This window comes from Rhea pennata, chromosome 3 (genome assembly GCF_028389875.1).
Source record: "Rhea pennata isolate bPtePen1 chromosome 3, bPtePen1.pri, whole genome shotgun sequence".
NCBI classification, from domain to species: Eukaryota; Metazoa; Chordata; class Aves; order Rheiformes; family Rheidae; genus Rhea; species Rhea pennata.
The window spans coordinates 70,430,161-70,574,339 of record NC_084665.1 but is presented as its reverse complement, the minus strand read 5'-3'; positions in this window follow the sequence as shown (position 1 = coordinate 70,574,339).

Here is a 144,179-nt window from a genome sequence, read left to right as displayed (position 1 = left end):
CAGAGGTCTCTTCCAACCTTACTGATTCTATGATTCTGTGATTGTTTTCAGAAGACAGTTCCACTGTCGGTTTAGTACACTGACTGAAACAACTCTGGAAATGAATCAGGTTTGAGCAGTGACTGTCTGAAAGACATATTTTTTGCAGAAGTTGGAAAGCTGCCAAAACAGAAAGCATAGTTGCATTATTAAGCTGTTTGTATGTTGTTACAAAAAAATGAATTTTATTTTTTTCATCTACTACAAAAGGATAAAATATTGGATATTTCATTCATCCCAAATCCTTTGCATGTGGTTACTACATCTGTGTGACTCATTTTCTCCTTGCTTGACAGAGGAGAGCAGAAGCTCTTCTTTGCAGAAAGGTGAATACTCATATATGTCATTGGAATCACTGATACCTGCACTTTCAACCTTCAAGTGCTATGCCATATCCAATATTTTGACAAATTTAGCCATGAGTGTCGTAATTTTGACACTAAATGTCAGTAGTTTATTTTCTTTTACATCTATGTCTCTGACTCAGTTGTGTGGAAGTAAACTATTGTGCTAGTAATTTGGGCAGCATTCAGATATCACAATGATAAGCATCACAGAAGGGCTTATGACAAAGAAGGATAGTCTTTTAAATTCAGCCTCTAACATTAAGGTGCTTATTGCAGACTGAGAAGTATAGTATTAGCACATGTTACAGCTACTATCTCCCAGAGTAGATATTAGCTAGAAATCCATCTACCTTTCTGAGAAAGAGCTTTCATTTCTCCTTTAACTCACTGAATTCTAAGAGAATCCTGATCAACAGCAAATGTTATTGAGAAATGTAGTGAGGATTAAATAGATATTACCATAACAGAAGCTAAGGTTGCAGCAATTTACAGTCACCAGCCCTTCTGTGCTCCACCTGCAAGACGTGGAAATTGCATTGGAAGTGTGTTGAGTTTATTTTGAAAACAAAGGTATATGTCTGAAGGAAATTAAGCAGTTTTTGAGTTGCAGGTCATCTGAAAATTACCCTGAACTGGCATCTGTCTAGCATTTTCTTATTCTTACGCAGCTAAAAGTAGTTGCCTAATATTCCTTTGCACTGAATGTACTGAGACTGCAAGAACTGTTCTGTCTTTGACTACTTACTTTAATGACTTTCAGAGTGGTCTTTTAAAACTATTGTGGTAGGTAACTGCTTTGTTGCTGATGGCTCTGCAGAATTAGACTCCGAAATTAAGCTTTTGGCCTAGGAAATTTTAAGAGGGGTCCCTAACAGAATGCTGGAAGGCATGGAGGTTAAACAGTTTGCCCAAGGAAGTACATCTATAAGGCAAGCCAGAGTGGGAAACAGAGCCCAGGAGTTCTGATGAGCACCTCCCTGCTATGCCTATGGTCTCTTTGGTGCTCACTACTGAGAGCAGAAAGGATAGTTTAGAAATCAAGGGTATTTGTCTTCCCAAGGAGCATGGCAATCATATGCTAATGTGGCAACTGTGTGCTAATTTCAGTTAATTTATATTGCTTATCTGAACTGCCTACTTATACAGACTAGAAATAGAAATATTTTTTTGTGAAAATTCATTCTTTTAATATTTTTAAAATCTTTGAACATTAGTTGTGTGAAATTACTGTATCATTTTTAAAACACACGCACACACATACACACACACATATATAAGAGCTTGATTTCAATCACTTCCATTTCCTGCCACCTTCTCTTCTGAAAAAGACTATCTGTAACCATGGCAGCAATTGTGTAAGACATGGCAGCTATCATCACTAGTGTTACTAGCTTTTAGTCTTCAGAAACAGCCTCTTCTGCGAATCTTGGCTTGATTAGTGCCAGGAAAGCTGTATTTTGTCAGATTTCTTGGCTGATTTTCTTCCTGATGTGACCTCTCCCGTTAGATGTGTCAGTGACATTGAGTTCTAGTGAAAAGCATGCTATAAAATAGTGGGATCACTACAAAGACACCATGGCAGTGCTCTTCTAACACTGAGAAGATTTTCTTAATTAATGCGTTAGTAAGATCATAGATGAAAAATAAATTGGGACAGATTCTGTTCCATATGCTGGCCTCTTTGTGCCTGAGGAATTCAGTTGTATCTGGCCAAGTAAAAATTTCTCAACAGAGAAGGCTGTTAGGAAGACATTAAGTTGGCAGAGCTTTGAATATTACCAGGCTCAGCCAGAAGCTGCAGAGAACGAGACCAGAGTGCTACTGTGCTCCAAATGATTTCAACTGGCAGATTGTCACTTCAAGGCCATTGTCATCTGGTGTAGGTTAGAACAGCCTGAAGGTTGCTCTAATGTACCTTGACTCTGTATCAAATGCTGGCAGAGAGTTAGAGGGTTGTAACCAGATCTTCCTGATTACCCACTTTCTCTCCTGCCCTGATCTCCTTGGCCACAGCCAGAGCTGTGCCTTTTGTGGGCTAAGGAATTGCTTTCAAGGCAATTGTACCAATGTTCAGTATATTGGGTGCAAAATTAGGGATCAGGAGTGGAGTGAGGTAGGATAAAGGGTTTTTTTTGTTGTTGTTTTGTTTTGCAAAAAGTATGCAGATAAAAAGGCTCTTTCCTACCTTGATAAAAATCCAAGGATGTTTTCAAATGGTTCATGAACAGAAAAAGAGCAGAGAGTATAGACTTGGCCAGAAATTAGGACATTCACCTGAGATGCAGAGAATCAGTTTTACCTTTTTCTGACCAAGTAGGTGAATTAGACTTTTCACAGACCCTGTCAAACATTCTTCTTTAAGTTGAGGAAAGACAGTGGCTATTTTTTGTTATTTTGCCCAAAATGATGAAGAAATCGGATTTATCCTTTGAACCAAGAAAGGACACAATCTTCCTGCTTTCAGCAGGGGAAAATGGTTAGGAACAAAATTCAAAAGCTTTCAAATTTTGTTTAAATAACTACTGTGATATATACTGAGAGAATAATCTCAGTAATCAATTTTAATCTCAGCTTTCTCTTTTCTTTCACTCTGCTCCTTCATGCCTTCTATGCCACTTTCCAAGGGTTTAGTGGAGCCTCTTGGGCTAACTTTTTCCTGTGTTTCAGGCATCAAGATGTCTTTTGTTCCTTGGTTCTTTGCAAGAAGATCTAGACTGTCCAGTCTAGTACTTTTTTTTCTGCTTTAAAATCCTCCTGTGGTTCTTTAATTTCTATGTATAGCACACATTTTAGAGTGTACACAAGCTTTAAAAATGGATGAAAATAAGCATTTTGTACCACAGGGTCTATACAGTCTCACATGTAGTAAGCAGCGCAATTTACTTCATAGGGCACTAAGTTGATCAGTGAATGAAATCCGCTGGAGAGCTTCTGGGACCATTAGCAAAGCAACCAGACATCGCTTGAAGAAGAACAGTGGTCAGAAAGGTCCAGCTTTTCTCAGCTGTAGTTCTCCAAGAGAAGGTATTAATTGTCCTTAGCTACAACACTCAGGAGGACTCCCTGTGCTGCTGAATCCCAGGCTGAAAAACTAATACATGTTCATGCATCAGCTACTTTTGAAAAGATCTGTATGTTTTTATAACACACCTATCACTGCGCCTAAGGCTCTATACTTCTCAGTCCAGTAGGGACTGCAATAGTAGATTCTCTGTCCATCAGAAATCTAGTTAATTTTATTGGGAGTCTTTTTCAGCAGATCATGATTCAGGCTCAATTTTAATGTAAGTTTTCTTTTTTGGATGTTTAAAGCTGGATAAATAATGAAAAGGAATAGTGCAAAGAGTGATTATATCTCAAATCGACAATAAATGAGAAATGGATATTTTAAGGCAGGATTTTGTCTGAATAAAACTGTGTAGAAATATTTATGCAGAGTGAAAACCAGAACAAATTCTGGTTTCCCACAGAAATTTTATATTGTGTTTCATGCCGCTGAGAAGCATTTAAATGGCTGATTGCTTTGTAAGAGGGAAATTGTGCTGTTTATGAAGCAAAGCGAACCTAGAAGCTTTAATTTGGTCATACTGAAAATGTTTGTTTCAATAAAACCATAGAGTCAGATCAAAACATTCTAGTACCTAAGGCAGGTCTTAGATGAAGTTTGACTGTCAAGATACAAATTTCTATCCTGCAAACTGAAAAATTAATTGAATTTAATGTCTACTCTTCCAGAACTAGTCTAGTCCCAACAGTGTTAGTCTGCTTAGCTCTTAGCTCACATCTATGCCTGTTTGGGGAAAGAGTTAAAATAACTACACCTGTATTTGTGCTGGGAATGTTCCTGGACCTGGTAACTCAGTCATCTAAGTGTTAAATTGTTAGAAAGGTCCCTAGGGTGGTTTAGACCTGGACCAGCTCACAGTATCTCAAACAATTCCTGACTGCAGGAAGAATTTGGAGAGTCAAAAGATCAATCAAAGATCATAGGTAGCTTGGCTGTGCCAAGTATGTTTTGGAAGATGAGAATTTAGCAATATGGATATAGGTCGCTTGATGCCAGTTGGACTCAGTTACAGAAAACAGTCCCAGGCACATTTGATTTATTAGTATTGATGTAGCCAATGTGTTTTCTATCTGTCTCCTGAGAGGCTTAGTTTGGTAGGTGTTGCTAGAAAATACCTCCAATGTTGGGATCTTCAGAAAATGAAATTATAGTTGTCACTTTATTTCCACAATGTTCCATTTTCCCTTCTCCCACAAAAATAGTTCCCAGTAGACTGTCCTGGTGTGAAATACTAATTCAGTTCCTTCCTGACTGAGCTCCTGAAGGAATTCCAGTCTGCATTCCCCAGCTGTGAGGACTTGGGACAACCCTCACACCAGCCTTTAGTGAGAGGAATGGGGATGCTGAAGCTGAGGCAGTCTTCACCAACTTTTTGGACGAGCATCACAGAACAGAAAATAATTTGTTCCATCTAAAAGAGAACATAAAGGCACATAGGCTGGAGTCTGACACGTAGCACAGTGAAGAGAAAAATTGCTGTATGTTGGGAGTACTAGACTCTAGACCTTGCTTCCAAGACTGTTGCTGTATTTTTAAAATCACCATCTCTCTCCCTAATACAAATCTTGAACATATGGGAGTTTCTGTTACCTTCAATAACCCTTGTAGCTAACGCACAGCACCTTGGCCCCGGGTTTGACTTGCAGCCATGCCCATCTCTCCTCAGCTAAAGAAAAAGGTTCCTTCACAGAAGTAGGTAGTTAGGAGAAAGTGGTACAAGGTCAAATGTCCCAAAACTCCTAGCTGGCACTTATCCAAAGTTAATTCTAAATATTACTACTTAGCAATGTCACAGGCATCTTTTGACTAGTTGGGTTTGAATGTTCAGCTCCTTTCAGCAAACACACAAAACTCAGAATCATTAGTAGATGTCTTCCATGCTTTTTGGGACAAATCCTATTGTCTGTCTTTAATTAAATCTCACACAGAGGGTGATGTCCTGCCACATTGCATGTCACATGCTGCACATAGTTTAACTCTTTCTATCCTAGAATGCTGAACAGCATGAAGGTTAAAAGAGTAAGAGAAAAAGAGAAACCAAAAGAAATACTGTGGTTAAATCAGATATTGGTGATGTTGGGGTTGTTTCCGTTGTGATATTCAATGTATCTGCCTATCCCTAGCTAAACACCGTGGAGGCACACTGTAGTAATCAATAAGTTCTCCATCTTTTCCTGATCTCTGGAGCTGATTTCAGAGGCAGAGTTTATTTTGGGGGAATTTATTTCTGAAGCAACTTTCTCCGTTGCAGTATTTTCACACTGAAATCCATGGGGATAGCCTTAAATAGATTCTGTTCTGAGATATGTGACTGCTCAAAAAAGAAAGGCAAAGCCCTAGGACGCATTTCACAGATATGTTGACTACAAATCCTAGCACATGCTCCAAGAAATTTACATTTGGATTTCAGCACAACAGCAGTTACAGCAGGGGCTATCTAGCTAACACGTCTTGGCAGGGAATTTGCTTGATACCAAGGTAAGATGTGCCAAGGCCAGCTTGCCAAAATACTGAAAATTGAAAAGTCTGAAAAATGTGAGAACCAAGAGCTCAGTGGTAAAGCTGGAGTTGCTAAGTATGCCTGCGAAGGTGCTCAGCACCCATGCTTTCCACTGGTATCAGCAAGGAGCTGAAAATCAACATGGAGACTGAGGGCTCAAAGCACTACAAAGTCACCTCAACTTTTGGAGGATCAACCCCAAACAGCACTGACTCTATCTCTTAAAGGTATCCTTAGAAACAACTTTATTTAATAGCTTAGTAGGTCGTTCTTAGCAAACCAAACTGCACTAAAAGGAATGTCTCTTTGTGGGTTTTTACAGCTTATGTAACATTTAATCATATAAACGTACTAGCACATGTTAATCTCTGAATTCTGGCTGAAGTTTTTTGATTTTTTTGACCCAGCTGTCTGGTTCACACTCTGTACACTTTTCCACTTGTGGTCTACATTGTAAGTCAGTTAGCACTCACAGGAGGTATTCTGTTAAAAAGCGTTTGTTTACTTCAGTCTAAAATTAAACCCCTTCCAATTTAAAACCCTAATTAGGACTTCACATAAGTTAAAAGTGACCATATTTTAACATGCAATCAAGAGTTCTTTATTTGCATGCAGCTGTTTTGAACAAATCTGTCCTTAGACAGTGTATTGGGTTTTTTTGGAAAGATCCAAAACACCTGATTTGTTGAAAGCTCAAACTGTAGATTTCTTCCTGGGCAGCTCAAGTGCATGGGTTAGCTTGGAGTGCTTTATATATAGCCTTACATGTGGCATTGTTTAATGGGATGTTGGTTTGTCCTATTCGGCTAAAGCCTGGAGAGAACACAGCTTGCATTATGTGTTATTCTTTCCAGTAGACTTTTAACTCATACTGTTTGTCTGCGAATAAAAAATACAATATAATAAGTAAAGAAAAATGAGACTAATTCTAAACTTGTGTCTTGTGTGTCTTGAAATAAAATTTTCCATGGCAGCTGTACATCATGTCATACTCTTCACAACATGATAGTCTAATGTGTATTATCCATGTCTTTGAGTTTGACCCAGATGAAACTGGTTGCTTAGCTGCAGCCACAGGGCCCCAGGGATGGGCCAAAACAGACAATAAACATGCATCTCTGGCTCCTTGGTTGCTTGAGCGGCTGTATCATTGGACCTTCGGTTTAAGAAGGAAAACAAATTCTGAAATAGTGTGTCTCCTGGATTTCTTCACCCAGCTCTGACTGCAAATAGTAATAAATTCATGTATTTACTGTATCACTGAGGCCCACTTTAAAAAGTGTTTACTCTCTGTTTCCAAGAAAAAAAAGTTGTACAAGTGGTTACTATGACAACCACTGGCTCTGAAAAAGCATTTAGCTTTATAACTTTTTGATTCTCATTTTAAATCATCCTCCCAAATTTTGTTCTAATCTTAATTTAACTTTGCATGTCACAGTAACAGGCTGGGAGAGGATTTCTCTTCTGAGAGAACAGCTTCAGTTTAATATGCAGTACTTCATACATTTGCAGGTGGAGTCACATTGCAGGTAGTGACAAGTATGTTAAAATCTCTGGGTATGCAGTTTATACCTTTCAGTCTATGTTTCTCCGGTCAGATGGGATGCAGAGGGCATAGCAGTTACTCAGATTGAAAAGAAAAGAAATTGAGTGCTTCTAGCAGGCATTTATTTTTCCTAAGATGCTGGATTGCAGAGGTATTTGGGAGAGCTCTGTTCAGCAGATTAAATTTCTTTGTATTTCAGTTTCATGCTAACATGCAATATTTTGTAAATTTTACATCATAAGCCCTAGTCTCGAAACAAAACAAAGTGAACAAAATTGGTGGTAGGCAAACATATTACCATTTCTAAAGGGATATCTGAATTTCTTGATTAGTGCTAAAGCTAGAATCCATGTTTTAGAGCTGAGTTGTTTAATCCGTTCTTGTGACTAGTAGCTCCTGATTTTTTACTGACATAGCCGTGTCTTTACTACAAACCAGTAGCTGAAGTAATGCTTTGTGACTCAGGCTTCCACTGCTGACTGTTCTCTTCCTGCAAATGCCTTGGCACTACTTCTACTCATCAGTGGATGGCTTGGATCCATAGGAAGGAAGGAAGGGAGGGAGGGAGGGAGGGAGGAAGGCAGGAAGGGAAAGAAAGAAAAAAAAGAAAAAGGAAAAAGGAAAAAGGAAAAAGGAAAAGGAAAAGGAAAAGGAAAAGGAAAAGGAAAAGGAAAAGGAAAAGGAAAAGGAAAAGGAAAAGGAAAAGGAAGAAAAGGGGAAGGAAAGAAAGAAAAAGGAAAAGAAGGAGAAAGGAAGAAAGAGGGAAGGAAGAAAGGAAGAAAGAAGTAAGAAAAAGAAAGGAAGGAAGAAAAAGAAAAGAAAAAAATGAAAAAAAAAATGAAAGAAGGAAGAAAGCAAGCATAGCTTGCAACCTTTGGAAATGATATATTTATTCTCTTCACTTGCTAGTCAGCCTGCCAATATAGCTAATTCTGCTGAGAATATCCACTCTAGCTGTGTATGGAGATGTCTGTTTAATTCAAAGCCGATTTCATGTGTTCCCATTTTTAAAATCAGTTTTCTCCACATACATATATGCACAGTACTGTGTGAACTCATTGTTTTCTCTAGGAAGTGGATTTTTGATGCAAAGATCAACTAGAAGTAAGTAACAGCTGCCTTTCAAAGGCTTAATGACCAAGCCTGCACACCAGTTTTCACAACTGACATTACCTAGTATAAAGTTTTCTTTTAAGCATGCAAACAGTTTTTCAATTGCTAGAAAAAACTAATTATGATTAGATGTCCAGAATTCCCCCATCACAATAAATGGGTTATGTACCCTAGTGTTTCCTTTCCCCCCTCTCTCTACAGCGACCAGGCACCACGCAGGTTGTACGTTTTCAGCGCAAGGGTAGTAGCGCACTTGTGGGGTGAGATTCAGGGACTGCCTTTAGTGGTGAGCTGGTTCAGTTTGCCTTCCTATTGGGGTTTTTAAAAATAGCCCTGCTAAAGTAGACATGACAGTCTTGTGCACTGGGGTACCAGTGGCACACTTACATGAGTTGCAGTAAAGCTGCCTGATGTTACTGCATTTGCCACTACTGATTTAGGCTGAATATACTTGTTTAAGTATACATAAATACGGAAGAATACATATAAAACAAATAAAGAAATAATACCATATGCCCGATCTCTACCATTCTCCTGTTGGGGATCACTGTCTGTTCTGATAGTTAATGAATATTATCAGGCCTTATTGCATGCTTTTAGATAAAAATATTGATTTTTTCAGTGTTAGTGTATTGAGTCTATGAAGAAAGGAAAGAAAGATTGCCTTTAAAACAGCCTTTAAAAATGATGTTTCCCAAAGGAAAATGAATTAAGGATCCTGGAAAATGTTTCAGTCTCTTTCTTGTACCATAATCTAATCCTGAAGGATGCTCTTTGATTCTCTTCTGTAATACTTTGTTTTTTTTCCCTCTTGTTATTTTATTTTACTTATTCCCACAGCCAGCTTCAAATGACCTCAAGAACACAGGACAGCTAAAAGATTGCTTAAACTTCTTAATACTTTTAATCCTGACTTGTTATAATTTGATTACTGAGACAGATTTTCTCTCTGGGCCTCATATTAAATCACTTTCAAGTTGAAACAAACCAGAAATCCTTTCAACTTAACAGAGCTTGTATTCAATATGAGCTAGTCAGATGTAGCACAGAGACTGCAGAATGTTGCATCACATACTTCTAGGGTTTTAAATACAAGGAGAACAAAGTCCAATCAATGTTACATGTGAACTAACCTTCATAGAGTATCTTTTTTTCAAGAACAAGCATGGTAAGTACAGTTTTCAAACTGTATGCGTGCATGTAAATGTGTATATATACATGCAGATATAAGATTAGAAATAATATATATACCTTTGTTGATAATATAACCTTTAGAATTGAAATGTCTTTATTATTGTAAAATGACCCTAAAATGCTTTTCTGTTTTGAAACTCATTCCTTATCTCATCAACTATGCAAAGAATATACTTTTTTTTCATGACATCTGTTCAATTAGGTGCACAACATCATTTAAAAATGAGGAATTTCTTACTTTCCTGGAAAAAATATGGTAAAACAGCATCACTTGGAATTCAGCAATAAATAGGACATCATATACTTAAACCAATGGCTTCATCACATTGAAAAGGTAATGCCTGAAGCTTCAGCATGAAAATGTTCCTGAGACCATGGGTTTGCCAACCCACCTTACCTGGCTGATTAGGGCGAAGTGTAAACATACCTTTCTTAACTTCTTGATGTTCAAATGCAATGAGCTTGCAAAGTTCAGCTCAAATGAAAATCTTAATCAGAGTTGCATTTGTTAAAGCAAAATATACAAAAAGAGGCATCCAGAAGGGAAAAATTCAACGAAAAATTAAGGGGCTTCCTCTGCTGGGGCAATCTTGAGGGGAACAGGTGGGGAGGATTGGCAGGAGTTAAACTTTCAGCGATAGCCCTTAAGTAAATTAGTTTTAGAGAGATTAATAAGGCTCACAATCAACAACAATGTGAAGATATAGACTTCCATATGAATGTTCCTCTTCCTCAGCACAGCCTGCCTAAGCCCCCTGCCCCAAACCTCCTCAGTTGTCACCCTACCATGGGTGCAGGCTCTCAGTGCAAGGGAGGACCTGTAACCTTAACTCAGTGCTGATGACTCCCAGAGGCTCCGATTGTTGTCTCACCTATAGAAAATCTATTTTTAGAAGCCAAAAAGCTGTAGTGAGAACCCCAGATTTCCAATGAACTACCTGGAGATCGAATGTCTCCCCCAGCTGCAGAGGGTGCTAAGACCAAAGCACAGTGCTGCAGTGACACTCGGAAAGGCAAGGCTGCGCACTGCTGCAGTGTGCTCTCCTGGTCATCTCTGCACCTGGAGTGGGTCATTCCACCTCTGAACACCAGCTGTAATGGCGATACACGTCATGGTAGTGATCCAGCTAAGCTGCTTCCAGAATTGAGGCCGTATTTGTTAGAGATGTTGTCTACAGCTGCATGAGAAATGCAAATCCCTGCAGCCCAATACTATGATCTTGGCAGAAGAAAAGCCCCTTCACCTTTAAAATACATTACTAGACATGGACTCAGATTAAATCCCTCGATCCAAAAACACTGAGCTCTCAGGATGATCGAATCCAGACTCAGTCTTTGCTGGTTTGGCCCCTCAATGATATCTGTGCATCACTCATGAACTTACACAGGTGTTCTGTTAAAACAGAGGGAATTTTAAGTCTTTTAATGAATGTACTAGTTTACCTTTTAAAGTAGCTCCATTCACACACAAGTTGCATCAACACAACAATAACAAGAAAAGCCCGTTCTTAAATTCTAGCTATGTGTTTCTTGTGTTTCTGCAGCTTAAAAGCAGCAAAACAGATCTCTTTGAAAATCTGCAAGCATAAGAATTGGTTCCAGGCTAGAAGTCTTTATGCCAGTTACTTCTGCAGTTTAAAATTTAGAAAAAAAAGAACTTTAATGAAAGTAATCACTAATTGTTAAGTTAAAGGGTATTAGTAGGTGTTGTTGTCCTATATGTAATGAGTTTCAACTAGGAAAATGTAAAGGAATTAGTGACTGAAGACTCTAGATAACAGATTCAGTAGTTTATGTTTATGGGTCCAGTCCTTCAGTTCCTTCACAGGCAAAGCTACCACGAAAGTCAGGGGATTTTTGCTGGGTTAGAGGCAGGTAACTGGCTTTAATATTACTTTTAAGAAAAAAAAATCTAACTTTTTGAATAGTTAAAAAGTACTGACATTTCTTGTTTTTCAAACCAACCTAGCTAGTTATCTTATTATTAAACATGGATGTACTTCTGTTGGTTTTATGAAGCCAATGTAAATTCACTTGGGATAGTAACATTAAGTTAGTGGCTTTATTCTTTGTTCATTGCATTGGTTCATCTTCTGCACATTTCAAAGAGCGTCACAAGTGTTTCCGTGTGGGAGCCTTTCACAATCCCTTTGCCCAGAAATAAGGAAGGACAAAAAGTGAGACTGGGAGAAGCAGGTTCATAGCTGGAGAAGGTTAGGAAAACATATCTGGAGGACTCAGGCAGGTCCACGGTATCCAGAAGTACCTGATCCAGATCAGAAATGAGAGGAGCTGGACTCGGTAGCAGGCTGGCTCAGGTTGTATGGCTGCACCCTGGCTTCTCAGACTTGCCATGGGTAGTGCTCTGAGCATGCTGTCTGTGTGCTCAAACCATGTTAGCAGCCCACTGGCCAATCTTGCCAGTGCGCAGCTCAGAGGTAGCTCAGGTAGCTGCATTTGAAATGCATGGTTTGCCCTTAGGTGCTTATGGCTCACCTCATTCCTACGTTCATCCTTTAAATTCAACATGCTGGCTCTGGTGCCACCTAATTCTAACAGTTGTGAAGCCTGTAATTGCCTTTGTTATTCTCCGTGAAATATCTTTACCACCTAAAGGACCTGATTCAGGGTCAGCCTAGGAAAGGAGTCACTCAGTCTTCTGGTCTTGCAGATCAGGCCTGCTAGGGCCTGATTTCCATCATTTTAGGCACCTGCGTCATCTTCATAGTCACTGGAGAAAAGCAAAATCTTCAGATGAAGCAGTCTGCTAAGTACAAGGGCACCTGGCCTTGTAACTGGAATAAGTGCCTGAAGATAGGTGGGATGAAACTGGGCCGAGGAATGTCTTCATCTGTCCTGGTTGTAGCATCGTTTTTAAGTATTTTCTGACTATGCCTTCTAGATCAGGTCTTGCACAATATATGTCATATATCTGGTGTTATCACTTCTTCCACTCCAGTGGTTTAGAGTTAGTGCTCTCACCCATGGTGAAACCACATTTTGTACAGTCTGGAGGCTATTCTCGTGTTCGGATGTCTAAAGCTCTTCTCCCATAGTTTCCTACGGAACAGGCAGCTGTTTACCTTGAATTCTCTGGCACTCAGACAATATCAACATGACTTTACAGGTCACTGAAGCCAGTTATTCACCTGAGGGAAGAGTCCAGTCTCCTTCCAATTAACACCTAATTTATTGTTAAATAGTCATCTTATAGTTCCAAGTCTATGTCTTTATTCTCCCAAATGTATATCTAACCAAATGTATGGTTAGATATACAGTCTTATCCTATCAAGTTAGATTCACTTTTACTCTCTCACCAAATGTATATGAAAGAATTTTCTCCCATCTTTGAATTCTGTTGTTCTTGTCTGTACCCTCTCCCTGTACCCCCATCTAAAAGATGCACCAGAGTAGTGTGCATCAGTCTAAAATTTATAGTGCCCATGCTGTGTAAAGGATAAATTCATCCCTACACTTATGGACTGGTTCCCTCTTATACATTCAGAGACTGCATTAGCCCTTTGTACTGTAGCTTATGCAAGGAGTTCAAGCTCAGCTCTTCACTTGCTGATTCTTCAGTTCTTTTCTGTAACTTGTTTCTGAGATATAGTTTTTGCCTGTGGGTTTGACTTCAGTCTGTTGCTTTTGGAAGTGTAAGGTTTTCAGTTATCATTAACAAAATGTATGGCAGTTTTTATTTACTTCAGATGACTATGTTGAATATCATCTGAAACAGTGCTAGTTCTCTGGAACCTCACTAAGAATAGCTTGATGTAATTATTACACCCAATTGAAAAACACCATTTGAAAGTGCTCAGCTATTTCAGTCTTAACACATTTCATACATATGCTGTTGTATTTATTTTGAGATATATTCTTTTCTATAGAAGTTGAAAAATAAGCATTGTATTATGTCACTGGTGAGAAAATTAGTGAATATCTTCTGTCAGCATGATAAAGTGGTGCACAAAGATTGATGTTTTTGTTATTTTTCATTAGTTCCTTGTAACCAGAGGTTAAAAAAAACATCCTATTAGACTGTTCAATTGTGTTCATCTACCTATAAGTGCATGTATTAACCTAATAGCATAGATTAACGCCTATAAATATTTTCTCTCAGAGAATTACTTTGAAAACAAATCCATATGTTATAAAGAGCAGGATACAGCTGCTAACTTTTACCCTTAAACATGCTTTGTGATAAAATTATGAGCTTTTTAAAATGTACTAGTTATTTGGACACAACCTTTGCTTTCACTGAGTTCTAACAATTTAGCTTCTATGTAGACAAACAGAGTTTATGGGCTAGATAAAGTAGCAGTTTTATTTCAAGCTGCTATGTTTATTAGGCAGGACTAATAAAATCTTCAATGAATTTTGTGTGTACTTGTAGAAATTTGTAAACGCCACCCAAAATTATGAATCAGAGGTGATTAGACAGAGTTAATAGGCTAGTCCAAAGGAAACTTGAAACTGGAAGATCTCTTTACATGTGATTTAAGTTATTTTGAAGAGCTAGTTTTAGAGAGAGAGTGATGGAGAGAGGTGGGGAGAGATTTCTGAAAGTTCTATGGGAAGGGGGTACAGTTGTGACTAAAACTACTAACTTTATAGCACTTTATAGTATCATCTGTACTGAATCAGGAAAGGACTGGGAATTATCAGAGAATTCATCTTGTTTTGACTTGATTAAAAATGTCTTTGTTTACTCAAATTATCATTTCTTCTTTTTCTCTTAAAACCAGTCTAGGTCCCGGTCCCAGTACTTAATGCTACATCAGAATTGCTCTCCAGGCTACTGAAATTTTTCAGTCCTCTGTTCTACATGGAATGAGCAATTCTTCCACCGGTCAAGAAATCTGTATGTGACCCCCTGATCTTAGAATTCATGTAAAAAAGGAAAAAGCATGGTTATCAAAAATACATTGTGGGAGAAAAAAAAATCAGAGCATCTATTCTCACAGCAAAATACCAGGGATGTGACAGAGATGAAAGCATTGAATTGCTTGAAAATGAAGCAAGTATTCACACAAATAAATGCAAACTAAAGGTTACATGTTACCATGCCTTAAATTGTCCTAGAATTGTCTTCTTTAAGCAAAGAAATAAAGTGCAGTTATACAATCAACAGAACAAGTTTTTAAAAACCTGGCATGAAAATCTATCTAGATATAGTGTGGCTGACAGAAAACATGCTGAGTTGGAGTTTGCTTTCAACATTTGTGTGGCTGCCAGAGTACTATACTCAGAGATATTTAGGCCAGAAGGGACATTAGATCATCTAGCCTGACCTTCTGTGTATCAGAGGCTGTCACATGTTACCTAACTGCTCCTGTATTGAGTCCATCAAATCTGGCTTCAGCTGCCATTACTGGTTCTTGTTAAATCTCTTTACTAAGTTACAAAGGAAGCCTTTGAGTTACAGTATTTTTCTCAGTTTTCTGGTCCTGATTTTCAAGCTATAGGACTTCTACAATTCATTTTTCTTTCAAAGGTTTATTTCCTTATAATGTTCACTGAAAGTAAATCTATATTATCATCAAACAACAATGCAAACACACTAAGACTCTGAAGAGAACACTAAAAATAGCAACACTGCATCAGAGTAAGGGTTGATCTAGCCCAATATCCTGCCTCCAGCAGCAGCCATAATCAAATGTCCTGAAAAGAATATGAACAAGGCAAATGTACTGGATAATTTTCCTGAGTACTGTCTCAGGCTCCAGTTAATTTCAGCTTGGGACATTTCTTGAGCTAGTTGTGGTCTCTCTCTTTACTATTACTCAGTGGATCCCTCTTCCAAGTACTTGTTCAGTCTTACCCTGACCCACCTTCAAGCAATGAGCCCCACACGTATACTTCTCTTTGCGTTATGAGCCACTTCTGGTTGTTGATTTTGAACCTGGCTCCTATTAGCATCACTAGATGGTTCTCAGTAGAAGAGAAGGTGAAGAGCAGGTCCAGATCCACTCATGATTCTAGTGGACATCTGTCATAATCCCCCTTCAGTCACCTCTTCTCCAGGCTACATAGCTGTCTCAGTCATTTCCATTGTGGAGCCATCCATACTTTTGGCCATTTCCAGCCCTTCTCTTAGCTTTTGCCACTTACTCTGTTCTTCTTGAAATGAGGCAATCAGAGCTGCATGCTGTGTTCAAGATGTGGGCACACTGAGTTTAAACCTCTGCATAGCTATGTTTGTCCTCTACTCCTTTTCTAATCCTTACTAACATTCAATTTGCTTTTCTGACTGCTACGAAGGAGTTCTTTCCATACAACATAATCCCAGGCTCTTTCTCCTGAGTGGTAACAGTCAGCTCAAAGCCCATTATTTTATACGTGAGGTTATTATTATTTTCCCCATATCACTTTACACGTATCTCCATTGAATTTCTTCTGTCATTTTATTGCTTACTCAGTCTCACAAGATCTTTCTGCATTATTTCAGTCTGATCCTACAAACATTTCCATACATGCTTTACTTCATACACTGTGAACAGTTCCATTGACATAAATGGAGCAACAACATTTGCAAAGGTAAGCACTTTCGCAGAGCTGCGTACATATAGCCAGCTTAAACTGTGGCTAGAAAAGCCATCATGGTTTTAAGAAGCTGCCAGTTTATGATGCAACCTCCAAAAGCAATTTCACAGAATTTGCCAGTGACAGCTTAAGCATGGGTAAATTTATTGTGCTTTGAGGCCTACAGTGCACAGTGTGTTTGTATTTTATGAATACAGAGCCAGGCTGTGCATGGTGCTATGTGATGGCAGGACAAGAGGCAATAGGCCTAAGCTGAAATCAGAAAGATTCACACTGGATACTGGGAAAAGCCTTTTCCCCATGAGGAGAGGCAGGCAGTGGAGTCAGTTGCTCCAAGAAGTTGTACCAGCTCTGTCTTTGGAGGTTTTTCGGATCCAACTGGACACAGCCCTGAGCAACCAGATCTGACTGTGCAACTGAGCTGGCTTGGGTGGGGGCTGCATCAGAGACCTCCTGAGATCCTTTCCAGGAGCTCCATTTCCTGATTTATCCTGTGATCCTATGCTTTGAAATGCATATAAGTAAGTGCTAGCGGTTAAATTTAAATCTTCTTCTTTCAAAAGTAAAGATAAATATAAAGGTTTGATCTTTTCTCTTTTTTATATACAAGTACTGTCAGAGACAAATCTAACTGCCACTTTGCAAGCAGGCTGGACTCCAGGCTGCACTAGTCTGTGACTTGGTTTAGCGTGGTGAACTACAAGCTGCTAAAGCAGAGCTTGAGAATAGCACTGTGAAATGTATCTAAATCAATTCTGTTTTGAAATTGCTGTGCCACTGGTCCTTTTGAATCCAGGACAGGCAAAGCAGCTTGTTCCTGTTTGTACCTGTCTATATAGATATACACTGCAATTAATTTATTTTTTGAAAGAAGATAAGTTCAAATGAACCCTTGGGACCTTATGGGAGTTCTTTGTTTTTCTTTTCTCAGAAGTGGTAAAACTGGATAAAAATAATTAGTGGACTTCAAACAGATATGTGTTTGCTGAAAGAAAAAGCAGATATTTTTCTTCCATGCCTAAGAGCATATTTTCTGCGCTGCTAGTGAGACATGACTGTGACCAGAGACGGGTATACATATATTCAGAATGCATGACAAAATTTCCTTTTCACCCTGAACAGCTTTGAAAATAATATCATCAAACGGAAAATGTAGAAACAGAGAGGCAACTTGTCTGTACAGTGTCTCATTTAGCTAGTCTAAGGCTAGTTCGGACAACCCTAACCTACTTTACATTGATTAGAAGAGTCTGAATAATTGCCTACACTATATACAGCTTTCCTAAGTGCAAGTCTTTATATCTTTTAGGAATTTATTTCTTGCCTTCAGTTATTTGGACTCCCCCACCCCAGCTCCCCTGGATCTAAGGAATGGAGAGAGGGAGGCAACATGTCTTCTATAACCAGGCAAGAATGTTCAAATATAAATCCCAGATTTAAGGTTGAGAAAGGAGGAAAAAAATCATTTGAAAATCCATTTCCTGGAATGTTTTTCCAAGCAATGAGTTATATTTGTCCATGTAATCCATCACAAGTTAACCCTCTATGTCATGTAATCTTTCAACATGTTACATAAGAACACTATAATTGGAAGGGCATCATCAGAAGTCCAATGCTTTTCTCCGAGTCGCTGTCCCCCTTTTACAAATAACTTCTCAGGAAAATGTACTGATGTTTCCTCTGAATTACATAGCTGTTTAATACGTAGTTTGAGTTGTCTTTGACCCTCAGTCAGTTTTCTTATGACAACCACTTGCCTCACAGGAGCACATTTGTGGCTGGGTGAGAACAGTGCTCCCGGATGGCAGTATGCAGTGATGAATCTTCTCTGATTCCAGTGCTAATTTTTTTAAAGCCAATATTTTGTTAAAGAGTTTATTTTGGGGGGGGAGGTAGAGCTCTCCTCTCTTTTCAGGATTTATTTTAACTGAGAGATGGTCAGATTTTTGTTATAGACTTGGACAAGTCATAATTTCCCCAGATTTTGAAGTGCCCGTTAATTTTGGACAAATCTGCTTGATTTTGTTGACCAGCCTCAGAAATTTAAATTCTATTCAGGAGCTTGTAGAACTATAGCCTGTATTCACTTCAACTGGGCTAGTGGGTAACTCAGCTTTTCTGAAAATAAAAGCTAGAGTGTTTCTATCTGGGCACCACATTTTGTGTGTAGCCTTAACCCTTTTTTTAAATAATTAAAATTAATTTATATTCTCAGTGTTGGCATCCAGAGCTGCTATTATTCTTAAGCTTGAAAGAAGAGCAAAAGAATTAGTTTGGACATGTTCATAGGAGAGCAGTCACCATTACATTGACCCTGCTTGGTTAGGCAGCAGAAAATAATCATAAATGGAGAGAGAAAATGTTGTTTTTATCTGTGGGTCCAGGAATGTATTTCAGTGCTGCGGGACTCTAGAGCCCTGTAATCTCAAAGGAAAGGCTTTACGGAGAACTTACAGCAAAGTGCTTTTCCCTACTGAGACAGGAGAAGTTCCATTTACATGTCACTCAGAACCCTGAAAATGCTACTGGTGTACCAGCAGGAAAGTCACTGCAGGGAGGTGGACAATGCAGCATTTCCCATCCAACTGGAAACGAGCCGGAGCTCCTTCCTGGGCAATGATGTGCCACAAACTATAAGTAAAATGTAAGGGGAAACTGGAAAGGGGGATATAACTGTAGTATGGATGAATTGAATGCTCATTCCAGAAGCTCAGGTACTGAACTAAAAGACTACAGCTAAAGTAGCTGTGAGATGGGACTTTTATTTATTAGCTATATAAATTATTTTTGTGCTTTTCCAGCTTGGCTTCATGCTATTTCCCCACTGCCCAGTGTAGGCCCTTTTGTACATTGATTTAATATTTGTAAATGAAAAAGCATTTACCTGAAAATGTTGGTGCAGAAGCAGGTCAGTTTTTATCCAAGTTTCTCTATGGAAGAGATTGGTCTTGGCATGTTGATTATTTTTAAGTGAAATACTAGAAAATTTGAACCTGACATTCTTTGCTGGCAGCAGAAGTATGGCTGTGGAAAGTGCTAAAGCTATCTGTGTCCTAAATCCTAGAAAATTTTGTTGTGGTAAGCACATTCGAAGTTTGACAGATTAAATTTTAGTTAGTCTCCAGTCTAAGAAGCAGTCTTTGTCCCATTTCTAGTCGTTTCTTTTTTACAAATCTAAACAACCTGTTTTTTAGTGTATCTCAAAATTTAGCTATTCTTTCCATTTGGCTACATCCTTAAATTTGCAAAACCATTACATCTGCAATTGAATGAGGCAGGCATATGCAAGTCTTTTGGCTCAAAAAAAAAAAAAAAAAAAAAAAAAAAAAAAAAAAAAAAGATGAGGAAATACTGTCAAATATCCTAATTTCAAATAATTACCTATGCTTGAATAAAGAAAAAAAAAGTTACCATTGCACCTGGACAGAGTGTGTATAGTTTTTGCATCTTAAACATTTTAAATAAATTTGTTTTTGAATTTTGTTATCAAAAATCTTTTCAGTAAAATAGATTTCATGCTGGAGCAACAACAACAGTAAAGTAAATTTTGAAATTGCATTCTATGAAATTTACACCAGAAATGTAGTTACATGTAACCTACTCAGAGATAGAAAACATATCATGTGGCAATTATAACTTTCAGCTTCAATTAGGGTTAAACAGAATGACACAACAAATGCTCTGTAATGATGAATAAATTCTATCAAACAAGATCTCTTCACAAGATCTCTTCAGTTCCCAAGCTGTGAATAGAAAAATGGGGCTATCAGATAACATGTCCAAGAAAATCCATGCTGCTTGGAAGTGAAGCTTTGGGAAGAAGAAAGAATTTGGTTATTTCTCTGGGATAGCCAAACATGCAATAGTGGAAAACCAGGATTTCAGCATGCTGGATGGATTGCACATACATAAGAGATGGCTGCACAGACTGTGTGCTGCAGGTATGGTACCTGGTGGATGCACAGAATCTTTCATACAGATGCCGCAGAACTGACCCGTGCATGTGCAACTAGTCTAACCAGCCCCAAATACATCTAACTGGATGTGCATGTGCATATCTGCAGTGTGTGCATAGTAAGTTCAGTGCATCCTGGATTTCCTATAGTGCATGCATAGGGTGTGTGCCACATACAGCTATATTTCTGCCAGATTCATTGGTCTGGTAACCCCAAGAACAGAAAATTAAGCAGCTTTTTACAGCAGTGCTCTGCTCTAGTGAGAACATAAAAATGAGAGATTATTTCTATTTTTAGGGAGTATATTGAATAGTTAACTTCAGTGGAACTTTCCGTCATAACCTGTTGAAGGTCACCATCCTCTTTTTGCAGGTGGGCTCACATCAGTCTTTTAGGATTTCTTTCTGTGTAGCGGAACCAAGAAAGACTCATACATTAGACTGTTGAGTTACAGAAATCTGCATACCTGTCATCATTTAATTTTTTCATCATTTATTCTCCTAATGAGCAAGGGATATGCTGAAGCTGCTTTTCAGTTTTTGTTTAGTTTAGCTTGTACTTTACACAACTGGGAGCACTGTAGCTACTTTTTCTAGTTAAATGTTGATACTGAACAATCAAACATACTTTGCAGTAGAGAAACAAATGATTTCCATATGCATACAAAATCCCTAAACAAATCCATCAAATATGTTGCCTCAACTCTTTTTCTTCCAGCACTGAGAGAATACTGACAAATAGCTAGTATTCAGCATCTGGTTAGCTGAGAATGCATCAATATATCCGATGTTTCAAAATTTTTCTTTAAAAAGTGAGTCTTTCCTACAAAATATGAAACTATCCATCTACAGCGTTTGACCATGATACTCTGTTTGCCCTGACTTTAACTATGCTTGACATGCAGTTTAGGTAGGTTTATATGTAGAAAGTAACAAATATTTACTTTCAGTTCTGGCAAGAAAAAAAGGATATTTTGGAATTTTGTTCTCTGGAAATGGTAATTGCCATATTAAACATTCGTCATGTCATGCATGTATTGTTTACATTCACAAGAGTAGAGAAAATGATAAGACATTTGCACACCAGACTACTCTTTATAAGTGTTCCCATTCTAACTCTAAAAAGAAGTTCTTGGCATTATTGAAGCTGGTAGTGATATTCCCATAGACTTCTGCTGGCCTTTATTTCACCCCACAAATTTAAGAGTAGATTCCAAAGACGATCTAACTATACGTCCAAAATTTAGATCCTCAGAATCTCTGTTCAGCTGGTATCTAAACTCTCTAGGCACCTACACTTCTGTTGTTAAAAATATCTGAGTATAAAATTCTCTAGCTGAGAAGCTGAAATTCAATAGATGGGCCTGTGCACATGAGGATGAAGGTGCTTTCTTCAGCTGCAGCTCCGCTGTTTGAATACTTGCTCTACCACATGTCGTGGGGTTCCAGCTCTATTTGTGCTATTTCTCTCACCTCAAGATCTTGTAGCACTAATTCAGGAGTCATGAGAGCATGATTTTGTGTGGACTACCTGAAGTGAGAAGAGAAATAGGGGAAGAACAAGAGTAAACATAGTGCTGCAAGGACACCAGCCTTCTGGCTACCTGCTTAACTCTGCTGCATGTTTTACTCAGGGAGTTTAATACAAAATTATGTACAAGATTATGTACAGGAAGAGAGAGTTTAGTTTGATCTTCTGATGAATGTTTACTAGGTTCTGGAATTACATTTGCCAAATTTATATTTAACTATTCCTTGTAAAGTGAAACAGTTCCTGCCTCTGAGTACCCACAGACTTGGTAGTTAATAGCTCAGGCATTTTTGCAGATGAAATATGGGTTCAGAGCACATCAACAATGGGAAAGAGCTGAACCCTAATCTAATTGTACCTGCAGTGTTATCAAGGGAAAGGAGATCTTGCCATGCTTGGGGTACCAGGGAGTTTGGCATGCTGTACAAAAGCACCAAACCCCAATCGAGCGCGCAAGGCTTCTTTGTGCCACCCCACTGTGGCTCTGGAGCTGCCTAAGTGGTGGACACCATCTGAGGATCGGCAGCTCTTCTGTGAAAACTTCAGGGAATTACGAAGGGAGCACCTATGCAGAGAAATAGCACTGTGGGCTGAGAGGTGGACTGGGAGCAGAAAATCCTGCTGGAAGGAATGGTCTGAATGCCAGCTAATGCTTACCAGACTTTTAATTCTTTTTATCTCCAAACTTGTAAAGAACTTCAAGCACCCAGAAGACAAAATTTGGAAACTATCCTATAATCTGGTTCATTAAAGTGAGAACAAACAATGAATCTGTGACCTAATTATCGCCAGGAATTTTCCAGACTTTTCAGCCATTATGTAAAACATTTTGCCTCCCTAATAATAATTATAAACTTCTTAACTAGACTGATTTACTCATGAACAATAAAGTTTAGTCTAAATTTATACATTATTCAAAGGAAAGCAGCTCAGGAACTTGCTGTTCAAAGGGAAATTTGTGGGGCTATTTTATACAGAGCTAAAATTAAAAAGAAAAAAAAAGAAAAAAGTCTGTGTTTTACATTAAACCAAACCTTTCTGATAAGAATGCTGGCCTGAAGCAATTTAAGCCATGAAAAATGAACTCTCTGAGCATTCCTGTCAGAATCCAGTGATGGAAGGATCCCCGTAAATTCTTAATCTGCCTTTCTTCATGGTAGGACAATATAGTTCTATAGAAAGGAAGGTCAAGGAACTGAACCTCCACAGTAGGTATCCAAAAAAGCAATCAAGCTAAACTAGCAGGGAGTGGATTCCAGCTGAACTCTGTGGTGAGGAGCTTTTCTCTTCCACCACAGGTACCTTATAGAAGGGAAGATTCCTGGGACTAGTGGTTTAATTTCTCTGGCTACCATGCTAATCACATACGTCCCATAATTACTGTCTTTCTTTCTTTGCCCCAGACTGTCATTCTTCTGTCTTTTAGCTCCGTCCAGCAGGCAGACAATGTGGACACAAAGGCTGTGCAAGCTGGCAAGGCACCTGATGGAACTCCGAAGCTCCATGACACACTACCCTGTGCCCCACTCTCTCTTTCAAATATTTAATTTGCATTCTTTCCCAGCAATAGCCAAATGCTCAGGGGCTGCTTTCCATTTTCACCTCATTAGATTATATGTCTGAACATAAAAACGACTGAGAGCTGTGAACCAAATCAAGCCCCTGCAATGTGTGCTGCAAACATGCCAATCATAGTGATGACACAAGGCGAGGATTTGGCAAAAGTCATGCATGACATTAATGTTAATTGTGTGTTTGCAGGTTAGACCACTGTCAGCTTTATAGTAAATCCTTTATCTTATTTACAGGACAATGATGGATTTCCCAGAAGGCAGAGTAAATGATCCTACAGCAAGCTCCAAAGAGAAGGGTTCTCAGACCAGAGGAAACAACACAATATGGGTCAAAGGAAATGGCAAAGGGATAGAGAATGCTTTCCATCCTAGTCAAATACATTGCTCATACACCTTCTGTGGCTTTATAAGACAGAAAAAAGAGAAACAAATAAGACTAAACCCTAAATGCTTGTAAAACTCTTCAAGAAGCTTTCAGATATATTCAGAAGGCTCACTGAAACTCTTTGCTGACAGAGTAAGGACATAGGAGATATTTTGGCAGACACAGGTGGGAATGCTGTCCTTGCTCTATGTTGTTCCTGGACCCCTGGACAAGAGGGCCACTCTTCAGACCCCAGTGGTCCACCTACTTTAAAGGTCAGTTCACACTGCAAGGGCCGACCACAGCTTGCAAACAGGGATAACAGGAGCTCTGGGTCTGGGAAGAAGGGCCATTCATACAGGTCTGTGGTGGCTTGCTGAAGAGGGGAATGAAGAAAGCTTGTCTGTGGCTGAAGAAATTAATAAAATAATGACAGAGAGTATGCAAAATAAAGAAGCCTCTAAAAAGTAACTTTTAGTTTGGTGGATGACAGTGAAACAGAAGACGGTACTGATACGCACTCAGAAAAGAGTACGAATCCCATTGAAATAAAGTCATCTTTTAAGAAGAGAAAGGAAAAGATGAGTGAAAAAATAACAGAGCTGTTGTTAAAAGAGAAACCATTCTGTAACTGCTTTAAGTTAAAACAAAAAGTTTCAAGATGGCCTACATACTATAGTGTCCTACATAGTATCCCCACGGTGTGCCCTGGTATATACTTGAGTTTTAAACTGAAGGAGAAAACTGAAAGGTTTTTTAATAAGCTGGAGTCTGGGATACCCATACAGTAATTCCTTTTGTGGGCTAATATTTCAGTAACAAGGTAAAACAATTAGAAGATGTGCAAGATGGTATAATCAGGTTAAAAAATATGGCATAGCATTTATTACACCTTTTTCTTTCTCCTTTTCAGCTGGAAACTTGGGATAAATAACATCTTAAAGCATAGATTTCAGTGTAGCATAGTATTTGGAGAAATCCATTTTGTTTTGTGAAAGTAAAAACTGGAAAAGGAAACAAAAATAATGTGGTAAGAAGATATATGGTGTATTTAGTGTTCCTTGAGAGAAAGGAAGCTTTCTAAAATGTACGAGAAGGAACGCTCTGGGAAAAACACTCCCTGTACCTCGCTGGCCCCACACTCCAGGATTTCATAACGACTGTAGTTAAAGTGGCAGGAAAGCCTTTCTCTTCATCCTCAAAAAATGTGCCTCCAGTCTTCCTGGGAACCTTGATTAAGTAACTGATTTGAAACTAATCTGCTGTGTGCATTAACTGTGAAAACATACCTTCAAGCGTCGGACAGTTTTTCTGCCTGGCTCGTAAGAGATGTGGCCCTCAGTTGCACAATTTGGATTGTAATTTTCCTGTAGCTCTAGGATATGTATATTTAAAGGTCTGATAAGAAGTGGTGGCTAGACACCAGGTCAGAAAGCCCACTGCTGTGGAGGTGCGAAAATATGGGCAGGAGGGAGGGGGGTTCAAAGAAGGTAGCCCCCACCAGCCCTGCACAGGTTCATGAGAGATACATCTACTTAGGACCTGAGGACGATTTTATGAGGCCTGAGAGTTTCCAGCTGTGATTACCAGGGGTTTTATTTATGCAACACTTTTCTGAAAATCAGGCTGCTTCAGACACTTAGATGCACAACCGGGCTGCGGAACCAGCTGCCAGCTGGACCACGGTGTCTGTGCGAGGGCTCTGTGCCTGCCACGCACACATGCCAGCTCTTTCATTGTGGGTGCACTAAGCTGAGTCACCTCCCTCTGTCGTGACCCACAACTGCCTCCCCGTCACACAGGTGGGCTTACGTCCTCCTTGCTGTATGACATATGGCAGCTCCATGCAGTGACACTTCCCCCTTGACTGCTTCAAGCGGGAATCTGGACACTGTTGAATCAGGCACAGGTTAAGAGCTCGCATAAAAAAGAGATTATTTGATAGCAGAGCTTATAATTAGACTTCTGATTTTTTGCTGCTTTCCTACTTTCATATCAGAATTTTCCATGGTATTAGTTGAATTCCCCATAACTCGCAAGCTTAAAGAGCTTTCTTTTAAAGAAAAGAGCCTGCTTGCCTGGTGAGCTTTCTCCAAGTTAAGCTGTACCAGCTCTACTATAAATCTAAATTCTTGCATTTTCTTTTATATTCTTTGGCTAGGGCTTACCCATATTCCTTGATTCTTAAAGCCAGCTTGATGGAAAGAGCCGAATATGTAAATGGCTCATTGGCTGAAAATCTAGGCCAGAAATTTCAAAGAAAGCATTGTCAAAATCCTTTAAGCTACAAATTCATAACTCAGCTACTTACAAGTAACAAAACTATCTTCTAACATTTCACTTTATCACCGAGCACTATCGCCTTGAAAGTGACTACTGAAGCTGGCCAGCTTTATTAATGACCTCAGAGCTGATAAATTCTGCAGTTAAGTGTCTTACTGTCTGTGAGGTAATGTTAAAGAAATAGATAAGTCTGTCTGTCTGACTGGTTTCAAGAAATGCACTTTTGTGCGCTTCTCTCTTTTCTTTCCTGCAAATAACGGTATAGCCAATTTTTTATCATCTGCACTGTTAAATACAGATCTCCAGGGCATGTAATAAACAGAGCATAGCATATACTATAGTGTTCTGCTTGAACTGTAGATGAGCTCCCTCATAAATGTAAGAAACCACTCAATATGCTTTAAACAAGAGGAGGAAACTGAAACCTGCTGAAAGGAATGAGCAGACTTGCAAGCCATGACATAAAAGTTGTCTGAATAAGTAAATGCAGCTAAGAAAGTACAAAGAAATGGCTAGATCTATGTTAGCAGAGGAAACTGGGGACCTCTGAAAGCAGTTTAGTGAAAAATGTCTCCAAAAGTGGTCTTTGCAAGTGGCCTAGCTACGGAAGAATGGGTTGTTGGCTTGTGAGCCAAATTTCAAATAATTCTGAAATAGCAGATACACAAAGTTTGAGGGTGGATGATATAGAGGGAATGGGTCCTCCAGCCCCATCAACCTGCAAAACATCACACCTATTTCTTTTGGGATGCAAAGAAACGGAGACTGGGCCAAATAGCAACAGGCCAGCTATCCATTTCTACACTACCAGTCTCTGACTGGCACAAAAACTTCACGGGAAAGTACATAAAATTTCATAACAGGTAATTAGAAATAGCTTGCTTATAGGAAAAATTTCTCCCTAATCAGTTAATGTTTGACTTTTGCACTAAATAGTATCTCTCTTTCTGCAAACGTTTTCTCCTACTGTAACTCTGCACATGCTCATTTCTCATATAAATATCTCATCTGTTTTTGATTCCTGTGAAGATTTTGGATTCAGTGGTACTTTATGGCTGTATTTGCCTTTATTGGTGCTAAATATTTTGTCTGATAATTTTGTTGGATAGCCTTCTTTCTTTCTTTCTTTCTTTTTTTTTTAATGAATGAATAGTAGGAGTATAGTTGGCCAGAGCTCCATTAATAAAACCAAATTCAAGTAGAGGATGTATTTTTGCTGGAATGAAAATTGCTTTATGAAACTGTCAAATTCAGTATAATTTTGTTACAAAAGAAAACTAGAAAAAACATTCCAGAAACACAAAAAAACCATCTTCCATTTCACGTTGAAATAATGTTTCTTTTCAATATTACTTGATTTTTTTATTATTATGTTTTCAGACTCTCGGATGAAATGTTCTAATCCTGAATCAAACTCTATTTTCAGAATGTTCATTTATCAACAACTTAAAATTTTGCTCCGTTCTTACTATGATTCAAAACAACAGTTTTGCAATATTAAGCAGAGATCCTGAAATGGACATCTAATCCTCAGCTACAGCTCTAACTGGCGTAAACAAAAAATACTTCTGTGGACCATTCACTGTTCCCCTTTATTCACTCTTACTTTCAGTGTTGATTTTTGAAGTGTTTCATTGCATGGGAGTTAACTGGTGTCTGTAATAACAGTTAACACCCATTTCTGGATTTCTGGTTTTACTCCATCCTTCTGGTATAAAGTGGCCAGAATTGAACATAGTTATTCTAGCTATGAGTGTCACATAAGGATATTCACATCTTCATAACTTTATATCATGATTTACATAATAACTTTTATTGGTTTGATTATTATTGCTAATTTGTGCTTACAGAGCTTATTAAGCGAGCTACATTTGGGCACGCGCACACACACACACACACACACACACACACACACACACGCAAAGACAAACAGAGCTTTACTCTGTAGTTCTACTCTCCCAGAGGCAGGCTAAGATATTTTTCTTGCCCACTCACTGTTTATTCATGAATACTTTAATTCTGATTTTCTGTGGACATTACTTGTTATTTACCACCTTTGACTTTTATGTGCTGTTTGTTGTCAGGGTGGGAAAATTTTTACCATTCCTTCTGAGAAATTGTAAGACCATAAGAAGGTGATGGCTATATATTACTTTTTTGCTCAGGGGAACGGGATGAACAACAGTCTGCATTTACGCTGGAGTTCCCACTTAGCAATCTTCCATCTTTGTCATGGTTCCCATTTAGTACTTCAACTTCTTTTGGGGGGGTTTCCAGCAATGCTCCTTTCTCTTAGTGTCATGGGTTACTGAGTAGCATGGTGCATTAACCCTCTTCAGGAAACGGAGGATGCTGCCTCCAAACCAATTCCAGCTCTGGAAATGGACACTTGTCACATTTGATTTACCCAAGATCTAGACAGTAGAAAATAGTACAGCTATACGCAGTTAACGAGACTAGCTAGAAGAAGCTGACAGAATATAGGTGTTGGCTGTGAAACAGCCTGCTTAAAAAGAAGGGAAAAAATAAAAGGTAATGATTTTTACAGTCCAGCTGCATGCCCATCTCCATGGTCACCCATCTCAAGCTGAAACTTGTCATAGGAGATAAACACAGGATCTGGGTATTATTCAGTCATTGCTTCTGGTAGGCGACTCAGGCACATCAGCCTTTTCCTGGCTGCACTTCCACCTGCCATGCAGCTTGGCTGCTGAAATCAGTGTCTGAGGCATGGAGAGGGGCAGGAAACATGCCCTTTTCCTCTGTACCCTCTTCTATTGCATTAAAAAATGCTAGGATTTTTTTTTTCCTATTCTATGTTGATATGTCATCAGCATGGTTCAGAATTTTGGGTCAAAACTCCATTTTGAGTCATTCCCCTTGCTCAAACGCAGCAAGAATTTTAATCCATATGCTAGGTAAATGTCCTAACAACAAGATTTTGCTTAGTAGAGGATGGGCACGTACACTTGTCTCATTCTTCAGTCTCATGGACCTGGGAAACCCCTCTGCACTTTTGGAAGCTAGCATAGACATACAGGAGGTTTCAGGTTGAGCGAAATGAGATTTAAAAAATCCCTATTAGTGTTACAGATGTCTCAGACTTCGATTAGTTACCCACTTACTTACACAGGCCACATCCTACATCTCTGCCCCAGGCACTTTGTTGCTACAGCTTGTAATTTAACTCCTTTCCTGGGCTCAGCAAAGAATTTAATACGCACAGTAAGTCATTTCTTCTTAGAGCACTTGAGGCTTACAAATCTCATTAAAAAAAAAAAAAAAAAGTCCTGAGACTCAAGGTCCTAATACCTGAGCTCATTCTCTCCTGAATATGTAGGTTTGAGATGTTGATAAAAAATGTCTTCTGCCTCCTATCCTCAGACTCCCTTGTCTGCTTTAGTCTCCCATTTTAGATTTAGTTATAATCTCATCGAAAGCATGTAGCATAGTATCGGGTGCCTAATCTGTAACATTAATATGAAACACTAATGCAACAGTGGTAATTTTTAGACAATAACGAAAGAAACTTTCCTGGTCTCTCTCCTTTACAAATCCTTAAATTTGGTGGCGACAGTGTCCTGTGAATGACCAGAATCCTGCTTTCCAACGTGGTTCCCCCACAGAGCAGCGCCTGCAAGGCAGAAGAGGCAGAAAGGCTCCTGTTCCACAGCGCAGAGCAGCGGCAGAGATGAAGGTAGACATTAGTGAGCATACGCAGAGACACAGAGATCCGCAGGCTTCTGCCAGTCTTTGGAAGCCGGTTGGGCCCAAGTAACTTCTGTTTTGGAAGCTGTGAAGTGACTATTGCTTAGCTAATTTAAGCTTGGTGCTGTACTAACAGATCTGCGCATGCCTTTTGCAGGCAGCATTTGTTGTGCTTATGGTCTGGAGACTGCAAAACGGCAGTTAGGAGAGCACTGAGCCCGCACTAATAAGCCCTGTCTGGCAGGACAGTGCAAATTGCCCAGACAAGGAGAGACCCAAACCCAGAGCTTTATGAGAAAAGTACGGCCACGATCCTAAAGTGCTGTTGTTTTTTTGTTTTTTTGTGTCTTTCAAAGATGACTCCGTGCCACAGTAAACACGGCTACACGCCTGCCTGCGAGCTCTGCGTGCTGGCGAAGGGAGCTCGCGTCTGCCTGCAATCGGCCGCGTAGACATAGCCTACGTGGCTCCCGCACCGCAGCTGGCTCCCGGCCGGCTCGCTCAGCGTACGGGGAGCATTCGCTTGCGTCCCGTTGCGCCCGTCCCCTATAGACACGCCAGCGCGAGGGGATGTAGGCTCTACGGCTGTTACCCTTTTGCCGAGGTGCGAAATGCCTTTTTGGGTCCGGCAGCCATGCAAATTCAGTGTAATAGGTTGTAATTGTGCATGTCCTGGCTTGTTTGAACTCTTAATAAAACACAGGGTTCAGAATTTGACACAGATATATCCCATTCTGTCACAATGGTAGTTTGCCAGAATTTATTCAGTTAACAAGGAACATAGATTCTTCTAATGTCTGAAAGCTAATGAGGGAAGCTTTTCCAAGTGCAATGTGTTTATACGGCAATGCCAATTTCTATTTCAATTCTTTCTCTTTTTCTGTTTCTTTCTTTCCCTCTCTTTCTTCTGTTTCTTTCTTTTTTTCTCTCTCTTTTTCTCTCTCTTTTTTCTTTTCTCTCTTTTAGTCCTTTTCTTTCTTTCTCTCCCTCTCTCTCTCCGTGGAAGAGTAGCTATTGCAGAAGGAACTGAGGACTAAGGACAGACTTCCCTCCCCGCCCCTATTCTTGATATAAGTAACAAAGTAGCCCACTTCTTGTACTCTCCGTGAACTTTCTGACAAATAAATGAAGCCATATTTGATAGGAACTCGTAAACGCTTCTTATATTGCTCCTTGGAAAAGCTGGTAAATCAGCATACAGAGAGACCTCAATGATTTCCCTTTTTATGTTTCCAAAAATAATCTTTCATCCAATATTGCAGAAATTGGACTTTATAGTGTGGAATGGTGCCCTGTATTGGAAACAGTGAAAGAGTGACCTTTGTTACTGCAAGTCAATTATTAAGAGAGACAATAGGAATGGCGACCTATTTTCTTCTTTTAAACACTTTAACGTATTTACAATATTATTACATTTTTCTCATTATTTTGAAATTCAAATCAATTTTTGAAAATTTGATTTTATCCACTCTTCCTCAGAAAGCCCTTCTCACCTTTTTCTTTCTGCTGTTGCTGTTGTTCTTTTAGGTTGGCTATTTCTTGATTTCTTTGTTCTTTCCAAACACCACTGTTTTGAGAATCACCTTTTCTTAAGCTCCTGCCATCCAAAACAGCCTTCTTGTATCTCTGCTTCACTGACTCTCCTCTTATTCCAAACCTCAACTGAAAGCACAGTTTCTTGGCTATATTAATATCTGCTCCCTCAGACACTGACCTGTAATTCAGTGCTTTAATATCTTCACCATACAGCCCTACTTTTTGTAAACCACCATCATGCAGTTTAAATGAAGACTTTTTGGATAACTGAAATGCTGTTTGAACATGTGACATTTGGTTTAAACATTTTCACTGTGTGAATTTTTTAAAAAGATATGATAGGTACATTTGTTAGAAATGTTGCACTAAGAGGAAGCAATTTGAAAAGCTCTGCTTTTTTAGCTATCCTCAACAGCCTTTTTTGGGTGGTAGAAGGGGGTTGTCTGGCTCGTTGCTTTTTGCTCTGTCAGAAAGTGTGAAGATTTCAGAAAGAACTGTACCATACTGTGTGCAGCAGAAAACACAATAATATTTCTGGCTACATGAGAATGACAGGTCTGTTCCCTTGAAGATTTGATGCTAAATTCTGTTGTACAAAAACTCACTGTTCAGGAACTGCTTATATATTTTACTTAGTGAGAGATGTAGGAGATTTATATAATAAGTAAGTTACCTGAAGAAACAGACAACACTGGAGACAAAATAATGGAAGCTCCTTCAGTTTGAATTTTTTAAAGTTTTGTACAATGATAATCATGATAATCTAGGCAGACAATAGACAGCATGGGACAGCATTAGATAATGTCACTTCATACTATCCAACTAGGAGGAAGAACTTTTGTAATTAGAAGTAGACTTTGATTCCATAATCCAGTTTCAAAAAATAATTGGTGCATCTGGGAACCTAAATTACTCTGGAATGAACAGGGAATCTATATTTATTGGAAATTTATGTATTTCTAAAATTTCTGTTCAACTGATGTTGAACTGAAACTAAATTCCAATGGAAATGAAGCTATGGAAACTTTGGATTAAGTCATAACATAATTGAAATGCATCTAAAGATAAATCAGGTTTACTTGACCTACTAAAATGGCAGAAAAACATTCAAAGACTAAATGAACTTGTTATGAATGCTAAAAATTTCTCAGACCTATATTCACCACTCCACAAGAACAGCAGAGTTTTTTACAGCCTTTTTGCAAGTCCTTTACAGCTAAAAAAATTGTCCTAGAAGGAGAGAAATGAATGTGAGGTGATGAGAGAGAAAAATTGCTGTGTAACTAGTATCACTTGGAATGAACTCGAGATGGTGAACAAATTTCAGAGGTGAGTTTCAAAGAACCTATGACATCTGATCTGTATTCGCCTCTTTTGGAAGAGCTTTTGTACTGACATTAATAGTAAGGTCCTTTGTGCTGCTGATAATACTCACTTTTATTGCCCTGCTGTTTCTCGTGCAGTTTGGAGCAGATTTAGGTGGCATCATAGGGTCTCACAGGGCAAGCCTATACTGGATTTCATAGAATCATAGAATCAGTAAGGTTGGAAGGGACCTCTGGAGATCATCTAGTCCACCCTCCCTGCTCAGCTAGTCCAACCTCCCAAGCGTGTTAGGCAGGGCTGTGTCCAGGCGGGCCTTGAAGATCTCCAGAGAAGGAGACTCCACAACCTCTCTGGGCAACCTGGGCCAGTGCTCCGTCACTCTCACAGGGAAGAAATTCCCCCTCACGCTCAGGCGGAACTTCCTGTGCTTCAATTTCTGCCCATTGCCTCTTGTCCTGTCACACGGGGCAACTGAAAAGAGTTTGTCCCCGTCCCCTTGACACCCTCCCTTCAGGTACTTGTACATGTTGACAAGATCCCCCCTCAGTCTTCTCTTCCCCAGGCTAAATGTTTTGTCTGCATTTGAATAGGAACATTTCCATAGTTGGTTATTTGTGTTGATATATCATGGATTAATAACGGTGTGAATCAAGAAAAAAAAGAATATATTTTCAAAAACAAACAAAAAAAATTGGTATTTTTATTAGGAATAATTAAGATACTGGCATTTTCAGCTAGCTAGCATAGTTTTCCTGTTGTTTCCACATGCTGGTGATTTGTTTATTCAAATATTTATTTGGAACATGATTCAAATGCTAATTGATAGCACTTGTAAAATATTTTTATAGCTGCTGAAGCCCGTCTCTTGAGGAGATCTGACATTTGCCATTATCCTGATTTCAAAAGCATACACCAGAAGTCACACCGCTGATGCCGGGGGGTCTCACACGACATGAGAGCACAGCAAGGGGATCCTCCCGGGGGCACGGGCCATGAAGCCGTCTGTCAGGTTGGCTCACGGAGGGGATCGCCAGGTCTGTCGTGCGGTCACCTCCCAGCATGGTGCCTGGGCTTGGAGTGCATGATGTGAGCATGGCTCGGTGGGCAGCCTTGGCCAGCCAGGTAGGAGCTGGGTTCAGCTCTGTAGGGAGTAGTCTCTGCATAGTCAGGTTACAAGTCTATTTTTAGGACTAAAGAATTCAATTGCTAGGACATGTCTTAAGTATTTTTTCAAGTGTACATTACAAAGGAGCATTTTGCAGGGTGGTGATATGAATGTCTGCGTTACATTTCAAAATCCTTCCAGGAAGCGCGGTATCCAAGTAGATTAACACCACGTGTGTGTTCTGCGGGCCCATGCATCGGTCACTAACCACTCCAGTCTGCTGAGAAAACGTACCAAACTGCAACTGAGATCTTTCCTAAGGAGAGAGCAAACCTTCCACCAGCCCAGATTCCTGTCTGAGCTAGCTGGAAGATAAAAATGCCACTATTACAAGGTGGAGTGGAATCCCCTTTCTCCTTTCTTTCCTCTGCAGTGCATAGGACTGTTGAAATCAGCACAGATATGAGTTAGATTTCAAAGCTCTACCACCAAACAGGTGTCCTTGACAGAGATTTTTCTCAGGTTCGTTGTTATGTAGAATGAGTGTGTGGGGAGGTTGTCTTTGTTTTAGCGGCTGCATTTTTCTATCTAGGGATAATCTGAACAAAACCACATACATTTCATACGATTTTTTCCAAAGTAAATGTTCTGCAGGCATTTACCCAGAATATCATTAACATGGAAAGGGAAGCTGAGTTTATTATGCCCAAATGTTACACTAGTGTTTATAGGAATTCTGATCTTTAAATTTCTTGCTAAGCATAATCTATTTTGTGTATGTCAACATAACCCTGTCTGGGACTTTAAATAACAACAGAGGACTATAAAAACTGAAAATTCTTTTTTTCCAGCTCATTAGATGCATTTATAGATTTAGCATATTCTGTATGCTCCCATTTTCTACTCCAATATACAAAAATTAAAAGCCTTAGAATTTAACTAGCAACACAGAGCTAAACAATGTTTTGTTTATGGCCTGTGTTGTATTAACATAGTTGCTTTTCATTACAGGGTGATGTTGGATAAATGATGAATTTTGTTGACAATGTTATCAATTATGTACATTCAAAATAAAGATTTACATTTTATTATTAATGGAAAAAAATGCTGGGCCAAATTTAACTTGTGTAGCTTGGCTGAATCACTGAAGTCATCAGATTTGCAGCAAGGTTGAGATGGGTTGAATCCCCCCCCCCTAACTAGGGAGAAGGCTCAAAATTTTGGCACTTAATTAGGAGAAAAACACAAACATTTAAATGCTGATCTTAAGTAGGATTAGACAATGAATACAGAGTTCAGTTTGTGTACTGAACAAAAACGGACTTTGAGAGGCTCCATTTACAGGGGTTACTGGTTGATCAAACCCTGGAGATTTGCCTGATGGGAGGATTCCAGTAATAACTCTGCAGATCCTCCCCACCCCACTGAGGCCGTGGATCGACAGAGCGCCTGTGCGCTGGGCGTCTCACATCGCAGATGTGCGTTCAAAGCATGTTTGCCCCCGGCAACCATGGCCTGGGCAGCATACCACCTTAGCATGGACAAGGCACTTAGAAGCTTCCTCTCTCGTGAGAAGATAGAAAAAAAAGCAGTGTTGACGTGTAAAGCATAGCTTGCCTTGTTTTCTTTAGATTTTTACTTTGTACAAATTATTCTGCAGGATTGAAAGAGACTTGCAGGGCCACTTAGTCTAATATCTGGACACCCAGGACTGCTTCCTGACTCCCGTGGGGGCCAACATTGAAGTGTGCATCATTTCCTTCGTTGTCCCCTTCTTGCCCTCGTTTCCAAAGGAAGGAGAACTGGGGACCTGGGTTGAAAGCATGCTCTGGGCTAGTTCATGACCTGGACAATCGGGAGAGGTCTGGGAAGTGCTGCGGAGGAGGGCACCTACCTACAGCTTGTGCTTGGCCTCTCACCAGCAGCTCTGTTGTTTAAAATCTTTTATAATCCACCATAAACTAGTGGCATGTTTTGTTCCCTCTACTCCTCCAGGAAGGTAGTTCAGAAATTTGCCTTTCTGAGAGCTGGAAACTTACACCTAATTTCCAGCCTGAATTTCTTAATGGCTGGCTTATATCTGTTTGTTCTTATGCCAACTCATTGTCTTTAAGCTTAAAAAGCTCTTTTCCTTTTCTGGTGTTTATTCTCCAGCTGTATTTACAGAGAGTGATTGTATCCCCTCTCCTACTTGGATCTGCTTGGCTAAATAAGCCACTCTCTTTTAATTTCCTCTTGTAAAATAAACTCTCTTGTTGCTTGGATCATCTCAGAAGCCATTTCTGCACCTGTTCTGGTATGAGTTCATTTTTCCTGAATGTGGGTGACCAGCACAGCGAGCAGTGCCTCAGATGAGGTTTCACTTGGGCCTTGTATTGGTGGCTTTAATATTCTTAGAAATACTTTGCTGGAGTCATTCTCAGATCATGTTACCTTTTCGGTAAGTGCATCCTGTGGTTCATAGCCATCCCCTTACTGACTGATATATCCAGGTCTCCACTACTGAGGAAGTAGCTAAGGAGTTAACTATCAAGCCTAGAAACTCACAGTAGCCCTCGAACTTTTAAACGTTGGTTATATGGTCCTGACTTTCCAAAATGTACAACTAAATGCCCAGTTGCAGGCCGTGAACTAAAGCAGTCAAAAAGCAGATGTTGTGTTTATGATATTAAAATCACTTTAATGGTGTCATGTTAGACCTGGCAGTATATGTGTGTGCGGAGATGTAATTTTTTTCTCTAACCGCAGTGTAAGACAACAACTGAGATGATGGTATTAATTAAGCAGTAAAGCAATGCCAAATCTGCTTGGGACGTAGGTAGTTTTAAAAGGATTAGGCACTTTATAAATAAAGTACATCTGGAAAGTAAAGCTTCTGGTACCCCAGAGAACTCCCTCCGTCCCACCCATAGAGCTCCTCCTCGGCGGCGCTCGCCTGCCTGAGTGAGATTCAGCCAGCAGCAGGCTGACCTCCCATCACCTGTCATTTTTCTGAGCGCCTTAACCCAAATTTCAGGGGTGCCTAACTCTTGTGGTTTCTCAGGATGCTTGATATTGTTTAGGATTTGTTTTGCTGAAGGTTTGTGTGTGTGTGCATGCGTGTGGTATGTGTGTGCGCGTGCGTGTTTTTAAATAGAGGACATTTCAGGTCAGCCAGTAGATTCCCTAACTACTTCAATCTGTGTCTCAGTGGTAATAATAGTGGTATAAAACTGTTTGTTATTGCTTAAGATTTCAGTATCTTTTATGTGATGATGGATTTAAAAGCAAAATATTACTATTCAGTTAAAGAAAACATGATTAATATTTTCTCAAGGTGTTATATCTATTGTAGAGCTGACTTACTGATATCCATGATATAAACAAGTATGGAATGCCTTTTTTAATTTATGGATCCTTCTTTATAATCCATCTAGAAATCCAAATTCATGCTTAGTACCATATGTACCGTGGAAGAATCTTAATAGGAATTTACTCCTCATCCAATATCACAGTACATATGTTATACAACATAGAAAAAATGTGTAATATTTCTTTTTCCCCTCTCAGTGGCCCCATACTTTCTTTGCTATTTTTCTCCTTCCAAAAAGTAACTCTAGATACCAAATATTTGAAAAGTGGTTACCGCCTGATAAAGAAAGGCAATATAAATGAAACCATCAATATCCCATCAATTGTAGACATGCTAAAATATTTGTGTTTGGAAAGGAGTTTTAATATCTGCCTTTATGGCAATGACCTAAGTGAAAGGGAAAAGGAGAGTGTGTGTGTGTGCGTACGTGCGTATGTGTGCATGTGTGTGTGTGTGTGTGTGTGTGTGTGTATGTATCTGTCTGCATTTGCACGCATGTATATATATATATATGTGGTTGGAATGGTGCCTTTTCCCTACTGAATTCTTATTTAGCTGTGGTCACCATAGACAGGATGAAGTTTCTGCTGCAAAAAGAATAATTCAGGTCTTATTACCAACAGTAATAATACTTGCTGGTATTAAAACCTCCTAAAATCTGGGCTGGAAAGGATAAAAATAAATAAAAGACCATATAATAGAGGTGCTAGCTGCCCATGCCTGGAGGAAATTGCTTGGCAAAGAAAATATCAGAAATCCTTTAAAAGCTGCTTTGTGTACCAGTTTCAGAGTGATGCTGGCCTGACTTCCAGCTGACTAATGGCAGCTCCATGGAGAGTAACATCAGTGCCCATTCCTTAGTTATTACCAATAATATATCACTTGGAAAATAAACAGAAAGATAAATGACAGGACAGATGTCTAATGAGGCAGAGGTTAAGGAGTGTTAAACTGTGCTGGACACCATCCGACATGCCGGTGTTAAATTATGCTGAATGCCCTGAGCTCCCTCCCCATAAAAGGTCAGTGCTCTGGGTATGTTCTTGGATGATTTATGAAATCAAAGAATGGCCCACATGCCTATCTCTCTGGGAGGTGAGCAGCTTGCAACATTGTCAACCACAGCTCCACAATAAACCAAATTTAAACATCACTCAAAACAATCCATCTTCGTCACTTGCTCCACTGCAAGACCTCCTCTGTCTTGTTCTCACCAACCAGCCATGACATGGTATATTGTTCTTCATATTGCTATAGCTATTTTAGAAGCCTGTGGTATCCTCCACTAAAGTTAGAACCCCCCTGAAAATGTCTGTTTCTTTTGGACCAGGTACAACTTGTTCAGACCTTTTCCTCTGCTTCTTTCTCTCTGTCCCCAAATCATCTATCCTGTCTTTGTAGAATAGTTGAAAATGTTATTTATAAACAAAACATTTTCGTTTTGCAGCCACTGTTTAAGTGCACCAGAATGAGGTAGTTTTAGCCTTCATGCATCAAAAGTAAGATTCTCTATACCTAAAATTTTACCGAGGTGAGCCTTACTCTGTGCTACTTCAGGGAACCATTTGTATTGCCTGCAAAGCCACCTCTATCAATTTGCAATCAGATATTTGCCAGTTGTAGTTGATCTGAATACTAGAGCCTCCTGTGCTTTCCTTCTTCTAAATGGTGCCCATTCTTTCAGCTTCTTTTTCTGCATCTCAGTATCTTCTTTCTTTCTGATGTAGTACATAACTGTATAGAGCACACCTTTGGTATTTTTGAGGTTGCATAGCTGTATAATTTTCCCCCTGTTTGTGTTCCTTAGATACTTCTTAAGATTGGCTAGATAGGTCTAGCCATTTTGTATGAGTTTCTAGAAGAGGACTTTGGAGGGTGAAAGCAGATCCTCATAAGGCCATTTTGGCTTTAGTTTTTACCTGTGGAGTAGGCATGTGAGATGTGATACTTCCATCTTCTGTCTGTATCCTAACATAATCAGGGTGAAAAGGAGGATCCTGGTGAAGGAGTGGTGTGGCAGGAATCATTTTTCACTGCCTTTTCAGATGTCTCATTGACAAGCTGTAGGTCTGATGTGGTGCAGCTATTTGAAAGCCTTGTTACCTTAAACAGTTTCACAAACACTGAACATGAATACAGTGGTTGAGGGTGAATGACTTTCCTTCAAAGAAATCCTAGACAACGCTTGCCAGCAGATGCTGTGGGTAGCCCCAGCCGTTGCTCAAGAGAGGGGCAGCAACAAGATGAGTGTCCTATCTCCTGCCATTTTTCCTCTGAGCTTTTAGTATAACTTGGCACTAAAAATGATGTGAATTTTGAAAAAGGAGGAGTCACAGTAGTGGGTCAGTGCTCTGTGTGTTTTCTACTGTCCAGAGGGAGTCTCTCTCAAACAGGCTGGGGAATCTTGACAGCTGCTGGCAATGCTGGGGAATGGGGACACTCCAGATGGACCAAATAATTTATTATCCAAATAATTCAGAGGGGTGTAACTTAACAACTGTTGTAATTGGAAAATGGGACCAAAAGCACAGAACTTGTTAGAACTGCTTGGACTGAAGTTCTGATAACACTTTGTGTCAGTAAAGTTGTGTTTTTCCTGGCTTTCTGCATTACTGATCACAGAATAACAAGACATCCCAGGAAGGTGGAGAAGTATGAGAAATGTCTTAAATGAGATCAGGTCTAAGAAGTAGAATCTGTCAGAGAAACAGAGATGTGGTGGAGAAAACATGAGGACACCAAAAAGAAATCCAGAAAACAAAACTTAGATTTTGCTGAGTCAGTATAGTTAGGAAATTCTCTTGAAAAACGCACAAAGAAACTAGGTCAGATACCCTCTAATCTGTCCAGTAACAGAGCATGGAACAGGTTGCCCAGAGAGGCTGTGGAGTCTCCTCTGGCAATATTCAAAACCCACCTGATTTAATTAAGAAATCCCTCAGAGCTGAGCTGAACCAAAAAAACAAGTTTCAGCCAAGCTCAGAGGATTGTCATCAGCGGCCCAGAATCTAGTTGGAGGCCTGTGGCTAGTGGAGTTCCCTAGGGCCCAGTACTGGGGCCAATCTTGTCCAACTTACTCATCAGTGACCTGGATGAAGGGACAGAGTGCCTCCTCAGCAAGTTTGCTGATGATACCAAGCTGGGAGGAGCGGCTGATACACCCAAGGGCTGTGCTGCCATACAGAGAGACCTGGATAGGCTGGAGAGCTGGGCAGAGAGGAACCTCCTGAGGTTCAACAAGGGCAAGTGCAGAGTCCTGCACCTAGGGAAAAATAACCCCAGGCACCAGTACAAGCTGGGGGCTGATCTGCTGGAGAGCAGCTCTGCAGAGAAGGACCTGGGAGTGCTGGTGGATAACAAGTTGACCATGAGCCAGCAATGTGCCCTTGTGGCCAAGAAGGCCAATGGTCTCCTGGGGTGCATTGGGAAGAGTGTTGCCAGCAGGTCGAGGGAGGTGATCCTGTCCCTCTACTCAGCCCTGGGGAGGCCTCATCGCAAGTCCTGTGTCCAGTTCTGGGCTCCCCAGGACAAGAGAGACATGGAGCTACTGGAGAGAGTCCAGCATAGGGCTGGGAAGATGATCAGAGGGCTGGAGCACCTGCCCTGTGAGGAACGGCTGCGAGAGCTGGGCCTGTTTAGCGTGAGGAAGAGAAGACTGAGGGGGGATCTTATCAATGTGTACAAGTACCTGAAGGGAGGGTGTCAAGGGGACAGGGACAAACTCTTTTCACTTGTCCTGTGTGACAGGACAAGAGGCAACGGGCACAAGCTGAAACACAGGAAGTTCTGCCTGAACGTGAGAAGGAACATCTTCCCTGTGAGAGTGACAGAGCACTGGCACAGGTTGCCCAGAGAGGCTGTGGAGTCTCCTTCTCTGGCAATATTCAAAACCCACCTGAATGCGATCCTGTCTAACATGCTTTAGGTGACCCTGTTTGAGCAAGGGGGTTGGACTAGATGATCTCCAGAGGTCTCTTCTAGTCTTATCCATTCTGTGATTCTGTGATTCTGTGATTCTGTGAAGTAACAAATCATAAAGGATTCCCCTAGCATAAAACAAAGCTTAACTTCAACATATTTATCAATTTAGTTTAACATGACCACTGAAATGGCTGAAGAGCAATTGCATTAAATTGCAAATGCAAATTGCATTAAATTTTAATGCAAATTAAGAGGATCTTTCCTTCAAAATGGATTTAACAGTGTTTAGCTCTCTGCAAATAGATAGCTATTTGCTTGGGCTGATGAATGAAAGGTAGGCTTGTGAGGCTAAGTACGTCATTCTCATGTAGTCTTAGGTCTAGAAAGTAGTGTTACTCTACCATGCTAGTTGAAGAGCTGTAAGACCTAAGCAGATTGTTAGCAACTTCTCACTTTATTTTTCCTCTCTTCCTTCTTTTGCTCATTTTTGTTTGCTTTCACGCTTGTGAAGCAGGCTACTCTGTCCAGCAGCCCTTTGAGTTCTTCAATGTTAAGGTAAGTGAAACTGCTTCAACCCACTCTGGGCCATCCCCAGACAGTGAGACGTTTTCTTGTTCTTGTTTCTCTCATTTTATTTCCACTAAAGAAAAAAACCCAGCAGATAATGCATCATTTAAAGTAAGAAGGCATGAAGTAGGATTTATATTCTAATGGCCACCAAGAGGGAATCTTGCTAGTGTCAGAGGTCAAATACTTATGTCAAGAACACTTTATTCAGTAGCAATAAAAAATTCATCCACACACCAATAAAAAAGCCTTCTGGGCCTTCATACAGCTGCGGGTATTATATGTGTTCCCCCCTATATGAGAACAATAAGTATTTTCCTGTGTTTTGTTCCACATGGGCTTTAAGATTCTGTAACCTTTTTGTGTTTTCAATGAAAAAAAGATTAGATGAGGCCAGTTGAGCAATAGCAATTCTAGTTACAATCTCAGTGCTTTAAGTCTTTTCCAAAAAAAGTGATTTAGAGGCAGTCAACAGATTTGAGTGTCTTCCAGCTTTGGGATACAGGTCATAAACATTGACACATCGTAATGGTATGGTGAAGTATTACAATGGCGCCCGGTAGCATGGCTGCAGCTAAAGAGCTGTCAGCAATTTAGAGCTGTGTGAAGAAATTTTGAACATGAAGTACAATGGGTGAATTTTGGCTTTATGCCTCTGTCATCAAACAGCAAAAAAGCACTTTTTAAGCGTTCAGTTTCACTGGATGTATTTTTCTCTCCTTTGTTTGTTGCCAAAAGGGGAGCTATTATTTTAGTGAAAAATACTTTCCTCTCTCTCTTTCTTTCTGTCTTTTGAGAAGGGAAGGCAGTGTCATACCGTAGCACTGAGCTACTGAGCACAGAGCTGAGGACAGGAGGGTAGAGAAGGGTCAAAGAGTAAAATGTGCTGTCTATTTGGAAGGGCGGAACTTTACCAATGTAATCAGTACCATTCTGAGCACTTGTAAATAAGAAAAAAGGATGCCTCATATTAAAAGAGTCAGAAAGAAAAGCTGCTATAATAACTTATCATGCAAAAAAATTGTCCAATGCCCCACATAAAATATTGTACTTGCTTACCTATTGAGATAGAGAACGAAGGAGAATGCAAGGCTTGATTTTGATTTAGGAAATTCTCATTTAGGGGTAATTTCCTGGAGACAGTCACATGTGCATATTAATGACTGTCTTAGATTAAGGAACCAATTTCCAAATTAGCTACAGGAACAGCCGTGTAGCTCTGGTAGTCTTTCTGTTTTAGAGGGAGAAATTATGTTGGGAGTCACCACTGAAATGGGTGATAAATGGGTATATTGAAAAGTGATTTTACAGAGGTGTTTCAGCAGTCTTTTAATAGTAGTAGCCAGAAATGTGGAGGAAAACTACATGGCCTTGTGACCATCAGGCCATTCTCACCAGCTGGACAATGTGTTTGAACCAATGCTTAGAAACAATGGCTACAATAAGCGTCTTTCCCTCCATACACTTCCACTGCCTGACTCTCAGCAGCCCTCTCAGTTATTGCATGGGACAGTTATTTAAAGAAGGAGTGCAAGGGATACAGCTGTGTGAGCGTCAGACAGAGGTTCTGCACCTTCTGCACCTTCTTTAATCAAGATAAGTAAGTTGCTACAACTTTAGGAGGTGCCTCCCTTCTCATTAAAAGCAAAAAGTTAGTCGGATCACTGCGTTTTCCCCCCTTTCCATTTACATCTTGAAATCTGATCATTTTCTACTCATAAAGGTAGATGGAAAAAATCCTTTTGACTGTAACACTAGAGTTTTTTTTTTTTTTTTTTTTTTTTCCTGGGGAGAAAGATTGCATTCTCGCTTAATTCTTAACTAGTTTTTGTACCCAAAGTTTAAAATCTTTCAGTCCCATTTTCCTGACACACTCAAGTGGAAACTGAAAAATAGCCTTATTTTAACTTTTATTGCGTATCAAATTTTGCAAATGTTTCTCTGCCAACACAAATAGCTACAGGTTGGGAAGCAAAACTGTGAAATGGCTGAAAGCTGGTGATATTCACTTAATGAGCAGTACAGCCTTGTTCTGAAATGCTTTTCTGATGGCAAAATTCAAATCACATAAGGGTATTCAACAACAACAAAAAACATGAATAGGGGCATGTAATATTAAATTATGAGGAGAGGAACGATAACAGTGTTTAGGGCATTTCCTTGTGCACTGAGCAACATTTCATGTGTCATTCTGATTTAGCAATGAGATCAGTTTCAAGATGATCCAGCTGTAAATGATTACCTGGTCATTCAGGCTGGGGAGTCAGAGGTGCTTCGTCCAAAGTGTTAAACAAATAAATCAGTTGGATTGTTGAAGTAAGTCTGAAGATGTTTTATACAAAGTGAAACAGTTTCCAATGAAGCAGGATTAAAACTTCCCACCTGAGAGTGTTCCACAGACAGTTGGTAGTTGGTAGCCAATGTTGTGTAGTTGGAGTTCATATTCCTGCATTGACTCAATCCTCCAGTGTTTTAGGGGCTTTTTTTCAGTGGCTTTGAGAGGAAAGGAAAACAACCCAACAAAATTAAACATTTTTTTTTTCTGTTTACAGCTAAATCAAAAGTCAGGTATCTCAACAGACCTGTATGTGACCAGATGAGGGGACTTATACTCCATTTCTGGCATGGCACACATTTTGCTGTGAGTGCAAGGAAAAGTCACGGACGTCTCAGTTCAGTAAGACATTAAAATATGAATTTGAGGAGGTCTATCACGTACTTAAACAACTGGCCCAATACGTTGCTGAATTGAGGCTTTAGCCTCTGGGAGAGGAATGTCTTTTTATCTATAAAATGAGGGCAGTACTTGTTGGTTGTATTTTACAGGTGCACTGTAGATTAAATTAAAACTCTAAAGAGACTTGAGATCTGGGAGAGGCACTACATACAAGACAAAATTCTATTAAAAACTTCTTTTTGTGATGACTTTTGGCAGTAGCTTCACTACCTGCTTTTACAATGTACTGGTTTTATTTGTCCAAGCCCCATAAGGAATAAAATGCTTGGACCATTAAATCTGACAGTTCTTTGCACAATTTGGCAAAGATTTGGTACGGCTGTGTGAATCAAGAACAAATGTTTTTACACCCTGGAGTGAGAAAATACTCAAAGCATCGAATGGAAAGATATTGGATGTTTTCCTTTGGCGCTATGAATTTCTAAATGAGTTCTTCTGCCAATTATTGCATATTAGACCTGTAAAAAAGAAATAAAATGTTTAAAAGGTGTTAACTTTAATGGCATTGTACTCCTCTTACAATTGCATTCTGAATAGAAGGACCTGGAAATGGCAAATGCAAAGGCTTGATTTAGCTTGGTATTAGTTCTGCCCAACTGATGAGCTAAATTGAAAGTAGAATGTATCTTGAGATAGCAGAAGCCAAGGAGACAGTTTTCCCCTCTCTGCTTTTTGAAAGATGTCTGTAATAAAATCTGTGGGGATGCTCTGAAGATATTGCCTCTTTGGGCTGTAAACTCCATTTGCTCCTGATTCACATGTCCATTCCAAACTCAGACCAAATGCTCCATCTCCTCTCCAAACCACCACTAATGTGACCTAATGTAACAAGTTATTCCATGAATAGCTGTACAAACGAACCCTATTTTGCTGTGGATAGGCGGGGAAAACAGACATGGTCCAAATGCCATGCCAAATTCTTTCAGAGGTATTAGATAATAGGTCCTCGAGTAACCTCACTGCTAGTCTGTGTCATTTACCCACCAATCTTCCAAAGACTGGTCACCAGAGCCGATCTCAACTATAGCTGGTTCCATAAACTATTTTCAATAGCATCTTTTACTTCCACGCATCAGTTTATGTGGATAGACAATGGTTGTTAATGCTTCCTAATTACAGGCCTACTGTCAGCACTAATTGATTCTGGCAATAGAACTTTATAAGGTCCTTTTTGAAAGAAGCTGTGTAAGCTACTTATTTTCTTGGAAAATGGAGAGTGGTATCTTGAATCTTGCCAGTGCTTCAATGTATACAATAATACTGTAGTAGTTTAGGAGGCAAACTGCTGTATGGATGAGTCTCCTCAAAATGTGTCATCACAGCCAGAGAGAGCTTGCTTGCTGATTATAAAGGCACAGAAGTGTTTTTGCCCACTTTAATTAATTATTCTCATCTCTAATCTCTGTCAAGTAGCCTGTATCTCCTCCTCCAGGATTTTCCCTTCTTAGAGTTTCCTTGGAATTATTTCACAGAGCAACTTCTGTTCTGACACCATGAGGGAAATGGCAATACCTGATTAACTTCTATATTTGGTGGTATTGAAGGAAGTTCAGGCTTGTGTTAGTAGGATATCATTTGGCAGCAGTTACTTATATAGGAAAAACAACAGGCAAGAAGGCGAAGTTCAGATTTATTCACTCCTGTTCAATGCACCATGTTGTCATGTAAAAAGTTTACATTCTGCAAAAGATTAAGATTAAAAAAGAATCTGCCCACACTGGCACAAATTTAAATATTTCTAATGTTTTTTGAGATATTATCTACTTTTTTCCCTCATCCTTCTCTCTTTCCTCTCTGGATTAATGAAAATTGTATGGCATTTTGAATTCTGGGAGCCTGGAAAATCCAGGTTCAAATTTTTTTTCTGACCAGTTCAAGCTGGGATTCAAACCTCACCCTCCCACATCCACAGTAAGATGTAATTGCCAGGGAATTACCTGATTAGAAATTTCATCTTTGTCAAAACTGATGTCTTATTTCCATGGTAAGTTTTGGTTTTGACAAATCGATGTTTTCTCAAGGAAAATAGGTTTGCTGGGGAATTCCTAGTGGGTTCTTCTTCAGAACGAATGTTTAACAAGGTTCAGTGAACATTTTCTGAACCCCTAGACAAGGCTATGGAGTCAGCTGATTTTTCCTCCTGTGTAGTCTGAACAAAGACTGAGATCATTCTTTTCTTTTTCTTTTACTAAGTCTTATGTAGATGTGTATAGAGCAAATAAGACTATATTGGAGTGATCATAATAAAGTCTGCTGTCTGTCACAATTTTAGGCTAAGCCAAAGTGAATACATGTGAGGTCCATTACCCATAAAATCTTAGAAATCCAGTGATCCAATGACTGCATGGTGGGATTTGAAGTACAGATGAAATCAGGACTTCACTTTTCTAGTCTTCTCATTTGTGTTAAAAGTAATCTTATACTAGATGTTTTCTATTAGGCCTTCTGGGCTACAACTAAGAACAGCGCCAAATAAAAACTTAGTCTGTATATGTGTTCTAATAAGCTCTAATAAATATCAAATAAAACCCAAAATCTAATAGTTGCAGCATTTTGGATAAAGATGAAATGAACTCAAAATTAGATCAGAACAGTCTAGTTAATTAAAATATATTATCAAATATTTGTATTCATTGCCACAGGATGCTGTAGCAGCCCACACTATAAATGAACCCCAGAATAATTACGTATGTTTATAAAAGATAGATCTATCAATGGCTTTTGCAATTGACGGTCAGGTTTCAACCTCTGATTCTGTAAGTCCCTAAGTTGTGGTGTACTGGAAGGAATGACACAGGAAAGGCTATTTTAGAAAAGTTTGTCTTCTAATATTTCTCTACCATCGATTACTGGCCAATATTGTAGACATGAGCCTGGACTAAAGGGATTTTTGTTCTGACAAAATGCAACCTTTCTTATTCTAAAGATAAATATTAAAATAATGTGACTGGTAACAATATAGGCATTTAAGTGAGTTTTCAAATATTTTTCTAAAATAGTAGTTGATTCTGAATATTTAAATATCTGTCATTTCTTTGGATATTAGAGTGCTTAATTTTCTCATTAGATTCAAATGATATTTCTATGGGCAATGTTTCCTTGAGTTTTCTAATTGTCCTAAAGCATTTCTAAGATACTTATGGTTTTTATTATTATTCTGTAATTAGGAATTTTTCATAAGTTAATCTTACTTCGCATGCTATAATTATTATACCTCAATGTGGTCCAGAACTCAAGCTGTACAGAGAAGAAAAATTCTGTTTATGAAGAACTTTAAAATTTGTTTTGTTCTAAATTCTAATTCCAAAATGCCAATAAAAATTTGAAAATAGTTTTGTAATGGGTTCCTTTCATTTGACTTTTGAAAGTATGTATTGTACTGGCAATAAAAGAAGAAATTTGCAAAAGAAAAAAAAAATACATTTTCCCCAAAATAACAAAATAAGAACTTTTGACATTTTAGAACTCTTTTATCCTTCAAGACAACTTATGAAATATTTTATTTAGATAGAACTGCATTTTTAGATAGCACACCTATTCGATCAAAGTTTATCTGAACAGCTCTAAGTGGAATCATAAAGAAACCTAGAGCCAGATTCAGCTCCAATTTTTAAAAATTTCCATAAATGTGGATTTTTGGGTGCTAGTTTGTGCTACTATAGGTAAAAGTTCTCATCAGAAAAAATGCATCCCTGTTTGGATTCTAAATGTGTTCCAGGCTGCTTCCAGGTCTTTGATCAGTTCATTTCAGTCCCTCATTACGTATTACAGTAATGCATTTCACATTTTTCTACGCAACTTCACTGGCATTTGCAGTTCCATCACTGAAATTCTATTACTCTGAATAACTATTCCGAATAGATTCAGAAGAATGGCCAATACCATCATCACCCATACTTTGCTACAAAGTCATGTTACAGGCACTACCCATGGGATGTTTGTACTGTGATCTGGAAGTTCTCAGACAAAAGTCCTTCTCCTTATTGCCAGAGTGAGCAGACCAGAACACTGCCAGAATGTTTTTCTCTAAAAGCAGTTGTGCCTGTACAAAGGAGTGTGGGTTTTTTTGCCAGTCTCCTTGCAAGACCATAAATGTACGGTGCAATGTAACTGATACCAGTGGATTAGTGAACTATCTGTTTTTCCTGTTTCAGTGCCTCTCAGTCCTGTCTAAAAAAAGTTATTTACAAAAAGTTTAAAAAGCAAACAAGAAGTCTTTCCCTCCAAATAAATGCTTAAAGTTATGTGATCAATAGCCTAAGAAAAGTACCTCCTATAGCCTGAGCTGTCTCTGATTGCCATTTGGTAATCTGGATAGGAAATACACACACACTTACATGCACAGTGTTGGAGTTTAAGGTTTAAAGGCCACTCAGTTGATGCAATTTCCATTTTGTTTGCGAATGTTTCTGTTTCAATGCTTGTCTCATGCAAGAAACTAAGAATGTATAAACATCCCTTAAAAATCTTTGTAAGTGGTTTACTCAGAAGTCAATGTATAATGCTATTTTTCTGTCATCTAAATATATTTATAACCCATAAGCTCTTGAACTAACTTGCCATCTATGCCACTTGGACATATTTAAGGAAGTCAGTCCAAAGTTGCTGAAATTAGGGGAAATTTGTCGATTTATTTTTTGATTTTTTGTTTCAGTTTCATTCTTTCTAATTTATTCCTCTTGTCTTCTTTTAAGCAAAAAGTATATGAAGCCTGATTTATAAAGGTGGGTAAGCATTTTGTCACCAAAATGCTTAATATCATCAAATGATATTACTATGTTTCTCATCCTTTTAGTACCTGTATTAAACTCCAACAGCTTATTTAGAAAGATTACTGCTAACAATGAGGTAAAAATCCCAAAGAAATGGGATTGTGCTATCACTAAATATTGTAGTAAAACTGGACCTTTTTTTTGGACAAGGTATTACTAGAGTTTGGGGAGTTGTGGATAAAAGCAGTGGTCACTCTTCCTTCAGCTCCCTCCCTGCTGATCTGATTTCATGGTAAATTCCAAGACCAGCACATAATGATAATATTTTATAAGTTAATGGGTAAAATAGTCAGTTATAATGAGAGCTTAGTACTATGCTTAGGTCTTTACAAGAGTGTAAATCCATAGCAATTGCACTGATCTTTGCAAAGTTCAGGTATAAATAAGATGAGAGTCTGTCAGCATACAGTATTCACGTGCTTTTTAAAAAGAAATGTTATAGGTTGAAGTCTTTTAAAGGGAGGACTGGATTTTCGTTTTGAGTTATGCTTCATGTATCAGGAAAGAAATATTGCTTGCACAGTACTTTCCAAAGCAGAAAGTCCTTTCCAAAGCAGTATGGAGGAGGCAATTGATCAAGTTTTCCATTGTGCATTAACAGCATGTCATCAGCAATGTTCATTTCTTGGTAGTAGGACAGATTCCTGGCCTAAGGAAATATTTTCAGAGTCATCAATCTAATGTGAAATCTAACCTATTTCATCACAATAATATTTTGACACCATAGTGGTCTACCTACTTCCCTAGAGTAATTCATTAGGTGTCCCTCTGCCCCCTAGGGCCAAGTTAGCTAGCCAAGCCAGCTCCCCAGACAGGAGAGACACTCTCTCTGGCATCCACAAAAACATAGCTTGTAGTGCAGCATATGTAGCATATCAGGGAGAAACACAAAGAAGACAGCTGAAGTTGAATGACACTACTTTTCTCTACTTTGTGTTATATCTCTGAATTCTCCCTTCAGGTCATCCCTTCCAAATCATAATGGGGGATGAAGCATCCTGTCTTCTCTTTGTTTCCAGTTGGATTCATGAAAGTACTCAGTGGTACAACTAAGAAAAAAAGAATATAGAAATAAAAACTTTATGATACAACATTTAACAAACTCACCTGAGTCCTAATATATTATTTTATTTTCAGGATTCATCTGATGATGGCTGAAGTCTGTGCCTGATTCTTCTCGGTGAGTTACTTCACCATAAAATTGTAGGGGCACAGTTACCAGCTCTCCCTCATGTTTTAGTCCAAAGACTAGTTAATTGGTCCTTCATATGTAACTTGGCATGAAATAATTTCATCATAAAAAGTAGCAACAAACTGAATATGCTGTGGCTTGGTGTCTTGGTAGTCATCTGCCTGCCCAGAAGAAGTAGTAACTGCAGACAGTCTTCCAAATCATTACTGACTGCAACATCCATTGGATTATCAGTTTTGAGAGTGTGTACATTAAAGAAAGAAGGGAATATGAGAAAAAATATCAGGAAATTACTTAATCCTGTCTTTTTTTTTTTTTTTTTTTTTTTTTTTTTTTTTTTTTTTTTTGTGTGGAATCAAATGCAAGTTAGGAGAGAAAATACTTATTTTATGAGCTTTAGGTATACCAAATAAACTTGCAGGTTCTGGGAATGCCAGAAGCTTCTTGTTGAACTGTGCTCTGCACACAACCCACAGTTATCAGAAAAGACAGACCATTGGCTGCAATTGCCTATTTTATTTAGTTTGTTAAGAACTGCCTTCATGTACTTCCTCAGTGGAAGCAAAGGCTAAGCCCTTTAGTGAGTTGGAATTAATACCTCTGCCATGGAAGGTGAAGTCAGATATTGCACAATACAAATCACTAACCATAAACAAGCAGTCTTCCACTTAGGGATATATTGTATGAATGCAATGAGAATAAGCATCATGCCATGTTTTAAAGATAGTAAGTCACGTAGCTTCATATACTTCAAGTTCCAAGAAGGCAAAATTCCATTTTCATCCCTAAGTGAGTAAACAGTGAAGTGTTGTATGAGGTTTGTATGGTTAAGAATATTCCTTGCTTGGTAGCTTTTCTTCCCCCCCCCCCCCCCCCCTTTTTTTTAAACCCAATAAGTCAAGCCCTTTTTATATCAGAAAGATTTTATGGTTTCTTTTCTTTATAAGGAAGGTGTGTGATCTATTATCTAGCAAGTTGCCAGACTTAACAGAAACAAAGCACACTGCTGCTTATATAGGACTGCCCTGAATCTCTCTCATATGGAATATAGAATGGAAAATTTCTTGTGACCTTACTCTTAAGTTTCAAAGTAGGGTCACCATTTCTTCATAGTTGTGTAGTGGTACAGCCATATTGCCTTCATTACAAAAAAAAAAAAAAAAAAAAAAAAAAAAGTAATTTAGTAATTTTCAAACTTTGATGGATGAATTCAAAAAGGTTTGCATTCTATCTGAGAGATATATTTTATTCTCTTCCATAGTGTCCTTTACCCCTTGCATACACTTACATCTCACCACTTTTGGGCCATTATTTTAAGAAAAAACACTTTAGCTTTGAAAATTCTCTATGAGAATTCTATGAGAATTAAATTTATTCGTGTCTGACCCTTGAGATTTTATTATCTATTTTGAATAAGAAGATATCAAGAATGAGAGTTTACCAGCAGCCCTGAATCAAGTTTATTCTTTAATGAGAATATTGATGTGGTATGGAGGAATAGGAAGAAAGATCTAAGGGAGAGAAAGAAAGTATTCTTCTTTTTCTTGAGGGCTTCTGAAAGAGCAGAAATTGGATGACATTAAATAGATGTAATCAAGTATTCATGAAAATTATGTTCATGAAAAATGCTTATAAAAAAAGTGTTCATAAAAATAGGGTGATTAAGCGTTCATGAAAAATATTTCATGAGAAGTGAAAGAGAAATCTTAAGATAAAATAACACTGCTCCTATTTATGGAAGATGAGTCATGTTATCTATATTTTTTTTCCTGAAATATAATTAAGGAGATATAAACACTGTTCTCTTCTGATGATCTGGATATGAATATTCACATTGCAAGACATTCCCTTAGAAGCTGAAGTAGCGATAAGGTCAGGGTCTGTCCTCTCACTAGTTGTCACTAATAGCAAAATAAGGCTCTGAATTGGAGTATATTTGCAATTCTTGGGGAATCTACTGGGATTTTTGAAAGATGTGATAAACTTGACATGTCACGGCGGTTACAAGCTTGTCAAACATGAGCGAGCAATCATGGAAGAGCTTTCTACTGGCCAGCACTGACCTTTAGATAACACTGGTAAACTCCTTTTTTTTTTTTTTTTTTTTTTTATTTATTTCTGTGTGTGCTGTCTTGATCTAGAGGTAAAATGCTCAAATGGGCTGAGAGGGTCTCTGTGCTAGACTGCATTTCCATGGGGAGAATGAGTACTGCAGCAAGGCTTTCTGTTGCCTGCCTGCTGCTCATGACCAAAGCCTTTCTCCTTTGTTTTCTCTCTCTTTTTTTTTTTTTTTTTCTTTTTCTGAAGAGAATTGATTCCTCCTCTTCCCCATTTCATTTGGCAAATCTTTGGAAGGTAGAATTTCTCCCTCTACATTTTTGTATTCCCTAGGGAGTCTAGGATTTCTGTGTTTTTAAAATTCAAAAATTCTGTGCTTTGCCTGCTTTGGGTTTAGAAACTCATTTCAGACTTCCTCAGTGAAAACAACACTGAACTACTGCAGAGGGTACTTCTGCTTTGGTTCTGTCAAGATATTTAAGCAGCAGCAAGCCTGTCAAAATATGTTTAAGAACCAATAGCACTGCTGAAAACTTTTTTTTTCTTTTTTTTTTTTTAATTCTCTTTCTGTGAAGAATCTGGAACTTTTTACATACACACACAAAAATATCACTGAGGAGACAGAAACCATTAAAGAATTACTGAATATGAGCACCAGATGCCTCTGTCCTCAGTTGTGCCCTGGATATCTTATTTGTGTTATACCTCTAGCCTTCAAGCATCATATCGGTAATGGAGCTTTTCCACAAAGATCTCAGCTTTTTCAGTGCAGTTGCAGAAGATGGAAGTGCATGGAAGAAAAGAGAGCACAGTGTGAAACAAAATTTTCTTTTGAGTGCATTTTCTGATGGTGGGTTGCCTGGATATTTCTCCCTCCATTCCTTAGTCCAAATTGTTCTTCCTTGTTTCTTTTGCTGCATGGGTATACAGTCTTGTATAATATGCTTGGAAAGTCCTAGGAAGTAGAAGGACCTGCTTTTTCTGCTCAAGTCAAGATTTTTGTATGGGTGTCTGACCTGGTCAAACAGTGGTATTATCATCCTGGTCATTTCACTGCTATCCAGCACTGAAATGATTTGATCCTGCACCTACTGAAGTCAGTGATAAATCTTCCACAGATTTCAGTGATTCATAAAAGGCATTTATTTCTTTTTTGTCTGGAAGTCATTCGGTCATCCTCAATTTCGTATGGCTACATACCTACGTCTTGGCTGGATAGAGCCACAGGGAAAACGAAGATGTTTTAGTGGGAGGTGATCTTTCTTGTATTTGACTCAAAGTGCAGTCTTCTGATGTTATGGTATATATGTATTATGTATGTATGCATATATAAGTATCCTATGTATATGAAATACATTATAAAGGAAGACATATGGCATAAATCACGCATATTCACACACACATATATATATAAAGGTTATATGTATTATGTACGCATATATATTTTTCAGATGTGCATAATACCGACACTGTGCTCTTCTGTAATCATATCTATGTGCAATCTGCCAAAATACGATCCTTAAAGATTGTAGCTCTTTTTGCAAGAGTAAAGCTGCTAGCTGTGGTGTATATAGCTAAGTTCTAATTTGGCAGTGATCTTCAGATCCCTCCCTCCCACACATACACATTTCCAATCTGTTTTTTTTCTTTGTTTGTTTGATTTTTGTTCCTCCTCTAAGCTATTTTGTAATGTTCCAGTGTTGAACACAGCAGCTGTTTTGTGAGTGTCTCACTTAAAGAGAGCACAGTTCTCACAAATAAAGAGGAGCAAAACAGGGAAGCATACTCTGTGGGTTGCTCATTTTGGAGAAGAGAAGAAGGAAACTATGTAAATAAAAACATTCATGATGAGCCTAGATGCGTAAACCCCTCTGGCTTTATATCAGCCACTTGTATCAAGCAGTAGGAAGACACCTGTCTACCACCTTACATAAATTTGAGTTTAAGTTTAGGTCTCAAATGCTGAGTTTTTGCTTTTTGTAATCTACTTTTAGATCACAGCCCAAGACCTGTGATTGCCAGGCATGTGCAATGATCACTTTTGTACCAGTGTGCAAACATACACATGGATCACTGATTGGATTCTCCCACAAATCTTTTTTGTAATGTTCCCTTCAGACTGTATTTCTTTTCTTTCGTCCCTACCTATGGAGTTCATTCGATGCTTACTTCTTTTTCTACTATATTTTCATTTGAGTCACTTATGGATCTGATCCAAAGACTGTTGAAGTCCACAGCAGGACTACATTGGCTTCAACAGACTCCTAGGACCAGGCTCTTAATAGGCATTTAAGAAAGGTGTCGAAGAAATTCCTCTGGGACCTAAAATCCATTAGACATTCATAAAGCAGGTATAGAGGTTTTGTTTTGTCTGCTCTATTCTAATTAACATGCCTTTCACTTCCCAATCTGTTTTATTTCATTAAAGATTAATTCTACAGGACATTATAAGTCTGTTACAGCCTTCCTTCTTAATTATTGTGTATTATCTATAATGTAGTAACAGTCATGAATCATATAGGTTTCAGAGATTAATAGATTTTTTTCCTTTCTGTCTTCTGTTTCAAGATGTGAAGCAGGAAAGCCTGAGATTTCCAGGCCACTGTCAGAATGTGTTTAAGGTGAAGGGAGGCAGCACTACCAGCTTCTAATGCATTAGCATCACTAAATTCCACCTTGAAAGGCTTAAGTGGGCAGCTTGGCAACTGCCAAGAAGGCTGCTCTCATGATCCAGTTAATCTACCCCTTAGGGACTCACAGCAATTACATGAGTTAGTGAGGTCCAAATGAGAAACCCTATAGACGAGGGAAAAGGGAGAGAGAGCAGACTTTTTGCATGGCTGAATATGAGCTGCGCTGTAAATGTTCCTCCACCTGCAGTTTCAACTGAGAGGACTTGATGCTGAGTCTGCAATTGCACCAAGTGCTCCCTTTACATATTGTGTGGGATCTGATAAATTTTTGCAGGATTTTTTCCAGCTGTGCTCTCATCACATTGATTTAATGGCCCTTAAGAGAAACCATAAAAGTGCTTTCTGGTTAGTGGGCCCCAGCTGTTCCTCATAGTATTGCATAATACAGCAGGCTGAGTTAACTATAGATTAATGATTATGAAATGTCTTGCTTAACCATATAATTTTTCAAATATACAAGGCATTGGACTGAATCTGGTTCACTGAGGTAACAAGATGACTACTTTCAAGGAAAAAGGCTTAAGAGGTGAGGTATATTTTAATCTAACCAAGATAAGATTTTCCATAGGTCAGCTATGGCTCTGGCCAATCAGTTATACATGTAAGCCACATGTGTGCATGTATTCATATGCATGCATGTTTGTGTGTTTCTCTTCACATGTGTTTTTCCCTTAAGGACTGAAGGGTGATGGCCCACTGCTGGAAACATTCGTCTGTTTTCATTACCAGGCAACAGTGCAAGAAGCCAACAATATCATTTGAGGATTATCAGGCTCTCTGATGAGGCTAAGAGCACTGCAAGTCAGTAAGAAACTGAGGACTCCTACGTCACGGTGTCATCTGAGCTTTGCTGTCCTGCGAGCTCTGGTGCAATTGAGCAACAAGGTAAAGGGCTAAGTGTTGGGGCCTCATCCTACTCCCGCTGAACTCAATGGCAAAACCCCTGCTGGCTTGAGTGGGAAGGTGGGGCCATTCTCTGCTTGGAGGAAACACACAGTATGAGATGCTGCTATACCAAGGGGCTCATTTATCAAGTCTCATAAGAGCTTAAGATCCTCTGTGGTCCCTGATCACCATGAAGGGATAACACGAGTAGCATAGCAAGGACATTATAAAAACAAGAGAGTCCAATGTTTCATTTTTTTGATAAGTAAGCCAAAAAGAGTATGCGCAGAAGAGCTAAAGTAGCATTCACAGATTATCAAGAACAAACCCATATGGTACAAAAGGACCAAGGAACAAAATTTTTTAAAGTAAATAGACCTGTTGAGACCCTGGACCATTTCTATCCCTCTGCTTCACCTACAACTATGTAGCATTTACTTTGCTCAAAAACTAGAAAATGAAACATAAATTATATAAGTTCTTATAAAATAGATTGTGAAAAGTCAACAGCAATTCCATCTGCAGGCATAAAACCACAGAAACCCAAAGCAGTCTCTGGTGCCCTAAAATTCAAGAAAGCCTGAATTTGACCTATAACATCCTGAAATCAGGTGCAGATTCATTTTATGTCCTTTCTCCATTAAAAAAAAAAAAAATGATGCAGCTTGTGTGAGTTTTGGTGTGGTGTAGTCCAAACATCTTGTTTTTTCAGGTGATGTTGAACAAGCAGTGAAATATAATAATGTAAGATGAGAAGCAGTCAGCAATATTAAGAAACTCAATTAAAAGGGGTATTTAAAGCTGACAACATAGATTTTTGCTTTTCCCAGAGTTATGAAAAAGCAAATGAGAAATCTCTCTTTGGGAGACTTGTAGTGCAGCAGATGAATATCCAAAGTTAAGACACTGGACACTAACATAAATTGTTTGTTGTTCATCACCTGTTATGACTGTGGATTATTTAAAGCAACTGAACCATGACTTTTGTTCTTAGATCTGCCAAAGCTGGATAGTGAGGGCATGCAACATATCTTTAAGACTGGCTGCGTAGATTAGAGCATTGAAATGATTTTTTTTTCTTTGTTTCTTTTTTCCTTTTTCTTTTTACTACACACCTTGAACCACCTAATGAGGCAAGAACAGCATTAGGAAGATAGCTATGGCTCATTTATTTTCCTTTCCTTTCCTTTCTTTTCTTTTCCTTTCCTTTTCTTTTCTTTCTTTCTTTTTTTTTTTTTTTGAAGATGCAGCATAAAATATAAATGCTTCCCTATTTTTATAAAAAGACTTAGCTAAGAATTAAAGGAGATAAAGAAGAATTAAGTATTGTTGTCACCTGTATTTGTTGGTGTCATCAAAATTTCTGCCTTCTTCCAGATGAATTTTCCATTGCTTAAAATAGAGACATGCTGTGTATTCTGAGAAATATAGTAGTTTATTAGCAGATGAATATAATTTTCGTATTGGTTTACTTGAGCTTGAACACATTTCAGATATGGGCAGAGTAATCTCAGTTTTTTAAGATTTAGCTGGCTGCAAAAGGAAGTACGTGGCTTACACACCTTCCCTTATGTTTACCTACAAGGCAGCAGCCTCTTTTATGTGCTTGTGGGAAAAGCCAATTGTTTCCTTCCTCTGGAACAGGAAACCACAGTCTGTTCATTCTGGCAGGTCTGCTATGACTGAGCATATTCCATCAACATCTTCTGCTGATGGGAGTAAGGAAGGAGTTTACTTTGGATTTCTTCCTAATGCAATTAAGAAATGATTTAAATTACAGGTGTCAGTGATTAGTAGAGAACCGCTTGAAATGCAGCAAGTTCAGAGACTAACTCTCAATCCCACCTGCATGCATGGGGCATGAATTTGATCCAGTAACACTCACTGGGAGGGGTTTCTTCATCAGATGCAAATGTGGGTTTGGGGGAAATCTGTTCATAAACAATCTTTGTGCAGGTATTATGTGAATATAAACATATTCACGTATCATATCCCTGGTATGATACCAGGGATATGATGCCAGGGAGGCATTAACTGAAGCAGCAGTTACAAGTGCAGAAATGGTTTATCTTCTATGCACACACTAAACGGTGGTGATGTGTGAGAATTCATCAGAGATTAATTGACAAATTTTATAGATTATTTTCTATCTGTGATTATCAACTTTTTCACCATCTCCCTCCATCTACTTCTGTCTCCCTCCTCTCTTGTATATCTGTTTGGAATAGTCATTAGAATATTCTAATTGTGGTATAAATTGAAGGAAAAGCAAGTTGCCTTGGAAATTAAATGCACTTCTAGGTTAAAAACTAACAATGAATGGTGAGAGCTCTGATGAAGAGAGCTCTGATGAAGTGAGTGATGCTTTTCTATTGCATACATATCATAAGGCAAAATCTTCTGTGAAAAGACATGAAAAGCCTCTTCTGAGCTGAGGAATATGAAATAAGAGAGTGAATAATTGGAAGAAAACTTGCCTCATCTAATTGTTGTTCCATGACTTTCTTTGGGTTCAGCCTTGCATCTATATGGATCATGTGCAATGGAGCATGCTGTATAGTCAAGCCTATCTAAAATAAGCAGAGTATATTTGAGGGTGGGCCAGGAAGAACACAGTAACCACCTTTCTGAATGCAGCACAGAAGCTCAGTGAGGCCTTGAGCAGTGATGCAAGGGACTGGCCTATTTCACTGGTGCATCTTTTCAGCACCTAGCAGGAGTCCTTGCAAAGTGCCTTGTGCAAGGTGAGTTAGAACAAGGGCCATGGTGACTTCTTTGAGCAATCCATACTGGTACAACAGGAAACAACAGGAAAACTTTTTCAGGCCAGAAAAACAGCCCTGACCAATCAGGAAGTAAATACCTATAGCGAGAAAAAAAATTACAGAATATCATTCAGCTTCACGGACACAGAATGGCTGTATAAACACAAATCTTATTAATTCCATACTACAGTGATATTTTTGTACTTTAATGATAATAATGTATACTGGATCACTCTGAGAAGGAATTTATGTGCAGCTCCAGCAGTCTCATAAAGGGAACACATGAGGTAGTTCAGAGATGGGCTGAAAGGGTGATTTGCTGAAAGACACCTTTCTAATTAAATCAACTTGATTATAAATAGGTGTAATATATCTGTAAGAAAAGGCTGAAACTGGGGAAAAAAAGGAGATTAAATACTTCATGTGGAGTTAGAAATGTAGTATGTCTCAACAGGACCATTATACCCTGTCTATGTAAACCTGCAAGAATAATTTAATTTGGTTATGATCAAGTTTGGATATCATGTAAAAACTATGTCATAAATCATGTCACCAAAATTCTGTTTCAGCTTGTATATATGTATACTACTATGGGGGGGGGGGGGACTAGATTATGTACTGATAGCATTGCCACTTTCAGTAGGCAAAAGGGTACCTTAGCCTTTCATTGAGAAATTGAAGAATGAGCACAGTAGTAGCAATATATCTGCCAGTAATATATCAGAAACCAGTAGTTAAGAGTATTTATGAAGTCATCGGCATGGCCATAGACAAATGAAATGTTCTAAGACTTCTAATTAAGACTAGGTTTAGTTCAAACATGATTGGGCTGCACAACAAATTTAACTTTCCCTCGGGTCAGGAAGAAATAGCACGTTATGAAGATGAGTCATTCTGAGGAAATGTTTTACAGTAGTGAAGATCTTCATTACCTGATGATCAACTAATTTAGTCTTATTTATGAAAGAAATCTGTCAGTCTACCTAAATTGGATGTCAAAAGGTGAAATAAATGTGGGAATAATACAGTTCTACAAATCTTGATATTAAATAAATAGAGATGAGTCCCAAGCTAAAGATTTTGGGTGTGAATGTTTAAATACACCTCAGATCAGCGTCTCTCCTTTTCCTTGCAACATATCTATTGGTTTTCCACCCACTGAAGGAAGAGAATGACTAATCATGGTACTGAGCTGTCATCCATCTTTATTCAAAATGCCAATTAGATGCAGAAGGGCAGCGTAGGTTGGAGGCCCCAATAATTGTCCTATCACTTCTAAGGGGATTCCAGAATCCCAGTATTAATACTGTGCAGAACCTTCTCAGCACACAAAACCAGCACCAGCATCTATTTGCCTTCAAGGACAGCCAATATTAGTGAAATTCATTGAGACTTGTAGACTTATTCTTGTGCCAGCCTTCAAAATAGCAAAAGTTTGGAAAATTTCTTCCCGTCTTGAAGGAGAGCCCAGTTTCCCCCCCCCCCTTTTTTTAAACAATAAAATATTTTACATTTTAGTAAACAGAGCACCATTAAATGGATGGTTGGGCAAAAAAGTTTTCAATAATGGAAAGAATGATCTAATGCCTTCATGAGAGAAGGCAGCTTTGTTACAGTGTCACTACTTAACAACTGGACAATTTGATACACTCTCTAGCTCCTACAAAAAAAATAGAACCTGCTGAATAGGTGAATTTTTTGTTATTAAAAAACTGATTCCCTTAGCATTTTATGAGCGGCCATTACAATATGACCAGCCACAATGTTTTCTTGGATCAAAACCACAACCCTTTAGAGTGTTTAAACTGTTCCATCCTTCTCAGCGATATGCTAACTCCTAAAACAAGGTTGAGCACTAGTGTAAGCAAAATATATGTGAATAGCACATCTGATTTATATGTGCATTTGAGAAATTATATGCCAAGTGGCTGAACTCACAGTGAATCAAAATTCTTAAGTGCCTTGCACAGGATTTTCATACTGAATAATTTGGACTGCAACCACAAATTGGTAACAGCAAATCTGGTAACAAATTCAATTCTTTTTAGTTTTCTTCAGAAGACTTTTTAATCTTTTTGAAAAACCTAACTTGAATGAAAGTGGGAAACTTGTGGATTAGAGGAAGAATATCTTAACTCAAAATCATTATTTAAAATGTAATGAGTTTTGGAGAAATAATTTTATACTACTTCAAATATACCAAAATTATATAGTGGAAAGAAATAGACGATCCAATCATTATAAATTTGCTTGAAACTTCTTCTAAATTGGTCAGTTTTGGAGAAGATTGATTGGATTTAATTTAAAATCCTAAACCAAATCAGTTTCTACATTCTGTTTCTAAGTGACATTGCAAATGTTTTTCATAGTTTTAGATTTTTTACAGTTTACTTCACATGTACCCTCTGCGGATCCTGTAAAATCAAAAGGCAATGCTAACACAACTTGGTATAGATTTTCTTATGAACTACCAGTAACACAGTATAAGGACTCAGAAGCTGCATGAATGTACAAGCTAATGCAGCCAAATGAATTTGCTGAATATGCATTTTAATAATGTTAACAAAATAACTTGTACTTAAATTTTGGCTAAATATGCTTCCAGTGATTTCTGTGGAAAAAGCAGTACAAATAATCCAAAAAGCAAGTATACAATTAGTTTTTCAAGTCTCACAGATAGCAGGCATGATCTCAAAGTGGCTTTTTGTGATGATTTCTATTAAAAAAAGTTTAAATGACATTTAAAAAGACATTAAAATGCTTTGCAGAATGTAAAACAGACCGGCTTGGCCAAAGCCCAACATTCAAGCAGTTTTGGAGTGCTATTGTTAACAGAAACGATCACTTTGGTAAGCTAATGGCAATTGTATGCAAATTTTGGAGTATGCCACAGACTTACTATTTGTGGTAAAAATGTGGCAGCTTTCTTAACAAGACTGACGGAAAATTGCCAGTAGCAGGAATTGCTGGCAACCTCAAAACTGCAGCTGTGGTTACGCTCTCAGATTACTGAGAAATTATAGCAGAGTTTGTAACAAAACTTTAAATTATCATATTGAGAGAGAAAGTGAGAGAAGGGACCCTGAAGAGAGAAATGCAAAGGAAAAGAGAAACACCAGTCACCCAAGGTTGAGCAGTCCTCTTTCAACTCAGTCGGCTCAAAATGGCTGCTGACTCAAAGGCTGACACTCTTGGTCGTTACAAGTAGCTTTAAACTGTTCATTTGTTATACTACCACAAGACTCAAGCTCCTTCCTTGGGGAAGAATTAGAATGATTTCTGGCTTTTTTGCAAGGGTGATGACCATGGTTGAGCTTTCGAGGAGGAATAGGTCAGGGAGCTCTCCTGGTCCCTTCTCATACCCTGATCCTCCACTGAGATCTCTGCTCAAGCAGAGGACGTCTGCCATGTGCAAGGCTGTATCCATCTGCAGCGTCTGAGATGAAGGATGATAACCCACAGACAAAATCCATGGTGAGAAAGAGTAGATGGAAGTAACTCCATCTGATCCCAGGCACTGAGATCTTACCAAGGCACTCACAACATCTTAACCTCTGAATGCCTCAGGAGAGCTTCTCTGCATCCTTGAGAAGACTGACCTCAGAAATAGTTCCTTTTTATAGTTTCTGTCAAACCTGGCCAGTCTCACAGAGCTGTAATCTCTCTGGGCTTTTTCTTGTGCATGAATAAGATTTCATGGGTACAGGAAAGTTGACTGAGAACAGTAAATGCAAATCTAATAGAGTACTGAAGTAATTGGTTTACTGAGGAATGAAAGCCAAGTGACTTGGAAAGAGAACGCGCGTAAGAGAACCAAGAAAAACAAAAAATTAACAGGGATTATATTAGATTACACACATCAAATTTATTTCTTCTTAGTATAATGAGTTCAACTTTTAACCCCACCATTTCTTTCTATTATCAATTATCTTTCAGGGTAGTATCTATGAAATCCTTTAGATATAGATTTCAGGCTTTTCTTTATTCAGTTCTTTAAATTGATATGCTTGTTTTTATTTCGCGTATGGCTGAAACTAATTCCTACCATGAGACCAAACAACTAAGCTAGCTCAGCTTTTTAACATCAGCATGTCTTCTGCAAGGAAAATTTGCAACTTTACCTAAGCACTGGAGAGTTCCTCATCATTCATAGAGATTATCTAATCCAAATAGAAGTTTCTTGGTACAATAAAAAAAAAAAAAAATATCCAGTAATATTTAGAACCTATGTTTATAGTTCATATATAGTATCACTTTCAGTAAGTGTAGGGGAGGGACAATTCAGTAGAAGTAGAAAGAGTTCAAGAGGTGACCTGCAACAGCTAAAGCTGAATGAACCCAAGCTTTCTGGAAGAGCTGCGAAATGGTGAGAAAACAGTCTCTGAGTCCTCTCTCTCAGAAGGCCACAAGATTTGGTAATTCTTACTACCAGCTAGTTTGGATAACTGATACAGTCGAAAGACATAACAGATACAGAAATTTAGTTAAATGTTGTCCGAAATTTAATGTCAAAAGATTTATGAGATGACAGCTAGGTCATAATGGCCAAATTTATAGCACTGGAAGCTTGATTTACTTACCCACTGTGAAATCAGACATTCACCATGATGTTTCTTGCCCACATCCGTATGCTGATCCTAGAAATTCTTAATTTTAAGACACTGCTATAAAGTTAGATGCTAGCATGAAAGTTCGAGGCTTTACTCTTTTGGTTGAGATATGAGCAAAAGTATTTGTTTAAAAGAAGATATATATATTTTGACTACAATTTCTACAGGACAGCTCTTTATCTTTTCTGTCCCTGGAGTAGAACTGAAGTAAATGAGAATAAAATACATTCTCGATGTTAATTCAAGTTCCAGTCACCGACCAAAAGTTTAGGCCAGACATTATCTTGCGAGATTTTTATCTTTCTGATAACTATACATAGATCTTGTTTCTGGAGTTTAGGATTGTTTATTTTAGAACAATGTTGCCTTCATTAAATCTTCTATGAAAGTCATCATTCAACCTTGTTTCAATCATTTCTTAATACAATGGTATTTCACCAGATAATGTTGATGAACTATTTTTTTAGTGGAAATATACTGGATTTGCTAAAACTTTGGCTTAGTTTGTGTGAATTCCTTCAGTCTGTGACTTATTCTTCAGCTCAATAGCCAAAATGGAAATTATAGAAGGTTTTATGATTTGAATTCAGAATTTTTGTCAATTGTTGCTCTTTTTCTCACTTTATTGATGAGAAGACCAGTGTGGAAATGTTTCTTATTGAGCTTGAGTCAGAGCAGTGACATTAAAGAGAGGCTGTCTACCTCCTAACCAGGATATAAGGAATACCGGGATGAGCTGAAGCTATATATTTTCTATGAACAAATAAATATTCATAGGGGCAGAAGGACAAGTCAGAATGACACTCTTGTTCAAAGGTGAGTGAGTGCCCTCTCCAGGAAGACAGGATGTTCAAAGTGCAGCTCATAATCAAATAGATTGCCTAAACTACAGGCTATATGCCATCATTTTCTTCTCTGGCTGGTGTGCCTTGTTTTGTTTTTCTGGAATATTTTTAATGTGCCTTTTGAATCTAGTCCAGAAAAGCAAAACATTTCATTTTGGAAATGCTAAATTGAACTGTTTTGAAATTTCTGCATTTTTTTCTTATTAATCAGAAACCTTTTGTCTTTGAATTTAGTTCTAATTAAAAAATAGCTCTAGTTCAAATAAATTACCATTTTTGGTGAATAAACTAGTCATATTAGAAAGAGTGCGAGGCCCACATGAGTCCTTGCCTGTGTTCCACATGGCCCAAGCCAGACTGGCCAGCCATGTCCTATAGGCGTGCCATATAGCACAGCTAATGCAATACATATGAGTGGTATATGACTGTGATCGGGTAAAGGGAAGAGTTTCCTTGCATGTCTCAGATATTCAGGAGAGCTTGGAGGCTTTTTGTTCTTTGGGACAGCCACCGGGGCCCAATCCAGACCACTTTTAAAAGCTGTGAGAATCATAGCCTATTTTAACTGAAGTGAAGCCTGTCTACTAGCCCTGAAATATATTATCACAAGAGCAGGTAAAAGGGCCATGATGTCTGCATTGCTGCTTTGATTCTGCAGGAGCCCAAAGCTGCTCACTTCTCATGGTTCTTGGTACTGTTGTGATTCCTGTTACTGGCTGTAAAGCAGGCAATGGTTTACAGAGCATTGTACTGGGAATATAACGTGGCTTAATGAACATCTGACATGCTTTGGTGGTCTTGGAGGAAAAACAGTACAGAAGAGGAAGCTGTTGCTATTGCAAGTACTTTTCTATTGTTTCTACTCCTTTTGTGAACAAACAGAGGAGGTGAGCCCTAAAAACATGTCTGCAAAAGTCTCCTAAATGCAGATGTTTTCAGTTGGGGGGCTGGTCCCTGCTCAGGAGCAGGGGAGAAGCAATGACCCTGAGCTCCCACCACTGGGCCTGGGGCAGCTCCAGGTGGGATACACTCTTCTAGCCCTCTCACTTCTCATGTAGTCACTTCTCACATTGTTGTGGTGGCTGCTCCTAAATGCCTGTGTCCCATTCAGCTGAGCTGGTGAGAGAGATCTGCCTTTTCCAGGGTGAAAGTGGAAACTTTGTTGATTCCCCAGTAGGAAAGGTGGCAGGCTGAGCTAGCCCCTCAGGGCTGTGCTGGATGTATTGTAGCTCACCAACTCAGCTCAGTTTGACTATGCATTGCTTAAAGCCTCACATTAAAGAGAATCTGTGTGTGTGTGTATGGAAATTTGTTTTAAAATGTATTTGCTCTCAAGTAAAGATCTGTCTGCCAAGTTTCACCCAGAAAACATTTTTGCAGCCAAGCTATAAACCCCTCCAAGTTAAGGGTACGCAATGTAGCCATGGACAGAGCCTAAAGCATAATGGCACCAGTTAACTCCCTGAGAATGCCACCTTTATGATCTGTTATCTTCCTTTGCCAGCTGCAGTTTGACATTTCATGAAAGCTGGGTTGGGCAATTCATTTTAAGCTTAGTTTTGGACTTAGTTATCAAAATAGGACAGTAAAGCTCTCAAACATGCTGTATGTTCTTGGAAAACATTGCAGAAAGACAAATATTTCACTTGGACTGAGAGGAGATATAAATCTCACACAGAATGCCTGTCAGCAAATTTAGCTAATATGCTAATTGTCTGAGGAGTGGACTGATGGGATATCCTATCTTAAGACCTTAATGTGGAAAAATACGTATCTGTCTTGTAATGTGAATGTCATGTTAAAAAGATTCATATAGTCCCTGAAATGTTTGTGTAATCACAGAAATAGTTTTGGTATTTATTTATTTATTTTTAAAGGAATAATTTATTATCTGTATCTGTTAGCTGGGCCAGAATGTTTTCAGAAACTGAATTTTGACTGCGATTAATGCTGGGACCATTAGATACTTTTGAGCATATTGTTTTAATTGATGACAGCTTGCTAGCAGAGGCAGTATTTATCTAGAGATTACAGGGCCAGTTCTAGGGCATGGCGAATTCTGCAGAGTCCCATTTCCACAGTTTACATAAATATATCTCAAGGGGGATAATGATGGGTGGTTAATCAGCCCCTACCGATGTGGCTGGAAGCAAGGACTCCACCAAAAGCCAGGCAATGCGTAACACATGCAGGCTAGCTCAAAGGAGATGCTCTTACTTCCTTACCGGGTATACTCAGTTTAGGTACCTCTTTCCAGCCACACAGCTGCTATTTTCCTTGTGCACATTTGAGAAATGCATTAGTGTAAGTGACTGACCCTCAAATCACTTACAAGGGGATGTCAGGGCCTGCAGTAGACCTGCTTGACAGTGTTTCTCTCAGGAGACCAGGAGGAAGAGTGAGCATTTAGGGAGGGAAGGAAAGGAAAGGAAAGGGAAGGCTAGGGCAATGCAGACTACCACCAATGAAGTGTTTTTGTTGCGTGGTATCACCAGCATGATGTTTCCTGGTGCGCCTTGGGAGAACATGTTTGGGAGCTGAAGAGAGCTCTTCTATTAGCAGTGGAGCATATTTTTAAATCACTGCACATCCATTTTCTGTCATATTCTAAGCACTGTGGCTACCATAAGTTTTAAAGCTTTATATATATATATAAAAAATCAACCCTAAACATGGAAAGATGGTCATTGTGCCATTAGCATACCCAGTAATTCAGGGCCAAATTCAGCTTGTGTTGCAGAAAGTCCCAAGAAGTTTTGTATTTGTGCCTCTTTCCTGATGAGGACTGGGGGACAAACACCGTTTGGAGGAGAAACACTTGAGGAGTGTACATTTCTGTGCACTCCTCGCAGCTGATCACACATTTGGTGTGATTCCCTATGACAGAAAACAGTCAGTATATAGACTTTATTTTTTTCCAAAACATTTTGGAGATCACCACTTTGCCTAGGGGAGTGGCCTTTAGAGCAGATATGAACTGTGAAAAAGAAGATAATTCAATTCATTAGAGTTATAATTCTCCTTTTCAGTATTAGCACACTGCTGCCAAACATACCTGGCCAAAGTCTACTTGCTTTGCCCGTAGTCAGTCTCACTGATTTTACAGCAATAACTTCCAAACTGGAATTCTTCAAGGTAACCATAGCTGCTGCTGGCTTCAGTACCTCATTAGTCTCCTTTAAACTCATCATTTAATGAGAAGACTCCACACCTGAGGAAGCACCTGGAAATAAAACCTGAGAGCCCTCTTAGCTTCTTGACTATTAATGGATTAGCTGCAGAGATTTTGTACAGCTATGATTGAGTTATAGAGTGGAAGCTTCATTTTAATTTTAATATATAAAAAAGCTTTATCTGTAGCACTATGGACTTCCACAGTTTATTTTCCCCAGCTCTATAAACATTATAATGAACTTCAGCAACAATGCTATGCTATATTTTTCAGAGCTCTATGAAATTTGAAGTATTTGTTCATCTCTCAGAATGAAGACCCTAATCTGGTGAGGCTTATTCATGTCTCTTAACTTAACTTACTGGAGAAATGTTCTTGAAATCAGGGGGATTCTCTCTGAGCACATACAGAACATATTTTGATTTGTTTTTGTATTTAGCATTCAAAATACTTTTCAGTCTGGTGGTAGCTGTACCTCAGTGAGGAACCCATAAATGTACAGCTGAAAAACATAGACACCTTTTCTGAGCTATTAATATGACTTCATTTTCTTGTTCAGTTAACAGAGAACTAGAAGGAGGCTTTTATTTAACTTTGGAGAAAGAAATCTCTGGTTGTGTCAGGCATGGATAGTTTTAACATACAAGGAATGCATTCTGAAAGTTTTTATTTTGATTTGTTATTATGAAGAAAGTGATATGGGGTTGTAAATGAAACTTACAACCTGACTATAATTTACATTAAAATGAATCTAGCAAACATCTGAACATCCAAACTCCAGTTACTCTGATGGAGATGACTTACAGCTTTAAAAGTATGGTTTGAAAGATGCCCTGATGGACTGTCACATGCCTACTACATTTTTCTTCTAAGTAGCCACCACAACTACCAGAGCAGACAGTAGATGTCAAATCCTGTCTGCTGCTATTCTTTCCAGAACAATAATAGCAATGAGGAAACAGCACATGGTTTTCCTAAAGTTATATTAGACGTATCTGATCTTCATGTTTGCAGTAATCTGACTTTGGCAGGCTTTTAAAGACGGGTTAGGAGTATTAAATTAGACCATGGTGCTAGGCAGCCAAACTTATGATATTTTGCAGTTCCAGAAAAGAAAGTTCAACACAGCCAAGATCTGAACAGGACAGATATTGTATATTAAAACAGACTGGAAAACCTAAGAGAGAAACCTCCAAACGTTGCCCAATTGAGCAATTGCGTTGGCAACTTGCATGGAGCTGAAGGTCTAAATCAGATGTGCATAAAATGGGGAGATTGTAATCCCTTTAATATGGGAAGTATGCCCTGTGGGGGACTACTTCTCCCAACATGCAACTGCAAAATGTCACAGCGCTCGGACACTCTTAAGCAGAATGGTTGAAAAGCATGCAAAATTGCTTTGACACAAACTAGGCTGTACAAAGTGGAGATCGTTGCTTCAGACACTGCTGGAAAATAAATCTCCTGTCTGTGTCCAAAAGAGGTGGCAGAGATGTGAAATTATGCTGATAAATATTTTTGTCTAGTTGTACATCATTTATAAAGCTGTTTTGAACTCATCGCGGTCATTTGAGTTATGATGCTGTGAAAGAGTAATTTATTGCAAAGGTACTGACATTAGTCAGCTGAGAAAGTCATTTTTATTTTTGGCAGGGAGAACATTTTATAAAGTGGTATACTCTAAAAGCAGAGGCAGAGAAAGGAAATGGGCAACGACTACACTTTAAAATGGAAAATAGGCAGTGTTTCTAAATACCGATTTAAAATTAAAGTATGAGGCAACAATTATGAAATATTTTGGGGTGTGACATTACAAATTAAGCTAAAAATCAATCAAATATGAAAAAGAAAATGCAAGAAAAATGCAAGAAAACTTACAGTTGTGTATCTTCTATCTGCTGAAATATCTTGCTGTGACGCAGCAATAGATGAGTATATGGGATTCTTTCAGATTCCAGGATTAGTCACGCTGAACTATTATCATTTGTCAAGTATGAGAATTTATTAGAGATAAAAGGTTATAACAAAGCTAAAATACAGTAACAGAACTGAAAAAATGTGTGTGTATATAAATATATATATATATACATATACACGTAGTTCTACAGTTAAACCACGGATGCACAGTATAAAAACCATTCTTCCCCTTTTTAATAGGCCACCCCTTCCATTTAGTTTTCCCTAAATTCAAACCATGGATTCAAGGTAGGATGAACATTCTCGCCCTTTCCTTGAGGACCACCCCTCTGGTATAGTTTTCCTCAGATTGTTCTCACCATGGTGTTGGCATCAGGAGCATGCTCGCTGATGGGTGGGAGCAAACTCCTCTTCTTTAGGCTGCACCATCCTGACTCCTATGCTGGCTTTTGTGGCACCTATTCATTGCTGTCTGCACTATGCCCTTCATCTTCCAAGATAACTGCAGGGATAGATGCTGACTCCATGTGCGTGCAGATGTCTCCTTCAGTGACAAGGTTCTCTAGATTCCTATCTTCCAAGGCACCTTTTTTTTAGGGAAAGAATTCATAGCTTCACTCTGATGCCAAAAACAAAATTTCCAAGTTACTGTTTAGCTGTTCTGCATGAAATGACTGAATGCACATGTATATTCCTAGATAAAATCTACAATGAGGTTGAAAGTACATACATAGCAGTGATTTGGCAAGAAATGGTTTTACGAGGCTGTTGTGGTATTCCTAAAACAAACATTGTAAGACCAGAAAATATAATGAATGTAAGATTAAAAAACCCCAGATATAGCAACATATATATTTGCGCATGAAAAGCTACCAAACAATCTTACCTCTGCCTCAAAGTAGCATGATTCATTAGGTATGTATCAATGGTCTTAGTAAATTATAGTCCCAGATTAGATTGAAATTACTTGATTAAAGATCCTAATTTTCTCCTCCTGGTAATTATGGAGGATGAAGTTAAGTATATTTAGGTGTTCTCACATAAAATAGATATAGCCATGTTAATTTTAACTCATTTCTATGGACTGTTTGAGTTTATGAAGTGTTTTTTCATTAATATGTACAGTAATCCTGAAGTACAATACATTTTTAAAGAAAAAAAAAGTAAATAAAGCACAAAGTTAGCTACACTTCAGTATTTCTTTTTGTTGAAGAATTTCATTTAAAAAAAATGGATATACATCCATTTCACACAAAAACACTAAAAAGAGACTCTAGAAGAATGTACTAATGTTTTATTTCTGATTATTAGAGAGTGTTTCCTTTTCAATTCTTTTGATCAGATATGCATTTGCTCTTTTAGACTGCTTTAAACAAGACAGCAATCAGATGGTTTGGCTGTCGCTCTTGATTGCTGATGATTCCCCCCAGCTCACATTCTCCACCTGTTTTCCTGTATCCCATATGTGTTCCCACTATCACATTTTTTTTTCCTGGTCATACATCACAACTGCTGCCTGTCTTCTTCTGAGCAGAACTGATGGTAAAAGTACTTTTTTCACAAGTCTGAGACCTGGAGCATTTTATCACATGAAAAACACGGGCAAAAACTTTCTTGGTTTTGAAACTAAAATGAAACCAACAGGAGGGCCTGTTCCAGTGCAGGGTTCACCCAGCCTTGTGGGAAGGGGCACCCAAGAGGCACTGGTGGCTGTATGCCCCCTCACAGATTTCTTCTGGCTATTCCAGATTCAGAGTGCCTCAAGTGGAGCCTGACAATGGTGAGAGAAATGGTCTTGAGACAGCTAAACTGCCTGGAAATGCTGACTGGCGTGCTGAGGAGCAGTATAGGAGGGTGATGAGAAGGGAAGCTGTGGTCAGTTTTTAAAGAAACCTTTGGGACCAATTTCTGAGAGAAGGACAAGAAAGCTGCCCCCTCTTAAAATTGCTACCAACTGAGGAATTTCCTGAGGAAGGAAAATGACTGTGATTGTGGAAATTCCTCAAGCATTACAGAATCACAGAATGGTTGAGGTTGGAAGGGACCTCTGGAGATCATCTAGTCCAACCCCCTTGCTCAAACAGGGTCACCTAAAGCATGTTAGACAGGATCGCATCCAGGTGGGTTTTGAATATTGCCAGAGAAGGAGACTCCACAACCTCTCTGGGCAACCTGTGCCAGTGCTCTGTCACTCTCACAGGGAAGATGTTCCTTCTCACGTTCAGGCAGAACTTCCTGTGTTTCAGCTTGTGCCCGTTGCCTCTTGTCCTGTCACATGGCACTACTGAAAAGAGTCTGTTCCCATCCCTTTGACACCCTCCCTTAAGGTATTTGTAGACATTGATAAGATCTCGTCTCAATCTTTTTTTCTCCAGGCTAAACAGGCACAGTTTGTGTCACACAATCACATTGCCTCTACCAAAATTCCTCTGAGCTTGACATGAGGGAAGTCTGAAGAGGCTGTTCTGTAATTTCAGTTGGTTAGGGCACCAATGCAGTATTAAGGTTATCTAAATAAATCTTTACATTAGCTTCAACTTGTCAACAAATTGCTTGCAGATTCAGCAAAAATTCATTCTATGGGCAGACCATTTTATAATGTTCAGGGTCATAGATTGTACCTTTAGTTGCTGGAGTGGCCAAATCCTTCTGTCTCAGAAAACTGAACTTACTCTGATCTACTGACTATCACATAGCTGGCCCAGAGGTGCTGAGTGCTTGTACCCTCCCCTTAACTTCAGTGACGTTCATGGGTGATAAGGAGTATCACTGTCAAGTTTTTCTAGTTATAAAAATGGAAAACTGAATCTCAAACTGACTTTTTAAATTGTATGATCAATTATTATGCATTGCTTCCTGAATCCTTGAATTGGTCAGTCTTCCTGTAAGTGGATATTAGAATATTAGGTGATGAAAAGCACTGAACAGCCACATCAGGCAGAAAAGATGTACTTAAGACAACAGAACTCAAGGAGACATATCCAACATTACAGAAGGACATCTCTGCAGAGGGTCCTGCAGAGTGTAAATGTGGTGTAAAGTTGCAGTTAGATTTCTGTTATAAATCAACCTCTCAAGAAGCCTGGCTCTCCACTGACAACAAGCTTTAGCAAGGTTTATTTTTTGCGACTCTTTCTCTGGCTCCTGGCATAGTCTATAACATTCAAAGTCTTTAAATCAGGACTGGATACTTTCCTGTAAGACAGACTGCAGTTCAAAGAAGGGTTATAAGCTGCATGCAGAATCACTCAGTGATTTTCTTTAACTTCCTTTGACTCTATCATCTTAGAAATAAGATTTTACGATCATGGTAGTTCCATTAGGGCTTGTGATTTCTAAAAAGCAGGGTTATCATTAGCATAGCTATATTATGGAAATACGCCTAATTTAATTTTGCTAACTTTTCAGACTTGTTGGGAAAGATACAGCATACCTACTTGGAACCTAAAATGAGACCTATATAAAATTTAAGTGCTTTTCCTTTGGAAAGCAATTTGAACGTCCTATAATCCTATGAAAGTCTCAACCCACATGCTCTTGAAGCTCAGTAGCTCAGTTGTATTTCCCTGCTCAGCTCGGATGTTTCATGTGTACTAAAAACTAGGCACCTCTGAAGGTACAGAAGTTCCCAGCTCTGAGGAGAATGGTGGTTAACTCCTATTAAATTGCCATAATCCAAAGATGCATCACTAGAGGACCCTAAGTGTGATTTGACTAGGCTGTCTAGAGAGGTATGATATACTGAGTATGCCTATCGCACCTGGGATGGTACTGAATCCAGCATAAAACACAGCAGATATGGTTATTTTCACTTTAAAAAGCCCACACAGGTGGTGGTGGTGGTGGTGGTATCTCCATATGCTGAATCATTCTAACACCTAAGTTTGAAACCTTGGAAGGGGTTCTCTGGATCCTGTGCATTTATGTCATTTAGGTGTAGGTAAACCTCTTACCATAACTGCTCGCTTAATTTTGGTTAAATCCACCACAGTGTGGGTTCCTAGGGAACTGCTGAGTGCCAGGCATTTGCTGAAGTACTCAGAAATGGTGGAGGATCCAGCACAGGATAGCTGTGGTTTGTATATTCTCAATAAGGGTGCTTTCCTGACTGGGAACCATAATAAAATTATGTCAAAGATATTTCCAACTAAAATCTGAAGTACTCTGGTGGTGTAAGGAAGCACTGAAGAAATATCTCACCACGGTTCGCTGAAGAGCCTCCTACTTGGAACAAAGCTGATAACGGAGACAAACCTTCTTCTTCCTTCAGGTGAAAATATCACTAACAGAAACAGATCAATCAGCCTCACCACCTTTTGTGCATTAAAAACAGGAGGGGGTGAAATCCTAACAGTATCAAATGCAATGAATTTGTTTCCTTTCATCCGGTTTTAATTCAAGGAAACTTGTCAGATTACTAACGATTTACCTGACTAAGCTGCAAGATGAAGAAAAAACCTTTCCCTACACATTGTTATTGTATGTCTGATAAAATGTACTACTTTTGCAGGAAAGGTAGAGCTCTGAAGTAGGTTATCCTTTTGATAGCAGAGAAGGCAAATTCCCTTTCCCCCAGGAACCCAGTAAAAATGTTGCCAATACAAGCTTTCCTACTTATGGAGATAATAGTAACAAAAGAAAGGTCAGTCATGGGTACTTAATAGTTTAAAATACAGCTTCAGCTCTCCTGACATCTGCATAGACTAAATGAGTTGTTGAAGGATTTGAACAGTTTTACAGAGTATATTAAGTTTCATGACTTGCACACAAAAAAAATATTCGTTTGGTTACACGCAGGAAATTCAGAGCCAACAATAACTTTGGGATTTATTAAAAGCAGGCCACTGTTTTAATGGGAAAATATTTTTATGCTATGAGCATTAATGACTTTTTTACAACTCTTGTAAAAACTCAGAAGAAGAGCAGCGAAGATTCTTGGGACAGATGGATTTTGCTGCTCTTGATTCAATTAGTAGAATAAAATATTTGTTTTTAAATGGACACAGCACCTGTTTCTTTAGCTAGCAGGAGAACTAGAACTTTATTTACTATTTAAAATGTGGAAATCATCCTATAAAAACTAAAGCTGAGCAGGTGTTACTGGCACTATTTGACTTATTACTTGTGGATATCTTGAAATTGTCCGTTTCTAATAGAACCATCAGCTACCTGGCAAGATTTCGGTAATACAGTAAATTATTACTTGAACTCGTGGTAGATTATATTTCGTTCTGTCTGTCATGCCGCATTAGCTCGCCATTGTAGTGTCTCTCTTGGAACTGCCCTTTTGTCTGGATTTCTCCTGATACACAACAAAGTTTCCAACCACATTGAGAAAGGAGTTTTGTTATATGGTTCTGCTCAGACAAACTATTACTCCTTGTGTTCTTGAGAACAGGTTCCCTCCCATCCTGTTCAGCTGAGCCAGGTAATGGAGAATTGTACCCACTTCTGAACCACTTAAAGAAAATACCCAGGCTGTCGCAAACAGCTCAGCCTAATGGAGTCCAGCCTCAGCTGCTCTCTGCGTGACATTCTCTTCCAAATCCACTTTCCAAAACTTTAGAAAGATATCCTAAGAAAGAAAGAAAGAGAGAGAGAGAAGAAAAGAAGGAAAGAAAGGAAGAAAGAAAGATGGAAAGTTGACATTTAGACAAGGGATTTGGCTAAACGCTGTCTTTAGCATCCAGAACTCAGAGTATTTTGTCTTTTTATTTCTAGCAGACCTGGGGCATTCAGTGTTACAATAAAAACACAGTCCTGCTAGTGTGTCATTACTTTGTATTCTGCAGAGTACAAAACTTGTGTTCAGTTATTTTATGGATCACTTGCACTGCTTTATGCTCTGTCTCTTCTTGTAATATGACTACAGTATTATTAATAGTAATAATAGTAATAATACAGTATTCAGAAATCAGATAAGGTTATATAGTTACTTTTTTCATTTTTATTGGAGGCAAATATATGGAATTTGGGAGAAAGCTCCAACTGTGGTGGGGACAGTATTATAATAGATGGATATTTCCTACACCTTCCTCATATGTGGATAAGGTCGATAAAATCCCATGTAAGCACCAGCTACTGGTGCTTTAAACATCCCTAAGATGTTCCTCCTCCCTAAATGACAGCTGTTACATGTACCCTACCTTTTATTGAAGTTTCCTCAGGTAAGTCTATTCAAATATGCTTCCACTTGTGTTGAAATAAACTAACTTTTGCTACCTTCTCCTCTTCCTATATAAATCTGTCTCTACAGCCACACAAATGGAAAGTCCTATGTTTTTCTGAGAATTTTTTATGGATTGTCTCATAAACTGTGGTAGGTGTCTGAGTCTCTACATCCATAGCCGAAGGTTTGGGATGGTTATTGCTGACACACACCCAACTACCTCATGGAAAACTCTCCTCCTAGTTTCTGCTTCCATCTTGTTTGTCTCTCCGGTGTCCTTTTATTTGATTATATACAATTTTTTTAACATTCCTTTCATATTGCTGAATTTCAGACACTAGAGTTGATTCTTTAATAGAACACATTGTAAGGGATGAACTTGGTGTCATGGCATTAAAAATGTGTTTTCGGAAGGGCTCCTTAACTCTTTCTCCTTTAAACTTGTTCTCAGGATTGGTTTGAGATTGAGCTGTCTACCAATGGAGACAGAGTTAGGAATACATGGAAAAATGTGTAACTTTTATAGTAGCAGTAGTCCATTTCAAAATACCCAGAGAACTAGGTACAGTTCAACATGTCTGTCCATTGCTATTGAAGAGAGGAAAAATTGAGGCCAGATGCCTGGGAGAAGACCTCTCTCTGAGGTTTCACTCTGACTTTCTCTTACACCAAGATAAGACTTTACAGCCATAGATTAAAAGTCATTTGGACGTTTAAAGATGCACAGAAATGCTCTGTGTGCATAATGTGAATAGGCATATAACTTTAATTTTGATGGAAGTTAGGAGGTTTTGGAATTCCTTGTGCATCTGTTTGCGTATGCACTCTGTGAGTATTTGCCTTCAGATCAGCATTATGTTGTTCAACTGAGGGCACTGCGTATGCACATACCTGTCAGCTAATCTCTTCTATGCAATATTAAAAAAAATAAGCTAACCTAATATCCATTCTGCAACAAAAGCGTGCATCTATGCAATGTATGTGTACACATATTTAATCTAAAAATATGCCAAATGTTATGTAGATTGCAAAGTCACAAATAAAAAAAGTAGAGGGTGTCAGTACCCTTGCTACTCAGTACCTGGCCCCAGACAATTGTTACAGCTGGCTGTTGGAGACCTGCATATCACATGTAGAATGATTTAGCTCCTGGGCATTTTTCTGCAATTCTCATCTCTCTGAATCTCACAAATTAAGATGAAGTAGTAGAATATAATTATTATAATATTAGATTACAAACAGAGAACCAAGATACTTGCTTTTTCTTGCCAGTAAGAAACACTGGGGAAAGTGAAAGTCTAGAGAACTGTTTCTTTTAATCTGGTATCACAAGTATTGCCATGACTGTATTTTCTATTACAGGGTATGTAGATGCTTGATTTCAGGAGGAGTATAACCAACAGAAGTGTAGTAGAAGCCTTTAAGATAAATAAATTTACAGTTGTTTTGGTGCCTCCATTGTATTTTCATATGCTTACATTTCGGGAGTTCTTTAGTTTAACCTTAACTTTACTTTTTCTGCATTTTTAAAGCTACTTTGGAGAAAAATGCAACGTCTGTGGAATCATTTCTGGGGTTTTTATTTATTTAAATTACTGATATTTGCTTTCCACTTTAATATCTCCAGAAACTAAGTACTTTGTTATTTCTTGCTTTTAATGGTAGGCATATATGTGTGTGTATATATATAAATAAATACGTAAACAAATATATGCAAAATATACATATATACTAGCACATATGAATTTCCACATGCTATAGCATGTAAAAATGGAGGTAAGGTACACTCTAGAAATGAGTAAATATAAAACAAAACTATGTGCTTCAGAATCATGACATCTTTTCAATACAAGTGAAGAACTGCTGCCAGAACCTCCAGGCTGATTCTCAAGGGAGAGGTATGGAGAAACTTCTGGCTCTTGGTTGAGACTTCAGCTCAGTGAAAGTTAAACCATTGAAGCCCACAAGGAAACTGTTGCCAAAACCACAAAAATTGGACTTTTTTTGCTGAATAGAGCCCATAGAAAGTAATCTTTCATTCTGAGTTTAGAATGTGACGGATACTTCACTTCAGCTGAGCTCAAAATCAGTCATACACTTTGCATCTTTAGCTGCTTAAAAAAAGGAAGATCTTCAATGACAAAAATTCTTTTACCCTTTCTGTAGACTTCATTTTATTGTGAGCTGTTTTCCACAGATGGCAAATACACAGTAAGTTCACTCCATGCACTCATATAGTCTGACTTAACGTAACATATTTCTTTGTACCTCCATATAGGCCGCAAGTGCACACACAGTTTAAAAAGAGTTTAGCCAACAGAAACGTGGTAGAAGCCTATGGAATACCAATCCGAATAATCTCTAGTAATTTGAGCAAATCTTTTTGCTGGGACCTTCTGAAGATAAATACTCATCCATCCAGCTCCCTTCCTGTTTTGTAATGTCTCCCTGTCTAATTTAATAAATGCTTTCTTGCTCTTTCTTGGCATCTTCCAGAACAAGGAATGTAAACTGAAAAGACCATGGAGACTAGTGTTGGACCAAGATTCCACAATGAATAATATCAGGAGACACAGAGACGAGTTCGTCAGCCCGCACCTCACGCTGCAGCCTCTGCTAGAGAAAGTTACTTGATGCTGTGTGAAGCACGTGCTTGTTATACAATAGTTAGCACACAAGAAAATAGGAGGAAAAAATAGATGCTTTAACAAGTCATCTGCTAACCCTAACACAGTATAGGAAAAACTGTTGGAAATAAGACAGGGAATGCTAAAGAAAAATAGTACTGCACAGCAACTATCCCCATAGAATTATTGGTAATATTTTACCAAACTTCCTTTCAGTCAGATAGAACGTGCCAGGAAAGGGCACTAGCTGCTGGATAAATATAATCTACATATTTTTCGTCTATAGCCATCTTTTTTGTGTAAATGAATGAAATGGGATTTGTACTGTGAGAGTTGTTCTCCAGAATGAGGATCACAGTTTTCAAAGAGTAAATTGTTTACAGTCAAGACAATTCCTTTTTAAATAGTATGTCTCAAAAATATACATAAAATTCATCTCTCTACGGGAAGTGGACTTTCTAGCATGAGATTTATTTTCTGTTCAGTCATGGAAGGCTCATTGCTATAGATACACACAAACAGGTATATTGAAAACTCTCATTAATTCTGCTTCTGGGTGGCCTTGGAAATCTCTGAAGTATCTTCAGACTCTAATATTACGCCTCTATGTAGGTTTGTCTTTCAGAAATAGTTCAATGCTTGTCTACATGTTCATGTTCCCTAGTCTTGAAACTGAAATATCGCAACGGCGTATTGTATTCGTAAAAAATCAGTATTGAATGATATTCATCCACAGGATACAGATCCCTCTGCAGAAAAGGAGAAGATTGAAGGGGAAAACAGCTCCACATAACATACACAAAACATCATGGCTTCTAGCATTGCCCTTGGGCAGTTAGGTATCTATGAGCGAGTTCATTTTTGCAAATGTATTCACCTGTTTGTAAAAGTGTGCAATGCTATTACAATTTGTTCTGAAATGATTTGAGAGTTATGAAGGAAGAGTGGTGCATACTTGTTTATTCATATCACACGATCCAGGACCGGATGTATAATAAAACCTACTGGCAGTCCAGAGATAAGGCAGATCCTTCAGAGACCCTTCAAAGGACTCTCAGAGGAATCACTGCCCCTACAGCCTCCCTTCTCTGTTTCCTTTATGGCAAGGCTCTTTGGGGTAGGTAACTGGAGTTTCCCTCCCGTAACGGGTGTTTCCCTCCCATATGCCTATATGAACAGGTTTTGAGAGGATTCGCTTCTGAGGCCCCCTGGATCAGGAGCTCTCTTGTGCTTCTGGTGGCCTGCTTAGCTGATGAAGTGCTAGGATTTTCCATTACTGTGTCATATTTGTGCTCCTACCATTCCGAACAGTAAAGAGATAGTACTAGCTGTGCGTGTCCCAGTGAAAGGCAGTAACAAGTCGGCTGTGTCTTTTCCAGTAAAAATCTTATTGTCAGCATTGAATGACAACCGCAGTAGGGGTTATTTTCTCAAGCACATGTGTTGCATCTTCTTGAGTTTGTGGTTTTACTGGCTTTAAAACAAGGCATTTTAGCCAGTTTGTGTGAAAATCTAGTTTTCTGAAGCTATAATGATGGGATTTTTTTTTTACTCTTTTAAGTAGGCTGTTCCTAATTAAGAGTCCTTAATGGACTCTTTTATTGGTGCTCTTAAGACTTATACTCATTTTCCATACAGAGATTTCACTTTTCCTCTCACACAATGGTTTTCATATTTCATTTGGATTTCCTTCATGGCATTTTCCACAATTCTGTCTTTGCCCACTTCTTTTAGAGTTACTGCAGGATTTTGACATTAGGAATAAATTTAGAAAGAGCACAGCCCTCCCTAGATCCAACATTGTTGATATTCTTCAGCTTACCTGCCCCTTTCCATTCACATACATACAGTCTGTCACCTCTCCTGTAATGTAAATTTTAGTTGAGTGAGGGACTATTCTGTTCCCTATTTTATACGCTTCATCACGCGGTGGGTTGCTAAGCATTACAAGAGTAGATCACCAGTGGATTGCCACCACGAACGGCATGCAATTCTTTCAGAAAATAGATATTTGACTTTTGTGAGACACCCTGGAATCACTGGACAAAACATTAAGATAAAGGTAACCAACTTATCTTGTTAAGATGTATCTTATCGCAATTAATAATCAACTTGAAAAATAAATAAAATAACATTATTTATTTATTAACATTATTAGATCAGTCCCAGGAAATTCTCTCCATAATATATATAAAAAAAGATGTCAGGATGCCCACACAGCCATTTTAGTTGCAATTCAATACTTAGTCCAGTGAGGTCCTATGATCTTGCTCTCAGGACAAGTTTGAACATAGATATATCTTTTCTCCTGAAAGAGTCTATTCATTTTCAAACATTCATAGTTTATTGTCATTCAAAAGCTCAACTCTTAACCAAGCTGTCCATTTTTTACATTTATTTCCCAAGTGGTTAGAACAGCTTCAGTTTTTAAAAATAAGCAGTGTCCCCTGTGCAAGGATAGGTGTAGCCATCTCCCGGCCAGGTGGCAAAGAACCTCTGGAACAACAGGTCACCACTTACCTTGGCTGTAAACAAGTCATTTAACTATTGTGAGAGCGATCCCCTTTGCAGGTGGCTGGAGTGGGGTTTGAACATAATGAAACCCATATTTCATGAAAAATATACATATAAATTGGCAACAATGGTCTAAAGTGTGTAAAATAGAGCAAAATGTGATCCATAACTAGCTCTTAAGCACTAGGAATTGCAGTAACAAAGCAACTTGAGTGTTAGTGACACTGTGGGAGTAACTGACCCTTAACCATGGTGTTTGAGGGTTGAAGGACAGGACAACAGAAGATGTAGTTTATAGAAGCTATTTCCAACCCCAAAGATCCTATAACTATGAATCAGAAGTCTCTTATAACCTGCCCACATTACTTTGCAAATTCTTTACTTAGATTTAGCAATCTCCACAATGAATGCGGGAATCAAAGCTGAGCTTCTGCACTTCCTGTATTTCATTTTTATCCCTTTTGGTTCCATGTGAAATATCCATGCCTGACTAGGTGGTCAGAGATTATATTCAGCTTGACTGATGCTAATATTTTCCAACTGCTGGGGAACATTTGGATGGTCAGTACTTAAAAATTAGCTTTGTTTCGCTATGTGCCATCCATTTACTGGTGTCTCCTTGTAGAACTATTTCATGGGGCTCTGCTAATCCCTTGTGCAGACACATAAATAACTGCACCAAAAATCATGGCTGAAATCAGGTCTTAGTGCTTTCCAGTTCTTTGATGTCTTGGTGCTTTCCTGATCATTTATCTCTTTTGAATGTTAACCTTCTCATTCAGCACTCTTAATCCTGAGTTTAATTTTAGGAAATCATTTTCCCTGTGGCCCATGTTTTATGGAAATATGCATGCTTTCTATGGAAATATGCATGCTTTCTTTTCCCACATTGTTCTTTCTAAAGGTGTGGAAACATGCCAACCTACTAATCAATTTCTAATGAAATTTTGTGACTTTATAAATTGGATTGTATGCTCTAGTTTCCTGGGGGGGGGGGGGGGGGGGAGGAGAAAAAGATGTAGGCCACCCCTTCCAGTTCTACCAGTTTTATCATATTCCTGCGAGATGGGAATGGCTGTAGTTCTTGTTGAAAAAAAATGACTATTTTATTTATCTATTTTCAGGCATTCATTTTATTCCTTTTTTTTTCTGCATATCCTCTCAGCTTTCCTTAAATACAAAACAGAAAACTATGAAGCTGAAACTTAGAGTTACATTTCTCAGGCTGTGATAATTTCCACCAAATGGAGGACTCTTATGGCATGCATCAAATATTCTTATATGTGATCTGTGCAACACAAGGTGTACCTCATTTGGGCCTTGATAAGTTAGAAGTAGGGATAAAAGGTGGCACAAGAAGCAAATATTCAAACCTTCCCAAAAGAAATGCTAAAAGAAGCTTTACAGCCTCCTAAATCACACTACATTGTATTTGGTATAAAATAAACAAACAAATTACTTTAAAAAATAAATTTAAAAATGACTTATAGTTTGAAAAATGTTTTGCACTATTCCATTGCTCATTACTTCTGAAAAGGGGGTTTTTATGGGCTGAACATAATTCTAGGAGGTTTGATGGAAACCCCTGGGTGCAATGTAAAATGACTGATCAACAGCTAGCAGTATGGTGGCTCTAGCATCTAGTGATGTTATAAGACAGAAATACACTCTTTTAAGCATATGCTTGTTTCTATTTCTGCTGGACTACACAAAACAAATTGTGAAATTGTTATGCATTTTATGTGGATGGAGACAATGGTCCAGAATAGACTCCTGCCTCTTGCAGATCGACATCGTAATACTACCTAAGGAAGAAATTTAAAAATTAGAGTTAAAACAAAGAGCTGTTCTCTGAGACTAGTTAGGTTTATATAAGGAATGGAGTTTGGAGCTGTTCAGAGTGCTCCTGTATTGGAATAAGTCTGTCACATGAAAAATACCAGTAAGCTTTCTTCTAATACTGAATAAGTAACTTCATTGCAACAACAACAGTAGAGCTATTCTGTATCTTGCACTCTGTTTCAAATTATATCTTTTGTCTAAATCCTCCCCTTGCTCCTGCTGCTTAGCTTCCTCCTACTGGTTATGCAAACAGTACAGTTCTGCCCGTGGATGGGACATGGATTAATGAGCAGATTTAAAGTGAGGAAGTCAAAGATGTACGAGAAGAACACAGCAGTTTATCATACGAGCGCCATTCACCAGGGTCTAGGGGTAGGGGGAGGTGCAGCTTTCTGAGCCAACTCCCTAAAATGCTTTCTATCTTTTTTTCTCCCCTTTTTTTATGTTTCAGTAAGCACAGAAAGCAGAGGAGGAGAACTCCTTCCCTCATATCTTATCTCTGCCTTCTCCAGGAACGTACTGGTAGCCTAGCACCTATACCACCTACTGTGAATACACAGGGCAAAGATTTAGTTGTGGCTTCTTTCAAAATGCAGCATGCATGGGATACAACTGCCCCCCCCACACACACACTTCTGTTTTCAGTGTGCTCCATCCTGCAAAGCATTTATTCTCCTAGGTACCTGGCATATCAAATATTTTTTGTGTAGTTGAAACTGTGCCCAAGGGATGACACAGATATGGCTTGGCAATGCCGCAAAGCCATTTCAAAAGCAGCATCTTTACCTTCACTCGTGCTTGACCACTGAATCCCATTCAGTATTCATGGAAGAGCCTCATCTTTTGTAAGAGTCCCATCGTTACAATAGCTGTAATAATGTGATTGCTGTAGCATCTTTTTAAATGCCTCTTGGATTTTCTTTTCTGTGCTGGGATCCCTAAGTCATCGTCAGGGAGACTCCACAAATGGTGTGAGCAATGTTGCTACCAGTTATTAAGTCAAATCCTTTGCTGCTATGTCGTATGACATGGACAGTTGAAGAAACATTATGGTCAGAGAATAAGCTGACAAATTAAATTATTCTGATCTACAGCCTCAGCTGCTATTCTGTGAATCAGTCGGTGTCAGTGGAGAACTGCAGCTCCTGGTTTTAGACACCACTGAGAGGAAATTTATAGTATGTCTTAATATTCTTGGGCACCTTGTTGTCTGAGCACAAGGTATAAAGTTCAGGCATTGCAGAGCTTCAGGGGTGTTTTTTAGAAACTTGTATCACAGATATCTATTGCTGTCAACCACATACAATAACACTTGAAGGTCAAGGTATGTTCATTTGTGTGTTCCTTAAAAAAACTGTTTATGAGCTACAGTACTTGAGTTGAAAAAGGTTTTGTTGATGGGACTCCACACTGTTTAAACAGCAGTTCCAAACCACTTTCTTTGAAGTAGATGTGGTTAAATTACATGTTGTGAATAAAGTATCTTTAAAAAAAGCACTTTTTTTTTCTTTTCCTGTTCACAAAATGTTCTTGACCTTAAGTTAGTGTTTAAGAATGACTTTACTAGTTGTATATACTGAGAAATTTCTGTGAATAACTTTTTTCCTACAGGGTCCAGCCTAGCTATTTCACATGCATCTATGGCAGGTCATCGATCACCTATGTTTTATTACATTGCTTATGCTGCAGAGGTAGCTTTATTTAAAACACGAAAAATCAAAACCTAAGAAACAAGCAAAAAGGGAGCACATGACAAAAGGAAAACAGGAGTTTTGGGCATGAATTGAGGATAAAAGTCAAGAAATCAGGGAGTTTACCAGCTTGTTACATTCAGCTATCCTTGCTTATAAGCCTAACGAAGTAAGGCAATGTTGCACGGTACCTTAATTGCCTTAAACTGGGTAATGCTAAGGACTTTGCATTGCAATTCTGAAGCCTGCCTTTCATTGTGGGCTCTGCAACCTGTCACCTAAGCTGTTGTGGCAGTGGTTTTCCTAAGCATGCTCCAATCACCACTAATAGCATAAGAAGTATGAGCAATGAATAGGGAATTTGAGTAGTTCCTGATGAAAAGTTAGTTTCTAGTTACTATTGGAAAAGTACTGGAGGGACAGGGCAGGAATCACATGCTGCACTGAAGAAGTTGTTCTTGGAGGATCTCGTTTGCAGAATTCCTGTTGCTTCTCTTGGCTAGCCACTGGGAGTTTCCTCTTTGCCTTTTAATATTGCTATTCACTGTTGAAGTTGATGTCAGCTACAGACCATCAGCTATAGACCCTGGTGAAAAAGATTTGTGCATCTAAGTGGGCTTTCACATCCTTTTGGCAACAACAATCATAAAACAAAATTAATGAGCTAATATTGTATATCCAGCTGTTACTATATATTGCATCAGCCAGATGTGTGGCAGCAATCAAATTTATAGTTTAGAATCTTCACTTTTTCTGGCTGAATCATCCAGACAGCAGTTTCTAACAAATAATAAGAGCTCTTCAATAAGAGCTTAAAAAACATAGTAACAGAACAACAATCATGATGTACTCCTAATTTCTTATATTTGTCCCTTACTCAATATGAAATAGTGAATCTAAGGGCTTTTGGTGACCATGGGAGCTTTGGAATTCAACTCTAAAGTGTCAGGAAGTCATTAATTGTGTATATGAACAGGGAGATAATGCTGTGCCTAAAGCTTGGATTTGGGAAGCAGGAGATTTGAGGTTTGTTTCCAGCTCATATGAAGGTTTCTTGTACCACCTCTGGTCCTGAACAATTAAACTTGCATATCTAAATAAGAGCACTCATGAAGCTATTTATCCCCAGATCATCTGAAAGTGAATGACTTGTTTAGAGCACCATTGAAGGAACTGATTTTAACTTTATTATATGAAGCATATAATTTTCAGTGAATATTAATACTCATTACTTGATATATCTCCTTAATGAAGAACCAAGGAGATGACCGACTGGTAGGCATAAACTTTCAGCAGAAGGTTTGCAAGGTGGTGTCGAACCCAAGTATATGTATTACATATCAAATGTGAGCATTCATCCATTTGATAAATCACTCATTTTAATCCATGCAGTGCTTTATGGTGAACATTTTAGACTCGGTCACTTGCCATTTTCTCTTTTCAGTTAAATATATCAATGTTCTAATGGAATAATACATATAAATCTTCCCAACTTCTCAAAACTTCAGAGAAATACAATTTCTTATAAGATTTCTTACACACTGTGACAGTTCCAAAGCCCTGAACTATATTTCTTTGGAGTACTATCCTCAGCCATGCAAGAACATCATGGACAAAATCTGTTAGTGCTTCCTGTGTGCAGCATCTTTGGGATAAGTTCATTGACACAGCCAACTAAAATCTACACATAAAGGAAATTTGGATAACTGAAAAACGTTATCCCATGGGCAGCTTTGAGATGTTTTAAGCAAAGGCAACAAAGTGTATATTCAAGGTAGATGAGTGTTCAATCCAAAAAGTCTAGTTGAACTAATAAACTGTTATCTAGGATGAAGCAAACATTGGTATATGTTGATTCTCCATCTGTTACACATCTAAATCAGTGATGACTATGAATCTAATAACTAAGTACCTGATACAAAATCCATAGCAATAACTAATATCAGAATAAATTCTTGAATATTCTGTTAACTATTCAGATGTCAAGTCTGTGGCTGAATTAGTGTTGCACTGATATCATTTGCTGCTATGCTTTATTTAGATGCTTCCAACTTGTCAATATGGTAGTTCAGCAACTCCCAGAGATAGGCTTTTATACAAAATACTGACACTCGTGAGAGAGAATGGTGATCTTACTTGTAAGAAATTTGCTTTCCAAATGTAGGCTTTGTGAACTGAGTCATGACATTTTTTTTTCTGATCTAAGCATGGTCTTAATACTAATTTTCTCATAAGCACACAGTTTAGACAGCTGCAAAGTAATTCTACTAATTCATTGCAATGCCAAAAACTTTGTAGGAAATAAAAAAAAAACCCTTCTCTTTCATGAAGATGCTGAAAACCTCCACCTCTAATCTTGAATTGTCTAATTCTTCTGTCACAAATTATGACCAGCTTGTGGCCAGATATTGCCTCCTATTTTTCCTTAGCAAGTTCCACTGCCACACTGATTTTTTAGTAGAAAGGTCATAAATTCAAATACTATTTAAAACTATCCCCAATACTTTCATTGAGAAGCTTTGCTAATAATTTTAAGTTTGACAATTCTTGTTTTGCTCTTGTACTTTCTGAGTTCCAGGATTCAGCTTCTGCTGTTTTTTTTGCCACTTTTTGTTGTTGTTGTTGTTGCTGTTTAGCTCGCTACTTACTCCCCAAATCTTTCCCAAGCTGGCTAATTTTTCAGCAAAGTCAGGAATCTTTCCATATGCATACTCCATCCTGATGATAGATACTTTTAACAGGATAGAAACCTGCACCTCTGTTTAAAGAAATATCAGATCTTTGTAAGTCCTGAAGATCTTCTCATGGAGGACAGTGGAACACCAACTGGAAAACATCTGGGTTATGGTTAATAGGCCAGCTTTCCTTCTCCTAACAACAGCTATAGGAAACAATTTGTCATTTTCTCTTCTAGTCTGTATTTTTCACCTTTTCTTTTCAGGTGGCTCTACTTTCTCTTCCTCTACTCCACAATAATCTTCAATTTATTTTAATATTTTTCATTAATTTTTTGCTTCGTCTAAAATAAAACTTGCTTCTTTCCTTCTGAAGCAAGTGGCTTTTTGGCAAGAGGGGAAGGATGAAAGCAAAAAGCAGCTGGGAATAGTGCATTTTTCTTTTTTTGTGTGGCTTGGGAAAATGTTTGCCAAACTGTTTCATCACAATCTGTAAAACAGTTTATCAGTGAACAATTGACAATGAAAACATACAGTTTTGCTTATATAAGAGGTATTTGTCAGGTAGTTAGGTAAGGCAAAAAACAATTCCAGTGCATTCATTATCTTTCACAGGGTTCTTCAAGGAGTAGACTCAAGCTTTCTTAAATCCTGCAGCTTTAAAACAAAAGTGCTTTCACCTTCTTTCACAAAGGTGGAGAGGATACAAATGCTGAAATCCCTGGGAAGGTTCTATAACCTTGATATGTTTATATTTCCTGCCAATCCTTCTAGATTTCTGTCTCCACAAAGAGAGTCTCTTTGTTATTCTGACAAATAAGCAAGTGACCCTTTAGGCAAGTCTATTAAGGATATCTTGCTTTCAGCCTTCTGAACAGATACCACAGGGCTCAGCTCATGAACCTAAGTCTGCAACAGTTTTACCTAAAAGGTAAAAAAATACCAAAGTGTATTTTTTTTGGCTAAAAGTGTCAGAGCAAGGCAGCCTCACAAATGTCTGCTGATTCATTAGACAAATTAATCTAATTGTAGCCTATAACATGGATCTTCTCTCTCAAAAAAAAGGACTCCCCAGCTAACATTTATTCCTTACATTTATTCCTAATTTTTATTTCTAATTTATTTCTGTCTGTAACAACAAGCATCTTAAAGCAGATATGATGAATACTTTGTAGAATTAAATATTGTCTTTGCTATTTCCAAACTAAGACACTGGTGTCACGATATTCAATAACTTGTATATATGTGAGAGATCCCTACAGTGTATGAGTGATAAGCTGAAGAAATCAAAGTCTAAAATAAACAAAACCGAAAGGAAGGCAGTTTTGCAAATCTTGTAAGAGCATGGCAAAGAAGTAAATGGAAGTTGTGACATAGTTGAAAGTGATTGAAAGATTTTGGGGTCTCAAATTTTTGATGGAAAACAGGATCCTGTTTTTCAGTGAAACTTTACCAAATATATTTCCTTTTATTGTCTGTATACAACATAACGATCATTCTTCTCTCTTGCCTTTGACATTAGTAATGGCTACACCAGCATCAAAGAATGTGCGTGTCAGTGTCAGTTTAAAATAATACAGATGTTAATTATATAATCATGTGCTTCTCTGTTTCAGAATAATGTGAACATTCAATATAGAAAATAATTAGGACAACTGCATGGTTAGCTACAGAAAAATATAAATGCCTTTTGCAGTCCCACTTTTCCAGTCCTAGAGAATAGATCAGCAGTAGCCTTCTGTATATAGACAAATCTCTATCAGGTTGTAGAACTTTTCCTATTTTTAAAAGTATTGGAGGGAGGTAGAGAGGGAGGGAGTCAGTGTTCTAAAACCTTTAACAGAAATCTGTTTATTTTTTATAACCTAAAGAATAAACTTTTGGTTGCAACTACAGAAATTGAAACCCACTGCTGGAGAAAGTGGTTTCAAAATATGATTGTGCCTAGCTGCCAGCATGGCTGAAAAAACCACACAGAACAGACGACAAAGACATTTTTGGTAAACGAGGGACCTATGACAGCCTGTTCACAGTTCTTGGAAGGGGATGCTCTGACTGGTCAGAAGTTAGACTCTAACTGACCAGAAGTTTAGGCAAATAAGTGTTCTTCATCCAACAGATGCTGAATGCCCTTGTAAAGGATTTATGTGCTAAGCTGTTCTGCAAAATCAAGTGGGTTCTATTCTATGAACTGAAAAGACTAATTTTAGGCATTAATTTTAGGACAGTGCAGTAAAATAAATGAAATAAAATGAAGCTCTTCATTCTTCTGTGCAATGACTGGAAATTTTCCTGCTATTAAGTAATTACAGTGCTACTGCAGCGAAATACTTCTTGTATCAAAACCAACTAAGAAATTCCAGAGCTGCATTCTAGAGTAAAAAGTGATTGACACTCCCCTTTTCTAAAATAACTATGGTTTTCTTGAATTGAGTGGTCTGTGCTGGCAAACCTCTTCGTTATATAACCAGCTCTAAAATCTCTCTGATTAATTTATTGATCCTCAATACTTTTATAAATTATTTTTTTCCATTTCCAAATGTATCTCAGATTTTCTTAACTGCTGAGAGCTGAAGTCTTCATTTGTCCATAAGAAGGCCTTTTAGCAGTGTTTGCAGAACAAAAATGGGGCATTTCTGCATGTACAGAAATGTTATACCATATGACTTAAATCCTTAATACAAAGCTTCTCAGTGGTCCAAAATACATATCCAGATGTTGTTCCATCTCTCTACAATCTCTACTATGAAATATATGGCAAATTTGGGATTGTTGCGAGGTATTAGCTCTCTCCCTTTTGACAAAGAACAGCACATCGAACCTCTTCACTTTCCCTTAGGAGGAAACACAAAAAGAGGAAAATGGTGGGAAAATATCTCAGAAAACCTTTTCTGAGTGTTCATATGATACCAGGAGGCTGATCTTACTGTGATGCCTAGGACTGCTCTCCTTTTCTCACTGCTTGTGAGTAATTATGTTCCTGGAGAGGGCGAGGAGCATGCGGGTAGCAGGAGGCCCACATCAGCAGCCAGGGCCAGAATGGGCCTCGAGAGAGCAGTGGACAGACCCACAACCTGGCCTCATTGATGAGGAAAGGAGATTGGCTTTATCTAGGGGCGCCTTGGGAATGTGTGTAATTTATTGCGCTCCAGGAAGCCACTAAACATTCCTAAACTGCAAGAAGACTAGGGGAAAGGCACAATAGGCAAAGGGAAGGGGAGGGATAACAAACCTTTCTGCTTTTATTTTGTCATTTACAGCAGATTAAAATTTCTCTGCTCCAAAAGTGACTTTGTTTAAATATCTAGTCAGATAAAATGTAGTTTTAGAGTTTAAAAAACTTTTTGGTGTGTTCATTTTGAGGAAAAGGCGTACTCAGAACCAGCTCTAACCTTGGCTGACTGAAGGTCACAAACAGCAACGATGCAGCCATTTCTGCAGTGATCTAATGACGGGTCCCTGCCTCTCAGCTTCTCCTGAGACTGACACCATCGAGAATTTTTAAGGCTACATTATGAAAAAGAAAGATAATTTTCCTTGAGTGGCTCTTGTTTTGTAAGGCTATATTAAAAAGGTCTGCAACATCTTTGAAAAGTCTTTTAAACCATTCCTTTAACCCACTGCAGGAGCGGCTACATTGCCAGAAAGAACATGTTCAATCTCTTTATAAGAAAAGTCAGTGATAAAGATTTCAAGCCTTTCACATCAATTTGTTCCAGGACTTCATGGTTGTTCTTATTAGAAAATCTTCTCTAATTTCTGAGCAAAATCCCCCTTGCTGTGAGTTCAGCTTGTAACCTCTTGTCTTATCCTTACTGGACTTGGAGAGCTGTATATCACTTTTGTCTTTGTAGTTGTCCCACATGTGTTTGAATATCATCATTATATCTTCTTTAGTAATTTTGCCTCTGGCATAAAAAAATCCAATTCCTTTAATATTTCTGCATATTTAAAATTCTTTGTTTATTCTTGCTGCAGTTCTCTGGACTCTCTCTAATCAATTCACCACGTTCTTTAATTAGGCTCCCCAAACTGAAGGCATTTATTTCAGCTGCAGCCTCACTGGTACTGGGCAAAGCAGACAGATCACTGCATATACTTTCAAGGCCACAATCTTTTTTATATAGCCCAGTACAGAGTTTTGCCTTGCCTCAGTAGGGTGACACAAATAATTCGTGTTCATGTCATGACCCATGATAGATCTGATATGGGTTCATCTCCTTAGATAGACACAGATATTATATGTGATCTATTATAAGCTCCTGTTCTGCAGCTCAGCTGCTTTGTAGTCCTTCTCCATCCTGTATTTGTGCAATTGATTATCCTTACATAAGATAAGAGCTTGGTAAACAATTCAGTAAAAATAAATAAATGCTTTTTTTTTCAAGGCAACACAGCTCTTAGCAACATCCCATAGTATATGGCTGAACTTTATTCTTAGTGGGAACCCAGGTGGCATAGAATGAGCTCTATTAGGTGTGTGATTGCCCATTGACCTCTACTTGCTATTCATCGTGTCTTTAGGATTTTAATAATGATCTACTCTTAAGGATGAGTGGGAGCTGTTTGTCCCTTGCTCTCTCATAAATGCTATTGCAATAACAGATTGCAGGAATTTTTTCTCATGTTGGAGAGCTAATTAGATTCAAGTATTTTTGGAAAGCTACAAGTTTACTAAAGAATACATATGCAAATGCACAGCGGGAAGAAGGGAATGATAACCGTCTGGAGCCATGTCTTAAGCATCATGATTGACAGACTCAGTAAGCACATCTGGTAAGTAACTTGATGGCAGGGTCATCATGCGCACACTGTAGAACTGTAAATATGGTCTGTAGAGGATAAGGGATCCTTAGCTCTGACATTATATTTACCAGGGTCACTTTTTTCTTGTAGGTGAGGCCCTTCACCCTCTACTGTAAACAGAAAGAAATCAGAGGGTCTCTCATGCAGGGCTGTTGGCAGATCACCATGAACTTGTTTCAGCCAGAGCACACTTTGGCGTCATGGTCAGTGAAAGTCTCTGAGCTTCAAAGGTAAGTCCTGTGCTCAAAGAGAGACATTGCGATGACCCAGGACTCCTGGCAGATTTGGTTTCAGTTACTGGAAGTTTCTCAAAAAATTCAAAGGCACTTCAGCTCCCCTCAAACTTCAGCGAAGAGCGGTAGATCTCCTAGACAAAGCCTAAAGTGTAGCATTAGCAGTCCAGTGAGAGTCTGCATCTTGATTTCACTAGAACAGATGTTATCTGCAAGCAATTAACATACTTGTCATCACCAGTGAAATAGATACAGAATTCTTCAGGATTTTTTTTATTCACCCTAAAGAAAAGTGTTTGTGCACAAAGCAAAATTTCCACATTAGTATTAAAATAACATTCAGTGAGGCAACTGGCATGTGTCACTTTTTCAGTTTCTTCCAGTTCCTTCTCTTTTTTTTTTTTCTTTTCTTTTCTTTCTTTCTTTTTTTTTTTTTTTTTTTCCAAAGAGCAATGCTGTAACACTTAGACCAGAGCTGGAGAATACATTTCATCATTGACGTGTATCTCTTAAAAACAAAATATTTGATGGCTCTATTTTCTGTTTCATGGATTTTTGAATGCCATTGTCTACTACGTACAGAGTAGCAGCAGGTATATATCCTCCTCACACAAGTTTCACTGCAACATGACCTCAGTGAACTCCAAAGAGCTGCTTTTTGTTTACATGGATATGTGAGGGTCCTAGGGACAGGGTCATGTATTGTCAGTGTTCTATATTTTTAAAATTCTCTGACTTTGGCTTTGCAGAAGTCATAACCCTAATAAATTAGAATATCTTGTTAAAATAATTGTTCTAAAGATCCTACCTCCAAGAAATCTTTTAATCAGCTTAGATGAAAAATAGTATCTATTCCACAAGTCCTTTGTACTTGCTGTTATTCCTCTGTCTGGAGCATCTGTTTGTAAATAAAGACCTGTTCCACCAGATGTACTTCATCTCCTAGTAATCTAGACTTGCCTTTGTGGGAAATGGAAAAGAATAACTCATTTGGAAATGTTTCAGAGATACAGAGTTGGTTAGAATTTGAGGAGTATAGCTTTTGCCTGGCCTACTACTTTCAGAGTCATCATTTTCTAAACCCTGACTGTAAGATGGTTCCCTTTACACAGCTCACTTTCACTAAGTTCATATGAATTGCTGCTGTTTTAAAGAATTAAAATAATTTTGTGGTTATGATGCTGGGAGCAGGGAGAAGGAGAAATAGTCTCAGTTCTTGGAACTGTCACAGAATTCTTGTGTGATCTTGGTCAAGTCACTTGATCCTGAATTAGTTTATCTGTAATAGGACCTTGCTAATCACTTTTCCCATCTCTGTAAGCTCTTCAGAGAAGGTTTGCTTCTTACTACATATTTCTGCTACACCAGATTTAATGAGATAACTTTTGACTTGGGCTTCCATGTACAAAATAAATACTAATAATTTATGCAGAGAAGTAGGAAACTTGAATTCCTTCCCTGTTCCTTATGAAGAGTTATTTTACATCTCAGGTCCTCAGCTCTCTCCTCAATGCACTTCTGAATTAAACAGTGTTAACCTCATTTACAGAAGAGCTTGCTTTCAAAAGGTGTGAAGTCCAAAGAAAGCTACGGCATCAAGAGCTAGCAAAAGTTTGAAACTGAATTTGAAACCAAACTGCTCTGATTCCATTTTAATAAATCTCTCCTGCCCACATATCCTCCAAACCCTTCTCTGTGTTGATTATTGACAGGAGAGGGGTGAAAAGTATCTGTTATGCCAGAAGGACTCTGAAGCACTGGATCTGGAACATGCCATGCATGTTTAAGTCTAGCTATTGCAGTGACATCTTGAAGCAGCCTAGGGCAGAGACGTTTCCTCTAAACAGAGCTTTCTATCCAACAAGTCCTTGAATATTTGTTGTGAGTAAATGATCCTTCGGCATGTGTTCTAATTAAAATCTTATCAGGACTGTTCCACGTTACCCAGCACAACCTCTTGTGCTGGGGAGCTACTTCTTTACCTTCCTCCACTGAACCCACCGAGCCCTGCGTGTTTGAATTCCAGCCCAGCAGAGGTTGGCGCAGCTGAACCCACCTAAAATGAACTGCATGAATGGGATGACAAATGCCTGAAAGAATTTAGTTGTTGTACTTCAAACCGTGTGATATATTATAACCCAAAGATGGTCTGGCAAAGGAAGTTATTTGTACAGCAGGCCTTTAGGTACCATGATGAAGGGTAGAAACAGGGAAGATTAAATGATGGCTTCTGCAATTCTAATCACAAATCATGCTTTCTCTTTGACTGTGAGTGATGCTGTGGTCATGACAAGGGCTAGTTATAAAGCTATAAGGTTGACACAGGAGCTCTATGTAATATCCTTTAGTCTCAACTAGCAGTTAGAGAGCTCTAAATCTTGCAGAATTATCCAGTTAGAGAGGGAAAAGATAGTATGAATCAATAATTTAATTGTAGATCTGCTTATTCACACATTAAAAGGTAGAAAGCTCTACTTCTCTGAACCTGGGGCAGGGCAAAGAACTCAGGGGCATTCTCCTTTCTCACAGTACTAACAGTCCTTTCAGTACTTCTCCCAAATTTCCATTAACCTTCCATTATGTCCAATTCCATTTAAGCTATGCTGGATCTTTATAGCTCTCTCTCTGTATACTTCTTCTGCACACCGAGATTATTCTGTTCCTGCTGGTGGAAAGCAAGAAAGAAAAAAAAAGAAAAAATATAAGCAAAAACATCCTTTTAATGTTTTTTACTATCTGCATCCTATAGCTTTTGGTGATTTAAAAATATCATTGCAAGTGATATTACAGGAAAGCTTTCTAATCTGTAAATTTCAACATAAAGTGAGTTTTAATTTTAGGATTAAGCACCATCCAAATACCCTGTCATGTGGTAGAAAATCTGTCATCTGCAATTAACGATTTCAGCAACTTCGGTTTCTAGAGTAGTTCAGGTACGACCAAATCCTGCATAAACACTTGAGCTAGGTCAAACATTCAGCAGTTGTTGAATCCACCTCATGCAGCCAAGTGACTCAGCTGGTGAAGACCCTAGTTTAAGGGAAGATGTTTCTCATTTTTGAGGCATTTTTCATGGGGGCGGGGTGGGGGTTATAGTGAGTCATTTAGCTTCTCTGTGCCTTAGCTTTCCCTTTGAAAGTGGAACTTGGCCTGACATATGAAGGCTATAAGCTCCTCAGAGCAGAGATCCTCTCCTAATATATGCAATATATTTCATGATTTTGGAATATAAAGAGTGATGAATACTTTATTTGGCCATGTTTTTGAAACCCATATATAGAAAAGGTTGATTTTAACAATAGCCTGAAATACTCTTCTGAAGTACTGAGAAGCAGCAAGGTAGTTTCAGGAATTGCGCTGTCACTTACGTATATAGCGAACATGTGTATGCAGGAAGAAAGAGAGCTACTGCCTCAATTAAGCTTTTCAGTTTTCCAGAAAATGTTTAGGAGGATTGCACAGCTCTTCCATGACAATTAATGCTAAAGAATTGCCTGCACAACCCCACTGAAGAGTTGCTCCCACAAACATCAAAATAGTACATTACGAGTTGGCTAGAGAATCAGGTTATTTGCACGCTAGTCAGACTTAACATGTCACTAAGTAGTTTCATATGGTCTAATGCCAAAAACCAAAGCAAGGAAGATGAAAACTACACTTGAACTGTGGATGGGAAGTTGTACAGCCTCAGTGACAGGTACCTGAGGTGCTGAAAATGTTGTAGAAGTTTAATAACCACTGAATGGGAATGGAGTGCTTGTTTTGTGACCGTCTGTGATACTAAACCTTGGAAGACTGCAGTCAGTAATGGCACATTTTTGTTGACAGAACGTTTTGTGCCAGGAAAACCAGGTTGGCAGAAGCAAGTGGTTAACTGGTATTGAATAGACAGGCTTCAGAGTGTTTCTGTAACCCTCTCTATACCAGTGGAACTATGAACAAAAGCAACCCTCAGATGTAGGTGTCAGAAAAATAGTCTGGAGAGAATTGTGGCAGCAAAAAACATTGTAAAATCAGGATAATTGGAGCATGCCTCTCTTGAACTAACGGAGTTAGAATGAAGTTAAGTTAGAACGAAGTTAAAACTTGAGAAAAGACTGTGTCTGACTGGCAGTAGTAAACAAAGGATGGGAGCAGCTCTGGAAGTTCTCCTGCCTGAAGGAAGAAGTTACACTTTATAGCTGTGGCCGAAAATTTGCTTTCAAACTTTTGCTTCTTCTGGACAGCTGTATTCTATCCAAGATGACAGAATCTGCTCTTAGTTAGATGTCTTTGAGGAAAAACAAAAGTACTTAATCAAGGCTTATAGGAAATTTGCAATGGGAGACAACATGCCTTTTGATCTTTTTTGTTTTTTTTAAGATAGGGAGATAAATGAGGAAATTACCTGCTGCAGCTACAGGTTCAAAATCCTCCAAACTAAAGGTGAAGTATCTGATCCATTAACACATGAAGTAAGTTCCTTCAGAATGCACCTGAAGTGCCCTCTTCTCAAAGAGTTCAAAATCTATGCGTTAATTTGATCTAGTTTCCTTTTAAGGACAAATGCAATGACTAAATTGAGCAAGGTTATGCTACCAGGAACAAAATTTATAAGCTGCTTTTTCTTCTAAAGGTGTGAAGCAACTGAATATTGGTCATTGGCCTCTATACTATAGTATCTTGTGCATATGCTATAAATAGCGCTGCTGATAAGACTGGTAAACACTGCTATAAAAATGTTTTTAGCAGATATCTTCATACTTCAGGTAAGACTCTAAAGAGTTGATTCCAATGATATTAGCACATAGTACAAAAATTAGTGGTGCTCTGAGTGGCAGAGTAAACTTTCATCTCTTGTTGAAAGTCAGCTTGTTTAAACATCAGCCTTGTTTACCTAGCTGAACAGAAGGCTTTATTAGGGATAAAGAACTTCCCTTAAAATGGATGGGGGGGGGGGGGGGGGAAACACAGAGAAAAGCTTAAGTAACCAGCCGATCAGAAGTTCCCTTACAATAGCATGGGTATTATACCTATATATGTTGATTGGAAGATGTTTCAACTGAGCAAGAAATTGTATTATCTATGTGAACTGTATTAGCTAAATTATATTCTGACTGTTGTGCCCAGATTTTATCATTACATTTCCAGGAAGAAGGTGACATATTAAAAAGAATCAAAGTAGAGCAACAAGAATTATATGAACTCTAGAAACACTTCTTCATATAAAAGGTCAAAGAAGCTCCATCTATTTCAGTTTCTGTATGCCTAGAGGTGGTTTCCTCATAGCCTATTACCAGGAAAAGATAAAGATTTATAATAGGAAAAGATATATATCTAGTTTGAGTGGTTTGATATTAACTGAATTCAGTCAAAAAATGCATGTTTTCTCTCTCACTTCCACTGGTTGCTTTCTAAGGCCACATCTACATGGGAGTTCTTTGGGTTAAATGACTCAAGGCTTCCTGGATTGTGGTAAGAAAATACAAATGGCTGAAGTGGTTTGGAAATTTTCTGATGAAATAGTTTAATGAGAAAATACTGATTTATTGAAGCTGAAATCTCTTGCAAAAACATCCCAGGTTTGAGGAACTGTAATTGAACCATGGACAAGATTCCAGCAGAGCAGGAACAGTGGTTTCCCTGGCTAAGTCTGTTCTGGTAAATTAAGTGTTCTTGGGACCATTCTCTGGTATTAAAGCCAACTGGCATGGAAGAACCCATGTCCATATTGTGAAGATCTCTTACTCTCCACAGCAGGATGGTGACATCCAGTTTACCTGCTAGGAATGTTACGTAGAGTGTGCCAGTTTCCAGGCCATATACAGGAACTCTGTTAGGAAGAATGGCAACTGGCATTGGCCAAAACTATACCAGGGACTGTTCTGCTGTTTTGTTGGCAATAAAGTTTCAATGTCTAGGAAGAGTTCCTGGCACTGTTTCATCAGCTAGAGTAGACGTAGTTGTTGCATGCTCCTGGAGATCCCAAGCCTCCAGGATCTGTGGTTTCAAGGTTCCTCACAGCAGACCTGTGGGCCAGCTGGTCTCCAGAACAAGAGACTCTAAGAAATCCAGCAGCAGTTCCTCACTGAGACAGACAAAAGATAACTTTGGCTGACATCCTCTGATAGTCCTGGAGGTATATTTCACTTTGGAAACAACCTACACCTCTGCTCCTACTTGAGAACAAATCTCAAAATCTTAAAAAACCTTAACATCCTCAGTTTCATAGGCCTCTGAAAGTCACAACTCTCATAAATCAGAAGTTTATCTTGTGAAACCTGGAGGGGAAAAAAAAAAAAAGGTTTCAGCTGATATTCAGAAGAGTCTGATGACCCAGGAGTAGCTCCACTGCTGAGTTTCTAACCCTAGTGGACTTAGAGGCTTGGATTTTCCAGTGTCTTCAGTGAGTCTTCTAGAAACAGAGTCACTCAGGATTATGAATGGCTTTCGAAAATGCGAGACAGAAGATATTAGTGTATATACTCCACAGAATGTATGTTTTTCTCTTCAGCTTGAACTGCAGTGGCTTTGAGCAGCTGTTAAGTGCAACTGCAGTGAATTGAAGAATGCTGGATACTCATATTTGGGCTATGCCTGAGATACTGCCAGCATTATAATATGCCAGTCTGAGTGGCTGACAGCTGAACCCAGAAGTCCTCATGGGACATGTACCCTATGGCCTAGGACAACAGATTGCACTTGATATTTGTAGCTTACGTGCTATCCCACACAGAAACCCAGCAAGTTGCATTTTTCAACAAATAGTTTTATATGCCACATCCTCACCATTGATCCTTCTGTCAGTGACTGCAGAAAGACTCTGTTAATTTGTTCGGACTGGTTTCCCCACTGCTAAATAGCTTGTGCTATTTGATGTTTGGTCTTTATAGCTCTTACAGTTAGAGTGATAGAATGCTTTTATGTAAGTATTTTTTTTATTTATTTTCATTTTTCTTGGTATGGAGGAAAGAAAACTAGGCATGAAAGAATTTAAGGAAATGAAATTTTTATTACTTCAAACTGGGCATAGTAAACCACTAGGATTCTATCTGAAAAATTACAGATATTAAAAATTCTCTTCAAATTCCTCGGGGAGGGGTGTTAAAATGTTTATTAATGTGGACAGGCTCTTTGTAAAAGAGTTGGTATCCAGTACCAGCTCCCCTCCCTTTCATTGCTATGTGGGCTGCCTCCTCTGCTATGCACAATCACATAATACCCCTGTGGCAATGACAGTGGTTGCTTACACAGAAAAGTAATACTAGGAAAGTATTTATGCATTTGTACTGTACTGAGTGTGATAAATGTTTTTCCCTTTCTGAAAAACAAAACACTTGCATTGTCTGCTTTTGTTCTTCATCTCCTCCCATCTGTTTTGTTTCTCTTAGCTGGAAACAAGAATAACAGCTGACTCTCTGGGGATTGCCAGTGGTCTATGGAGGATTTGAAGGCTTCTATAACATCTTTGAAGCTCCTTTTTAAAAGTAATTCTGTCTCAGTTCATATGAAAAGTTGTATAATTCTTTCATCAGATCATAATTGTTGCAGTGAAAGGACTAGACCTACTTTCTATCTCTGTCAATAGTGAGGGTTTTGTGGCTGTATGGCCCACAGGACATCCAACATTTTATGTTTCCAGTCATGGAGAAAGACCAAATACATTTATCTAAAATACAAGCTTGATATGAGAGTGATATAACAGTCTCCTTCACCCAAAGTATCAACGCCAATGTATCATTTTAGATTGCAGTAAAAACACAAACATTATCTCAATTGCTTGCGAAGAAAAGCTTCTGAACATGGATCTCAGAAATTCAAATCCAGCCACCATACATTATTTAAAACCGTTCTGAAATCACATGGGACTTTACAGCCATGATAGCCCTGTTTTTTTTCAGTAGAAACACAAGATCTTTGATACTTTGAATGGTGAATTGACACAACCAGCAGGGATGGCTGGGTTATGGTTGAGCAGTGTGAACCATTCTGAGCTCTATCATCTTACAGAGAGCAAAATTACAAAAAAATTAACTATATATCATGGTGAGTTAATCACAATTGCTTGGAAACAACAACAATGCAAAATGAAAACCCTGAGCTTCTGTGCCTTTAGCCACAGAAGTTTCATAGAAACGTAGTCTGCTGAAAAACACTGGAGTTTGCAGACTGCTGGGGTCATAGGAAGAAAGCTATATGTAGATCCTCTAAAATCTCATTAACACGGAGTGATTCAAGCTTTAATAAATGTCATATACATAAAATTTAAAGAATAAAAGTTATCTGGAGCAGAAGCATGCATACTTCATTTGCTTATGGCACTATTGAAAAAGATCCAGTAGGATGCTCCTTACAGTAGCAAATTTTTACACCGAACAAGGTTTGTCTAGCACAGACACCAAAGGGAACACGTGTTTTCAGGTTTTTCCATAGCCTTTATCAGTTCTCAGTAACAGATTTTCATTAGTAGCTTGATTTGTCTTGACTACTGATGTAAGACACCACAACTTAACTGCATCTGCCTAAATAAATGCTACAGCTATTTAAGGGACAGTTACTATACAACTGGAGGTAGAATCTGGCCTATAAGGTAATCAAGTTATTGTGAAACTAATACGTCCCTTGTCCCTTCTATTAAAACCAGAAGCAGGAAGACAAGTTTCTATATACCAGCTCAGCCAGTGAATAATATGTTTTTCTTTTTACATAAGAAGTGTTTTTTAAATTTTAGATTATAATAAAGAACACAAAGAAATATTCCTTATTTTATTAGTTGTACCAAAGTCATGTTGGCAAGTGAAGAAATAATAAACTAAAATTGCTCCATATGTTTTCTATTATATAATCAGCTGGTGGTGATGCAAAGGACAAGCCCAAACTACTCACTGGCCAATCTGGCAGTTACAAAACTCTGAACCAGAAAAATGTCATTTTTTTTCACTGGAAAAGACAGAAGTATAGTGTTCAGGATGAACACAACTCAGCTAATGGGGCATATACCAATTTAATACAAGGTTTCTATGACTAGTATTATGGCACAGCATTACAAAATAATGTTTTGTTTAAACTGGAGGAAAAAAAATGTTTTCCATGTGCATCGTTTGTCATGAGCTAATGTGCTCTAAAGAGTGAATGGTAAATGCAAGGTACTCTGATTTTGTTAACAGCTATTAAGATAGAAACTAAAATAAGGCTTTCTCCAAGTTTCATTTGATTTGTTAAATACGTATTTAAATACATCTCTTTGTCTACAGGGTATTAGTAACTTGCAATACTTCAGGTGTAACTATGTCTGCCACCAAAAGCTTCTAAGAAAATTATGCTACTGCAGGATAACAAGCAACAGCTTCACAGGAACAAGCAACAGGTTAGAAGTTGAAAAGGGAAAATTAGAGATAAAGGGTCAGTTTTCATAGTGGAAGACGTTATCCATGTAGTACCACAGTAATCTGTACTTGGGCCTGAACAGCACAGGCTCAAGCACAGATTTCATGGATAGCTCATGGAAGAGGTGAACAGTGAGGTGACAAAGCTCATGATGTGAGGTGGGTAACACCAGTGGTCAGAAGCACAGGAGGATTTCCATGCAAGGAATAATAAAACAGACTTGAACTCTTCTGCACAGAAATGAGCTGACTGAGAAGGTGCATGACAGGTAGCTGTAAAATCAACAACTCTACAAAAAAAAAAAAAAAAAAAAAAAAAAAAAAAAGATGATTAAGGATCACAGCTTTAATACAGAGGCTGTAACTCAAGAAGCCCCTAAGCCTCAGAACAGCCTCAAGTGGGAGAAGTGTCCCTATATGTTTGCCCTGATCCTTGCCTCCCCTCTTGGCTTTCACTGAGGCCACACTGAGAGATAAAATATCAGACCTGCTGGATATTTATTCTAATCTTCTGCAGCTCTTCTTGTGTAATCATTGGCTAAGACCCCTTAACACATAGAAATTTTATGCTAGTGTGGATAACACTGCATTTCAATGTGTCTAAGATTTCAAAATCACAACATGTTGTGATTGAGAAGCCTAAGGAGGGCATAGTCAGATACACCCCAAAGAATTTTCCTGAAGGGTTTTAAGAAGTTAATAATCCTGGGCTGTTTATTAATGCCCCTCTCTGCCCTAGCTCCCTGCCTCAGCAGCAGAGCCAGCAGAACAAGACAAATGTGCTCGTTTTGACTGCTTCCGTGCAAAGCGCTCAAGGCTGAAGTTTGCCACAGCAGTGGGTTTAAACTGAGATAGCAAGCACTGCAGTGGGTGAGCAGGAGAATGGCATACTTTGTTGTGGGGACGGATACTTCAAGGTGACAGGTGAAGTGACAAGCTCATCTACATTTCTCGGAGCTCATCTAACAATATCCTTAGTTTCCAAAACATCATTGAGACTTGAACTACTCAGCTACTCACACACGCTTAAAATGATCAGTATATTGAAAGGTGAAGCCCCTTTCCTGAGGACATCAGGAATTGAGGCTTTTGTTGTTGTTGCACATGAAATAATCTAAAGTGAATGAATATTTTGCTGTGCTCATATGTAAGTAGACAGGCTACTGTGATATACAATTTTAATCAAAAAAAAAAATTATTCTAAGGAAGTTAGTCCTTTCGATATTCGGCTACATCTATGAACATGCTGTAACATAAAACACCAACTGTATTTGCAAATTATAAATGTATAAAATACATAATTCTCATGTACACACGTCCTATTACTTTAGGAGGAAGAATCATTTTACCATGCTTAGAAAGGGAAAATAGCTATTATTGTGAATATTTGCCTTCATTTTCTCCTCTGTATACAGGAAAATTCATAATATGGTGTATTTTAGTTTTCAGTGTAATACAAGTATGTATAAATAACCTATAGAATAGGTATAATATATACACATATCTTTACAAGTCTGTATGTGTGTGTCCCCTTTTCTATGTATCTTAACTGTGGAGTGGTTTATTCTCCCCCACAATATGTGTATAAATGTATATCTTCAGCATATTCTGTCACATTTAATTAAATGGAACATATCAAACTCTAGTAGCACTGACTCATATTCATAGTATAAACCATTTAAAACCACATGTTTTTCATTTTCCTTAGTTGTAGATTTTTTTTTTTCAGCAGACAGAAAAACAAATCAATTTAATTTGGAAGATAAGTACAAAAATTTCAGTTTTCATTTTTTGTTTTTGATTTGTGGTAGTATCAGAAGAAAAATAGTATTAGGCCACTCTATCCCAAAAGAAAAATGAATATGTTTGTTGCTTAGGTCCTAGTAAAAGGATGACCATAAAAAGATGAAAGTGCCTAACTTGCAAATTGGAAGAATACCAGCTTGTTCTATGCAATCACTGCGTGCTTTTAAGTTTCCATAACGGCTGCAGCAATTCTCATGTGTGTCATATGTAAATTGCTGATATTTCTCTAGGCGATTTGCATGCTGATCTCCCTAAATCTGATGTCTGTTGCCTGAGACCTCAAGATGTTTTGTTCTTAAGAAATCAGTTTGGTTGCGGTGGCCAGCCATTAACACGGATCTCTTTCCTCTCCTACCCCACTTATAATAATGGCAGGAAAGAGTGTCCTCTTAGCTGCCTTTTGGCTTGCAAGGAGCCAGAGTCCCTTCATTAACACGTTTTACTGCTATAATTTAAAAATTGTGGTAGAAGAACTCTTGGATGATGAAAGATAAGGGATATGTTTTGCCACTCAGGGTACTAACTTGAATCTTCAACCTCATTCCTAGTACATATTTTGAAAGGACTCTCCTGTGCGGCACATAGACATTCTCTCTTCCCTGCCCATGGCCAGCAAACCCACCTCTGTTCCTCCAGTGATGGCTGTGACTGTGTTATTGCACAGCAACTGTGGAGCTTTATGAGCCTCTTTTTCTGGCTCCAAAACCACAAAAGCCTGAATGTTAAAGAGATTTTGAGACTTGAGTTGACCATTTCTCTCTCTCTCTTTTTTTTCCCCACTCTTCTTCACTTCCCGTGTCTGATCAGTATCAGAAACGGAAGTGTTGAAAGACTACATATATATTATTTATTGAGCACTGACAGTGTGCTTGGAATTAAACAACTCAGGGAAATACCACAAGAAAGACTACTTTTATGGTATTTCAGGCCCAAACAAAAAGAGAAATTACTGGAAGTTTCACAAGAATACCCTGTTTTTGCAAGGCTTCCAGGCCAGATCTGAAGATCAAAGTTGGTCAGAGAGTTTGGATGAGACCCAAATGAATGTTCAGATATTGGGTCCTTAGCCAAACCAAAGTGAACCTCTGAATCTTAAGGTTTGCTCTCTCTTCTCTCTTCCATCCTTCAGTATTAATAATATTCAGGTTGTCTGACTCAACATGGAATTTCTATGCGATATCTAGATTATGTTTTGAGTCTTTCCTGTATGTTTTCCAGGCTCTACTAACAGACTGTCAGAAACTGGTTTTAAATGATTTGATATGAAAGCTAGGAGCTCACAATCTTTACAATGCTAATTCATGCTCCAGTAAATGTGGGCTGTTCCTATGATAGGCATTAAAAAGAACAGTTCCATTGTTTTGTTATAGGAACGAAAGGGTTACTTTTAACACTTGTGAAAGATCCTGCTCTTGTTGAGCTGCACCTTGTATGTCTGAGTCAGTGTACTACTCCACACCAGAGAAGTGACAAAATTTGAGCCCTTGTGATTTTTTTAGAGCTTCCTGCTGCTGTGTGGTAAGTGTTTGCAGGTAAATACTGTAGTACACCAACCCACTCAATTTCACGCCCGAGCTTGTCTGAGTAGCTGCACCTACGTTTCTTTTAAAATATCAATAAAGTATAAGGATAGTATAGTGTCAGCAAATAAGTACAAAAGTAATTTTAAGATAGTAAAGTCCAGCCCACATGAAAGGTCACAATGACCCTCACATATCTAGCCCTTGCAAACTTCTACCCTTGGCTGGTTGTATCACGAAAGAAACTTCATGTATTCATGAAAGAAAAGTCAAAGACTTAAAAATACTTGAATTTTGCTTTCAATAATGCACTGGAAATCTACAGGTACTGCTACAGCTTTAATGAAAATGAGGCTGAAGTGTGAGCCTAATTGCATATATAGGTCACACAGTGTACAGTAACAACTTTATCTTGCATAGATCAGTATTTAGTGGTCAGATTTCCCTCATTTCCCACAGATAATGGATGGGGTCGTATGGTCAGTTGTAAATCCACCAGCTAGAAATAATGAGATGAATTGTCCATAACAATGTGAAAAATATATGTGCCTATTCAAAGCTAGCCTGTCTGTAGAGATACGTGTAGAAGGATAGTAGAATAGTCTATATAGGTTTACAGTAAACAAGACTCTCATGGTACTGTAAGGAGCTATGGGGGCCTAATCTTTACATTTAACTATTAAATTAGTAAGGGTAAAGCCTACACAATACCAATGGTATTAGTCATGTCTGGCGGGGCATCCAATACCAGATGTCACTTTTCTGATTTTTCATGCTCAGCCCTTAACTGTTTTTGGCACGTCAGGGTTCGCATCTGAATACAATTTAAGTTATACAATACAATCACCATGTCGAACTATTTTTGCCTTTCTCTCTGCTATTTTGGGAGCTGCGTTATGGCAAATCTCTGTTATTTAATCTAAAAGCCTCCTCTGTCCCTTTCCTCTTGCCTCATGAGGTAATGCTGGGGGATGTCAGGGAGCGGTGGTGAGGAGCTGTTGTTTGACAAGTGCTACTGGTTTTAACAGAATTGTTTGTTTATTGGCTACACAATTATGCATCTGTTAGCACAACGTAGACAAAATAATGTTGGCAGTAGAATAATAGCTTTTTTTGGTAGAAACTATTATGACTTAAGTGGATTGTCTCTCTAGTTGATGGTGAACAGGAGAGGTTTGGGGATTTTTTTGTTCAGCAGGCACACAAAAACTTACAGCCTTCATGATCAGACAAAAGTAAATACATGTAGGGGACTGTGTAGATGAGCATAGCCTGCTCTTCTGACTTGTTATAAGATAAAGTCATCTCCCTTTATGCAGATTATTCATGTTTATTTATGACATTCCTTGAAAGGAAAGACACTCAAATGCCTCTGGGCTATGGCCCAAAGTAAATAACTTGTCATAATATACCTTGCAAATGATAATGTAAACCACAGGAAACCCAGGGAGGAGATGCACATACATTCCAAAGCTGGGAAGTTATTGAATGTTTAGGCTTAAGGAGCAGATAGTTTTGATTGGGGATATTTCTCTTGTTTCTGTCTGTAAGATGTACTACTCTGCATGAGTGATATCCATTGTACTGTGTTTATTCTTTTCTGCTTTTGTTCACCAATCACGATGATGTCTGCTCCTTTCCCAAAGATGTTCTGTATAATAAATATGTTGAGTCTGACATGGAATGGATGGTAATGCAGCATCAATGCCCTCTGGGGTTAGTGAGCGCTCTGCTTATTTTTGTGGCTCTCTATAAGCTCACAATTCAGGCATTTGTGTAGAAGAAATCGTGACTCAAGTTTAATGCAGACGACTTTCCACTAGGGGAGGTGATAGCCTGGGTTTGAGCAGTGACACCAGGAGCTGCATCTTTACTTTTCTTGTATTCAGGCTTGTTGCTCTGTATTCCAGCATTTGACCCAGAAAAACAACAAAATGAATGACTTGACATGAAATGAATTCATTCAATGTTTTGTTATTGATTATGTATATATAGATGCCTGAGACTTAAGCAGAAGCAAGACTGGTTGGTTGTTCAATAAGGAAAACTCATTTCCAAATCTATACTTTGGTGCTCTACAGTAAGACATTGAGGGGGAATTTTAGTACCTGTTTACTATACTTCCACACATTAATCTTATATTTGGATGAATTGCTTAAAGGTTTGAATCTTGAGCCAGCTGTAGATAAACCAGTTGTGACCAATTTGGCTGTCTGTATGAATAAATTAAACAGTGCCAGAACACTGACAGATGATTGCTTCTACTGTTAATTTGTTATCCTGCCCAATTTTGCCCATGCCAAAAAGCATTCTTTCAAACAATTTTCAGACATAGTTTAGGAATTAGCAGGTGTGAGCAGGAGATCATTCCTGATAGGAAGTTTGGATGCAACACACTTTGCTATGCCAGGTGGATAGAAAACAATTCCTGGCCCATTTTATTTGGTAGGAGGATGCAGTCTTTGAGTGGAGCATTGGGTACTTACTATTTGTTGTATAAAACACTTATTTTTTTTTTCTTTTGAAGGTTTTCAACTAACTATTGCTTGAAAGGTTTCTCTTGTCAGGTACAAGCTTCAGAAATCATTTAAAAACAATCTTTTAAAGAGATATGGCCATCACAGTCTGTTTTCTCTTTAAAAAAAATACAAACAGAAATTCATTATATTCCTCAATTGCTATGATTTGATGATTATTTTCACATATCATGTATTGATTTTTTGTTTCTCCTGTACAAAAAGAATGCTTCTTTAGGAGTAGATCCATGTTTAAAAGGCATTTCAATCTATCTTTTTTTTTCATCTCATCTACATACATTGCAAGTTCTTGGAGCCAGAGCTGTCTACCCATTGTCTACCCATCTCGCATAAAGGGCCTAGTACATAGATGAACTGTTGTCCTCTTCCTATATTCATGTATCATACTCATGCCTCTAGCATTGAGCTGTTACCACACTATGAAGGTTTTGAGCCTATATGTAAAATAAACACCACACAGAAGATTTACCTGGGTTCTTCTTTTTTTGAGTATCCCCAATAATGAGATACATCAGGAAAAGTTTAATACAACTGGGTTGGGTCTGACCTTCCAGAAAACCTGAAGAAGTTTGCATCTGATGTTTTGATTAGAGCCCCCTTCTGCAGGTAGTAAGCAGTAATCAACAGTAGTAAGAAAATATTGCAGAATTACCCTGAAGTGAAATAATTTCAAACATGCAACCTACTACTACTTTTCTTTTTTCCTTTTTCTTTTGGATTAAAAAGAAGTTACCTCCCACAGTCTTGAGAATAAAAAGTTGGGATAGATTTTTTCCAGTGTGCTGTGCAGTTTTTCTCCCCTTTCCAAAAGAGACAGGATTATGTAACCTAATAAATTGGGCTCATTACAGAGCCCTTGACAGACAGATATATACATTGCTGCCAATGGGCATGTGTGCTGAAAGTGCATGTAGTGAGAAGGTGGTAGAGCAGTGGATGGAGCACTCAGAAACCATCTGGCTGGAGGAGGTCATGTCTGTTGCATAAAGCAGAGGGAGATAAGGATGTCAACAGCATGGAGGGTGACATCCGTCAATCAGCTTCTTCATTATAGCAAGAATGAGCACAGGGGGTCCTTGGGAAGAAGAAGGAACTAGTGATCCCTCATCTCACAGGTGGCAACTCTAAAAACCTTTCACATTTCCAGGGGCAGGCAGGATGAAGAATGTGTCTTTAATGAATTACCCCTAATCATACGCACACAGAGACCTACATAATATCCTACTTTCATACATATTTCCCCTTTAGGATAAAATAATTAATTTGAAAAGTCTCATTATTTATTTTTAAAAAGCATAAAATTGTGTCTTACCAGGAAGCAAATTTTCAAGTCTCTAATCAAGTAAATATTTCTCTGTAATGAAATGCACAGAATCATTTTCAGCATTTCTATTTCATTTCAAGGATAGAAGAACAGTAATAAAAGGAAATATGCCAGAAGATAGCATAACTCAGTGAATGCTCATGGCATTTTTACTCATCCTAACCATGAATTAGATGGTTAATTAAATCTCAAACTTCAGTGAATGAAATATAAAAGACTCTGGTCCTTCCACACATTCAAAAATATGCTTGAGTACATTGTGTAGGTTTTTTTATTCTCTTCTGAAACATCTGTTGCCATCAGAGGTAGAATGCAACCTACATTTTTTAAGGCAAGGAAGTGAAAATAGCACCATACATTAAAAAGTTATCTTTAGCTGCCCTCCAAAGAAGAGCAGGAGAAGATGACTCACTGGTAGAGTATGAATATGATTCTGACTCTGGAAAACTCATGTGGATGTGGTCCCTTTGCTCCTGGGAACTCCCCACATGAGCCAAGTCCTAGCATCCTCCAGCTCTAAGACATGCACAACAATATATAGAGCTGTTGATGGCATAGGGCTAGAGCGCAGCCTTGGGCACCAACATACAATTGCATATGCTGCCAACTTGTTTGTATGCTCCTTTCCTCGGTTTTGGCCAAGACTAAGTAAGAAGTTCCCAGGTACGATGCAGTAATTAGCTTAGGTAAAGAGCGCTGTTCCCTCTTCAAAGTTTTCAGCTAGAAATTTGGATGAATCTGGTGATTTATGGGCACTGGATGAAACCATACAAAGTTATTTCTTGTATTCTGTAAAAGGTTGCTCGCTTGTGATTATCAGAGGCAAACAGCATCGGACAGCTTTGAGTCACTCATAGTATACTATGAAGAGAAGAAAAGGCTTGAGAGCAGGACCCTCCATGCCTTCAGTTAGTCTTCAGAAGACAAATTCAGAAGGGCAACTTAGAAACCAACCGAATCTAAATTCAGAGAGAAGTCTAAGTCTCTTCCTTGACCGTGTAGGGAGTCTAAAATACCTATCAATACTTAGAAAGAAAAGAGATAAAGACAAGCCCAGGTACTGCTGCTCTGTAATACTGCAGTTTACAAGAAAATCAGATCATTACTCTCACTACACTTTCACTGATGTCAACTTTCTCCTTCATAGGGAAACTGAGATTTGACTGTGTCTGCAAAGTAACTCCCTACTGCTCCAAAGTAGCCAGACAAAGGAGAAGTAGATCTGTAGTGATGAGATAGACTTTTTCACTCACTTCTCAAATGATAGCCATGTTTTGGCAGATGAAATGAAGACAATGAGGAAAAACAGAGAAAAGGGCCTCTTTAATGGAGAGCACAGTTTCTTGTGTATCATTATTATCTCAGCCTTTACCTCAGAGTGTGTGCAATAGATTGGTTTCACCTTCTTACCTCCAAAAGCATCAGTAATCAATCAGGTTAGAATTGAGAAAGAGCTAACAGAGCTTTCATTTCTGTGGATCATTAAAAATGACCCAAGGGACCAATTTTCTGTACTTTTGCTCAGTTTCCTTCTGATACCAGTCATTAAGAATGAGATACACATAGGGGACAATGAGAAAAACTCTCCTCTTGCTTATGCTGATAGGTTCTGTTGAAGTCAGTCAAGTTGAACTGGGATAAATGAGAGGAACATTTACTTGACTTTCTCTCAGCAGCTTGAATTCAGACACACATAAAACAAAATTCTCAGTGAAAGGTGCCTCAAATGAAAACTGAAGTGACTGAATTAAATTGCATTATAGCCCTGAAAAGATCAGGAGGTCAAATTCAAATTTAGTATAAGCAGTTAGAATGAAGTTGTTCACACACAGACTGTCTGTTCATTTTCTCAGGCTCTATCTAAATTCATGTATATTGTTAATAAGTGCTATAGACCTTTTTATATCAATGATGCTGAACTATATTTTAACCCAGCAAGTGAACTGAAATACTAGGAAAAGACCTGATCATTCAATAACATAACTCTATACAAGAAATTTTGTGCCTCTATAATGAAATGTGCATTCATGTCACTTAAATAGGTAACAGTTTTATACTGGTATTTTTTTGGTTAGTAGAGAATGTATTCAGATGGATGCAACAGGAGAAAATATGTCATCTGGCTTGCCAAATGGAAAAGAATTCTTTCTCAGCCATGCACTAATATTATCATACAGTAGAGTCCATATGCAGTGAGATCTAGCTGCACAGAGCAGTTTGCAAAGTCTATTTATTTAAACAAATCTCAGTTTAATAAATCACACTCTACATGCTCAATGCTCTAACATTAGTGAGCCCTGAAATGATCTGTAGACTTGTCCATTTGGATGCATGTACTGGTCATGAGTCAAGTCTGATGATATATTGCTCTGCTGTGATGTAATTTGTCATGCAAGAAGCTTCTGAAGTAGCATGTTATGTTACGGCCAGTATCTAGGCTGTGAAGAGAAGCTTGCAAAGGTTTTCAGATCTTAATTACGTATCTCTGATAAAAGGAACCCAAAATACCATCTCTGTCAAAAATCTAGGCTTCTGTCTTTTTTAAAAAAAAAGGGGGGTGGGAGGTGTAGCAGACAGATATTTGATATCTGTTTGTACTCTTTCTACTTGAATTACTTCATTTCAGAGTCGAGAGCTATCATCAAAATCAAACCTGTCAGTTTGACCCATGCATGGACACATGTACTGCACTAGCTTTAGGGAGGGGGGAAGAAAGAAATAGAGAGAAGAGAAGGAGGTGGAGATAGAAAAAAAGAGGACAGGAAATAAAAACAGAAGACAATTACAAACATTTCCTGGAGACATATGTTTTCAAATCCCCCTCATCCACAGGCCCCTTCCTTCCCTCAGCAGCATTTGTGAGCGCTAGTTCCTACTGAAAATTGATCCTGTGCGTTTCTCAGCTGGGCGTATGAACCATGCCAAATCCTTACTGAATGTTTTAAACCCTGAGGAGAAGTGTACCTTGCTATCAACCAAAGCAATGCAGACCATTCCTTTACATTAAACAGTGTGGAAAACGTGCTGGAACAGACAGGAAAGCAGATCTAAACTGCACACCATTTACAGACACCTTAATCTTTGGCTGTATGGAATATACCACTCTTTCAGGAAGTATTTTTTGCCTGGAGCAATATTTTAATGCTCTTGCACCTGGAGTGTCTTAGTAAAATACAGTGACTTCAATGTAGTGGTCATAATTCTTTGTTCCACAATGTCTGTTTTCCTAACTATTGAATACCAGAATATCTACCCTGAAAAATTATATTTAGCCTGTTAGGAATCATGAATATAAAATATTAGCTGTCTCAAATCTAAAAAAAAAAAAAAAAATAGTTATAGCACTGTTCTTTGATTATGCTAGATCAATAGCTTCTCACAGGTTTCTAACTAAGAAAAGCTCCTGACATCGAAGAATTGCAGGTGACAACATGAAGCAGCCATGCAGAGACTGACTAATTTAATAATCCCCATTAGGTAGTTTCTGATGCTTGCAGACACTTATCTGATTTCCTGTTCCATTTTTTACATGTTGTGATTTGATGTCCGAATCTCCAAAGCCAGTACATATATCCAAAGAGCTTGGATTCCTAAATCCGAGTTAACATATTTTAAAAGAAGGAGTTGTGTAAGTTAGTCTAGTTGTAAAATATGATATGTGATCTCTCCTCTTCACTTTTCTTTCTTATTTATTTAAAGGAGTACAGAGAGAGCTCATCTCGTGTTCCTTGGTAGGCATCCTATAAAATGAGAGAATGATGACAATCTAAGGAATCTGAAAACACTCAAAACTGTCTTATTCCAAAGTGGAAATCAAACTGAATTTAATCCTGAAAAGAGATAAAACATCTGAAAAAGTTTGACTTTTTCTGATCAAAGAAAATTCATACTTCATATATAAGAATAAAATATGACTAATTTGAATTTGTTAGTTTAAAAAAAGTAATAGTGTTTTCTACAGAAATTCTACATCTTGCTAGACTAGTAGTGCAGTTCTAAGCCATTCACTGTGTACTTTAGGATTTCTGGCAATAGCTGGCCTCCTATGAGTCTCCTGGGAAGTGATAATTTTGCTCACTTCCTTGTTTATCAAGAGATCAAAACTTTTATCTGAGTTATTGTCATACATTCTTCAAAATTCAATCTCTTGTGTTAATTAGTTGTATAATCACATCTAACACTTCTGGAGATAGAGTAGAACAGGATTGACTTGGTAGGTGAGAAAAGATCAAAGCAATGCTCTAACAAATTATTATGGTAATTAGTGTTAGTCTTGTAGTTTATCTCCAGGGGGTCTTTTAACAGAAGCAGTGAGAGCTTGGGAAAACCTGCACGCAGGATAAGCATGCACTTGAAGAAACAAAGCTTGCCAAGCTCACAGGGCAGTCTGGCAGGAGGACTGGAAGGGAGTGACAGAAGAGGAAATTAAAAGGCATATCGGGTAGTGAAGGGGAGAAGTGATCTGAGTGTGCTATACAATTTTCAAGATGCAAGAGACCCACTAAAGCGCTGCATTCCCTTTAGCCCTGCAAAAGCCTCTAATAACCCTCAGATTTGCTGAGGTTTAGCCAAAAGGGCAGCTGTTGCTGGGGATTTCATCAATCATGGAAGCACAGATGTCAGAGATGGACAGTAGTCCTCACCCCTTTAGCCCCCCTAAGATTGTTATCTCCACTACATCTGCTGGCACTTGCTACAACCTAGTTTTAAATGATTCAAGCCATGGGTTATACCACTTCCCTTGAGAGGCTATTATGCTGCCAAATAAGGATGCTTCTCATGGAGAAGGAATTTCTCCTGGAGCTGCCTGGCACATGGGAGGGAGCATCCTCCTTCCAGATGGTGCAGCACACACACCTTCCTTCCCATTCCTACTGTGCTGCTCTGCACACCGGGGGCTGTAGGATGTGACCTGCATAGGTGTCTGCATCTGGGCTCCTCTGCAGTGCGTATCCCCAGAGTGTGCTCCTTGAGAGGCCCAGATGTTGCCATCTATGCACAGAGGATATGGAGACAAGGAAAGAACACACTTTATGTTGCCTTCAGCCTGTGCGGTGAGATCCCTTTGCCTGGAGACCATAGCAAAGGGGGTAATGCAAGCTGTGTGTAATGCACCCACTTGCACCCTAGTCTCCTCCTGCAAGTGTGCAATAAGCCCACCCTCACCTGCTCCCCAGCACCTGCGCAGTGATCCACAGCTCTTTCTGCCTCTATGCTTGTTACTGCATGGTCCATAGAGGTCCCCAGAGATCATTCCCGTGGAGATAAAGCTGTTTTGTATAGCTCAGGGGAGAGGGAGGGTTGTGCTGTTTGCCGCTTGGGGAGGACAACGCTAATGCTGGCGACAAGGGCAGCACAGTGAGGTCCTCTCCACTGGCCTGCTGCCGAGCCCGCAACCCGCCCGCTGCTGCAGCTTGGGCAGCCGGCTGGCCGGAGGTCCCACCGCCTGGCCAGCACCTGTGAGATTGGCAGCACTCGCCTGCCAGGGCCAAAACTGCCGTGAGCCAACAGCTTGTTATTAGTGCTCTGCTCTTCACAGCAATTAAATCAAGAATGGTGGCACCTGTTCCTCGCACCTCCCTCGTGGGAATTAACAGGCAGTATGGGAAGGGGAGGTGCATGGGGGGTGTTGGGGGGAGAGCTGCCTTGTGCCTGTTACAGACAGATAGCATCACCTCTGGGGCTCCTTGGGGAAGAGGAGACTTGATGTATTTACAGGGTTTTGGAGGAGAACTGCTTTTACCCTGGGGGTGGTGAAAACGTCCTGGGTAATTTGATTTTAAGTAGATGTTCACTTCATGCTGTTAGTCCTCTTCGTTGCTACGGCATACTTACGCCTTGGTGAAAGCAGCTGAAAAGACCCTGGCAACACCTCAAATCTGTTTGGTAATGAGAATGTAACTGCCTCAGTTTGGGTGAACAGTGTTTTAATCTGTGCTGCTTGTATGTACAAAGGCTCTGAAATGGACCTTGGGTTTGCCTAGAGATTTGCTGTGTGTATCTGTTTAGGCAGTGAACCTGAAAAATGGCATAATTGTTCATTTTGCAAAGAATTACCTCATTCTGTCTAATCAACCTGACAGGACAAAACAAACCAATCTTTTAAAAAGATGATTTTTTTTTTTGCAGGAAGATGTGGATATTAAAACAGCATGTAGATGCTGTTGGTTCCAATTAAAATCAATATCTGCCCTGATTTGCGGCTGTTGTCTCTGTGACAGCGAGGGGGCTAGATAAGGGGACCCATCTGCTCAGCTTTCCCAAAGGGGCTCCAAACAAGTGAATGACCTGCAGTGTTTATTATTAAGTTTTCAAAGAGAAACTTGTTTTGGTCTAATTGAAGGAATAATATGAGAGGGGTTATTTCTGGTCAGTTCCCTGCTGTTTTCACTCCAGAGAATATATTCCAGGTGTTAGCTAGGCAATGCTATGATACAGTATTGACTTTCCCTTGTGTTTAGGCATGCTAGTGCCAGCGGACCAATAAACTGCAGCTATGAATGTAAAACCAACCCTTTCAGAGGAACTTTTTGCTAACTATTTAGTAAGCCAGATGGTTAATGACTGCATTCATTCTCAAAAGCTCCATTCCCCGGGAGCGAAGCAATGTTGTTTTTCAACTCCTGAATCCTACTTTTTCATCTATTTTATTTCACCTCTTTTCTCTTGTACTCTCAGCAAAAAAGTTGATTGTGAGAGAGTGTCATTTTTGTATTAAATCTCATGTAAATGTCAGTTGCTAACAGTATCTCCTCCTTGCCATGATAACAAACTTCATGTGTAAAGTCTAAATAATAGGAGAAAATGTGAATCTATAAGTTACATAAGTGTAGTACGCGATAGACAATCTTTATTGTATCATTCTGTAACGATGTCATCCTTGTATCATACGTGTTGTACACATATGTGGAGAAAAGAAAAACACGTGCAGGGCAATGACTCAGTCTGAGTCCAGGAAGTGAAATGGTTACAGAATGCAGCCTTATTTCTTCAGATTGGGTCACACGAGTAGAATTGTAGTATACAGAAGAAAGCAATCTCAGACAACAGATTATTTTGTGTGATAGTAAGAGCTGGTAAGAACAACAATTTTCAGTTTGGTTGCTGAACTGAACCATTGGAAAAAGATACTCAGTTCAGGTGGAACTAAAATAGACACTCTCAGAACTTTTTGAAAAAAATGAAAAATATATTTTGAAGTCAAACTGAAATGGTTAGTTTGACTTTATTTCTTTTAAAATATTATTCTAAGTATCTTGGAAAAAAAATACAGCTGTCATTTCAAATACCATCTTTTGACTTTTCAAAATTCCTCCTGTCTCTCTTTTTTTTTTTTCCCCTTTCTGTGTCTGCATATCTTAAATGGATATGATTTGATTTCACAATAGTCTTGCATTAGATTCAATATACTGGTAACGAATCTATGTGCTGTAAAAAAGAACTGTGATTTCTCTGCATAGGAAATCTAATATGAAACAATAGAACAAGGGACTTTTTACTGATAATAGTAAATTTACCTTTAAATATATCTTTGGCTATCCCAAAGCTGTTAAGGAAATTTGGGTCAAATTTTCTGTATTGTTTTGTCTTGGGGAATATGGATGATCCAGTCACAAAACTACAGAAGAAGTTACTGTCATCTCCTCCCTGCCTTGTATTGTCATAGTGAGGGTACTCCCGACAAACAGGAGATCCTGTTTCATTGCCTCCTCTGACTCTTAGATGTTGAATTCAGCTACTCCTCTGCCTGCCAAGAAAGCGTAGAAAGCAGAAAGTTGTAGATGACCGAGAAAGACGTTCTTAATTTCTTTTGGTGACACTTCTCCTTCTTATCATCACTGAAGCAGTGACTAGGTTCCGCATCTGGCCCTTCTGCAAGTAAGATCGTCCTAGGCAAGATCAATAAGCCGTCAGTTTGGGGTAAAACAGAAAAGCCGCTGTCTCCTTCTCTGGTGGGGTGATGAATCTTGCTTCTTGGTTCTCTGGCTTTTAACTTCACTTCAAGCAATCTTATCCCCATTTTTTTTGGTTTAATTGTCAAGCTGAAAAATAGTTATTCACACAAACTAAATGCAGCTACTAAATTTACTCCACTAAATATTTTTAGTTATTCTAGGGGGAAGGATAGGGTCTGTGTAAATTTTCCCTGGGCTTTCAAGCTGCTTATTTTATTGTACCAAGTCAGTTGCACTGCACCGAGAAGTCTTTATTAATCAAGCAAAAACCCATAATTCTCTGCTGTGCTGCTGCAGGGAGATGGGGGGAAGCTGAGATGCGGAGCCAGCCGTCGTTTCGGCGCAGAATGCTTAGGTGACTGACAGCTGCAAATTAACGGGAACAATTTTTAGACAGGGCTTGTCACATAAGGTCCATGGACCATCCTGGACATGTTGTCTGTGCTTTAACTTTTAAATTCCATCTGAGGTTTAGACAAAGAGGCCTGGATGAATGCTGCTCTCTGTCCATTTGGCTGTCATCATTTTGATTAACCTGATTCTTCAGCAGGAGCAAAAAGTAGCTGGCTTCAGTCCACATAGACATCAGGAAAATAGCAGCCATAATGGCCCAATGATCTCTACACAAGAGATCCTGGAGCTAATCTGCTTTTTCTCCTATGTCTAATTAAAAGCTTCTCTTCCTGTTTATATTAACAAATTTTCTACAAAATTTTGATTGAATAATATTTTTTGGAGCTGTGGATAGGTCTGAACAATATTCAGTTTTCCAGAACAGGTGTCATATAAGGAGGGAGAAAAGGGGAAAAAGGAGAAGAGAAGTGTGAGGGGAAAATGAGGTTAGAAAATAAAGAAAGAATGTTTTTCAAAAATGCATCACAAAAAGGAACAACAAAGGACTGAGGACCTCTGCTTGCCATTTTACTGCCCTGCCTTTCTCTAGGAACTAAGGGCTCTAGGGAAAATTGCACTTATTTGATTTATTAGAAATGTGTTTCATTTACAAATAAATGTAAAATAAAATTACATTCCATTTTTTAATAACTATCACTTTAAATACATTTATATATTCCAGTTTTTTATATGTTTTGTAGTAGTTCCAAGTAGGCTGGTCAGACCTAAGAGTTCACTTGAAATTCTAATCCAAGTCTGCTTTTCCTTGACTTGACATGGTGGATCCATTTTGGAAACTAGCTTGTACTTAGGTGCTGCACTGTACTTTTGCCTCAGTCAAGTAGCTAGAGAGTGAAGAGGCCCTTATGGGTAATACATGCCCCCTTCAGTATCAGTGTATGACTGCCAGAATATACCTACAAGACACATTTGTGCTTCTCCTTTCCAAAGATTTATCATAAACACTACTGATGTGTGGAATACAAACTCTTCTGGTTACTCTTAGAAAGTAATTACACCTACTCCTTGCCTCAGACTTGGATGATGAATACAAAATCTGTTGTGCAAAGAAAGGAAATTTGTCTTTGGCCTAGGACTCCAGCAGATCAAACTGTGCTAATCAGCCACTCTGAGGTGGAAAACACTTTTGTCTTCCAATAGGATCAGCCACGTTGCCCTGTTGCCCTCACGCCCCTACTGTCCCTTTGGGTTTTGCCTGACAACCTCCAAGGCTGTGACAAGAACCAAAGCCACCCAGCATATGCTCCTAGGCTGCAGCTGTCTGGGAGGTGTACATTCACCCACTAAAACACAGTGGCAAGAAGTGAAGAGAAGATAGGGATGCTCCTAAGGAATTAAGCTGATCAGGTTTTGCTCTGAATACAAGGAAGAAAAGTTCTGGAACAAGGGAGATAATTTTTGTTTCCTTCTTTCCTCTTCTTCTTCTTCTTCTTTTTTTTTTTTTTTTTTTCTCTCTCCTTTTCTCCTGCTTTAATCCCAATAGCACTAGATTTATTGCTGAGGAGCACAGCCATTTACTGAGTCTAGTTACACAGTGACAAACTCAAATTCCTCTTGTCTCCTTTGGACAGCTTGGACACATTGCGTGGATCATACAAGTGGGATTTGGCATGGAGCCAGGAAGAAGAGCAAATTAACATGGTCACTTAAGGTCATGGTCATAAAAAGTCATAGCTCTTCTACTGCAGATTTGCCAAGGTTTTGGCTCTTTTGTGCAGGTTTCAGTGGAGCAAAAAAGTACAACTTATTTTTAGTGACTCAGGCAATGAGTGATATGGTGCAGTGGAAAGCTATGGGCACTTTTCAGCTGGAGTTGAACAGCTGATGACTTTGGGATGCCGTCTCAACCCAAGCTGTTTGTTCTGACAGGGCGATCAGGGAACAGAGGAGAAGAGAGGGTCATCGACATTTTATTCTTATTTATCTCTGAATAGAAAAGACACAGGCATGGATGATACATGGGGGTTTTCAACAAACTGCTCTTGCAGATAAAATGCTCATACTTGAGAGAGAACATGAGAGAGCTGAGATTAGATTTCCAGTTTCTTTGCAAACAAACAACTTACAACCCAGTTCCGCCTTCTCTCTTTATGGGGTAAAATTACTTATTACTCTATGAAAGGTACAGTGGAACAAGCATGAGAAGAAGAAACTTTAACTAGCTAGGAAATGTGACCCTCAGTCTCTTCTCTGGGACCACCTATCAAAATTTATTATTTCATGTCTTTTCCTCTGCACTGCTCAGACTTGAAATAAAGCTGCAGTAACTTGTGTTTTAAGAGCCAAGCATCTCTCAAGGGTCATGGTTGTTGCATAGGCCAAGCTGATGCCCAAATGGCCACAGTTTCACTGCTGATAGCCAGTCTAGCCAGACTGTAGTCATTGTGGGTATAACACCACTGTCCACCTGGGCCTTAATGCAAGATTTTCTTCTTGGAACTCAGAGGAGGATAAAAAGGTGATGTTTGGTCTTAAGTATGGTATGGCTGGGACAAAAGAAACAGAGATTGCAGCACTTAAAACTAACATATAAAGAAACTACAATGGAAAGCTGTTCAAAGCGCAAAAACACAGGTCACTGTGAAGCAGGGAAGTTTCACCTAGATGTGGGCCCGAAGCAAGCCACAGCACAGGACACTCGAGAAGTGCAAGGGAAGTTCAGCACAACATCTCATTTACATGGCTAGCTTTCATATGTCAGAAATGTGCTAAACCAACACTTTGGATTCAGGCATAAAAGTGTTTGGGTCTGCATCAAAACTGTATTCTAGCTCCCTCCCAACCCCTGTCCCAAATTCTCCCACTGTCTGTCAAGTACTTGCTTCAAAACCCAGCCGATGAACACATTTGATGTTTGGGAGCCTTCATTTTCAGCTCCTAGCTTTAACACACTACCCCAGGCATAATCTTGACATGTACTTACGAGGAAGTTCACTGAACCATGCTACTTAATAAAAGTGCCATAAAGGTAAAATCTTGTGCTTGGAGGAGACTTAATTTATGGACACACAGAAAGCTGTGTGTGTATGTGTATGCACTCTGTAAAAAGTCCATTAGCCAAGGTGTAAGTGAAATGAATCTGACCTCCATGTCATTAACGTGCTGTCTGTAAAGGTGCCACTTCAGAGCATTCCTGACCTCACCCCAAACCCACAGTGAGAACTGAAAGTGAGAACAGGGTTAGAGGATGATTTTTTTAAAGTGAATCAAGCAGTGTTTTGTCTGAGGAGAGTAAGGATAAAAAGGTAAAAAAAAAAAAAAAAAAAAAAAAAAAAAGTCATCCAAGCCCATGATAAATCTTGGTGTTTTTCCAAGTTTTACAGAAAGCGCTAGCCAAAAAGCAAGAAACAGTATCTGAAATGTTTGTGAGGGAAGGCGCCTGTGCCAGCACTCATCCAGCAACATCTGAGAGAAGAGAGAATTTTATAAGTGATTGCCTTAGACTTGTTGCCATTATCAATTAAGCTTAGAAAGCTCATTCGATATGCTTGGCCATCCCACATGCTTGCTAAAAAGGCAAGATTTCTGCACAGCTGTGGCCCTGAAGATCTCTGAAATATTGTAAGGAAAAAAGTAGAGAATGCAGCCAGTGGGGTGATATTGGGTGTACTGCACTCTTCCTTGAGAAAAGCCACTTTGGATGGGGGCCCAGAGCTGGCGCCTGGTGAACGTCATCATGTAGTGCTTGTCACTTGTCAATCCCCATGCTTCCTGTGAGTACAACGCAGTCTGGTAATGAACTAATCTTGCTGCATCCTCATCTCTGGCAGAGGGCACACTGCTCTCAGTACTGAAGATGTGCTAAACATCTCCCCTGAGAGTGGCTTATCTCTCATTCATGTGCCAGGAGATTTGACATGGTGGATAAGTATGTCACGGAAGAAGCAGTGACAACTTCAAACATTGCTTTTGCTCTGTGGCTTTGTTAGCGTGAACATTCATGTACTTTGAAGTTCATGGAAAAATTTTCTAGGCCATATGCACTTTCCCTCAGGCGAGACACAAGCAACATGCTCAAAAGCATCACCTTGTTTTAGATTCTGTGTGCTATCCCAGTTTTCCACTTCCCCTTGTGCTTCTGCACCCAGCACACTCTTATAGCAAAGGTATTCACACAAAGTCTGGAACTATCTATGCACACACTTCCCGTCCAGAAGATGGTAAGACATGCTAGGTTAGCCTCAATTTGCTAATAGGTAATATTTAGTCTCCCTATTAGACATAAGCAAAGTTCTTTGTTCATAGGAAATATTGGGGGTGAGCTCCTCAGAAGCACTCCCAGGAGAGCTGGCTCTGTTTCATAGTAATTGAGCCACGTCACCGCAGTTTTAGAGAAAACTGAAGTTGATATAGCTTCTATCATCCTTTCAAACAAGAGTTGATTCTCATTTTAGGATATTTGAGCCCTCCTCCTTGGTCCTGTGAGTCTTGGTTATGTGGGGTCCCTAGAACAATCTAGCAGATATGTTGTGACTGCTTCCATGAGAGTTCAACAATCTGACTGAGCTCTTGAGCTGCAAGGTTCTGGATTAGCATCATTTAGATTAAAAATCTGGGGGAAAAATTACATTTTTGGGGAAAGAAATACAATTCTTCCTCAAATTCCCATCAAGCCCAGACCAGCCCAGGACTGGATACAGCTGTGGAAGGAGACTGGCAGGAGGAAGGAGGAGATTTTGTGCTGACCCAGCTGCCTCCTGGGACATAATATGGAACATGTGCTCCACTGAGACAGGCAAATAAAAGATATTACTAACCTACCCCACAGTAGGCTGAGGGGACTTTTTTCTGTCATGCCTCTTGATGAGGCAGAAACCTTTTTGTAGGAGTGGCTACAGCAGCACACCAGCACTGGCTGGTGGGAGACCTTATTTTCTCACATTGGGGCTGGCACAGGGACAGCTCCTGTCCTTACCAGATCTCTTGATATGAAGTCAAGCGATAAAGAAATATTTGTGAGTGTGTTAGCCACATGCAAGGCCTACCTGTCCCTCAGGGTAAACATTCCTCAGGCTGTCCTTTGGGAGATTTCTGGGGACAGAGAGGGAGAGGAAGCTGTCACTGTCTATTTGCAACTGAAATGAGCAGGATTTGGGACCAGAAGCTCTAGAGCTAAGGAGATATTCAGGATGCTGTGGCTACAGCACTGGCCCGTAACCCATTTCTGGGAGGACGCATCTGTTGCAGAGCCCTACTGGCAGCAGCCCCAGCCAAACTGTGAGTGCCAGCCTTTCTTCCCTTGCTCACCAAGGCCCACTCTCCACTTGAAGCTGTGCACGCCAGAGAGATACTTGGTAGTAGCGTAACATGCTTCAAGAAAGCATCATAGCAAAGATCCCTTGAACTTCCTTTCTTCTCTTGTGCTAATACTGACCAGGAGACCTCCAGCTCCCACATGGTGCATGCAGGACACAGTATGCCAGAGCTAGGCATTTCCCAGAAGAAGCAGAGAGTCTGTTCTAATTGTACCAGAGATGAAGATATAGGAAATTCTGTTTTGTCCCATATGGCTGCTAAGGGAGCTTTACCTACTCCTTGCAAGCCTTTTGCCCCTCTATGCTTTCACATTTTTTACTGTTAACTATAGGCTCTTTGGAGGCCGGTAGGTCTAATTAAAAAATGGAGGCAAAGTAGCAGGAAAACCCTCTGAATAAATTGATCCTTGAACTTTATTAATGATAGTCTGATCCTGCATTCATTAAAACATCTGCTCCATTCATATCTAGCCAGCATTTTCAGAGGCTGATCCCGCGGAACAGGCTCAGAACACCCTTAAAGTGAGTCTGAGCTGTGAACTGCAGAAACCCTATGCCAGACACAGAGGTCCTAATGTAAAAAAGATGTGATGTGTTATCAGCAGGCAGTCTCCTCTGTGTTATGTCCAGGCAACTGGGCAGTGAGAGTAGAAATAAATCCTGTGCAGATAAATGTCAGTCATTTTTTATAAACAAACAAGTGGATTCAGCAATACAAAGAGTAACACTTTAAACATGAATTTTGGACTATAATTCTCATCAAGAGGATTTGGTCCTTAGGCACCTAAAGTGCTAGATGAATAGACAAAATGTCTGAATTGCAAAGACAGAGGAATTGACCCTCTTTTAAAAATATTCATGACAGTAAAATTCCAGTCATCTTTTAAATAGACTGATTGAAGAGTGAGGGGACAAAATGCTGTTCAACACTTAGAGAAGGCAGGGATGTGGGGAAGGTGAGCTGAGGATAGGTGTGCTCTTTGCATAGTGTTGGCAGCTCATGGTAGGGTGTAACATGTGGGTAACGGCAGCAGTCGGTGCCTCCTGTGCCAGGCACAGCAAAGCCGAAGCTCAGAGCCTTAACTCTCTGTTTGTGGACACTTGTCATGGCATTTTTGCTCTGTTGCCCTGTCTGACTCCCTTTGCGGATCTTCCCTGAGTTGATTTTGAAAATAGAAGGTAAGCTCCTAGTTTGGACAGACATTTGGAAAATTAGAGACTAACTTGCATTCAGCTAGGCAAGTTGGTAGCAGAGTTGAGACCAGAAGCCACACTGCCAGACCCTGTCCTATGATTTAATGGCCAGACTAGTGGCCCTTCAAATCTGCCTGAAGAAGATGCCATGCAACAAAATTTCCAGAGTAATTCTGAGGCTTAGGAATTCATGGAAGTTACCTTCCATAGCTCTGCTGATAATGAGCTAACCCGTACTGGGAACACAATGCTAGTTTTAAAGATGATCCCAGCCAGTGCTGGAAACTGAAGCACATATAACTTGCCTGCCTGAATTGCTTTAACACTGAAACATGTGTTGTTCCTGATTTTAGAGTTTTGGCAATGTTTTTCTCATTAAGGGAGATGGTAATTACCATAAAATATCCCAAACTCCAACTATATCTATCTATCTATCTGTCTATCTATCTATCTATCTATATATATATATATGAACTAAAGAAAGTTTCACTTTGAGCTGCTGGAGAAGTGAGCATATGATGAAGGTCTGTATGCTCTTTACATTTTTTGCCAGAAGAATTTGCATCTTCTTCTGATGCAAAGAGAATAAGTAATAGCATTAATCTGAGTAAAAATCAAACAGTGCTTCCCTGAAGGCAAAATGTCCTATCTGAGTTTTGCTCTGTGGCTAGAGTAGGAAGCAAGAAGCCTTGATTTCTGGTTTCTGTGACCTCCTCTGACACTAACACAGCATGTGCAGTGGGTACTTCAAATTTTAGGAAGTAGCCACTTCATTCCAGAAGCATAGTCTTTTCATTCCTTTTCCTAATACCTTAATTCAGAAACCTGTTTCCAAGATGATGCATACGATCATTTCCTTTAATTCAGATCAGAGATATAGGTAGCAGGGCTAGGTCTTTAGCCTCTCTGTACTTCAGCTTGCTTCCCTTTAACACTGATACAAAAATGCTATCACACTTCATAGAGGTGCTCTGATCTTTATTAAACAGGAAATGCTTTTGGATTTCTAGAGGAAAAAAGTATTATTCTGCCTGTACAATAAATGGATTATTATATTAAAATTTAGTACTACTGTTGTGCTTTTTAAGGTTTCCCTGTTGTCCTAGTTTTTCCTTCTTAATTCCATTCCTTGGTTTTGTATATCCTTGACATCAATGCAAAACTGGAATTTCACTGAAAATCTTTCTTTCATTTTGAAAGTTTTTATTTCATGCTCTGTTTGCATTGCTGCTAACAATTTCTTGGTGGAGTTTATGGAAAAATACTGTTCTTCTCTTAACGCTAGTAGGTAACATGATAGAAGTATATCACTCGTTACTTGCTTTGCACATTGGTTTGTTAATAGCTAGATCACTTTTTTAAATCCATGAATACTTCAATGACTATTGATTTTTCATAGCAATGTTGAAATTTCAGTGGAGTAAACAGGAACTATTTTTCAATCAATAGTATCTTTAAAAAGCTAAAGATCATGGTCAGAAACAACTAGGATCAGAAACTTAAGTAAAATAGCAAGAAATCCAGCCTTCAGTGTCTAAAAAAGAAAATATACACATTTCTAAGTAAGAAAAAAAGATTCAGATTTTTCCCCAAACCACTAAAGTGTAAAATAATATATTTATCCTTTTTGGGGGCCTTACACATATGTTACACTTGTGAGAGGTCTTTACTTCCTTTACCAGGCTTTTCTTTTCTCTGTAAAGAATGAGTTAGAACTTTAGCATAGGCTCTGAGTGCTGCAGCTCCTGGGTCTGTTTTTTGTTTAGATCATCTGTGTTTGTTTGTTTTCTTGAAGGTTTTTCACTGGGAGAAAGTTACAGCCAGTTGACATGTTCCTGCCTATGCCAATTAGACTCCTCAAGCCCACACTGCCTGGAAGCTTCCCCTTGGGGCTGGGAAACAGATTTCACTTTTCTGCATGGGCCGCAGAAGATCTGGATCCCATTTTTATTTCTGTAGACTAACCTACTTTGGGCAAGTTGTTTCCTTTGGTCCTTTGTGCCCTTGCTCAGCAACTGAAATTAGAAACATTTCAGGGCAGAGCTGCTTGAAAAACTTGCAATGAGTTTGTGCAATACTTTCAGCATGGTAGGATTCCTGAGTCAGTGATGGCCTTAACGTATTGCTAAAGGACAAATGAGAGTAAGATCCCTACAGTTGCTTTTGATCCACATCTCAGTCTCTAGTGTCTTATCCCATATCATCCTTTAATCCTCTTATCTCCTCTGGTTGTTCTTTCCTTTTGCCTCCACCAGCTTATACAGTTTCCTTAAATGCTTTCCTTCCGACGGCTCTGAATGCCTCAGAATACCTGAACTAACATCACCATCTTTTTACACTGAACAGCTTCCCTAAAAAAATGCGGTGTCACTGTATCAGGAGTCTAAGTACATGCCTTCCAAGACTATGACAGTAAAGAGGATTAATTCTTTTCTCTTCTTCCAGAGTGGGTGTTTTCCAGTGGGCCTGAGTCTCTGCAGCTTTCCTCCTTGCAAGATCACTTTCTGTTTGCTGCCAGGAGCACTATTCAATTTTAGGGCACTCTGAGCTCTTAACAGTGGCATTTATCATCCCATTTTGCTTGGGTAGACAGGGGTTCACCGACCAGCAGGTAGGGGACGACCAATCTCAACATTTGTAACAAGCAGTGGAGCTGTTCTGTTGGCATGGGGGCAGTGTCTGAATTCCTGTGGAAAGTGGTGCTAGAAATGTCTTCCTGAGCCAAAGAGTAAGGTCAGTTCATGACCAGAAAATACACCAGGACCAAAGGAAGCAGAGGATGTTAGCAATGGAGCGTGCACGTGCCTCAGGTCCAGGCTGGCAAGTTGTTGCCTATCCTCAGCTCTGTCTGTATCCTGACGGTACTTAATTTTGCAGGAATATGTCCCTGTCCTTTACACCTGGTGCTGCTGCAGTCAGTTAAGTCTGATCCTGTTTTCATGCACTCATCCATTTCAGGAGACCTAGGACAAAACTTCCTGGATGATTAGGTAACTTAATTTTAAAATAAAGGCCCCGAATTATACTAAGCAAAAATAACCAAAGGTCTTGATTCAACATACAGAAAGTTTTTCTTGATTTCGGTTGACTTTGGAACAGGACCCAGTGTCTATTTTTTGATGCCTATACTAATGTTCCTGCACACAGTTAATGCAGTCAATTGTTCTTTATATTTAGAGCTGTCCTGCAAATAACTCAGGGCCTCCTGACAGACTGCATGAGTAAAAATTAGCACAAGATTATTGGAGGCACCAAATCACGCCATGGACTTGTTGTTTGGATAATAAAGTTCAAAGGTACAGAGGATAATCTCATCAGAGAGACAGGGTGACCAACTCTCAGTTATCATCCCTCTGTACACTTCCTTTTTAGCTAATTAAACCTTAATTCTTCACAGGAAGCAGTTTCTGCAAATTCTGCAATAGCTTGGCTTCATACTATTTAACATATCTCTCTTGTTTTTATCTGGAGAAACAGGAAAAGTGAAGTTCCAACATGTAGACCTAAAGCATTGGTTTATCTTTCCATTAGTGTATTACCAGTTCTCATCTGACGTAGTACATGCTCCATACTCCAAGAATAATGATATAGTTTTTAAACAACTACTCTAGGATAAAATTGTGGATGAGCTTTGAAGCTGGGGAGTTTCACTATACATGCTATTTCCTCTCTTTAGTATGATAGGGAAAGCACTCTGACTCTTTAGATTTTACTTTCCACATCATTATTCACTGCTTTCTTTGTTTGAATAACATTATTTTAATGCTCCCAACATCAGGCCTTCAGAAAACATCACGTTCTTTAAAATACCAATAAACTTGGGGTCTTTTTGTCTTCTGGTGGCCTCATCTGTAGGACTTGTATTTTCAACTTTTCTTCACAACCACAAAAGTTAGAAACTATTTCCTCTAATGGAATGGAACATGACAGTTTCCTGTAATCTTATGACTTCAGGAGGTAGGGTTTTAAGAAAAGGACAATTCTCTCCTAATAAAATCACAAGTATTAACAATTTTGTTCCTGCCTTTGACCACTTAATTTTTGTAGTAGGATCTCTAGCACAGTATCAAAGCAGAGCTGACTTTCATTTTCAGAAAGAAAACTTAGTTTTGTAGTCAATATTTAAATTTATGGAAGCATCAGTCCTTGCTGCTCGCTAGTCTCCTATGTATGCTGGCTCAGCAGCACACTTGTGAATGTATGTGTTGACATGAAGAATCCATGTCAACATGTCATGTTCCTGTCTGAAATTATGAACATTCTGCATAAGTAAGAGTCAGAGAGAAATTCCTTTTTATTTTAAGAGCTTCCTCTTTGTTACTCAGTTTTATCTGTTATTTTGGGTAAAATTCCCCAAGCTAATGGCATAGATTAATTGTATCAAGATTTGCTGACTTGCATGCTTTGCCCTCAGAATTAATTTTCTCCCCCCCCCCCAAAAAAAAAAGATATTTCACCCAAGTGAAAGATTCTGTTAGAAAGAAGATTACCTGTCAATGAATATGCTGAAAGCTGTTCATGACCACCTTCAAGGACTGACTGGAGAGGGATGTTTATGGAGTGAATAGTCCTAGGTAGGAGCTCAATGAAGCACAGCTGCCTTCCTGGCCCTGGTGTCCCCACACAGATGGGCCTGCAATGAAACAGTGGATGATGGGGGAAAGGATTTATATTCGGCTTGTTGGTTTATTGTCTTTCAATATCTCTTGTACTTTGTCTGTTAAGTAAAGAGCTATATTGTGTGTAGAAAGTGTATAAAAAGCTCAAAGGTGAATATATTATACATCACACCTAAAGATTAAGTATGGAGGACTCTGCTTGGCATACTGGGAGAGGATTAGCATTAGCTCTGGGGATTTGTGAAGAACCAGCAGGAGGCTCTGAAGTTGGATGGTGATCCCACCTCTCAGAAATTAGGAGAAGACAGAGCCGAACTGCAGTGCCCTGCTGTGACATAAGCTTCTCCAGAGGTTTCTGGGTCTTGTTGCCCTGAGGTGGACTCTTTACACAATGTGCGATCGTATCCAGCTGACAGGGAAGCAAACTAGATCTGGGGTTCAAAGAGAAATACGTTTAAAGTTTTGTTAAACCAGGTGTTAGAGGTTTACTACAGCACAGTGGATGATCTCCCTGGGATATTGACCAAATTGGGCAGTGAATCTACATTCACCTAAGCTGTCTCTTTGTGCCAGTTAATGGCTTCAGTTTCCATTTTATCCTGTTGGTTGAAGACAGTTTTAATCAAGCAGCAGATGCAGAAAGTGCCTTTCTCTTATGCCATATGTGAGACAAAAGGGAAAGAGGCAATTTTCACAAAGCATCTTTCTCAAAAAGCATTAAAAGGCTTAAACACAATGAAAATTTATCTGTGAAAAAGAAGAGGAAAATTGAATATCTTCTAAAGCATTATTTGCCCATTTTACATATTTGAAAGCTGGACCCTTCTTTAGATAATTATAAAAAGTTGACAATCTGTGTCATTAAAAATATCAGTATGTCACAGACATAGATGTGTGCTGACTAGTTGTTTTATTACTACTTTATCGTGCCATCTACAAGTGCTTTGAATGTTCCACATAAGATTTAGGCCTAATTCAGACAGAGAATAAACCAGAAGATTGAGCCTTTTTTTTTTTTTTTTTTTTTTTTTCTTTCTTGGACTATTGAAAGTTTATTCAGCTGTTTCTGATGTCTTTAATTTTTTTTCAACCATCTGTTCTATTTTTTTTCCTTCTATGAAAATAGACTGGTCTTGCATACTGCATTTTGGTGAAATACTTATTTTAGCTTCTGTTGATTTCATGGGAAGAGAATGTAGGCTTTACATGGAATAAGCATATCAACATATTCCTCCTCAGCATATCACTGTTCAAAGACTTTGGTTTTGTAAGACTGTTTTCTTTACCCCTTCAGAGCTGAAAATACTACTCCTCCGCAAGCACCATTTAAGACCTAAGTGTCAATGAACCAGGCAGTGAAATGACAGTTACTTAAACAGCACATGATTCGAGACAGTTTTAGGAAATTCCTAACACTTTGCGTCCTATTTCTTTCCTGGATACAAAGGGACAGATTGTGCCTGACCTTGGGGGACGCACAAGAAGAGAGGTGGGAGGAGGGGAGGCTGACAGGCACACAGTGCTTTCTCTTTTCCTTTTCTCTTCTCTATACATTATTCCCTCCTTGAGAAGCTGGGTACATTCTCTCTTTTTGAGCTGTAGGGAGCACAAAGACTATCTGCGCTAAAGTGACTGCAATTAATACAAGTTGCCACTGAGTGCAATAGGGCCCAATTGTATCCTAAACATAGAATTGGCAAAAAGATACGGAGAAAAATCATTTATGAGACTATCTTGTCATCCTTGCTTCTGCTACATCTTAGACCTCTGTGTCTGTCTGCTCCTCTTGCCTACATAGCCTGTTCGCTCTCCATGAATTATCTTCGTCAAAAACTTGGACTCTATTTCAGCCTATGGAAAATTGCACAGTCTGGTCAAAGCCCTTATAACATAAGAAATAAAGGGAAAATGTCTCTGTGGCCTCATGATTAGGACTTTAAGGAGAATGGAGGAAGCTCAGGTTAAGGCCTATCTGCCTGATACAAAGCAAGAATATCCTATAGCCTCTATGCTTGCCTTAGCTATCTGGATATTGGTTAAATCTAAAGAGTATCCTTTACCTCTCTTTCGTTCTTCCACTCGCACAAAGTTTCCAATTCATTATGACTTCCACAAAAAACAAATATTGGAACTTTCTTGTGACATAAAATGGTTTTCTCTCCCACGCTAAGAGATGTCTTTGGGTGTAACAGTTATAAATAAGTAGATAAAAATAAAACATTCTTGTCTGCTATTAGTCATTTGCAGTAAATACCTTTAGTGTTCCTCAGGGATGCATTTTCATCCAGTAATTAGGAAGCCAGGACAATTTGCAGCAGGTTTTTGATTTTGTGCTTGCAGTGTCATCTTGCTGCAATGTGAGTCCTAGAGATATGGTATGCAGTATTTTTTTCTAATTGATAGAAACTCTTTTTTCTGTCTCTCCTTTACCCATCACAGCTGAATCAGAGTCCAGTAAAGAAGGGATATGGCTGATTTCTATCTATAAAAAAATGCAATCAATAGATTATAAGACCCATTCTCTCCCTAGATTGGAGTGTCCACCATTTCTTACTCTGGTTTCGCCTCAGAAACCAGATGAATATTCCTTTTCCTATCCAGACTATTGCAGACAGAAATAATTGTCCCTCTCTAATGTTGGAGCAGGGGAGAAACTACTTTTAATTGCAGAACTTTATACAGTAAGTCAGGTACAACTCAGCTCCCTATTGCACTGTGTAGGCCTCTGTTGTGAGCTCTGCATGAAGGCTTCCCCTGAAGTTTATGTAAAACTGCAAATGATACAAAGCCTGTATTACTTGTGAAATTTTTATACTTACCTTGCAGTGGATACTCTGAGTCTACTTTTGTAGGACATAATCTTTTTTCTGCTTAGCAATTTTCTTCCATTCAATTAAAAAATATCCACCTGGTTTTCTAGATGTCACGCTGTGCCAGACAAATGGCACTGTAAGGGCAGCTCAGCAGTGTAGTACGTATACGAAAATGTTACACATCATAGACAGAAATAAAGAAACTCTGGTTTGGGGCATATGACGTGAGGGCTTTTCCATCATCAGGGCCAGTCTGTGGGAATTTAAAGGATGATGGCTTTGTCCTCTCATGCCTCCTAACGACTGGTCCTGGGCCCCCCTGCTTGAGACAAGACCTTGTTGCCACCACAGCTGAAACATCTGCTGTGGGAAAGTCAGAGAGCCACCTTTATGATGATATTCCTCCATGAGGAAGCTGCTGCCTGTGGAATTCCCCTCTCTTTTCCATGCTATGAAATTTGCTGAAAGAAGGCAAAGTTCATAAATGTTTTTTGGGGAAGTAGAGAGTTATCTAAGAAATGATTTTTGACAAGGGCTACTCTGGTAGCTTTGCCTGAGTGAAATCACTAATGGCAGGCAAAGAGCTTGCTTCTGGTTCTGCCTGTCTATAATGATCTGAGTTTTAATAGCATTCTCAAATCTGAGATAACGTGCATTTGTGTTCCCCAGTGCTCAAATATGGTTTTAGAAGTCAGTAAGTTGATAGGTTTCTACCCAGGATTCTTTCTTTTGCTATGGGATCACTAAGCAGATTCCATGTAAATGGTCTTGTCTCTTCTGATTGGCCACAAGTGAGTCCAAAATACATTCAGAAAACCCTTTGATGTACAGCAAAGGACTTTAAAGCCTTAGAATTTACTATGAAGGTAGTCTGCCCTGAAGGTCCAGTAATGAAAGGGAAATAGGCTTTAATTTAAAGAGATGCTTTAAAACATTCAGCTTTGTATTTAGATGCAATTAGGACCACAGCATGCTGCCCATTCAGTTTTCCCTGTAATTATTATCTTAAACACAGTACTCTGGCTTTTTGCTTGAGAACTGCTGCTTGATATGATTTCCAGGATGCTGCAGGTGTGCACCTCCCTCAGTAACAGCTGATAACTGTGTACATTTGCACTCCTACATCGCCCTGTTTACAAAACATTTTTTTTCTTGCCTCTTGCCTCTTGCCTTCTAATATTTAGTATTAGACGATTTATCAGTTTGGTTTCTCTTATGAAAAATGAAGTCAAACATTTCCAAGTCTGGTCATGAACACATAGGATTCTTACAACTGAATTAGACTTCATGTTTCTGCTAATCTGTTCGAGAGCTAAGTAAGGATTTGAATTCAGTGCCAAATTTTTTCCACATAGGCTTGATAATGTTGGCTTAATTGCTTATCTAAAACAAACAGCTCTAAGATACTGACCTCCGCTCTGAGACATAGCGCGCTTATCAATCTCCCTGAAGTAACACTCCAGTCATCACACTTTTAGCTGAGAGATTAATAACAAATGAGTGTTCTGAAGAAAAAAGCAATTGTTCACACTCCAGCTCGGCCTTACTTATAACTTACTTATGGCTGTAAGTACAATGCTTGACAACTCTTAAGTGGCTGAAAGCCTAGATAAGTTTTAATCTAAAGCATTATTAATCGGGACAGTTGTCTCTAATATATACAGTGAAGAATAATAGGGAATTACAGCTTTGAGCACAAGCATTTCAGGTGACTGGGGCACTAGAGCTGCTGAGTGGTTAGACCTGGAGGCCTGCACTGAAGCTTCTAGGCAGGCATTGGAGAGAGGGATGGGAAAGGGAAGCTGAAGGAAAGGAAGAGAGAATGGGTGACATGAGATGGCCTTCTGGTATAAAATAAATTTCACAGAATGACTATTTGTATGTACTTGGCTCTAGGCAGCTCTTATCAAGTTACCCAGACTAACTCAGAAGTCACAAAAAAAAGTTCCATATTTGAAATAATGCGTCAGCATCAGTGAGTGATCATGGGATAAAGTTCGTATAATCCAAGTAACCTTTTTACTACTCATCTCGTCTACTAACAAAAGCTTTGTCTTTCATTTCCTGCAATGTTTATTATTCCATTCCATAATTTCTGTGCATACATTGTGATTATATCATAAAGAGTTGATATTCTGGGCTAAGGCAGCCTCCAACCAACACATTGTGCTGAATATGGTTGTTCTTTCCAGAAGCTTGGCTCCTGGCTGGGAATTTCTGTTGCTCTAAGTCCCTGAATAATTTGTATTCTCATGATAAAGCTCATATTGGTGTCAAGGTCCAAGGAAGATGCATGCCTCCAGATTTTTTTTCACGGAATCCTGTTCAATGAAAATAAATGATCAAACTGATCATTAGATACTGATACCAGCTGTGTGCCAATTTCCTTTCACAAAAACAAGAGCTGTTTGAAATTCATGAGGCACTATAGCTGTATCAGTTTGAAACTTCTTGAACTGAAACCAGGGTATAAGCCATTCTAGGACTTACATGTCCAACAGCTTTTAAGGTAGCTAGTATGAAAGCTTTTTAGGCCAAAGGGATCTTCAGTTCATGTGCAGTTATTATTAGTGCCATCTGGGAGGCATATTGGCAAATTCTAGATGGAAAATTATATTCTAGCTATTAGAAAGCACTTATTGGAGGTTTGTCTCCAGATTTTGTTGTTGAAGCTAGCCCTGGCAGAAGAGTCCTTGACTCCACAGTGGGCAAGATGCTCATGAGACCACTGCTGGGTATTCTGATCTGTACCTGGAGAAAGAGGAGGGTATCTTTCTGAGAGGGAAACATCTAACTCTCTCTCTGAGAATTTTATTCTAGTCTTTTGGCTAGTGAGTCTGCTGAATTATGCACCATGGTTTTCTACTGCAGACTGCCATTCGCCTAGGAATGGAGTAGAGACTATTCATTTAATATAGATTCAGATTAGACTGAAAACCTGGATCCCAGAGGAACAAAGCCAGTACTCTATTCAATACGTCACTCAGCTTCTTCCCGCATGCTATATTGTTACAACATGACCACTGTGGCTGGAGTCTTCAATTTCTCAGTTAAACAGGACCCAACCCTGCCATGTGGTGGAGGAATGTCAATCTATTTTGATGTTAAGAACCAAAAAGTCTCGGATGAAAGAGCATGTCAAGATTTACAGTCCTGTTTTTAATTCATCTCAAGGTGCTGATTACTAGCAGCACTAAATCAAGCTCTGTTGCCTGTCTGGACATGGAACACCTGGGAAAGAAAACCTTGGTCTGCACAGTTGCCAGGGCAGAGTGGGAGGATGTAGTCTTTGGAGGACTGCGGATGAATGCAACATCTTACCTGCAATAATCCTGCAGCCCTGCAGATGGCTGCACTGAAGCTCTCTGTGGGAGAGTGGGGGAGTTGGTGGCCCAACTATCAGCAGGCTCTGATCCCACAGTTACACAGATACAGTAATGACCTGATAGCATGATCACTGACCTTTGTTTTAAAAACACAGATACTTTATAAATACAAAGCTGCAGACAGCCTGCCTGTAAAAGCTATCTGCATCCCAGAACAATGCTATTGCACAATAACAGTTCCATTTTCTTTAAAGCAAACAAACAAAAAATTCTAACCCAGTTACTCAACAGTTCAGAGGAGTGCCAAATAGTTTCAAAAAAAAAAAAAAAAAAAAAGCCATTTTAGGCTGGAGCAAAAGGGCCTACCTAGATACTGTCTGCTTCTGTGGTTATTCTGCAGGCCCGTCTCTGATCTCCTGTACGTCTGCGTGTGGCATAGTGGCTGCTCAGCAAAGCCGCATCACGACAAAGCAGCGTGAGTCAGGCGCCAAGTGACGTATGCACGTCTCAGTACAACCCCAGAGCCCACGGTGGTGCTTAGCCTGGGAATTGTCTTCAAAAGCTGAGATTCTGTTTAGTAACCATCATCATTACTTTAGTACGCTTTTGAAGTCTGCTCAAATGTTGCTCTTCTGAAATCTATGGTGCAGCTATTGAGAATGACAGTTCCCTTATGAGCTGTAGCCTTTCTGGGATGTTAGTCTGAGATGTTACCGTGTTACTTAAAAGAATAACTCAGGATAACTGAAAAGAACATTAAAGACAGTCCTAGTGCTAAAGTGACCTGTTAAAATCTTGGATGCAAAATGGAAATAAGCGCATAATAAACAAAAGTATAGACATATTTTCTTCATCTTTATGGGTCAGATCTTTTGTCCCTAGAAGTCAAAGCAAGGATCTTTTCTACCTAGAGAGTAAAGTCGTAACATTTGTTCAGGATTTAGATCTGACCCTAATACTGGAGGGTTGGGAGCCAGTTCAGGCTGGTGTCCCAGTTTGACCCCTCGTGGCAAGCAGCAAAAGTCAGGCAGTTCCCAACCGAATCCAAACTTTCCCAAAACAGAGGAAATGAATCTAGTGCTCAGTTTCACATCTGATTCTCATGAAATGGGAGCAGTTTAAATTCCAGTTTTTTTCACACGTCTTAGGAGCTTCAGGGCATACACCTAATGAGGCAGTAGTTTTGCATTACGCACTATCCCTGCCAACCTCTCCTGCTCCAACTTCATGCACACTAACAAACTTCTTTCAAAATAGCTTAGCTATTCCGTTACTGTTCCTCTGTCCAATGTTTGGTCAGCCTCACTGCCCACTGAACCTCTGAGAACACAGAATGACAATTCACTCAAAACAAAACATGACCCTGGTATGCATCTTATCCAAAGAAATTCTTATGGACTTAAAGGAGAACTCTCAGAGGGTGATGCTCCATATATTTGGTGGCAGACTTTCTCACCCTAGCTAGTTCCTCTCCAAATTTTTGAATCTCAAAGGTAACATTTTTGCAGAGAGATTTTTGAAGGTGATGATGGATATAGAGAGGATACTTCCCTTTTGATTTAACCACCCACCAACAGATGCATGGCCAAAGAAGCAGAATTTCAGTCCTTCTTTCGGACCTTTCAGTTAGCTCGTTCTAGATCTTTCAAGGAAGTAAACTAAAATGGCTACAGATTGAAGAAGATATGAAGCAGACATCTCTTCATTCAGGTGACTCAATATTTAATGAATTGGAATATATCTTAAATTAAGCTGTTGCAAAATGGAAGTGATTTTCCTACTAGTGCCCACTGTGGTAGTAGAATTTGCAGGACCTATATAACTATGTATACCATCCAGAAAGATGAATGACTTTGACTAACTAGAAAACTTATCCCACTTAAATATATTAGCTAATATTTTTTTCCAGGAAAGGTTGGATTTTGACTCTCTTTTAGAGAAAAGATTAGTTTTTATAACTTTTTTGGTAGTTTAATTCATTTTTTTTTCTTCACCTTTTACCAAGTAAGAAATCTGGTGACAATTCCTTCCCAGCAGGAACTCTAGTCTGATGATGTGTTCTCATAACGGAAAGGGAAGACATACCACAAAACACTGGTAATGTTAAAAAAAAATGTTTGGTACCAATTTGAGCTATGTTGATACATGCAATTTGTAAGAATTTCATAGTCTAAATAACCCAAAGAAAAGGCATTTTTGTGGTATTTCTTTTGGAAGAAGCTCAACAACAAATAATGTGGCAATATTTCTAGCTGAAATAGTGCAAGGAGGCATTTTTAGTTCAGATGGTAGAAATAACAGGACTGAACTCTTTGTCCTTGAAGGTCTTCTGGCATTCTTTCTGTTGAAAAGCAGTAGGTGGGAACATTTTTAATGGGGGATATGGGAATTTCTCAGAGTCAGCCTTCAGGGGCATAATCCTCAGTAAAATATAAATGAGTTAAAACTTAGTCTTACAGATTGCTCTGCCAGCCAATTCATTAACCTCAATACAGGCCACATCTTCCTCTCTCCAAGGACTGAGTTACGATTAAATGAGGTCTCTATATGCTCGAGTATTTCCCATCAGTTGCACTCAAAGCAGATATAAAAACATTCAAAGAGCCACTATCAACATCGCAAAAACACTTACAAAAATATTCATGAAACCATCATCAACAATGTATAAAACACATACAGAAATATCTAGGCCCATTAAAAATGCTCACAGTGGCATGTTTTACTTGAATCAGTCTTCCCTAAGACTGCATGTGCAATGATACTGATGTAGTACCATTTTATGTACAACCGAATACTACACGTGTGAGTACAGATGCTCTTCTGATAATCTGACCCCTATTGTCCTGTCTGTCATATCCCACTTATTGCAATGAATTAGTTCATCTTGCATCTCCGGTGAAAAAAATAATATACTTCTATTCCACACTCTGCTATGTCTTCTATATTTTTATGACCTCCAGTGTTTCAGTTATAGTTCCTTGTTATAGTTTTAGTTGTTTGTTATAGCATTGTTATAGTTCCTCTGTGATGTCTTATGTGCATAAGGAAGACATGCTGGCCTTTATAGACTCCTGGAGATTTTCCAGGTATTAGGGAGAAATTCTGATTTGTGTAAGGTGCGTTCGTCTGTCCTTGTGCCTTCTTCTCTCCAAGCCTTGGCTTTGTGGGCCAGCGATTTCTGGGGTTGCAGCCAGCTCTACTTTGGCATCCTTCTCCAGGTGGCTGTTGCAGGCAAGGTACAAGTCCCCTTCACAGCTCAAACCACCCTATGAGCTGATCTGGTGCCCTGAGACATACTGAAGTAAGAACCACAATTATATGCATGCTCCTTCTGCTCTACTGGATATAGCAGAAACTCATTACTTTTAATGAGTATTGAAAGAAGCAGTAATGCTGGAAGAAAGACATCTAGACTGGTCTAAATAAGTAAAATTTGTTCTATTTAAAAAAATAAGCAAGGCTAGATGTAACCTATCTTAATGGGAATATTCAGAAGTCTATAGCGTACAATTTCATCCAAACAAATGTATTCAAATTAGTGCTTACAAACTTCCAGAGGAATCAATACCATTATAGAAGCAGGCTTTGTTGTTATTGTTGATGCAAGAACAGTCATTTTTGCTTTAAGAATTAGACGTTCCATGCTTTGCTAGAGGAAACTCCTTGAATACTTAATCTCTTTATTTGAAGTTACACTCCTGGACGCAGTCCCGTATTTTGCATCACTGGCTTCTGATGAAGGAATGAGGGGGATCTGAGAGCTGTATTTCTTCTTACTAGAGCTCTCTTACAAGCTTGATCTTGGTCACACTGAGGTTAATGGTAAAGCTTCCATTGACTGAAATGAGGAAAGAACAGGCTTTGAGCCAGAAAGGCATGTACACGCAGTCCCTCTCTCTCTCTCTCTCTGTCTCTGGTGCAGTAACTGTGGCTGAGATTAAAATTTTATTTCTATTTTTTAGTCAAAAATGTCTGAGGTGTTGTTTGGGCTGACTCCTTTCAAGTTTTTTTTTTTCCACAAGCAGCATTGGTAAGTATTATTTACTAGTGCTTACAATGTACTTGATGTTCATCTGTAAAATATAGAGAACATAGTCTAAGCCTTTCAGACAGCGAAAGCTTTGGCTGAACACTAGTGAAAAGCTTCCTGCGAGAAACTCCTGGGAAGGAGGGTCTGGGATGAAGAAAATTTAGTCATTTGACCCAAAAGAAAAAGCAGAAAACCTCCAAGACAAAGGTTTTTTTAGGAAAAATAGTAAAGACGAAAAAAAGGACAAAAGGAATGTTTAAGCATGGCTCAGGAATTGCACAGGTCTAAGGATCAGAAAATGTGAAGAAATTAATATGGAAGTGTACATATTGAGGGGTAGCTCTGCAGAGTTTCCAGGGTTTTAATAAGAAGCTCGCATGTAACTTGGGAATTTACCAGAATCTGCTGGAGGTGTTTGAAAAGGGAAGTGACAAGGGCTTGATTTGTATGAGAGTAAAATTGGATTTAGCAGCATTATGTATACACCAGAGGGAAGCATGATGAGATGCAGAGGTCAAAATGGCAGAGGTTGTAGTAGCTGAGGCAAAAGATTACCAAGGCATGTGCAGTGCAATTATGATTAAAATAATAATAATAAATTAATTTTACAGAAGTTTTAGAAATATGAAGAAGCAATACGTTTCTAAACCAGCTGGTTAAAAAGGCAGAAGAAAGATCTTAACTATAATATTAAGTGCTTATCTACCCAGGGATGATCTGGAAAACTAAGCAAATTAACAAAATGGATGAGCTCAAAACACAGTGAACTTGTCTGCGGTAGTGCTCATTAGAAATAGAGTTGCTTAAACTTTTAAGCATAGATTTAAACAGGTTTCAAAGGAAGAAGAAATATTCCTTGGCCATAGCTGTGAAATGGCAATGGCCCTAGTCTGGTGGTGAGGGTACTCACATCAGAGCGAAGGTTACATCTCTGCTCCAAGTCAGATGGTGAGAGAGACAAACATTTTCAGTATCTTGAACAAGTGCTGTATGTAGCCAGTGGGACATGAGCAGTGTTTAATCCTTCTTGTAAATCTAACTTATTTCCAAATTCCCTTTTCCTTTCCTTAGCTGTGCTTGAAATCTTAATCAAATGTATTTTATTTGATTAGAAATTGCATTTCTTTGTTTTATCAGAAATCTAAAAAAAGTTTCACTTTTGATTTGACCAGAGATTCTTTTTTCCACCTTTACTGCTGGTAAACAGCAAGCATTACTCACTCAGCCCTCCAGAGAGGTGAGGTGGGGGAGAAAGAGCAGCATGAGTGTCCACATGCCCTTTCCCCCGGCGAGAGATCTGCTTGTCTTATAAAAGTGGCACAAATAGCCCTGAGATTTCAGCTCATGCTCTGCAGTGCACACGAGACAAATCTGCTGACAGCACTGATTAAAGCAGATTCCCTATCTGAGCTGAAAAGCAACCAAGGGATTAAAAATGTTAACACTAGATCTCCTAGAATGGATAAGCTATAAAATTCCTCTGTTTGCTCAAGCACTAAGCGCATGTGCACTGCTCCTTTCTGTTCTAGAGAGAATATTGGCAAGTAGCAGAACTTCTCCTTTTAAGAACAGGGAGATATCTTGACATTCCTTGAAATCTGTAAAGCCAGAAGAAAGTTTTTCATACACCTACTACATCTAATATTACTCACAGAATCTGATTCAGTTTGATTTATGATTTCTGTTTCCTAACTTTTGCGTGAAGATTTTTTCTTTCTCTTATTTGGTTGAAGTCTGTGCTAAATTTGAAAAGCAAGAAACTGCATATAAATGCCATTGAATCATCAAGTCTGAATAATATCACTACTGAAAATCTGCTAAATGATTATATTGTGGTGAATGTGAACAATACTGGGGACTGTTCTAGCACATTGACCAGAGAAAGCTGAGACACACTACCAACACAGCTGAGAGCAATTGCTTTGCTTGGAGATGATTAATACAAACTCTGAGTCAGAATTAATAAGAAGGATGAGTCTTTGCTATAATAATTAAACAAAAAAAAATTAGGAGATAGATTTTATAAGGAACAGTAGGGAATCTTTATTTCCTAGTCAGCCTGCATATGCCATGTTAACTCCTATATCAATAACTAGTTTTTAATCAGAATTTTTCACATGCCGCATTTCAGCCTACACTTCTTAAAGAACCAGTAGCACTTCAAAACACAGAGAATGCCTAATGGTATTTCTCTGACTCAAGGAAGTGGAGAAGAAAGAGGCTATGTAGTGATCACTTTGTGTTCAGATTTAGACAAATTTTCAAGTGATGTCCAAAACCTAGCTGTAAAGTGCAAATATGAGAGCATTCAATTTGAACACTAGAACTTAACCTATGCTACCACTTAACTTGACCTATACAAAATGCCAGCCTGCTATTCTTTAAAGCCTACAGTACATGGGAACAGGAAAAACTTCCAGCTTCAGAAAATCTGAAAAATTCAATTGCAGTGTGTTCTATCTGAAATGAAGCCAAATATTAAATGTCATTTGAATATATCTTTTTGTACTTTAATTTTCACTTCAAACTCTCAGTGACTCAGTCAAACAAATTGAATATTCTATGAAGTTCCTGTCTGTCCCCCCGCCCCTGCTTCTTCTTCCAACAAGTCGTTTGTGAAAAGGCCAGTTTTCTGGGAATTATTCATAAGTCATGTAAAAAATAATTGTTACCTTTTATTTTGCCCATAAAAAAATTTCTATTGGAAAAAAGATGCAAATAGAGTAGATAAACACACATAAGTCTTTCTTGTTCTTGCCATACGGGATATTCCTGCAACTCAAATATCAGGCTAATAGATCTCAAGGGCATGGAGATATCGTTTAAGGAAATGTTATTCATGTCCTTAAATTCATTTTAAGGAAATTTTAATTCTTTATAGAACTGTTGAGCCAGTTACCTAATAACTCTACTGAGTCAGTGGAATATTCACTCTCTGCCTATGGTGTTTTACTACTACTTAGCCCGGCTGCTCAGAAAATAGGAAGACAGTATAATGTGCCAGCACAGCCTCAGCCTGTCCTATAAAGATGAGAAAATGACTTCATTCTTTCCCTGATTTCAGCCCATCATTCCCAAGCTGATCTAGTGATCAAAAGGAGTTGATAAGTTGCAATGGGATACACTCAAGACATTTGGGGTGACTATTAGGTACTGTTCAGGGAGGGCTGAAGCAACTGGGTTTTCTCAAGTTTCCATGGAGATGATGAGTTTTAGTCGAGATAGAAATGCTTAGACTGCCTAGTCTCAAAAGAGCTTTTCACTTCCTTTTTCTCCACTGCAATCATTGTGATCACCTGCACTTCATTTCAGGTCAGCTGTGCAGTCACTCCCTTGATCAGGGGTTGTGGTTATGGAAGTGGCAAAGAGACACAGTGGCACCTGCCCACTGAGCTCAGGGTGTCCCCTTGGGGTGGCAAAAGAACCAGACTGAAGTCCTACAGATGTGTCTTGAACACTGAGTGTTTCAAACCTCTATGTTTCCCAGAGGAAAGGGACAGACATAACCCATCAGTGTGGTACTGACATCTTTGGCTGCTGAAGTCTCCTGGCAGTGATGCTAGTTTTGACCATATGGAGTCTGGGTCACAGAATCTCAGAATCACAGACTGACTGAGGTTAGAAGGGACCTTTAGAGATCATCCAGTCCAGCCCTCCTGACTGAGCAAGGTCATCTAAAATATGTTGCACAGAATCTTGTCCAGGCATGTTTTGAATATCTCCAGAGAAGGACACTTCACAGTCTTTCTGGGCAACCCGTTCCACTGCTTTGTCACCCTCACAGAAAAGAAGTTTTTCCTCATATTTAGGTGGAACTTCCTGTGTTTCAGTTTGTACCCATTGCCCTCTGTCCTAGCACTTGGCACCACTGAAAAGAGTCTGGCCCCATCCTCTTGACACCCTCCCTTCAGATGTTTGTATACACTGACAAGATCCCCTCTTGGGCTTCTCTTCTCCAGTCTAAACAGGCCCAACTCTTTCAGCCTTTCCTTGTAGGGAAGATGCTCCAGATCCCTAATCATCATCGTAGCCCTATGCTGGACTCTCTCCAATAATTCCATGTCTCTCTTGTGCTGGGGAGCTCAGAACTGGACACAGTACTCGAGATGTGGTCTCACCAGGGCTGAATAGAGCAGGAGGATCAACTTTCTCGACCTGCTGGCAACACTTTTGCACCCCAGGATATCATTGGCCTTCTTGGCCAGAAGGGCAGACTGCTGGCTCTTGGTTAACTTGTCCACCAAGACTGCCCACTAAGCAGAGCTGCTTTCCAGTAGGTCAGCCCCCTAGCCTGTAGTGGTGCATAGGGTTATTCCTCCCCCGGGGCAGGACTCTGCACTTGCTTTTGTTGAACTTCATGAGATTCTTCTCCTCCCAACTCTCCAGCCTAGCCAGGTCTCTCTGAATGGCAGAACAGCCTTCAGGTGTATCAGCCACTCCTCCCAGCTTGGTATCATCAGCAAACTTGCTGAGGAGGCACTCTGTCCCCTCATCCAGGTCACTGATGAATACATTGAACAAGACTGGATTGAGTTCAAACCGTGGGGGGACACCGTTAGCTACAGGCCTCCAACTAGACTCCACGCCACTGATGATGACCCTCTGAGCTCTGCCTTTCAGACAGTTCTCAATCCACCTCACTGTCCACTCGTCTAACCCACACTTCCTGAGCTTATCTATGAGGATGTTATGGGAGACAGTGTCAGAAGCCTTTCTGAAGTCAAGGTAGAAAACATCCACTTCTCTTCTGTCATCTACCCAGCCAGTCATGCCATCATAGAGGGCTATCAGATTTGTTAAGCATGATTTCCCCTTGGTGAGTTCATGCTGAGTACTCCTGATCACCTTCTTTTCCTGCACATCCTTTGAGATGACAACCAGGATGAGTTGTTCAATCACCTCTTCAGGGATGGATGCAAGGCTGACTGGCTTGTAATTTCCTGGGTCCTCCTCACCCTTTTTGAAGACTGGAGAGACACTGGCTTTCTTCGAGTCGTCAGGCATCTCTCCTGTTCTCCGTGACCTTTCAAAGATGATGGAGAGCACCCTAGCAATAATATCCATCAGCTCCCTCAGTACTTACGGGCTCATTCCATCTTGGCCCATGGATTTTTGACTGTCAGGTTTGCCTGAATGATCTCTAACACAATCTTCCTTGACCAAGGGAAAGTCTTCCTCTCTTCAGACTTTCTTTCTTGTCTCCAAGTTCTGGGGACTGCCCTTAGCAGTAACAACTGAAGCAAAAAAGGTTCGGTAACTCTGCCTTTTCTGTATCCTTTGTCAACAGGGCACCCACCTCATTCAGCAGCAGGCTTACATTTTCCCTAGTCTTCCTTTTGCTACTAATGTATTTGAAGAAGGCCTTCTTGTTGTCCTTGACATCCTTTTCCAGATTTAATTACAAATAGGCCTTAGCCTTCCTCATCGCATCTCTGCATACTCTGACAATGTTCCTACATTCCTCCTAAGTTGCCTGTCCCCTTTTCCACATTCAATATACTTTCTTCTTCTGTTTGAGTTTTGCCAGGAGCTCCTTGCTCATCCATGCAGGTCTCATGCCCCCATTGCTGGATTTTTTTCTCCTTGGGATGCACCACTCTTGAGCTTGGAGAAAGTGATGCTTGAATATTAACCATCTCTCTTTGACCCCTCTTCTTCCTAGGGTCTTAACCCATGGGATTCCTCCAAGTAGGTTCCTAAAGAGGCCAAAGTTTGCTCTCCTCAGGTCCAGGGTTGTGATCCTACTTATTGCCCTGCTTCTTCCTCACAGAATTTTGAACTCCACCATCTCCTGGTCACTTCAGCCAAGGCCTTCACATCTCCAACCAGATCTTCTTTGTTTGTTAGTACAGGTCCAGCAGGACACCTCTCCTCCTTGGTTCTTCCACCACCTGTGTCAAAAAGTTATCATCAATGCTCTGTAGGAACCTCCTGGACCGCTAGATCACAGCTGTTTACATCTGGAACCTGAAAGTCGTCTAGCAGGCATTGGTAGTGAACTCTGCAATTTATTATGCTGATTTTTCCTACTGTTTTCCACTTGAGTAGTAGCACATATTCAATGAAAGATCTTCATGATTAGATGTCTCATGATTAACCTATAATATTAGTTAAATGTAGATACTATTAGAATGTGTCTGACCTTCTTTGGATATTAACATCGTCGATGAAATTACCACTGCCATAAAACGCGTGGGTAGCAATACATTCTAAAATCAGTATCTCAGTGACGTATTAAACTTAAGAA